The sequence below is a fragment of the Panicum virgatum genome, chromosome 7K, assembly GCF_016808335.1.
Source record: "Panicum virgatum strain AP13 chromosome 7K, P.virgatum_v5, whole genome shotgun sequence".
Taxonomy (NCBI): Eukaryota; Viridiplantae; Streptophyta; class Magnoliopsida; order Poales; family Poaceae; genus Panicum; species Panicum virgatum.
The window spans coordinates 10434878-10560040 of record NC_053142.1 but is presented as its reverse complement, the minus strand read 5'-3'; the positions used below and the strand labels follow the sequence as shown (position 1 = coordinate 10560040).

Sequence of the window (125163 nt, the reverse complement as noted above, 5' to 3'; positions counted from 1 at the left end):
TTTTTTTAAAAGAGCTTTGTTACAATGCTTTAAAAGTTGGTATTAGTGGTATTTGTAGGCACTCACCATCATCCATTGCCAAGGCTTCCGTTTTCATTCCAATTTTCAAAACTGAAAAAGCCTGGCCATGAACTGAAGGAACCACAATCGTTTTTCCCTGCCTCTATCAGCGACCAAATACATGAACAATGAAGGCGCATGTGTCTGACCTAAACGCCGAGATCGACACCCACAGATTGGGATGAAATTGGAGAGTGCATGGGAAGGCCCTGCATATGAACTCGCTTATGACATGGTGGCATGGTGTGGACACTGATGAAGGTGTTGGTCATTGTTTGTTTGATTTTGTTAGAGTTTACTGCCGTCCATGCTTGGATTAGTTTCTGGTGACTTGCGGTGGTGTAGGTGGTTCTCAACAAGATGATGCCGATGCAGATGTACGGGCTGTTGTACGTGGACGATCTGTCGGAGGTTCCTGCTGGTAATGGAACAGCTTCCGCTGTTGATGGAGGAGCTGCCGGGCATGGACAGACGTGCTGCCGGAGATGGAACACATGAAACTGTTGATGGACGAGGTCCTGAAGCTGCTACAGTTCAGGATCTGTTGGGGAGAGCAGGGTAAGTTTCCAGTGTTGCCATGTTGCTGCTGGTAGCCGTCAGATTGTGATCCGACGTTCATAAGCGGGTGGGTAGTAGCATATAACTAGTAAAACACCGAGCATTAGTCTCGGTTGGTAAAGTACAAAGATCTCTAAATCTCTAAAGACCAACCGATACTAATCTGTAGAGACAAAAGGGTACCCTTTTAGTTCCGGTTCAATAATTGGGTCTAAAGACTCCTCTTTAATCCCGGATGGTATTCCCACCGCGACAAATGCTATTTTGCGGAAACAAAAAAAAAGCACCCCGTCGCTGCCCTGGCAGCTCACCACATCAAGCTCGATCCAATTCCATCAGCACATCGAGCTTCAATTCCACCGCAAACAATCAAATTTGAGAACATACAAACCAAGAACAAGACCCCACAACATTGACCTCAGATTCCACCACGAACAATCACGAGCATTGAATAAATCAATTTGCACAAGACCTCACAACACAAGAATTTGATTCACTCACAACACATGAATATGAATTAGATTGACTCACAACTACCGTAGGATTCATAATACATTCACAAGCACAATCACAAGAACATACATTCACTACGCCGCGCCCGTGGCTGATGTCATGCTAGCCTCCGACCCACACCTGCCCGCGCCTAAAGGGGTTGGATCAAAGGTCGTTTATCTACTAGTGTATAGATACACATACAGATACCAATACACACACACACACATACATATATATATCTATATGTATGTATGTATGTATGTAGATATACATATACATACATATACAATGATAAAGATATAGGTACATATGTAGATATAGATATACATGCAAATACAACGATAAAGATAAATAAATAGATATAGATACAGACATACAAAGATAGAGATGGATGTAGGTATATATATATATATATATATATATATATATATATATATATATATATATATATATATAATTTGATAGGAATTGTACATGCCGTTATCCTAGTGAGGTGTTCTTTCTATTAAAAAGCACCAACAAATGCCAAAACAGATTAGTCCCTATTCACAGGTGATATACCATCCTCACCTCTGCTGCCTCCCAAATTAAAAGCTAAAGGAAGCATAGAAGCGCTCTCTTGGTTAATACCGCCATCAGCATGAGAAGGATTGTGCACTACTTGATGGCCACTTCATTCGTGTTTCTTGTGATGATTTCGACCAACTCTCCATCCTGCCAAGCGGCGTGCAGGAACCCCTACGTACCTACCTACTATACTTCTAGCTGCACTGCACTGCCTTGTTCTCAGATATTTTCAGATGACGAGTGATTATTTGACAAACCATTCTTGCTTTAGTGCTAATTAATTAATAACATTAATTGCTTTTTGCTGCCTTATTGCATGTGCAGGCTTGGGCCCCTGGTGCAAGCCTCGGCCACCTTGTTTCCCAGCAACGAACGAGGACTACTGTACGAAGGAGATCTGCCCACATGTGTGCGAGATGAACGAAATTGTGAGCAATGGTGCCTACTGCAAGAAACCTAAAAAAGGTGGTGAACCTATATGGCTATGCTGCTGCCCACCAGCGCGTTGAGTGTTGTTGTAAGCCACCACATGCATGCCTCGTGGAAACTATATAACATCTGCTCATCGATGGATCTGTTAGCAAGTATATATATCTGTTATCAGATTTGTCTGGTGTTATTCTTCCTAGTTACTCTCTCTCTCTCTCTCTCTCTCTCTCTCTCTCTCTCTGTCTTGCGGGTATCCTCAATTCTCTTTTGATAAGATTATTTCACCTTGGCACTATAGCAAAGGGATCGGAAATAACCCTGCATTTGTTTTCCTCGATTAATTCCGTCTTGTTTTTCCACCACGATGGACTCGTTGTGCTTTTTAATGCACAGACGGACCCCATCGAAAATGGATCGACGCTGAACATCCTTTTCTTCCCTAGCCTAATCTCCACAGTAGTTTCTTAATTCCGTTTCCCCTCTGCGTATAATCTAATGCTACCACGCCTAATCTCCGCGCTAAAAAATTCCTCGGCTCTTTTTTTTCGGCTGCGCAAGATGCAAGCACAGTCGGCTCTGTTTTGAATCCAGTTTTCAAAACTGAAGGAGCAGCATCGGTCCACAGTCCTTTCTGCCTCTATCACTGATCAAATGAACCATGGTGGCGCATGTGTTGCCCCTAAATTTCCTGTTTATGGTGGTGTTGATCGACTAATGTTTCAGCTTGAAAATGTCCTGTTTATGGTGTTGATGGGGACCTGACGCTGTTGGTGGAATTGCCGGAGAGCAAAGTATATATGAAATCGGCTTTAAGTTTTTGGATGGCTACAGTGTAAAGGTCATGTCTGATCAGGTTTCGGTTTACATGTTTTCTTGTATGGCTGTGTTTAGATGGAGTGAAAAGGATGCGAAAAGTCGCATCGGACACTGTAATGCACTGTAGTACTTTTCGTTTGTTTGTGGTAAATATTGTCCTACCATGATCTAACTAGGCTTAAAAGATTCGTCTCGCAACGTACATCAAAACTATATAATTAGTTTTTTTATTTACCTACATTTAGTACTCCATGTATGTGTTATTTGCTATATTTAATGTTTCGATGTGATTTTGATGTGATGGAAAGTTTGGATGTTAGGGGGGGTTTTGTGGGATCTAAACACACCCTATATGGTGTTGTCAAGGGTGTTACAGTAACACTAGTGCAGATTTTCATGTGTATGCATTTGTCGGATGTGCTACAATAGAGATTTTCAGGTTTCTGACATTGTTGGATATGATGTGCTATAGTACACCATGAAGGCATGAACACTCTTTAGGTGTTGGTATTTTATTTTGCTGATGTGCTACAGCACACCATGAACACTATTTAGGTCTAAACTCTAAAGCTTTGGTCATGATTCAAATTTAATTTGTTTTTGAAGATTCCAATGGGAAAACAGAGGATGTACTACTCGGATGAATTAAAAATCATCATTTATTTAGAGTTGTTGGCAAAGATAGATCCACATGTTTTGCATCATGGAGTATCTAGGCATGTTGCAAAAAAGTTTAGTGTGCATGTTAAAGTTGTGAAACATGGTGGGCTAGGTATTTAAAACAATATTGTTAGAAATAGACTTGGAAGCCATCAAAATTGCACCTTCGAACCACCACACTGTTGGTGATATGCCCAAGAGCCCATCATCACAATACGGTTTAAAGGCCCAAGTGGATATTGATCCAAGAGGGATTAGGGTTACTAATGGGCCTATGAGATAGAAGCCCATTAGTACGCCCTATATATATGAGGGAGGGGCTAGGGGGGCGATGACCTGAGCCGCGCCACCTCCCTAGCCGCCGCCCTTGCCGTGCGTGCGGTGCTAGCACACCGACGCCCGGCGTTTCATCCCCGTACGTGTGGACTCCGTGGAGGCGCTGCTGCGACTGCTGCGCTGATCGGCTGCTGGGATCAAGTACGAGGAGCTCGGTTCGTGGGACGTGATCGACTACTTCCTCTACATCGACGCGCGACTTCTTCCGCTGCGCTGCGCGTCTAGTGGTAACGATCTATGATCTTCTACTCGCAAGTATCTTGGGTTTATGCGGTAGTGATGCTAGCGTAGCCTACCCGTTTCCCTTCAGTGGTATCAGAGCCATCTTGCGTAGTTTTTGGTCTGGATCTTTTGCATATAGGTGATATGTTGTTGTAGTAGATTGGATCTATTACTTTTGCACGGTTTGATTAGATCAATTGGTCATAAGGGGTTAAAACTGGAGCGAGTTGATTGCGCGGCATATGACAAAAGATTAGTTTGTGTTCTTTCTCTGTTATGCATACGACATGTCCCTACCGGCTGGAATCACCATCGGAACTAACTGTGTGCATAGTCAGCAGATTGAACCAACAGATCAAGGTCATGTGTAGATGCAGTCTTCTCAAGTGCAAAGTTTGCACGGTCAAGGTGATTGACCTAGTGAAAATTGAGGCATTATGAATGGCTCGGATTTGAGGTGATGCGATCACTCTGATGAGATTTTCATAGGGATTCCATAGATGCGATCTGTGTAATTCCGTGAGGTTTTCAGGGCGCTCGCTGTAGCGGCTTCCCAAGCGCTAATTTGGTAGAACACGTCGTACGCCTAACTTGTTTTTGCAGGGTGTGATGTGAATGGTATGGCCTCAATGTCATGTGATGATGTATGTGATGATTTGTGCGGCCTGCGTGTCGCAAGTTAACACAACCGGGTTGAGGTTGCACCATTATTGTATAACGACCTGCGTGTCGACTTGTGATGTTTGAATTCTCATGTAATTATTTCACTAGCTATTAGATGTAGTAGCTTAGTATTTTTTTCATGGAGGCTTCAATCATGATGGCGATGATGATCACCACAAGACAGGACGGATGGCAATGGAGGTCACCTTGGAGCCATGGCGATGGTGCCCATTGTGATGCAAGAGGCCATACTATTCACAATATAATATGATTATATGCTTGTGATGTTTATTTTCCTGTCATACTATTCTTTCATGCTTTTACATATGGTGGATACTTTAATCATGATAGAATAGCTTCCCTCAGAAAAGGTTGAGTTTTTGATGCCTTTTACCAATAGCTGCACCTATAAATTTTGATCGTTGTGTGGTAGGTTTACCAAAGTAGAGTACCCTCAGCTATCACTTTTGTATAGGGTGGATGTCGGACATTCACAAGCATAGTATTGGTTTACTCAGCAAAGCTATCAAAACAGTTTTGGGCTTTAAGGCATAGGGTTGGGGCCGGGGCATTGGATGCCACCCAACAAACAAGAGTCGCATAGAGATGTGATTAGTAATTTGTTACTTACCTGTATCACTAATTTTCTAGCCGTGATGCTAAAGCTCACTAGAATTTTAGTGATTATGGATCTTGAACCACTATATGTCATTAGAGGGAAGATGACTTTGACATAGTAGGTTGTCTTTTGTTAAATCAGTTAATGAAAGTCTTTACATAAACTTAGTGCTGAAATCTTGCTTTACTTTAATGTTGTAGATCATGTCTGCCAGTAACAATTCCGCTTTCAATTTGCGTTCTGTTCTTGAGAAAGAAAAGTTGAATGGAACAAACTTTATTGATTGGTACCGCAACCTGAGAATTGTTCTCAGGCAAGAGAAAAAGGAGTATGTTCTTGAGCAGCCATATCCTGATGATCTCCCTGACAATGCAACTGCTGCTGATCGCAGAGCTTATGAGAAGCACTGCAATGACTCACTTGATGTCAGCTGTCTGATGCTCGCCACCATGTCCCCTGATCTGCAGAAGCAGTATGAGCATGCGGATGCTCATACCATGATCGAGGGGCTGCGTGGGATGTTTCAGAACCAAGCCAGGACTGAGAGGTTCAATATCTCAAAATTCTTGTTTGCGTGCAAGCTGGCAGAAGGTAGCCCAGTCAGTCCTCATGTGATCAAAATGATTGGTTACATTGAGACTTTGGATAGACTTGGTTCTGAACTTCACCAAGACTTGGCTACTGATGTTATTCTCCAGTCGCTCCCGGCGAGCTATGAGCCTTTTATCATGAACTTTCAGATGAATGGCTTGGATAAAACATTGAGTTAGTTGCATGGGATGCTAAAAACAGCAGAGGAGAGCATTAAAAAGAATCCCAATCATGTGATGATGATTCAGAAGGGGAACAAAAAGAGGAAGCGTTGGACGCCTCCTAATCCCAAAGGTAAAGGCAAGGAAAAGAGTTCCGGTGGTGAGTCCTCAGGCTCTAAGCTAAAGCCAGCACCTAAGGCCAAATCTGGCCCTACTTCTGAAGATAAATGCTTCCACTGTCATGAAAAGGGACATTGGTCTAGGAACTGCAAGAAGTACTTGGAGGAAAAGAAGAAGAAGAAGGGAAGTGAGACTTCCACTTCAGGTATAAATGTTATAGAAATAAATATTGCATTATCTTCTAGTGAATCATGGGTATTTGATACTGGATCGATGATTCACACTTGCAAATCGTTGCAGGGTCTAAGTGAGACTAGAAGATTTGCAAGAGGCGAGTTGGACGTTCGGGTCGGCAATGGCGCAAAGGTTGCGGTGTTGGCGGTCGGCACCTACCACTTGTCTCTACCCTCCGGATTAGTTTTGGAATTAAATAATTGTTATTGCATTCCTGCTTTGAGCAAGAACATTATTTCTTCTTCATGTTTGGAAGAAGTTGGTGATTTTAAGATTGTAATTGAGAACAAACGTTGTTCTATCTTTTGCAATGGTATTTTTTATGCTCATTGTCCATTGGTGAATGGATTATATGTTCTTGATCTTGAGGATAAATCTGTCTGTAACATTAATACTAAGAGGCTTAGACCAAATGATTTGAATCCCACTTTTATTTGGCATTGTCGCTTAGGTCATATAAATGAGAAGCGCATTGAACAACTCCATAAAGATGGATTGTTAAGCTCATTTGATTTTGAATCATTTGACACATGTGAGTCTTGTTTGCTTGGAAAGATGACCAAAGCGCCTTTCACTGGTCAGAGTGAGAGGGCGAGTGACTTGTTGGGACTTGTACATACCGATGTATGTGGACCAATGAGCTCAATAGACAGAGGTGGTTTTCAGTACTTCATTACTTTCACTGATGACTTTAGTAGATATGGCTATATCTACTTAATGAGGCACAAGTCTGAATCGTTTGAAAAGTTCAAAGAATTTCAGAATGAAGTACAAAATCAATTAGGCAAGACAATTAAATTTCTGCGATCTGATCGTGGAGGAGAATATTTGAGCCTTGAATTTGGTGATCATTTGAAGCAATGTGGAATTATTCCGCAGCTAACTCCGCCCGGAACGCCTCAATGGAATGGGGTATCCGAATGGAGGAACCGAACCTTGTTGGACATGGTTAGGTCCATGATGAGCCAAGTTGATCTTCCATTGTCATTTTGGGGTTATGCTCTTGAAACTGCTGTGTTCACACTGAATAGGGTTCCAAGTAAGTCTGTTGAGAAGACACCATATGAGATATGGACTGGGAAGCGTCCCGGATTATCTTTTCTCAAAGTTTGGGGATGTGAGGCTTATGTCAAACGTTTGATGTCAGATAAGCTCACTCCAAAGTCAGACAAATGTTTCTTTGTGGGGTATCCTAGGGAAACCAAAGGATATTATTTTTACAATAAGGCGGAAGGCAAAGTGTTTGTCGCTCGCAATGGTGTTTTCTTAGAAAAGGAGTTTCTCTCAAAAGGATTTAGTGGGAGCAAGGTGCAACTTGAAGAAATTCAGGAAACACCCGAAACTGTTTCAGCACCCACTAAAGATCCACGGGATGTGCAAGATGTTGCACAACCCGTAGTTGAGGCACCAGCCCCACGAAGGTCTATAAGGGCACGTCGCACTACTGACAAGCTCAACCTCCTTATTACGGAGGAGCGCCATGTATTGTTGATGGAAAATGATGAGCCCTTGACCTACAAAGAAGCAATGATGGGACCCGACTCCGACAAATGGCTTGAAGCCATGGAATCCGAGTTAAAATCCATGCATGATAATCAAGTTTGGAACTTGGTCGATCAGATTGACAGTGTAAGACCTATCGACTGTAAGTGGATTTTTAAGAAAAAATTAGACATGGATGGAAATGTTCACATCTATAAGGCACGATTGGTGGCGAAAGGTTTCCGACAAATTCAAGGTGTTGACTATGAGGAAACCTTTTCGCCCATCGCAATGCTAAAGTCTGTTCGGATTCTCCTAGCAATTGCCGCATATTATGACTATGAGATATGTCAAATGGATGTCAAAACCGCTTTTCTTAATGGACATCTAAGTGAGGATGTGTATATGACACAGCCTGAAGGTTTTGTCGATCCTAAAAATGCTGGGAAAATATGTAAGCTTCAGAGGTCCATCTATGGATTGAAGCAAGCATCTCGGAGTTGGAATATTCGTTTTGATGAAGTAGTCAAAGGGTTTGGCTTCATCAAGAATGAAGATGAGCCTTGTGTTTACAAAAAGGCTAGTGGGAGCGCACTTGTGTTTCTGGTCCTATATGTGGATGACATATTACTGATCGGAAATGATATTCCAATGCTTGAAGCCGTTAAAACCTCATTGAAAAAGAGTTTTTCGATGAAGGATTTAGGAGAGGCGGCTTATATTCTGGGTATTAGGATCTATAGAGATAGATTAAAAAGGCTAATTGGATTGAGCCAAGACACGTACATTGACAAGATATTGAATCGGTTCAATATGCAAGATTCCAAGAAAGGTTTCTTGCCAATGTCACATGGCATTACTCTAAGCAAGAGTCAGTGTGCTACGACACCTGATGAGCAAAAGAGGATGAGTATGATTCCTTATGCTTCAACCATAGAGTCGATCATGTATGCTATGCTTTGCACGCGCCCAGATGTTTCCTTTGCTCTAAGTGTTACGAGCAGGTATCAGTCAGATTTCGGTGAACCTCACTGGACAATTGTAAAGAGTATCCTTAAGTACTTGAGAAGAACTAGGGATATGTTCCTAATATTTGGAGGCGAAGATGAGCTCCTTGTAAAGGGTTACACCGATGCTAGTTTTCAAACAGACAAAGATGACTCCAAATCGCAATCCGGTTTTGTTTTCTGCCTCAATGGTGGGGTAGTGAGCTGGAAGAGTTCCAAGCAAGATACGGTGGCTGATTCGACGACAGAGGCCGAGTATATTGCAGCTTCCGAAGCTGCAAAAGAAGCGGTTTGGATCAGAAAGTTTGACTTGGGTGTTGTTCCTAGTGCGTCCAGTCCAGTGGACCTCTATTGTGATAATAGTGGTGCCGTTGCACTAGCAAAGGAGCCTAGAACAACTAAGAAGTCCAGACATATAGTGCGAAAGTATCACCTCATCCGTAACTTTGTTGAGAGAGGTGATGTGAAGGTTTGCAAGGTGCACACGGATTCAAACGTTGCTGATCCGTTGACGAAGCCTCTCCCACAACCAAAGCATGAGGCGCACATGAGATCTATGGGTATTAGATACTTGCATCAGTGATTCTAGTGTGCGTGGGAGATTTTGTGTCATGAGTATGTTTATGTAATGATAAATAATTGTTATTTGTTCCATGGATGATTATTTTACATTGATTATCAAGTATGTGACTTGTTCGTGAAACTCTTTGTTGAAAATGATATGATTCTAAATTATCCCTAGTTTATGTCGTTGTGTGGGACAACAACGACGTTGAGACTAGCACATGCATTAATTGATGATCATGTTTCACGGATCATGGATATGGATATATCGGATTAATGATGTGGACACATGTTGGTGAACATGGTGTTGGATTGACCCACTCCAAGACAATGTTGGGATTGTTATTTTGTATGTGCCATCAGTTGTTCTTGAGTGTTATACCTACTGAATCCTTAGACCCGAGATCGCCATTGTTTCTCACTGTGTGTAGTGGTGCATCTTGGGGCTGCTAAACGCTACTCCGTGACTGGGTAGTTACAAAAGCAGCTTACAGGTATGTCATGAAACATGGAATGGGATGTGAGCGGATCAAGATGGAATTTGCCCCTCCTAGATAACGGGAGAGATATCTCTGGGCCCCTCGAGATAGTTGGATTTGAAAGTGCATGGCCATGCCAAAGTGATTAAAGAGTTAATCATGATGACTAAAGGTTAGTTATGAATAGAATCCACTATTAGATCGAGAGAATGGTCGAGCTATCACAAAGGTGGCACGCATCTCGCTTTGAGCTTGACTGGTATCGTGTGGCAAAGGGATCGGTGTATGAGTATATCTATGGTTCGGCCGATATGATCTTTATGTGTATTTGTGAGTCACTATGCCCTGCTAGGTGCCGCTATTGACTTGTGATTCGGAAATGATTTCCGATCATGACCACCTACACATGAACCTAACGGGTCACACACTTAAGGGGTTTGGAATGTTGGAAAGCTTGCATGTATGATTGTCTCTAGTGCAAGTGGGAGATTGTTGGTGATATGCCCAAGAGCCCATCATCACAATACGGTTTAAAGGCCCAAGTGGATATTGATCCAAGAGGGATTAGGGTTACTAATGGGCCTATGAGATAGAAGCCCATTAGTACGCCCTATATATATGAGGGAGGGGCTAGGGGGGCGATGACCTGAGCCGCGCCACCTCCCTAGCCGCCGCCCTTGCCGTGCGTGCGGTGCTAGCACACCGACGCCCGGCGTTTCATCCCCGTACGTGTGGACTCCGTGGAGGCGCTGCTGCGACTGCTGCGCTGATCGGCTGCTGGGATCAAGTATGAGGAGCTCGGTTCGTGGGACGTGATCGACTACTTCCTCTACATCGACGCGCGACTTCTTCCGCTGTGCTGCGCGTCTAGTGGTAACGATCTATGATCTTCTACTCGCAAGTATCTTGGGTTTATGCGGTAGTGATGCTAGCGTAGCCTACCCGTTTCCCTTCACACACATGTTTAAAAAATCATTATGCTTTCGGCGTGAGTATAACAATCGAAGATGAAGGCTGCAAATGGGCTTGGGGATGATTAATCATCGGTAGCCCAAGAAGCACCGGCCTCAATAGGTCTTTAGGTTCGAACCCCTTCGAAAGTGGATTTCGGAAGGATTTTTCAGGATTTTTCATGAACTGTTGTAGCGTCAATACCACCTGATAATTAAAGGAGTATTATGGGTTAGACCCGAGCTGCCGTACCCCCAGCCCGGGTCCTAGATTTGCTCCTAGTGGGGAGTGTGTTTATGTATGAGTTCATATACTAAAGTTTGAAGAATGAAGCTATAAAAAAGTTTGAAGATGAAGGCCTTGTTTTGTGAGAGTGGGAGTGTGACAGAACCGCCAAATTAAAACTCTAATTAAACGTAATGGCCGTCATTTGAACACATCGGGCGCATTAGCTTAACGGCTTAATTTGGCGATCCTTTCTCAACCCACGGGCCGATCGAAACAACACCGGTAGTCCCACGCGAAGGTGGGCGCAGATGGTACAAGCATGAGTTCTACACCTAAACTCTACTCCACCCTAACCTGCCTGCACCCAACCGGTCAGACCGGTTCCTACAACCGGTCAGACCGGTTGCCACTGCCTAATCCACACCACCGGTCAGACCGGTCACACTAACTGGTCAGACCGGTCCTCACAAAACAGAGGGGGTTGCAAACACAGCCCTCAAGTGTACAACCCGACGGACTCCCAGCCTAGGGGCCTCGCTCCACGACCTCCCACCCCTCTGCATCCCGGCGGATGAACTTGACACAACAGGGGCAGAAGTCCACGTCCGTGTGTCATGTAATAATAATTGTGGCAACAAACCCTGAGTATTCTAATACTCAGCAAGGCTTACCCGACCAGTGGGTATAACTTAGCCCACATATCTAGACATGCAAGACTTTCTGGCTGGTGGTTATTTTGCATAAAAAGCTTCTAAAATGACTCCTTATTTTCCACTTTTAGCTCCAAATTCTATATACTATCATTCTCAACTAGTATTGGCACCTTCTAAGAAATCATAACAGACATGGAGTAATAATTCATGGTAGTCATTTCCAATCATCACTTAAGTTCCATAAGACATTACTACGATGCGGTGCTGCGATCAAGGTGCTCATATCCGAGAGCGACTGACGGCGAATCGATCCGGTTTAACCTTGCAAGGTTGACCTAACCAACACGGCACGCAAAAGCTCCGTCGGACCCCACGCACCAACCTTTCCCCTCCTGCCTCGAACTACAGGAACCAGCCCAACGACATATGGTCAGCCGAGCTCAACATGAGACCACCAAAAGTAAACATATGCATCCCCAATTCTCCGCGACTACTCGACTCGCCCCAGGAGTTGGGTGCGGGTTCCTGTACTTTTGAAGCAAAGCAGTACTCGGCTTACCGGTTTCGACTAACTCCTACTCCCGGTATGCGGTTAGTACTGTTCAAACTCAATCACAGGGCCAAACAATGAACGGTCCTTAACCGACACAGACGGGGCTAACCTCTCCCCGCCCGGTCTCCAAATTCTTTTCCTTTCTTACCTAATTCAACATTCAATATATCCAAATTAACTAAATGCCCTATATCTCGCGAGTGACCCGAAATCACTCGACTTCTACCGAGTTCTATTAAGCATAGCATTTCTATCGTCTTCTACATACTAGTACAACTCGAGGAACCCTAGGGATCATGCAACTATGGTTCCAAATAATTCCTAAACCTAATGCACAAGTAATAGCAACATAAATATAGGTGTCACAGTTTGAAATAAAAGGATGTGCACTGGGGCTTGCCTTGCGTCTGCTTCTCAGAACTGGGGTGAACTTGGCCTTGGGCCGGGGCCTCACGCCTCTCCTCCTGCTGGGCCTGCTCTAGCGGCTCCGGTGGCTCCGCAACCACCTCGTACACCACCTCCTCCGCTGCGGCTGCTACACATATGCATATGCATATGACATGAGAGATGCATGCATGATTTCATAAAAATTACAAGTAACCAATAGCCAAATTAAATTCTAACTATTTGCACCAACTAACCCTAATTGAACCCTCTCAGCTCTGCTAGCACCGGTCAGACCGGTCCCTAATACCGGTCAGACCGGTCCTACTTAACACAGCAAGCTACCGGTCAGACCGGTACTTCCGACCGGTCAGACCGGTCCTGCCCAGATCAAAACCTAGAATCCTTGGCTCGGCGAAAACCGCTCACTAATTCCAATATCCTTCTAAGAACTAGTTCCAAGGTGCCATTGGAGGTGTTTGACCAGAGAGATTCACTTATAATCACCTAGAAAAGGAGATCGAATCAACCCTAACTTGTTTACCTTGAAAGGGGCCTCTCCTCCACGAGAACTGGAGATTCCACGTCACCCCGGGGAGGAGGACATGGAGAGGATGATCCTTGACTCCGATTAGAAGCTCCCCAAGCCTTGGAATGGATTTGGGGTGAGGGATTTGGGAGTGAGGGTTTGGGGAACTGGAGCTCGGGAGAGGGAGGGAGCTGGCGTGGTGAGGAGTGAACTGAGTTGGTGAGAGTGAGAGAGAGAGTGTGATTTCAATATTGTGAGTCCAAACGGTTGACCCAGATCCGACCGGTCTGGCCCAACTAACTAGAACAAACTTCGGTTTAGTGATTTGTCGCGTGATTTCTGGAACTAATGACCGTGATTAATTTAATTACAGGTGATTAACACCTGTGGCATTATAGGGAGGTAATTTAAAGTAGGCGGTCAAACTGCTGCATCAAGATCCATGCACCACCTGATAACAATGAAGTTAAACCCGGCCACCCGTCCAAAAAATCTCTGGCGTTTCCAACATCTACCAATTGAGGCATTCATGCATTGGCGCCTCTTAGTTTTCCAACGCAATAATCTTCCAGCATGTAACAGTAGCCAACCTGTCCTCGGGACCTTCCTAAATTTGATTATAAAATTCCTGCCCCATCTTCTGACGAGCATTTTTTCCCTCCTCACGCCTTCTACACCGCCGGTGTGGCTTCGCCTTCCTCATCCGATCTGTCACTCCGTCAGACCGTCACACAGAGGAAGAAGGTAGTGAGATGGCCGGCAGGGATGATGGCCCTGCCATCGGGATCGACCTGGGGACGACCTACTCCTGCGTCGGCGTTTGGCAGCACGGCGGCGTCGTGATCGTCACCAACGACCAAGGTAACCTAACCACTCCATCCTGCGTCGCCTTCACCGACTCCAAGCGCCTCGTCGGGGATCCCTCCAAGAACCAGGTCACCAGGAACACAAGAAATACAGTCTTCGGTGAGTTGCCATGTGTTGACACTCAAAATTGGCACGATGAAGGTTTTCTGGACAATCTGGGCAGGACCGGTCAGACCTCTCCCTTGAACCGGTCAGACCGGTCTAGACAAGTTTGTCAAATTGCAAATTGGACTGCACCATTGCGTAGATCTTATCGAGACGATCGAAATGCATATATAGAACGTCTAATTCGGAGTCCGGATGAGGGAGTTATGCCTCCCAGAAGACCTGCACCCCGGTCAGACCGGTCCAGAGACCGGTCGGACCGGTCCAAAACGCCCAGTCGGAGTTAGGAGTTATATTTTGACACGGGATTTGATAGGGTTCCGACTCCTAATGGGTACAGACCTCCCCACCCTATATATATGAAGGGACACGGCCGATTGAGGGTAATCCCAATCGATTCACACATTTATCCTTTACCTTTTACCTCTAAACCCTAACTTTTCCAACCCCATCTGCTGTTCTTCGCTCGTCTCCACGGCGTTCGATGGCGTTCTGAGTGGCCTGCTGACCTCAGAGCAATCCCTAGCTCCATTAGCTCCGACGGGGTCCCTCCCGAGCTCTTGGTTCTAGGTCTTCGCCGTCTTCCTGGAGTACCGGTCTGACCGGTCCGCTATACCGGTCTAACCGGTCGGCGCAGGGAGGCTGCTGGTGTTGATCATTTTGACGATCTTGCTGCGCGTTCTAGCTCATTCGAGTGTGTTGGCACAAATTAGTGTCAACATACTTTTTGGCGACTCCGCTGGGGAACAGATTAATCTGGTTTTTAAACCAATCTAATCTAGTTCTCAAAGAAGATGGGCGTCATCACCGACCTTGACGAAGGCAACATCTCCACATCTATCGAGGAACTCAGCGAGGAGGAGCGCCAAGAGTACTTGGTGGTCAGGGAGCACTTCAAAGCACAATTCTTGAAGGGATTCAAGAAAAATCAGCAAGGCCAGGTCACGAGGGTTCAAGACTTCGTGATGCCCTCCTTCACGCTCAAGAATAAGCAAGTCGAGGTAATAAGCAATGTAAACACTTCATCTTCCGACTTGTTTAGCCAATTATCATCTATTATGGATAAGAAAATTGCTGATATATATAAGCCCATGAATGATTTAAAAGATCAAATAGATATCATGAAAAAAGGCAAATCCGTAGATGATAATTGTGCTTTCCAAACTACTGATTCATCGGCTATGCTAGCATCTGTTCAAGAACCACTATATGGCATGCCGATGAATTATTTTGCAGGGCAAACATCACCATTGCAATTGGTACAGCCGAATATGGTTGGACCGGTCAGACCGGTCCAACAGACCGGCCAGACCGGTGCGATGGTGGTCATCCTAGTAACATCTACACCGAATATGTCTACTCTTTGCTCGGCAATCCTTAGCCGAACCAATGAGATGACAAATTGTGTGCAGCCTTCTCCTTCACAAGAATCTGGTTCTCCACATGAACCGATTTTTGTTAATGTACATGAAAATTCTGCGGGGCATGCACCGATAAGTTCGGTTCAGATGATGCTACAAGATAATCCTATAGAACATCGTCTTACTTCTGTAGCACAAGCATCCACGAGTGGTAGATGCAAAGCCGATCCCGCTTGGTTAAAAGAGGATCCGGCTAGTGCGATGAAAACTAAATTCGGTGTGGATATAGGTAATTCTACATTATACCAAAAGCCATATCCTTCTGAATTTGATTTAGTTTCTTTTCTTGCTGGTTGGTGTGTTCCTGATTTTGTGAAATTTAGTGGTGATGATAATAAAGCACCTTGGGAGCACATTGACCAATATATCTTACAACTAGGAAAAGCTGGTTTTCATGAGGCTTTGTTCATTTGCTTATTTTCATTATCTTTGACTGGAACCGCTTTTTCTTGGTTTTCTTCATTGGCCCCGAATTCTATTCAATCTTGGAATCAGTTGGAACGTAAGTTTCCTGATCGTTTTTATAATGGGCACAATGAAGCTAAACTGTCGGATTTGGCATCGGTTAGGCAAGGCCAAGATGAGCCTGCTTCGGATTACTTCCGAAGGTTTAAAGATATAAAGAACCGATGTTTCAATTTAACAGTTTCTGAAAAGGAATTGGCTGATTTGGCTTTTGATGGTTTGCGTTCTTATTTGAAAAAAGAACTCGAAGGTTTTGAGTACTACACTATTAATTATTTGCACATGAAAGTTTTGGGTTTAGAATTTAGACTCCAGAGCGCAAAAGGTGCCCATAATACTCATCGGTCCATACATGTCGATCGTAAATCTGATTCGGACGATGAGAAAAAGGAAGCTTATGTTGCTGAATTCATATGGCCATCAGATGCAAAGCCATGTTCTTGTTCATCGCTTAAGCCGATTCCAAAGAATCGGCAAGAACAAGCTCGTTTCACTTTTGATGTTTCTAAGTGTGATCGTATATTTGATGAATTGCTTGGAAGCGGAAACATCAAGTTGTCTCATGTCATACTGCCGCTTGAGGAGCTGAAGCGGCATGCATATTGCAAGTGGCATAATACATTTTCTCATGCAACTAATGATTGCAATATCTTTCGTCGAAAAATCCAATCGGCCGTTAATGAAGGACGATTGGTAATGCATGAGGTAAAAGATGACAAGGCGTCATTCCCTGTCCATACGATTGATTTGGATAATGTCAAGGTACTCATTCGGCCGGAACAAGCCGAAGGAGCAAAAGGAAAAAATGTTATCATTGGTGAGCCAAGGCCGAAAAATATCAATGACAAGATTCAGGCTAGGGAAGTGACGATGGAGAAAACTCCTGATGGAAAGGAGTCATTGAAGATCACTGTCAAAACTTCAAGGCCCAGGGGGAAAGAAAGTTCCTCTCAAAAGACGAGTCGGCCTGCAACTCAGGCACGACCGGTCAGACCGGTCGCCTCAACCGGTCAGACCGGTCAGACAAAAGGCCGGCCCAGAACTTTCAAGCCTAAGCGGCCGGAAGGAGGTACTCAGAAGGTTAATGAGTCAAAGGTGCAGGGGAGTTTTACAAAGCAGAAGCTCACCTTCGCTCAGTTACTGCACAAATACACAAAGGCCGTTCCAAAAGATCGGCCACTAAAAAAAGAACCAAGTTCACCTCCGCGTCAAGGAAAGCATTCTTCTCCTAGGGGAGAATCCAGCAAGCGTAGGGGTGATAGCACTACAGTATTGCCTCCTCAGAAGGTGTATGCTGCTACGTCATGGGCATCACCGGCATCGGGTTTTTCTTGTCCTACATGGGGGCATGAAGGAATTTGGATGTATTGTTATCCGATGCTATACCCACCATCTCACCACAGAGAGGAGGATCACAGAAGGCCTGTGTTCGGCAAGGTTGCACGACCAGTGCATGACCGATTGAGATTCATCCAATCAGGTCAGAGGCGACAGCCTGCACCGGTCAGACCGGTCTCATCAGAGGCCGGGCAAAGCTCATTCTCCGAGACAGGTTTACCGTGTCAAGGAGAAGAAAGAAGAGGTACAATCCACTATTGGTCCAGAGAAAGCTAAAGCCAATGATGTTGTGCAAATCGGCAATATCAAAGTGGTTGTCAATGATGCGGGTACAAGGCCGATGGTTTTTGGTAAATCGGTCAATCCTTCTATCCAAAGGCCGATCATGGCCAATGATCATGAGGCCAGCAGCAGTAACTCGATATCAAAGTACTTTCAACCAAGATGGTGTCCTTTAGGGTTGGCTCGTACTCAAAGAAGGAAGCTGCAATGTCTACGTGCTCAGGTGAAGAAGGAAAAAGAGTTCAAGAGGCTGAGGGACAAACAATCCAACCACTACAAACCAATGGTCCCTCAAGGCAAGGTATGGAGGGTCAAAGCAGTTGACCAGCCAGCACGACCGGTCAAACCGCCTCAGGAGACAGGTCTGACCGGTACAAGCGACTGGTCTAACCGCCCAGAGCAACCGGTCAGACCGGTTGAGGTTGCAGCAGAACAGAAAGCCGAATCGACAATGCCTGTTTCGGTTCCTTGCGATGGAGAAACACCGCTAACATTCTCGGTACAAGGCAATGAGGAGCTAGTGGATCATGAGGCTACACCAAGAGAGCAGCAATATGGAGCTCGACGACATTTAAGTGCTCGGGGGGTAAAATATTGGCAAATGATAATTTACCTCATGAAGTTTCTATGCAACAGATCAGTTTGCAAGGGGCTCTCAAGACTTTGATCTTGTATTTGAGGTCTTGAGCTGGTTGAAAATTGCAACATCAGCGGATAAAAGCCGAATTAGAAGTTTTTCAATTCGAGCTAGAAAATTGGCGAACTATTTGTAAAAAGGCATATTGATGCTCTTACTTCTATTCTTCGGTTAAAGAATGAAATCGAATTTACTTGGGGGGCAGAACATCTAGAGGCTTTTGAAAAGATCAAGATTTATTTGTCTTCAACACCTGTGCTCAAAGCGCCTAGGGGAGGGGTTCCTTTCAGGCTTTATGTGGCTGTTGAAGATAATGTCATTGGAACTGTTTTGACTCAAGAACCGAAGACAAGGAGTATGTCATCACTTATATAAGCCGACGACTTATTGATGCGGAGACAAGGTATACTCTTACTGAGAAGTTATGTTTGTCTCTCTATTATGCTTGTACCAAATTGAAGCATTATCTACTATCTAGTACTTGCATAGTAGTATGTCAAACCAATGTGCTCAAGCGCATGTTACAAAAGCCGATTTTAAGTGATAGAATCGGCGAGTGGGCTTATGCTTTAGTTGAATATGATTTGGCTTGTGAATCCTTGGAATCTATGAGAGGCCAAATCATAGCGGATTTCATTGTTGAGCATCGGATTAATGATAAGCATGTTTTGGAAATCGGCTATGTTGCTTGCACACCACGGAATTATATTTCGATAGATCGGTTTGTGATGATGATCAAAGAATTGGTGCTGTCTTGATTTCTCCAAGTGGTGGTATTCTGAGTTCTCAAACCGATCAAAGGAGGATTGCATAAATAATCAAGTTGAGTATGAAGCCCTCTTATTTGGCTTGGAATTTTTGCAATTTACGGGCGTGAAACGTGTTGAAGCCTTTGGTGATTCACTTCTGATGGTCCAGCAAGTATTTGAGATATATACCAAGGGAAGAGAATGGGAGGCTATTGCTATGGTTAAGAAAGCATCTGGCTAATAAATTATGAAGAAATATTTTCATATTCGAAAGCCGATGTAAGCAAAAGCCAAGTTGCAGGATCTGGACGAACCGGTCCGACCGGTCGATGCAACCAATCTGACCGCCTAAACCGGTCTGACCGGTCTTCAGACCGGTCTGACCATCCAGACTGCTGGAGACACCAATTCTGCTATGAAAGGTGATTCATCACTAAAGCCGGAGATCAGGACTAGAGGGTTCATGTAATCTCCTATCTAAAAATCTTGGTCATGGTGCAGAAAAGGATATTTGGTGGATAACACTTAAAAATGTTTTAGTCAACGATAAGCTCTATCGTTGAATAGCCAAATATTTATTTCTTAAATGTTTGAGCTCAGATCAGACCAAAGTTGCCATGAGGAACGTTCATGAAGATATTTGTGGTATACATCAATCGGCTCCAAAGATGAAGTAGTTGTTTAAAAGAGCCGATTTGTACGAGCTTGCCATGATGTCTGATTCTTTCAAGCAGTATAAGGGGTGTGAAGAATGTCAGCGGTTTGCCTACTGTGTTGATACATCCTATTATCAAATTATGGTCGTTCCGAGGTTGAGGATTGGATTTTATTGTTAAAATTAGTCCTCTATCTTCAAAAAGACATTGCTTCGTAGTAGTTGCTATAGATTATTCTACTAAATGGACCGAAGCAATTCTTTTGAAGAACATGATTCACAGCCGAGATAATTTAGACTCAGGCTTATTCTACTTGCACCAGATGACATGGCTATATACACTATCGTCATTGAAAGCAAGACATGATTGGTGCGTAGGTGCTTCTCGTTGTTCAAGTATATTTTTGGGCTTGGAGATATGTTTCTTGTTACGCAAGCTTTACCAAGAAACAGGGGGGCATATGTTGACACTCAAAATTGGCACGATGAAGGTTTTCTGGACAATCTGGGCAGGACCGGTCAGACCTCTCCCTTGAACCGGTCAGACCGGTCTAGACAAGTTTGTCAAATTGCAAATTGGACTGCACCATTGCGTAGATCTCATCGAGACGATCGAAATGCATATATAGAACGTCTAATTCGGAGTCCGGATGAGGGAGTTATGCCTCCTAGAAGACCTGCACCCCAGTCAGACCGGTCAGACCGGTCCGAAACGCCCAGTCCGAGTTAAGAGTTGTATTTTAACACAGGATTTGATAGGGTTCCGACTCCTAACGGGTACAGACCTCCCCACTCTATATATATGAAGGGCCACGGCCGATTCAGGGTAATCCCAATCGATTCACACATTTATCCTTTACCTTTTACCTCTAAATCCTAACTTTTTCAACCCCATTTGCTGTTCTTCGCTCATCTCCACGGCATTCGATGGCGTTCTGAGTGGCCTGCTGACCTCAGAGCAATCCCTAGCTCCATTAGCTTCGACGGGGTCCCTCCCGAGCTCTTGGTTCTAGGTCTTCGCCGTCTTCCTGGAGTACCGGTCTGACCGGTCCGCTATACCGGTCTAACCAGTCGGCGCAGGGAGGCTACTGGTGTTGATCGTTTTGATGATCTTGCTGCGCGTTCTAGCTCATTCGAGTGTGTTGGCATGTCAACACCATGTCAACTCCCTCCTCTCCCTTGCACTCCTTCTAGTCTCCTGCTTGAATTAAATCCGTGTATTTGGGGCAGATGACCAGGGCGACTGATGTTGCAATGCTGGTTACTTCTAAATGATGCTTTCCTAGTTAGTAGTGTTGATCTAGGAGGTTGACCGAATGTTGATGCTAAGTTCAGTTGTTGATGCAAGAATTATCCTTACAAGGACTGATTTCGTCAGAAGTTTATCCGCTGCTATTGATAGAATGTACTCTGTGTTTGCCTCCTCCGGAATGCATTTCGAGTACAACCTAGCTTTAATAAGTACTTGTACATTATTTGTACTGGCATAACATTTAGCAATTTTGTCTCCCTCGATTCATTGTACGGTAAGAATTACTCTCATCAAATCCTCTCTGCAGATGTCAAGAGGCTCATTGGTAGGAGATTTAGTGATAAATCTGTCCAGGCTGATGTCAAGCTCTGGCCCTTCAAGGTTGTTCCGGGACCTGGAGACAAGCCTATGATTGTTCTTCAGTACAAGGGTAAGGAGAGGCAGTTTTCAGCTGAAGAGGTATCCTCGATGCTTCTCATCAAATTGAGGGAGTTTGCAGAAGACTACCTTGGCACCACCATCAGGAAAGCTGTTGTCACTGTCCCTGCGTGCACCACCGACTCACAGAGGCAGGGCACCTGGGATGCTGGAGCGCTCGCTGGTCTCAATGTTATCCGTATCATCCCTGAGCCAACTGCTGCTGCCATAGCTTATGGTCTTGACAAGAAGGCTACTAGATATGGTGAAAAGAATGTTCTCATCTTCGACCTTGGAGGTGGTACCTTTGATGTCTCTATTCTAATCATCGAGGAGGGAATTTTTGAGGTCAAGGCCGTAGCTGGTGACACTCACCTTGGAGGTGAGGATTTCGACAACCGTATGGTCAACCACTTTGTTCAAGAGTTCAAGACAAAGAATAAGAAAGGCATAAGTGACAACCCCAGGGCTCTCAGGAGGCTTAGGACTGCCTGCGAGAAGGCCAAGAGGACCCTCTCCTCAGCTGCGCAAGCCACCATTGAGATCGACTGCCTATATGAAGGCATCGACTTCTACTCAACCATCACCAGAACCAGGTTTGAGGAACTCAACATGAATCTCTTCCAGAAGAGCATGGAGCCTGTTGAGAAGTGCCTCAGGGATGCTAGAATGGACAAGAGCTCCATTCATGATATTGTGCTTGTTGGTGGCTCCTCTAGAGTTCCAAAGGTTCAGCATCTTCTTCAGGACTTCTTCAATGGGAAGGAGCTTTGTAAGAGCATCAACCCTGATGAGGCTATTGCCTACGGAGCTGCTGTCCAGGCTGCCATCTTGTCTGAAAAGGACTATGACAATAAGAATTCGAAGATCCTCGACCTCCTTTTGTTGGATGTTACCCCTCTTTCTCTTGGTTTGGAGACACCAGGTGGTGTCATGTCTGTGCTGGTTCCAAGAAACACCACCATCCCCATAAAAAAGGAAATGATATTGAACGAAAAACAGATGATCTTATCTACTGACTCCAATAACCAGACTACCATTCATATCCATGTCTACGAGGGTGAGAAGACCAGAACTCGTGACAACAACCTGCTGGGCAGGTTTGAGTTCTGCGTTCCTTCTGCACCCAGCGGTGTTCCACAGCTCACTGTTACCTTCGATCTGGACGTCAACGGCATCCTTGTTGTCTCCGCTGAGGACAAAACCACCGGCAAGAAGAAGAAGATAACTGTCAACAAGAGATTTTATATTACAAAGTGAGATCTGTTACAGATCAGTAATGAGTACGTAATCAGTAATACTGTAGAAAAACATTATTTAATCAGAAACAATGATGGTATCCTGGAGTGATTGGTGTAATGTGGTTAAGATGTGCAGAACTTCGTAACTTTGTTGTTATTGGGATATGAATTTAGATTTACCTCTTGTAGAAATTCAGTTACTATGGAAGAACAAAGGCAGCCTCGCTGGAGCAACAAATTAAAGCACGCCCATGATTTTTGTGCTCTCTTTATCGAGTTGGTCCATTCCCACACCACCTACACCGAATCAAACACTAATTATGTTGGAAATATGCCCTAAAGGCAATCATATTTTCTTGTATTCATGGTTAATAAAGTGTACCTTGAATATTCATAGATGACAACTTGTATTGATTAATGTTTATGTGAAGTATTTGTGAAACTCTATACTTGTATGAATATTCTAAAATGTTCCTAGTCGGAGTTCATGTGAGGACACACATGAATATTAGACTAGCACATGTATTAGTTGATTGACTATGTTTCACAAGTCATGGACATGGGGATGTCAAACTAATAATGTGGGCTCATGTGAGACATGAGACTGAACTGACCCAACACGAGATGATGACTTCTCATTATACAATATGTACGATGTGTCCTAAGACCTGAGATCGTCGTATGTACTCAAGATGTGAACCGATTTACTTAGGAGCCATCAAACGCTGCATCGTAACAGGGTAGTCATAAAGGTGGCTTTCGGGTCTGTCAAGAAGCATGCTGTGAGACATAGTCGGTCAAGATGTGATTTGCCCCTCTCTACAAGAGAGATATATCTCTGGGCCCCTCGAGTGATTCGGATTAGGAAATGCATGTCCATACTGGGGTTAAGAGTTAACCAAGTATTCTGAATCATAGGATCGAGAAAAAGTGGTCGGTTTTAAACTAGACCAAATATCGTGAGGCAAAGGGAACAGTATGTAGATGATATTGTGGCGGCTCGTCTGATATGATCTTTGTGTGCGTATAGGAGTTGACATGTCTTGATAGAGGCCACTGTCTACTATTGGGCCGAGTAAGAGTACTCGGGCCATGTCTATTCGCATATGAGCCCATAGAGTCACACACTTAAGGGAAAGAAGGCTGATAAGGATGAGATCCGAATTAGACTGGGCTTAGGTGCACTAATGAGCCTTTTCAGCCCAAAAAGGGGCGCCCAAGTTGGGGCCCAAGGCAGCCCACCTAAGGGGCTATATAAACAGAGGGAGAGGGGCGCCTAAAAACCCTAGACCTTTTACTATTCACGAGTACTGTTCCCAAAGGGGGCGCCCAAGTTGGGGCCCAAGGCAGCCCACCTATGGGGCTATATAAACAGAGGGAGGGAGGCGCCTAAAAACCCTAGACCTTTTACTATTCACGGGTACTGTTCCCAAAAGGGGGCGCCCAAGTTGGGGCCCAAGGCAGCCCTAAGGGGCTATATAAACAAAGGGAGGGGGCGCCTAAAATCCTGGTTTATGCGGTAGAAAATTTTTGTTTTTGCTACCCCATAATCCTACAAATTAGACTACTCTAAAAGCTTTAACATGTGCATGGGAAGGCCCTGCACATGAACTCGCTTATGACATGGTGTGGACACCTTGTTTGCTTGATTTTGGTAAAGTTTACTGCCGTCCATGCATGCTAGGATTGATTTATGATGGCTTGTGGTGGGTCAGGGCCATCTCGTATAAATGGAGGCCGTGTACAAACTTTAAAATCGGAGGTATAGTAGACCTCCAACATCTGTAATATAAGCATCAATACTATCAATACTATCCATAAGATTTTACTGAACCTCAAAATTATTTTTTGTTGTCTATCTAACCATTTATAGGACAATACTATCAATTATAGAACCATGATCAAGTGTCTGATTATCATATAAAAATTGTGTTTCTTCTATGATAAACCAATTCACAGATCCTGGCTCTTTTTCTGACACAACTAAATACTCAAATCTTTATCTCCATAAGGAGACAGAGATGAACAGGTACCACAACCACAATATGCAACTTCTCCTAGTGATGTGGGGTTCTCCTAGTGTTTTAGCATACAAATGTTAGTATAAACTTCCCCTATTAAATGCCTCCTAGTGAAGATTCACATGTGCTATGACTAGTGTTATTGTTTTATTGCTACTTACAAACACTAGGAGACCTTCACCATTTTGGTAGTTTAGGACCATAAAGAATTACTAAAAACAGTAGGAGAACTCTACCTTCGTATGTTTATGTTGAGTTATGATCCAAATTCAGTTGCACAAAGAGAAAAGTCGACTTCTGATGAAGCGGAGCGGAGGCCCGTCGCCGGAGGCTTGGACCGGAGCGAAGCAGAGGCAGAAGTGGGTTTTCCCTTTGAGAATCATTCTCTCATTTCTTGTAAGCCGCCGCTCGGCGTTGTAACCGAACTTCCGATATAGTGAAGATTTGCTGACTGGCGCCCATGGTTTTTTCTTCCACATTGGGTGGGTGTTCCATATTAAATCTTGTGTCTTCTTTGCGGTTTGATCTGTTTTACTTTCATCGTTTTTCGCCATCGATTATAACAGTTTACACAAGAGCGTCAGCGTCAAGAAAACAAAAATTTAGGCGAGTAACTAATAAGCTAGATGGGTTATCACATCGGAAATCGACGGCTCCTGAAAATGGAGACCTGTATGGTCGCACGGTCTGCACTCCCATAGGGACGGGCCTGGTGGTGGCGTAGGTGGTTCTCAACCAGATGTTCCCGATGCGGATGGAGGAGCTGCTATACGTGGAGGATCTGCCGCAGGTCCTGCTGGTAATGGAACAGCTGCCGTTGTTGATGGAAAAGCTGCTGGGCATGGACGTGCTGCCGGAGATGGAACACGTGAAACTATTGATGGACGAGGTCCTGAAGCTGCTGTTCGAGGAGCTGTACGTTGGGGAGAGCAGGGTGAGTTTCCAGTGTTTAGAATTTGTTTCAGCACTTGTTTGACTTGCCTCTGTAGATAATTTTCTGATTGGAATGCATGTATAATCTCTAGGAGTAGGTGTCGGACCTGCCTCTGTTGATGAAGGAGGTACTGAACATGGATGTGGTCCCGGCGATGGATGATGGTAGAGCTGCTGGCAATGGAAGAGTTGGGAAGAGTAGAAGGCTTGCAGAGGATGGATGGATGGATGGATGGATAAGAGGACGGACTTCATTGGGCCAAGCAAGAGTCCAAAGACTCATCTTGGGCTTTCCATCACACGTAGGCCGGACACATTTATTTATTTATTTTTTTACGAATTTATAAAAATATATATCCCTCTCAATTTTTTGCAAAACTATACCTATACCGCCATTTGAAATGACGGTACTCTAGCTAACACTGTTTCAAATGGCACCACTGTTTCAATCGGCGGTAGGGCCAGTTCATCTAAAATAAATTGTAACTTTTTTGTATAAATTCGGATAGAGATAAACTTTATATGAAAATTGTAGCTTTCGTCGAGATCTACAACTTTGTAGTTTAAACTTTTTCCATTTGAAATAATCTTGAGGCTCAAATAATCGATATACTATTCAGATTTAAAATTTGAATTTTAAATCTAAACATTGTGTCAATCGTTTGAGCACCAAAATGAATTCAAATAGACAAGTTTGAACCACAAAGTTGTAGATCTCGTCGAGATATACAATTTCGGTGTAGAGTTTACCTCCATCCGAGTTTATATTAAAACGTTATGATTTTTTGAAGATCTGAATTTCGTCCAATTTTTTTTCGAGAGAAAAAAATTTCATCAAATTTGAGATCTGAATATAGTATCGATTATTTAAGCATCAAAATGTTTTCAAATGAAAAATGTATACAATACAAAGTTGTAGCTCGACGAAAGCTTCAATTTTCGTATAACTTTTATCTCCATCCGGGTTCATGCGAAAGCAATATGATTTTTTTAAAGATATGCTCTCAAGAGAAGAAAAGTTTGTGTCGGTTATTTGAGCAACCAAATGATTTCAAATGAAAAATTTTGACCTACAACTCGATGAAAGCTATAATTTTCGTATAAAATTTATTTCCATCCAAGTTCATATAAAAAAATTACATTTTTTTAAGATAGTCTGGCCCTACCGCTGTTTGAAATAACGGTATGGACTGCTACAGTACCACCGGCAGGGTATTGTGCCTTACCGCTGTTTCAAATGGCGGTAGACACCTACCACTATTTGAAACAGCAGTTGGAAGGATACGGCAGTTGGGAATGTACCGCCGTTTCAAATGGCGATATAAGTATAGTTTTATAAAATTTCGAAAGAGATGTATATTCTTGTAAATTCGTAAAAAATAAATATAAAAAAAATCGACAGATGGCCTATTGAACTCACCTTAAGCGCATGAAACTTTTTTTTTTCCTCCTTTCATTCCGAGAAGCAGAGGATGTGTCGCCGGCTTGCCGCAGCCACGGCTCTGGCAACCTTGAGCTCTTCCTGGAACGACTACACCTACTCGCCGCCGGCGCGGCGGATCTGTTCGACTACACCTAAGGCAGAGGTGTCGCGAGCCACTCTTCCGGGAACCTTCAGCTCTGGCTCCGCAAGCGGACACGGCGGGCGGAGCCTCACGTTCTGCGAGAAGGCGAGAGGAGCCCCGATGGTGTTCGGAGAAACGCCACACTGGAGTGCGCGGCTGACTGGTGGCCAGATACTCTGTTTTTTGAAATTGAGGCGAGATAGTACCTGTTTCCATGCATCATCTGCAATCATGCGGTCTTCTGCATTCCAGTCACTCTCCTGAAACTTTGGTCCAACGCGGTTTGCATGAAAGTCCACCCCCACCCCGTCCCGATCACTCTCCTGGAGCTCAGCATTCCAGTTCCACACGTTCCTCGGAGATATTTCGAAATTTGACACTAAGTTCGCATGTCTCACTTGATATAACTCTCAGTTCGCAAGCCTTTCGAAATATAACTCTGCGTGCGCGAACTTTTTCGATTCGAGGGATTTCGATCCTTTTTCATGATTTCGGAATTTCCTTTCTCTTTTTCCATCTCCAACCCATGTGAATGGACTCATTTGCCCCTGTCTTTCTCTCTCTCTTCTCCCTCATCTCCCAAGCCGCCGCCGCCAGCCTCCTTCCCCTGCTCTCTGATCTTTTCTTCTCTCTGAATCAGGCGCAGCAACCATGGTTGCTTTGCTATGTTCTTTTGCACGAAGCAAATCAGAGCAGCAAGCCGCACCTCCTGTCCTTGCTACCGCTGGAGGGGCGAGTGGACGAGGAGGCCCCGCGCTCGCCCGCTTTTGCCGGCGCATGTGAGTCCGTCCCTGCAGCTCGCACACTCTTCAATCCTTGCTCGCGCTGTGCTGCGCGCAGAATGGTAGAACAGCCGGACCGTACCGGACGGAGCGGAACGTGACCTACCTGTGCCACTATCGGCCGTGCCAGTGATGGCCGCCACTGCACGGGGACCAGAAACGGCAGTCCGGCGAGCGGCAGCCATGGGGACGAGCGGCGACGCTCGGGCCCCAGCGACGGCTGTCCACGAGGGCGAGCGCTGGCCGGCCATGGGGATGAGTGGAGGTGGCTAGCGCCGGCCGGCCCCCAGCGAAAGCCGGTGGGGAGCAGTAGCATCTGTCGGGAGGTTGAAGAAGACCAAAGATGTGGGACCCACATGTCAGTGGTGGAGGAAGGAAAGGGTATGGATAAGAGCAAGGGCAAATATGTCCCTTCACATGGGTTGGAGATGGAAAAAGAGAAATAAAAATTCAAAATCGTGAGAAAGGGTCGAAAGCCTCCGAATCGAAGAAGTTCGCACGCACATGGTTATATCAGCTTAGGCGTGCGAATTTAGTCTCAAATTTTGAAATATCTCATTTCCTTGGAGTTCTCTCTATCGGCTTTCTTCCTGGGATTTTTGCTCCACGCGGCTATTGTAGCTTGCGATAATTCAAGACGGTGTTGCGGGCTAGTGGAATTTGGGCAATAACTTAAACCACCAGAGCTGCATTTCTAGCAACAGCAAGGAATCGAAGTCTCAAACACTATCAGTATCAACTCTGTCTCTTGGTGCCTGTCTGGATAGGGCAAGGCGAGAGCACTGCGACGACGATACGGTGTTTGGATAAATGCCGCACCAGGTTTGGTGTGTAGCAGGTATGCTGTATCCATCAAACCGAGAAATTTGCAATATTGTACATGTTTCTCACACCTAATCACTCATCATCCAAGTTTTATTTACTTGTTGTAGCCATGGACTTCTCATTCCAACAGAGAGGGGACACGGTTGATGACCGCCTCTGAAAACGACGGCTTATTATCCAGGAAATTGGCTTACTGGCTTCTGGGTACTTGAGGATGAGATGTTCCTTTGCAGCTGTAAATTTTAGCTAAAATGACTTTGTCGGAGCAGAGTTTCCATGGCTTCCTTGGTGGAGACTAGGGAGGACAGGTGATTCTCAAGGAAGGATTGATTCAAAAACAGAATTGTCAGGAAGAAATCAAGGAGACACGGCATCCTAGTTAAGGTCGGCGTTTGCTTACTACTTTCTGGTTTACTTTCTTCGATTATTACATGAAAACTAGCTAAGATCTGAAAATGATGGTTTCCCCTCCACCTTTAATTTGGCATTCAGTTAGAGGCAGTATATATGGCTGATATTGCTCTGGGTAGCGTGGAGAGGATCTTCAAAGCCAGGTTGGCGATCAAGAAGGGGGTGGTGACAGGTCGCCAGAACAGGAAGGAGTGCCGAGACATCGAGAGGTCCGTGGCCAGAGTTGGAGCTCTCCTATCATTGCTCAACGAGATGACGGAGACACTGAAGCACTCAGCAATAAGCGGGCCACTGGAGGATCTGGCGGAGAGCATGGAGGATGCCCTCGAGCTCATCGAAGGCTGCGACGGGAGGCACACCCTTCAATTTAGCCTACCAAATTTAAGGATCGGGACTTATAAAAGTCGAGCCATAATAATATACAATTTTGAATTAAAAAGTAGTTGGATTTAATTGGATTGTGAAGATAGCATTAGGGCCATGGCCCTTTACCACTAGTGCGCCGCTTATTAGGTGCCGGGGGCATGGCCAAAGAGCTAGATCGGGTGCTTGACGATATACTGCTGAAACTGACGCTGGGAAACATCGCTACCACTGTGCACGTCACCATTACTTTGGCACATAGTGTTCGATATGGCGTTCCTCATGCTCCACGCATGCAGCCACAGGTACGATTGCTTCCCCGCATCTGCCACTTCTGTTAGTAGTTACCTTCAGTTCAATTTTCTATTTTAGGATGCAGGAGAGGTGGTGGGTAACTACATATGGCGCAAATCCCTCTTTCTCTCTATTTCAAATTAACTTCACAATTTTCAACACTTAAAAATTTAGTTACTTACGGTATTTTAGTTGTCATTAGCTAAAAGTGTTCTGACAGGATAATCTCTGCAAGCCAACAGAATCATTACGTGGTTGAGGTGAATTTTGTTCTTCCACTGACCTGTTGCACCATGATTATTCCCATAAGCATTTTAATGAAATACAGTAGAAGCAATGATATTTCGCCTGCCAGAATAATTTGAACTGCACATCTTTATCTATTGATGGATCAAAGGATATCAACCCCATGCAGTAACTAGCATGGCTTCTTGCATTGGCATTAATTTCTGTGAATTGCAATGGCAGATCTGGAATTAACAGCGAGATAACATTGCTAATAACAGAAAGCGAGGAGCCCTATTATACTTTGTCAAGCAAGATAGCTCCTTCTGTCCTAGAATCTGAGCAATCAAACTTTATTACTTAATGTTTGAAATTATCTATAATGACTGTCAAAGCCATATTACTAGATCCCTCATTAAAGGCCATTCATATATCAAATTGTATATCTTCACAGTAATATGAGGCGCGCTAATATAAGTGGTGATCAAAGCCATATCTTGTTAGACAGTAAGGGGTATTTTTTCCATTATAATTTCCTCCAGGCAGGCTGGATATATCCATATTATTGTAATTGCTCTTTCAAATAGTATGCATGGTTTATTTTGATAAAAAATTATAATCATACTATTTCAAATATATATTTAATTATGACTATGTCCATGTCCAAAACATCACATCGACTGAGATGAACTCTTTTAAAGTTTTACGATTGCATGCTCAATCTCCTTGTGATGTTTTCACAACTGGATTAACTGAGTTTATTTCGCCTGAATTGGATATCACTATAGGAGATTTTACATTGGAATGCACCATCGGAGGAGGTGACCTTTCTTATGTATTGAAGGTACTCCATATGCTTAGTTGGCTATTGGTTTTTCATGTGTTAATTGTAATTGCTGGTTCACTTCAGTATTCAGGATGTGTCAAGCTAATATATTTTTGTTTGTGTATCATGGGATTCTCCTGCACATAACATTGGTTTTTCTTAGCTTGCTTGTTGCTTATTTTAAGGATTATGGTATTGTTAATTTTCTGACCAACGTTGTTAATTACAATAATATAATTTCATAGTTTTTGTGCATTTATTTCTATTTCTGCCCAACGGTGATATAGATTTAATTGCATAAACAGTTGTATGTTCTATTTTTGACCAACGTTGGAATTATTACATACAATTGTTGTTATTATGTTCTCACTATTTTTTGAAATTTTCAGCGGGGATGAACTTGATGGGATTCATCAGTCACATCCCGACTCTAAAAGGAGACAACTATGGCGAATGGATCAAGAAGGTTGATCTTGCCTTCGTCTGTGGAGAGGTGGATGAGATGATCACCACTCCAAAGCCCACTGAGCCACCGGCTCCAGTGAGAGGGGAATCTGACACTGATGCTGAGTGGCAGGAAAAGCAAAGGGACTATGCTCCCATAAAGATGGCTTATGATCTCTAAAAGATAAAATGGAATAATGCCAACAAGAAATGTGTGGCAGTGATAAAGAACACAACTGATCCTAACATTTTGGGTTCAATTGGAGAGTGTGATTCAGCTACAGAGTACCTTGAAAAGATAAAGAACCAGTTTACTGGTTCTTCAAAGACATATGACACACAGATCATAGAGCAGTTGGTCACAAAGAGGTACTATGGCAATGCCGGTACTATAAGAGATCATATCATGGGGATGTGCGCCTTGAACTCCAAGCTCAAACCAATGAACTTGGATCTCAAGGAAGAGTTTATGGTGCACCTAGTGTTCGCTTCTCTGCCAAAAGAGTTTGCAACATTCGTTGTAAACTATAACTCATAGCCAGAGAAGTGGAACATGGAAAAGGCTATTGCCATGTGTGCACAAGAAGAAGATAGACTCAATAAACAGAATGGTGGGTCTGTCAATTTTGTGCATAATAACAAGAAAAGGCCTTTCCATGCTGCTTCTTCCTCTAAAGCTAAAGACAAAGCCCCTATGCCACAAAAGTATCAGCAACAGCGTCAGCAACAGCGCACTTCAGCACAAGATGAGTGCTTCCACTGTTTTGACAAGGGGCATCGTAAAGCAGATTGTCCCGCTTACTTAAAGATGATAATGGCAAAGAATGGTGAGAATGTAATTTCATTTGTTAATGAATCCCTGTATTTAAAGTTTTCTAAATCTACTTGGTGGATTGATTCTGGTGCAACTGTGCATGTTGCAAATTCTTTACAGGGATTCCGTTCGACAAGGACTACGCAAAGAAGCGAAAGACACATTAAAGTCGCGAACAGAGTACAAGCAGATGTTGAAGCTGTTGGCGATGTCTCCATCGAGCTAGTTAATGGTTTCATGCTTGTATTAAAAGATGTTTTATTTGTTCCTTCGCTTCAAAGAAACTTGATAAGTGTATCACGCTTAGACACAGATGGTTTTGGTTGTCATTTTGCGAATGGAAAATGTGAACTATGGTTTGATAATAATTGTATTGGTGATGCTGTCCTTTACAATGATCTTTATTTATTGTCTATGCGTGATAAAGTGCATTCTGTATGTAATGTGAATGTGAATGAATCCTTGTCAGAGAAAGAAACAAAGAAACGAAAGAGAACTCAAGATACTTCATCGAAATTATGGCACTATCGTTTAGGCCATATTTCGAGGGGGAGAATTGAAAGATTAATGAAGAGTGAAATTCTTCCACAGTTAGAGTTCTCTGATCTTGAACAATGCGTCGAATGCATTAAAGGAAAATTTGTAAAGCAAATTAAAAAGGGTGCCAAACGAAGTGCAGGAACGTTAGAAATAATTCACACTGATATATGTGGACCGTTTCCTGTGAAAAGTGTGGATGGCTATGATTCGTTCATAACATTCACAGACGATTACTCCCGCTATGGTTACATTTATCCAATTAAAGAAAGATCTGAAACATTGGATAAATTTAAAATATTCAAAGCTGAGGATGAAAATCAGCTTGACAAAAGAATTAAAATAGTAAGATCAGACCGTGGAGGGGAGTACTACAGTCGACATACCCCTTATGGACAAGTTCCTGGACCTTTTGCGAGGTTTTTACAGAAAAATGGTATAGTTGCCCAATACTCTACACCGGGGGAGTCTCAGCAAAATGGAGTAGCTGAAAGGCGCAACCGTACACTAATGGATATGGTGCGCAGTATGATGAGTTATTCCTCATTGCCATTGAGTCTGTGGATGGAGGCGTTGAAAACCGCCATCCATATTCTCAACAGAGTGCCAAGCAAATCGGTGCCCAAAACGCCGTATGAGCTATGGACAGGAAGAGAACCCTCACTGACTCACCTACGGGTCTGGGGGAGCCCAGCTGAGGCTAAAGTGTTTAATCCAAATATTAGAAAACTGGATCCCAAAACTGTAAGCTGCCATTTCATAGGCTATCCTGAAAAGTCGAAAGGTTTTCGTTTCTACTGCCCAGACAGACATACAAAGTTTGTAGAAACGAGACATGCTGTCTTTCTATAAAGTGAAATGATCAGGGGGAGCATGGTACCTAGAGAAATTGACCATGAGGAGAAGCGGGTGTATGTGCCTACTCCTATGATTCAAGAGCCATTTTTCTCACTACCTGTTGATGCTGCACCAAAAGTTCCTGAAATAGTGACGTCAGTACCTTCTTCGGTTGTTGCTGCGCCAACTATTCCAGTTATTACGGTGTCAACACCTGTCGCAACTCCACCCATACCAACAGTGAGCGAAGGTTTGGAACCTGTCATCCAGGAACCGCCTGAACCCGCGGTTGGACATGAGGAGGAGGTGCTACAGCCCCCTATGGAAAATATGCCAGAAGTTGAGGCACAAAATGTGCCACAAGCAATGGCCCTTAGAAGGTCACAAAGAGAAAGAAGGTCGGCTATTTCTAGCGACTATGAAGTTTATAATACAGAAGAGGTTCATATGGAGGGTGATCCCACTTCATATGAAGAAGCCATGAGAAGTATTCACTCATCTAAATGGCTGGAAGCTATGAAGGATGAGATGAAATCAATGAGTTCCAATGGTGTTTGGGACTTATAGGAAATTCCTAAAGGAGCCAAAACAGTAGGCTGTAAATGGGTTTATAAGATAAAACATGACTCCAAAGGGAATGTAGAAAGGTTCAAAGCACGACTCGTGGCAAAAGGCTTTACGCAAAGAGAAGGGATAGACTATAACGAAACCTTTTCTCCGGTTTCGTGTAAAGATTCCTTCAGGATTATAATGGCATTGGTGGCACATTATGACTTAGAGTTACATCAGATGGATGTAAAGACGGCATTCCTTAACGGGGATTTGTATGAAAATGTTTACATGGCACAACCAAAAGGTTTTGTCATGAAAGAAAAAGAACATATGGGGTGTCGCTTAAAGAAATCCATTTATGGATTAAAGCAAGCCTCTAGGCAGTGGTATTTAAAGTTTGATGAAACCATAAGAAAATTTAGGTTTAAAGAAAATGAGGAGGACAATTGCATTTATGCAAAGTTCAGAAGTGGAAAATTTATTTTCCTGATCCTATATGTGGATGACATTCTACTTGCTAGTAGTGATGTTGGTCTGCTACTGGAGACAAAGAAATTCTTGTCCTCAAACTTTGATATGAAAGATCTTGGTGAAGCTTCATTTGTTTTGGGAATTGAAATTCACCGAGATAGAACAAAGGGGGTATTGGGACTGTCACAAAAGGCATACTTAGAAAAAGTTCTAAAGAAATACAGTATGCATATGTGCAAGCCTTCACCTGCTCCAATAGTCAAGGGCGATAGATTTGGGAAATTTCAATGTCCTAGGAACCAGTATGAAACCGATCAAATGAAAGCGGTTCCATATGCTTCAGCTGTATGAAGCATACAGTATGCTCAAGTTTGTACACGCCCTGACTTAGCTTTTGTTACCGGGATACTTGGCAGATATCAAAGTAATCCAGGACAGGCACACTGGATTATGGTAAAGAAAGCATTACGTTATGTGCAAGGCACAAAAGGCCTCATGCTAACATACAGAAAATCCGATTCCCTAGAGATAGAAGGGTACTCAGATGCGGATTTTGCAGGGGACATTGATGACCGAAAGTCCACGTCTGGTTATGTGTTCACACTCACAGGGGGAGCTATATCGTGGAAAAGCTCCAAACAAAGCGTCACTGCATCATCGACGATGTACGCTGAATTTGTAGCATGTTATGAGGCTTCGGGGCAGGTTGAATGGTTAAAGAAATTTATACCCAGTTTAAGAGTGGTAGACAGCATTCAAAGACCACTCAGAATGTACTGCGACAATGAACCAGCAGTGTTTTATGCTCACAACAATAAATCAAGTGGTGCTGCCAAACACATTGACATAAAGTTTTATGTTGTGAAGGAGAAAATCCAGAATCACTCTATTACACTCGAGCATATAAGTACAAAGAAAATGCTTGCGGATCCGCTCACTAAAGGCTTACCACCCAATGTGTTCATGGAACACATAGCCGGCATGGGTTTAAGGGAAAGCCTGTGATTTCTGAAAAACAAAAGGGCCCAAAAGATAAAGAATTTGTTTCAAAAACAGTGATGTGTGTGGTAGCTGTTGAGTCTATCGGCCTTGGACCGTGATGATAAAGCATGCTCTATTCACTAATCTGTGATGGAACAACTAAAGGTAAAGTTTCAGGCAAAAGTATAAAGTTAAAGTACAAAGTGAGATCAAGGGGGAAAATGTTGGATTGATTTCTTTCCTAATAGACCCAACGGTCTATTAGGCCCTTGATTTGCGCCCTGATCGGGGGTGCCCAACCCTTAATGGTTGGTGGGCCCCCGCTGCACAGCGCTAACATAAAAAGGGGGTGAAGGGGCCGGGGCACGGGTGTACGAAGTTCATCGCGCCGCCAGCACCTTCTCCCACATCCTAAACCCTAGCCGATCTAGAGGGGCGCTGGAGCAGCGGGAATCCCCACCACTGCCATCGACGCTGGTTCATCTGCGTCGACGTCACCGTTCTTGACTCCGACGCCACGTCCGCGACGCCTCTGCACTGCTCGTCGCCGCCTTTGAGCGGATCTCCATCAACGAACCTGTGATGGCCGGACCAAGCTCTTCTGCAGGCACCGAAGGTCCTCAATCTCGCTCCTCTCTCTTTTTTCTCTGTGTTAGTGTTGTAGATCTAGGACATTGTTGCACTCAGATCAAGGAAAGAAAGAGAAATCCTCACTGATCCGTGCTCTAGTGTGATCCTAATTCTAACAATGTATTGAAGGTACTCCATATGCTTAGTTGGCTATTGGTTTTTCATGTGTTAATTGTAATTGCTGGTTCACTTCAGTATTCAGGATGTGTCAAGCTAATATATTTTTGTTTGTGTATCATGGGATTCTCCTGCACATAACATTGGTTTTTCTTAGCTTGCTTGTTGCTTCGTTGTAGTCCAATTCATATCTATAACCGAAATGAAAACTGTGTTGGGCCAGTCAACTCCTATTGCCAGTAAAAAATATCACCAAAGTTGAAAAATACGGAGTAGGTTTTATTCTGACCTCAGCAGTCAGCACCCTGTTCTGGTTCCAGTACGTGGAAACAATAACTGGACATTGATTTTATCCTTTTGTCTTCACTGCAGCAAAAGATCGTGATCAGGACGGAAAAGATGCTGGACGACACTCGTTTAAAAGCGTTGGAGGGGGCGGCTGCATTGGCTGGGGTCGACACAATGAGGTTAGCAGCCTGGCGCACGAAGGAGGTGGTGATGGAGGGCATGAGCGTGGATGTCGCCAAGCTCATCAGTGTACTGCACAACAGCAGAGTAGGCCAGACTCAGCTGGTGGAGGTCGACCAAGTGTTAGGTCGACAGCTAGTAGCACCACGCCGGGCACCGAAAATGCAAATATTCGGAACAGTGTTCGTATTTCTTCTCTTTTTGAGAATTGTTAGCTCTTATTAGTATTTGCATCTGTATTTATTCTCCTTTTGAGAATCGTTAGCTCTAATTCGCATCAGATCTTTGTAATGTGCAGTTCACATTTTGTGCTTCTTATTGTGAGAATTGATTTCCTCAGCATCAGTTAGCCTAATGAACTTACTGACCACAATGTGCACCAAAAGCAGTCCATAGTGACTAAAATATTTCATTCAACCTAGCTGAGACATTGTTGTGGGAGTAGTCCATGTGAGATGGAAGGAACGTGGTTGCCTACCCGGCATTGCCACGGTGATCATGTCTCCTGAGGGTGAGGTATTGAAGAGCACATACAATGCTTGATGCTTTTATACCGAGTATTGAACTCTGGACCAAGCGCCACTCCTTTCATGACACACGACAACTTCTCTGTAATAGAAAGTGGTGTAGGTGAAGATTTGCACTTTGTCATTCCAACACAAGCTAGAATATCTTATGCATATTTTTCCTTGTGACAGATGAATGCCATCCCTTTCCTTCTTCACTTCAACTGGCGTGGGAGACCGGGAACCAACTGGCGCAGCGGGAGCGGGCAACACAGGTGCAGGTAATGTCGGTGATGTCAGCTCGGTGGAGCTTGCCCCCTCATGTGTCGGCCACTTGGTGGCTGCCAGCGGATCAGAAGCTGTCACCGAATCCTCATGGGATCGTGTACCAGCACTACTAGAGAATCGACTTTTGGTCCTGCGCCTCGATTCCCATTAGTACCGGGTATTTTTGCACCCGTTACTAATGTGTGCAGTAGTACCGGGTGGAGAGGGAGGACACCGACGCGCCTCTCGTGAGGTCCATTAGTACCGGGTGAAGGCTAGACCCGGTACTAATGGTCCCCATTAGGTACCGGGTGGGGGCTAGACCCGGTACTCCGTCCGAACTCCATCTCTTTTTATCTACCACCACACCTCGTCTCTCATCTTCATCTCCACATCTGACCTCTTATCATCCGCATCTCACCTCTTTTCACCATCTCACTGTTTCGCTCTTATCCTCCGCAAGAGCCTGCGGGACCTGGGGGGCGACCACCTAGCGGCGCGCAGAGGACGGCCACCGAGGGCGCGGGCCGCCGACCACCGAGCGTGCGCGCGGAGGTGGGAGGGAGGCATGGCTTCACCGAGGGGGCGCACCGCCGACCACCGAGCGCGGTGGCACGCGAGAGGGCGCAGGAGGCCAGGGCGTGGGGCCGCCGGGCGCACAGGGGGCGGGGGGGCTGCCGCCGGCCATGCGCGGGCTCGGGGTCCGCCATTGTTGACGGTTCAATAACGCGTCAAGTTTCACCGCAAGCGCACGGATCATCGTAGCTTTTCCCTTAGAGTATTCATCCAAGGTTTATCAATCCGTGGATCGGCAGCAAACTACCTAGGGGTTTCCATCTAATCTAGTCGATCTATCTTAACATGAAGCATTGATTGCATATAAAGGTAACCTTAAAGATTTATGAGTGATAACTCAAGGTTGATCACATCCATGAACAAGGGCAAGGTAAAGCGCAACCAAAGAGGTAACTAGGCCTATCACCTTCTAGTTGTAGTTCTAGCTAAATGAGCAAACAAACATGCATCTCATCTAAAGCATCTACCTTCAGCCAACCTCCCGAAAACATCCGCCTTACACGGGACAACATCCTGTCACGATGTGCCCTATCGGCGCGGGGAGTCTAAGGGCACGCTCACAAGTGAACGTGTCTACAAATCTTGAAGATTCGACATAATAGATCTAATCACCACGATGACATAAAGCATGCTATGTAGTCTAAACTAGCATTAGACTAAGGAACAAACATATTCAAGATAGGTAGAAAGCATAGAAGGAGGCATTGAATTGCTAATAGATCGGATGACAAGATTACCATTGCTCACATGAAAGTATGCATTACACCATAACCACCGAGGCCATACCTAAGATGATGAACGCATACCTCCTGAACTCCGCCATAGCACAACCACACGGGGAGGCCATGGCGGCTAGGGTAGGCCTAGGCCATCTCCTAGACAACTTCGAAGACTTGCGGCGGCCGTCGTCTCCCTCCGATGCTTGCTTCTAGGTTTCGCCGAGTTCTCGTGGACGGATGCGGCGGTCATCGGTGTTGTGAGCTATTTATTGACCGAAGAAACCCTAGTCCAAAGGGGAGGCTGAACTGCCACGAAAATGGGTTGGGCCGGTTGGCACATGGGCTTCGGCCGACCGACCCAGGCCCATTTTGGCCCGGCCCAGCTCCATCTTTCTCCACGAGACTCCTCTCGGCCTCTGGACCTCTACCCCTCTGCATGTGGGCTTTAGACATCATTATCCCCACAATCAAGATAGGAGGTCTTGTCGCATCAACTCCGGTCTTTTATCCGGTCCTCGGGAATATCTTGTCATTGCATCTTGGTCCTTGCCACCTTTGGAAGCTGGTTCATCTTGTGTTTGCACATGAATGGAGTCCCTTGATCTTCTTGCATAGCGTCCTCCGAACTTGGTGCAAACTTATCCATGAAGCACACGATTTCCTACACAAACATTATACTTCCAAAAGCACATGCAAATGCAAACTTGTTACATCATAAGGGTGCCTAGTGGCAGGTTAGTTCCAAATTAAAGCTGAAACCTTTATGTGAGAAGTGTTCTAGGGGTGTCATAAATGAGCGTCAACATTCCCCCCATGCTTAAACCTTGCTCGTCCTCGAGCAAGTCTAGGATACTTGCTTTTAAGAAATCAGCATTGCCCTTCGATGTAATCTCTGCATTCAATTATACACAACAAGACACATTGCTCTCTTAAGTATTTAACTTTTAGGTTCAAGTTTTAACTGGCTACTTTTATCATGGAAGATAGACTAACAATAAAGATCATGCCACAATAAAATAAATATAACGCTCTTGAACTTAAGCAAACTTCAAACCTTTACCTTGTTCCATCGTGAAGAGTTTTTCAAAAAAAAAGATGCATATCCAACATAAGTGAGGTTCTCTTGCAATAGCTCATGGAAACGTTCATCTCATCAAGTCACTCAAACCTATACTAGATTATTTTCAACCTATTCTCTCATATATGAAAGTGGAAGGCTTTATGTGGAGCTTGGTAGTTAAAAACAATCCTAGCAAAACATTATATCTGAAATATTGTCAAACTAAGAGAGAGATCTATTGGATTTACTAAGACTTGTCAAAAAGGTCATGGAAAATAATGTTGGAGAGGGAAAGGGATGGAACACACACATTTATATAAGTGGACATGTGCAAGTGGCAAATGGATGATCCCAAGGAAAAAATGAAGTCCTTGTTATCGGATTGCACATGGTTGGAAAATTGAGTATGGAGCAAGTCTTGAAGCATCTCTGAAAATTCAAATGAAGCTAGAGAACCGGGGAGCTTTATTAATTTGTTTCATCACACTATTTTCTTTTTCTCTCCCTTTTTTCTTTCTTTCTTTTCTTTTTTTCTTCTCCATTTTCTTGGTGCTCCCCTGAACTCTAGACAACATAGTACCTTCTTAGCAGCTCCTCCCCCATGCTTAGACGATTGCTCTTCCTCGTGCAAAGAGCGGGTTATATATTTTTTTCTAAGATAGGTACTGAATATTCCATATTTTTCTAGAGAAAAATGCTTGAAATCCTCCCTTGATAGCGCCTTGAACCTTCTGATTTTTTCTCGAAATAAAGATCCATACTCAAATTGGGTTGTGGACAAGGAGGGTATCACAAAAAAGATATTTAGGTTTAAGGGTGGATATCCGGCGAAGTTTGCAAAATTCCCGATGTAGGAACTCACAATGCACGGATAGAAAGGCTAGCAAAAGGAAGTTATGCAAAACGGAATGATCAGCTTCTAAGTCTCATACCACAGAAAATCAATCTTAATCCAACTCATCAAAATATAAGTTTGCAATCTAAAGGTTTCATCATGAAAGATCATAAGTATATTGGCTTTGGTAGGTAGAACTTTGCAAGAGATTCACAAATGTAGATAGCATAGGAATTAAGTTTTTTTAAATAAAACAAAACAAGTAATCAGGTCATTGGTAAGTTTAAATCAAAGAGCAACATAAAGTATGTGGGTCTAGAATCTAATCATTTAACCTCTACAAATAAAAGAGCCGGTATTTAATCGATTTAAGATCATTTAATAGAGAGCAATTATTCAAGTCATATACAATATCATGTAGGTAAAACAAAGCAGCAACCTTCATCATTTTTCCACAAGCAAGATCATGCCAAAATATTGTCATCGTGGTGAGCACAAGGTGATGGTGATCATGATCTAAAGAAAACAAAAACTAGGTTGTACTCCTAGAAGCCATGTTATTAACTAGAGAGATATACAAAGGTTGCATCTAAAGTGGTTGTGGGCATATACATATGTACATGCATTTAGAAAGTCAAGGACAAAGAGAGGGTTGAGGATGAATTTACCGTCCTTGATGCTTGTAGTGTAGCACAGCCTCCCCCATGCTTAAGCATTGTGCTTAGCATGGAAGAAGAAAAATCAGCATCTTGTGGCAACCATGATCCTTGTACTCCATGCGGCTTTTTGCTCTTTGTCCACCAAGTCCTCCCCCATGCTTAGCATGTTGCTAGGCATGGAAGAAGATGAACCATCTTGTAATTCTTGAAGTCCCATGTGAGGAGTTTGTCATCACGATTCTTCACTTTCGTCGCCTTAATTGTCCTCCAATATCTTCTCTTTATCACAAGCCTTGGGCCCAATTGTTTCTCATCTCGTCTTCATCTCTTTCCATGTTGTCCTTTATTGCTGATTCATCTACCATGAATTTTTCTTCTAATTCCAGAACAGAACATGTACTGAACCATTGCTCCATTTCAAAGTGCTCAAAATTATCTTTCCAACGAGTGGTCATTCACCCCAATCGGACTCTGAACAAGAGAGTTACGCCATTTTTACTCCGTCAGTCCAAGCTGTCCCGAGCTGATTTCAGAACGTGTGACGCTCAAAGATTTTGTTGTAACTCCTTGCATGGGTCTCCTAAAATGTTGAATCTTGATGCGTTGGAAAGAAGACTTAATGGATCTCCTGAATATCCAATTTTTCTCTAATGTACATCTCTGAACATGCGCTAAATCTTGATGAAGACAACAATGCTTCTTTCGGGTTTTTGGAGGTGTTGACAATCTTGGTTGCAACTTTTATCATGAACTCATGGGAGTGATTCGTTATGCCTGCAAAACAACTCAAATGCACAAAGTACCCTCGAGGTGACAGTCGGGAATACTCACCCTATGCCGACAAACCAAAGACATCCCTAAGATTTTAACTTGTGGCATAGTTAATCTAGTGAAAGAAAAATTAAAAACCTAATGGGTGTACGTGTGTGCAAGTATGCATGCGAATGAGGGGATGGTATATAAACAAAGAAAACGTTTACACTGAATTCTAAGCTCCATGCTTACAATTTGGTTGTCAAACTTTTCCATACCTATAAAGATTTATTAACCAAGGTCAAAACACCATGCTCATCCCAAGATCAATAATTCTTTAAAGTACAAGGAAAGTAGAGTGCATTTCAAAGTTTATAAACCAACCAATGCATCATGATAGCAAGGTTTATAAAACTGAATGATGGTGGTCTCCAATCATGTCGAAACACCATGTTCACACAAGATTGCAAAGGTAAAATGTCGTACGAAGCATTTAACATAAACATGAAAGCATTTATCATAAAGTTTCACGAAAAGACCAAGCTAACATAAAGTGGATGATGACAATGAGGTGGATGCAAAATGCAAATGCAAAGAGTTAGCATAACCAAACGTTAGCAAGGTATGAAAAGACTTTCGATGTGGTATGCAATAAGCAATGGACAAAGCTTAGCCATTTCACTTCATAAGAAGTAAGCATTGTCAACAAGAAAATCACCCATCGGAAAGAACCAATCAACTAAACTAACAAAGTTTAAGGGTAGGTTATGGGTATCCTATATTTTTGGCTTAAATAAGAATTTTGAAGAGAGAAAAGTCAAGTGTAGAAATTCTGTCTAAGACAGTACAAAGAGTCTTACGATGAAAAACAAACCTATGGTTTAGGGTGGCTAAGAGTGTGAAAGATTTTCTCATAGGGAGGCTAGTCAAAGTTTTAGTTAGAATAGAGGATAGGGACGGACTTGGCCGAATCGGATGGTGACTGCAAACGATCAACGCAAGTCAATCCTATCTCTATTGGCTCTGGTCTTTGATGGGGGTTATAGGAAGGCTTAGGTTGGTTTGACAAAAGGTTAGACCAAAACAAAACATGAGACATGGATGAACAAAATGATATGGTGGTTGTCTAAAACAAAAGCAAAAGTTAGCCTAAATTAACTAGCCACAAGCTTAGAATTAGAGGGTGGTGCCAAACTTCATATTTCTCCCTAGGAAGACACAAAGAAAAGGACTCTAAACACTAATAGGCACACAAAAAGGGGTCTCCAAGTTTTCCAAGATCAAATAACAAAGTGCTCCCTGTAACACCCTAAAATTCCATCACTCAAAATAATGTAAGCCACATGGTGCTCTAGATTTAATTTTCTAAGGAATAAATAAATTATTAAATAAATTTGGCCTTTAAATATTTAAATAACACTTGAGTAAATTTAGAAGCAACAAGTGTTTGTGCATCACATTTTGGTTGCATGGTTTTTGTTTGTATGTGTGTGGTTTTTGAAAATCATAAAAAGAGAAGTCCAGAAACCCACCCTAACCTCTCTCTTTCCAGCCCAGCTCAGTTTTCTTTTGTAGCCCAGCCGACCTTCTCTTGGCCTGCTCGCGCTCGCGGATCAGGCCGCAGGCGGCCCAGCTCGCGGCCCAACAGCCAGCGCGGCCCAGCTCTCCTTTTTCTTCTCTCTGCCGCTGACCGATGGGGCCCGCCCGTCAGTCCAGCTCCCTTCCTCCTGCCGCTCCTCTGCGCCGCGGCCGCCGCGCGCGCCGACCGTTTCTCCGGGTCTCACGCCCTCACCCGCCTTCAATCTCTCCTCCATCAAGTGAGCAGTGAAGCTCGGCCTTCACTCCCCTCTTTCAATCCCCTCGATTTCTCCTAATCAAGTCTCCCTTTTGAGTGCGCGGTCAATCCGGCGGCCCTCATGGCCATTGATGGCCCTTCACCCCGGTGGCCATTGCTCTCTCTCCCTCCGCGCTCTATAAAAGCCGAGCTCGAGCCCCTGTGCCGCCACCTTTCCATCCTCGACCGAGCTCCGCACTCCCTTTCCATCTTCACGCACGCGCCGTCGCCTTTGAGGTCTTCGCGCCGCCAGGCCATTGCCGGCTGCCCCGGCGCTGCTCAGCGTCGGTGAAACACCTCTACTCTCTCTCGTTTTCTCTTCATCGCGTGCGACACTCACCCGTGAACCCCCTATACCAGGATTGCTTCTCCCATCGCCGGACCGAGCCACATTCCGGAGCTCCGCCGCCGTCTCCAATCTTCAGCCGCCGCCCTCGATCTCCCTCACCATCGTGTTGACAGCCAAAATTGGCACTAACCAGTCTAACCGGTATGACCGAGCGGTCTGACCAGTCAAGGCACTGTGGCCTGTCCGGCAGGGGCCGACCGGTCTGACTGGTCCAGGTAGAGTCCGAGTACAACTAGAGATTTTTATAGATTTAGATCTGTAAACATGATTTCTTGCGGGATAAGTCCACCCCACCCTATAAATATAATGGGTCACGGCCGATTAGAGCATCCAATCGAACAAAATCAATACAAACTTTACTTTTTATCCTCTTCTCCAAACCCTAGCTTTTCCAACCCCCTTTGCTATTCTCCCTTCGTCTCCGCGACGTTTGAAGGCATTTTAGGTGGCCTGCCGATCCTAGAACAACCCTACGTGCGCCTACCCTGACGGGGTCCCTCCCGGGTTCGCGTTCGTCGGCCGTCGCCGATTCTCACCGGTGACCGGTCTGACCGGTCCCTTAGACCGGTCTGACCGCTCCACGCAGGAAGAGCTGCATCGAGCTCTTTCTTGCGCCGCACGATCTAGTGCGTTCGTGTGTTGACCGAGATTTGCGTCAACATACTTTTTGGCGACTCCGCTGGGGAAGAAAGATCTTGGTTAATAGAACCGATCTAATTTACTCCAAAGTAGATGGGCTCCAACACAGAAATCGACAAAGGAGAACATCATCCCTTCATATGAGCATCTTCTGGAGGACGTTCGTTTGCTGCTGGAGGAGCGCAAGAAGAAGCGTGATGAAGAAGATCTACAAGCGGCGCTTGCGAGCATCAAGGTCGGTCGATGCGGCAAGGTCACCAAGATCAAAGAGATCGACTTCACTTCTACTTCCTCGGATGCATCTACTGAGGTAACACCTGCTGCAACTGCTCCACCTTCTGGTGTTACTATGGAACAAATTCAGAAATTGTTAGCTGAGCGTGATGTTTATTGGGTTAATTGGCTTAGCTCTAAGGAAAGGGAATCGGCTGGTAAGAAACCAGAATAAGCCGATGAACCTCCATCTGTTTCTACTTCTGAATTTTATATTCCTCAACCATCGGCAGCATCTCCTGCGAGTCAACCTCAATATGGGTTGCCAATAAATTATTTCAGTGGCCAAACTGTTACACCCACATACACTGATCCTATTATGAGTATTCCTGGTTCGGCCAACATTTTCCGAATGAATGAGATTGTTCAGTACACACCACCAGAAATCTCCAGGAATTCAGTGCCACACCCCGGTCCTATCTCCGACGAGATGTTCGACCGATATGTGCAGCGTTGGCAAAACCGGCAGAGACCGGTCAGACCAGTTCCCCCCAACCGGTCCGACCGGTCGTACCGACCGGTCCGACCGGTCCATCCGGTCAGTTTGTTTCAAACCAGCGAGAGGTATCTATATCCACACAGCCAAATTCTTCAAGTAATTTTGATAAAATGCTTACTGATTATAAGAATGATTTGGCTAATCTGCTTAGAGAAAGTTTTGGAGTGGATGTTAGAAGCAAAACCCGCACATACCAAAAGTTGTATCCTACTTCGTTTGATTCGGTTGCATACCCTGCTGGTTTTAGGTTGCCTGAGTTTGTTAAATTCAGTGGGGAAGATACTAGGAGTACTTTTGAGCATATTAGTCAGTATCTTGCCCAATTAGGAGAAGCTGGTTCAATAAACGAGTTGAAAGTGCATTTATTTTCTTTATCCTTAACTGGAACCGCTTTCTCATGGTTTTCATCTTTGGCACCTAATTCTATTGGCTCATGGGAATAGTTAGAGCAGAAGTTCCATGAGCACTTTTTCTGTGGGCATGATGAGCTTAAGTTGTCTCACTTAACATCGGTTAGACAATCGCGTGATGAATCTGTCAATGATTATGTAAGACGATTCCGCGATACAAAAAACCGATGCTTTAGTGTGAATATTGCAGAAAAAGATTTAGCTGATTTGGCTTTTAATGGCTTGCGCTCTCATATTAAAGAAAAATTAGAGGGCTATGATTTCTTTACCGTTACTCAGGTGCATCAAAGAGCTTTGGCTATAGAAAGCCGAAGCAAAGAGCCTCAAGAGTCTCAAAGACATCATCGTTCTAGTGTGCATACTTTAGAATGCAATTCAAATTGTTCGGACGATGAATCTAATGATGTGTATGCTGCTGAGTTTGCTTGGCCATCTCAAGCTAAACCATTTACTTGTTCTGCTCTTAAGCCGATTCAGAAAAATCGGCAAGATGAAAAATTTACTTTTGATATATCCAAGTGCGAAAGGATATTTGATGAGTTATATAGGATTGGATATGTCAAAATGTCACATACTCTACCACCGCCTGAAGAGTTGAAGCAGCGAGCATATTGCAAGTTTCATAATACTTTTTCACATGCTACTAATGATTGCAATGTGTTACGTAGTTAAATTCAATCGGCCATTAATGAAGGACGATTGGTTACTCGTAATATGCATGTTGATCAGAATCCTTTCCCAGTGCATGTGTTGGAATTGAAAAATCCTAAAGTGCTAGTTCGGCCGAGTCAAGCCGAATCAACCAAGGGGAAGAATGTAGCCATTGGTGATGAAAGACCTGAAAATAAGCTGACACAGGAGATCCCTCAAGGTGCAAAAACACTCGGGGGGCAAGACAAGAAGAAGGCGACAACAAGTCGACCGGTCTGACCGGCCACAGCGGCGGTTTGACCGGTTCGACCGGTCTGACCGGTAATGGGACCGGTCTGACCGGTGCGCCCAGTAAATCTGGGAACTCCTCCAAAATTAAGACAAGGCCGAGTTTTAAAGAACTCTTGGCTAAATATGAGAAGGAAGGGAGTGCTCAGAGACAGAAGGGGCCACCAAGCAAAGTCAAGGATACGAGATCATCATTAAGACATCAAGAACAATCGAGTCAAAGTAATTATACTTCATCTAGTGGACCGATTGCTCCATGGTATTGTTGGTATCCTTACTTTTATACACCTATGGATTATAGTAGGATGCATATGCAATCATATTATATTCAATATCCTCCTATGTATCCAAATCATGCATTATTACAAAGACCGATTGTTGTTAGCAATAATCCGGTCAAGCAAGATGTTGATTGCAGCAAAGAGAATGGGAAGAGCAAGGAGCAAGATTCGAAGTATTTACAGCCGAGGTGGTGTCCCTTAGGTTTGTCTCATACTCAGAAGCGAAGGCTGCAATGTATGAGCAAGAAGGAGGCAATGGGACAACAAGTGGAGACCGTGCCAAAGACGTCAGCGACAATGAAGAAGGTGTGGCGGCCCAAACAAGTTGTTTCAACATTGACTTGAACAAAACATGGCCGATGTAGTGTTAATCATCGCCTTTAGACAATTTTGGCTCAGAAGAATGTTTTTTGGTAAGCAAGCTTTACCAAAAAACAGGGGGGCATATGTTGACAACCAAAATTGGCACTAACCGGTCTGAACGGTATGACCGATCGGTCTGACCGGTCAAGGCACTGTGGCCTGTCCGGCAGGGGCTGACCGGTCTGACCGGTAGGTCCGACCGGTCTGACCGGTCCAGGTAGAGTTCGAGTACAACTAGAGATTTTATATAGATTTAGATCTGTAAACAGGATTTCTTGCGGGATAAGTCCACCCCACCCTATAAATATAAAGGGTCACGGCCGATTAGAGCATCCAATCGAACAAAATCAATACAAACTTTACTTTTTATCCTCTTCTCCAAACCCTAGCTTTTCCAACCCCCTTTGCTGTTCTTCCTTCGTCTCCGCGACGTTTGAAGGCGTTTTAGGTGGCCTGCCGATCCTAGAACAACCCTACGTGCGCCTACCCTGACGGGGTCCCTCCCGGGTTCGCGTTCGTCGGCCGTCGCCGATTCTCACCGGTGACCGATCTGACCGGTCCCTTAGACCGGTCTGACCGCTCCACGCAGGAAGAGCTGCATCGAGATCTTTCTCGCGTCGCACGATCTAGTGCGTTCGTGTGTTGACCGAGATTTGCGTCAACACATCGCTTCCCCATCGAAGTTCTCCTCGCTCCGAGCTTCGTTGCGTGGTGAGCTTCATGTCCCTCCTTGTTTTTCCCTTGCACCGTAGAGCCGTAGCGTAGATGCCACTCACCGGAGTTGGCCGCGCCGCCCCCTTGCGGTGTGAGCCGTAGTAGCCACCCAAACTGCCTCCTAAAGCCCTTGGATAGGTTCGCCGTGTTCCCATCTGCATGTAGAGCCTTTTCGCATCCAAAACTGAGCCTTCTATCTCGTTTTCGAGCATCGCCCCGAGGTCGCCGCCGCGCGCCACCGGGCGCTGCTGTCTCCGGCACTCCCGCCGCAAGCTGCCGTGTTAGCCATTGGATCCGGCGCAGATGGCTCTGATCTGGCCGACCTCTCGGGTCAACCGATTCAAGTAACGATCAACCGAAGCCGCCGACATCTTTTTGCTAAAGAGCTCTTGTAGTTTCTGCTTTTCGCAGATAGGTCCTTCCGCATAGAAAGATCCCTTCAGTTATGTCCTGTTTTCTTTGTTTAGGCCCTAGTTTCTTAGTTTTAGCGCCCGACGTCCTTAGCTGTAGTTTTCACGTCAGACTTCCTAATCTTTCGCGTAATTAGGTTTTAGTCTCTGGTTTCTTTCAGTTTAGTCCCTGGAAGCTTAATTTCTTCGCAGTTAAGCCCCTGAGCCTTGTTTTTACCGTATCTTTGTAGTTTTAGATCCGTTTTAAGCGTTTTAGATGTCTATGTGATCATCTCAGCGAGCCCGTTTGTTTTAGCAGTATGTTTATAGCTTTCAGAACTATTTGGTGTACTGTTTTATTTATTTATTGTATGCTTTCTTGTGTGATCATAGATATCGTGCCTGTTTCGGCTGAGCAGCCAATCGAAGTTGATCAAGAACAACTTTTTGAGGAAGAAGAATATCAGTTTTTAGATGAAGAAGGCAAGTGGTCTTCTCCCTCTGCATGTTCTATTTTGTCCTATATAACAACATGATAATTAAGTTTACCTTTATGTTGTATTGCATAAATTTGATGGGAAATACCTTTTTAAGGACATACCTAGACTTTAACCTTATACCTTGGAACAACCTTGTTTAAATAAATCATTTGGGTAGATTATGCTTAGTTGCTTGACTTGGGTTGGTTAATATGGATCTTTATGGTAACACAACTTTGGTTACGAGATGATGCTTTTGGTTAATACAAGAACATTTTATTTAATCGGAACATGGAGAACCACCCAAGAAAAAAGTACAACCACAGTGTCATATGGCTCTGACCTTAGCCAATTAATTAGGTGTGTAGATTATCTGATAGCCTTACTGAAAGGGCAGAGGGGGTCGGAGTTGCAGGGGTATAGCTCGGTCCTCTTGGGGTAGCAGCCTTTGCTAAGGTGCTGACCATTAGGGAGGGTTATGGTCCGCTCCGCTACTGTAACTCTTGCGGGCTGTTGGTCTTTGCATACCTTTGTAAAGACTTCGAAGTGGACCCCTAGCCACTCACCTCGGAAGTGTTTAAGGGTCTTACAAACCCGGGCAACATGGAGGACACGAGCTGTGGGTAAAGTGTATAACCTCTGCAGAGTGAAAACTGATCGATCAGCCGTGCTCATGGTCATGAGCGGCTTGAACCCTCACATGATTAATAAACTTAAAGATGGAATTAAATCGTGGTTCTTTTGGTTTTGGGATGAGATGTTTTCTAAATGTTTAAGTGGGTTGGAATCAACTTACATCTAGTAACTAGGAGCTTGCTAATAAAATTTGACCAACTTTAAAATGCTAACCGCTGCAAACCCTTAGCCTATCCTTGATAGCCTTGCATCTTCCCCCATTTGCTGAGTACCAACCATAAGTGTACTCACCCTTTCTTACCTGCTGTTCAGAGGAGAACAATGGGGAAGAGTACTTCAGTGACTATGATGAGTTCTGAGGCATGCGAGCCCCCAGTCAAGTGCCTGTGGAAGATGAAGATGGTGTCGTTTCGTTTTAGATATCGTTTGTTTGTGTTAAAGACCTTCGAGTCTTCCTGCATGAGTGTAATAAAGTTGTTGAACCTCTTGTATGCTTTGACACTGTCTTTATGGTATTTCACTTTAAAGTCTATCATATGTGTGTAACTTGATCCTGACGAACATATGAGATGCATTCGGTTTTCTTCGGAAAAACGGGTGTGACACTCCCTCAATAGCAATTAGAACATACAGCATGGTGTCGTGGCATTTATTAGAGCAATGGTACAATGTTACTTGATGGTTCGGTTAAAGAGCACAATGTAGACTGTCATATTATATATATAAATAAAAGACCGGGTTGTCTCCCGCAAAGCACTTCATTTAGAGTCATAGACCTCGACTTTCTCACATACCTTCTTGTGGTCGCGAAGCCATGGTCCTTCATACAAGATTAAGCTTTGATTCACTCTCCATGAAGCCATGGTCCTTCATACAATATTAAGCTTTGATTCACTCTCCATGCTTGACATGATCATTCACGCTCAATGGAAGACTTGCCCAATCGTCTTGCATCATCATCAGCTCCTTCTCCATTGCATTTCATCGCTGCCTACTCTTTCATGAATTTTCCTCTCTGTCCAGATCAGATCATGTGCTTTAATGCATGGTGCACGAAATTGTCTTTCCATCAACTCTTTATTCGCCCCCAACGGACTCCGATTGAGTCAGTTATGCCCGTTTTACTCCAACTCTGCAATCTGTCCAAAGCTGATTTCAGATCGTGCAACGCCCAATGTTTTTGCCATATCTCCTTGTATGGGTCTTCAAATTCATCGATCTTGGATGTGTTGGAATAGGCACTTGATGGAGCTTCTGATTATCTACTTTTCTTTCCATGTACACATCTGAACGTGTGCTCAAAACTGATGAAATCAGCGACGTCCGTTTTTTGAGATTCGGAGAAGGCGATGCTCAAGTTTGCAATTCCTTTGGGGCACAACTTCTCTCCACATTATTCAAGTCTTATGACCTGCATGGTTAGTGAAACTCGGGATTTCTCCCAACGTATGCTCTTTTAAGGTCACTAGCTTGACCAGGCATAAAGCAAGTCCAAGATTTGCAAAATGTATCGCAAACAAATGCATTCATAACCACAATTTCAATTGGATTAACAAAGCAAGTTGTGATTAAACGTAGCAAATGTTTCTTGCTCAGCGCTAAGATCTCATTAGGCAAAGGTTCATTGGGCATCTAATTAGTAATGTTCAAGCACAAACATAGCCTCTTTATCATTCTCAAGAAATTCTAGCCTATCAACATGATCATCAATGGAACAATGCATAGAATCGAATCAATCTTACTATTGGATGAACATGAATATTTCAATGGAATGTTATCATCATCAAAAGTGCCTTGAGAGTTTATTGTATACCTTAGCCTTCGATCTTTTTCATCATGAGTGGTCTCTCGGAGTTGAAAGCAAACAACTTCTATGATCGCAAGTGGCTCCATGTCGTCTTTTCGCAATTCCTTCCTTCGTGCCACACATCATGAAGGTTGCTTCGTGTGGACTCACTCTTCTTCTTCATTTGGGGGGCTTCACACATGTCTTAATGTCTTCATGTAGCTCCATGATTCTTCGCGTGACATCCCAAAGTACCCACGCCATTGGATGTCATTCTTCGTACTCCATCGTAGTTTGCTTCTAACATCTCCTTGCGTCGGGTGTTGCCAACTTGTGCCTTCATTTGCTAATGCTCCAGGAGTCTTTGTTTTGTTCTAAACTTCTGAATATCATGTGTGGTTTGATGAAAGCATTGCCCAAGCTCCTCTTCATTGTTGTCATCCTTATCTCTTTATCTTGTTCTCATCATGTTGCTGCTGCCTCTTCTTCATGGATTTTCCCATGTGTACATAACAGAACATATACCAAAATATAGTTCTATTGAAAAATTTATAAAGTTACATTTCCAATGAATGCTCATTCATCTTAATCGGAGTCCAAATGAGGGAGTTATGGCCGTTTTATTTCTGCTCTTGCATGCTGTCCAGAAAATTTTCAGGACGTGCAACCCTCGGTGATTCGGCTATACCTGCTTGTAGGAACCTCCGATTGACCTTATTCTTGATTCATTGGAAGCATAACTTCGTTGGGCTTCTAAATATCCAAGGATGTTCTGTTGATTTCTTCTGAGTTTGCGCAGAATCTTGATGAGAACAGTAGCTTCTTGCAGATTGATCCGAAGATGTTGACTATCTTGATCTTGTGATCCTCGGGGCATTATGTCATGCATCCTTCGGCTTTACGTCATCGCCATTGCTACACCAGTGAGTAGCATGGCAACAATGGTGCGTCTTCTTCGTGATTTCTCCTTAGCCAAAGTGATGGGTGCTCTTTGCGTGACGTGGTTGCTTCCAACACATATTACTTGAACGAACAAATCTCCACGAAACATTAGCCTTAAAATTAATTGACACAATGGCATACCTTGTTCATCATGACTTGTCTAGGTTATGGGCTCGATAGCGGATCTTGGGCCACCAACAAAAGTTAGCACCTACGACTAAAGAGCGGATCTTGACATTGCAATCGTCTTGTTTGAAGAGGATTGTGGTCTTAGTGTCTAGCTTTTCACCTGCTTTCAAGAACACAAACAAGAAAACAAGGGTATATGTAATAATGAAAAATAGGTTAGTCCGAAAAGATAGATAGATTGCCCTAGGGTTCGAGTTGCTGATCCCCGGCAACGGCGCCAAAAAAGCTTGTTGACGGTTCAATAATGCGTCAACTTTCACTGCAAGCGCACGGATCATCATAGCTTTTCCCTTAGAGTATTTATCCAAGGTTTATCAATCCATGGATCGGCGGCAAACTACCTAGGGGTTTTCATCTAATCTAGTCGATCTATCTTAACATGAAGCATTGATTGCATATAAAGGTAACCTTAAAGATTTATGAGTGATAGCTCAAGGTTGATCACATCCATGAAAAGGGCAAGGTAAAGCGCAACCAAAGAGGTAACTAGGCCTATCGCCTTCTAGTTGTAGTTCTAGCTAAACAAGCAAACAAACATGCATCTCATCTAAAGCATCTACCTCTGGTCAAAAACCCGAAAACATCCGCCTTACACGGGACAACATCCTGTCACGATGTGCCCTATCGGAGCGGGGAGTCTAAGGGCACGCTCACAAGTGAACGTGTCTACAAATCTTGAAGGGTCGACATACTAGATCTAATCACCACGATGACATCAAGCATGCTATGTAGTCTAAACTAGCATTAGACTAAGGAACAAACATATTCAAGATAGGTAGAAAGCATAGAAGGAGGCATTGAATTGCTAATAGATCGGATGACAAGATTATCATTGCTCACATGAAAGTATGCATTACACCATAACCACCGAGGCCATACCTAAGATGATGAATGTGTAGCTCCTGAACTCCGCCATAGCACAACCACGCAGGGAGGCCATGGCGGCTAGGGTAGGCCTAGGCCATCTCCTAGACAACTTTGAAGACTTGCGGCGGTTGTCGTCTCCCTCCGGTGCTTGCTTCTAGGTTTCGCCAAGTTCTCGTGGACGGATGCGGCGGTCGTCGGGGTTGTGAGCTATTTGTTGAATGACATGTTGGCCCTCGGGACATTTCTTTCTGGCATTCGTCCGAAGAAACCCTAGTCCAAAGGGGAGGCCGAACTGCCACAAAAATGGGTTGGGCCGGTTGGCACATGGGCTTTAGCCGACCGGCCCAGGCCCATTTTGGCCCGGCCCAGCTCCATCTTTCTCCATGTGACTCCTCTCGGCCTCTGGACCTTCTACCCCTCTGCATGTGGGCTTTAGACGTCATTATCCCCATGATCAAGATAGGAGGTCTTGTCGCATCAACTCCGGTCTTTTATCCGGTCCTCGTGAATATCTTGTCATTGCATCTTGGTCCTTGCCACCTTTGGAAGCAGGTTCATCTTGTGTTTGCACATGAATGGAGTCCCTTGATCTTCTTGCATAGCGTCCTCCGAACATGGTGCAAACTTATCCACGAAGCACACGATTTCCTGCATAAACATTATACTTCCAAAAGCACATGCAATGCAAACTTGTTACATCATAAGGGTGCCTAGTGGCGGGTTAGTTCCAAATCAAGGCTGAAACCTTTATGTGACAAGTGTTCTAGGGGTGTCATAAACAAGCGTCAACAGCCGCCGCCGGCCACGTGCGGGCGCGCGGAAGCTCGGCCTTCCTGGCAGCGCGGGTGCCTCCACCCTGGTAATCTGGTGATTGCTGTGAGATGAGCTGAGAATCTCGTGAATTTTGTGATCGTGTTGTGAATCTTGTGATTGTGTTGTGAATCTTGTAGTATGAATCTTGTGATTTGGGACTTGTTGTATGAATCTTGTTGTATGAATCTTGTGATTTGCTATGAATCTGGATGAGATGAGAGTGAGAATGGGTGTGATGTGAATATGTGTGAATAGATGATTGAGAGTTGGAAAAAGAAAAGGAAAAGAAAATGAAAAAAAAGAAAAGAAACGGACGAGACGGACGGGTTGACGGCAGGCGGTGGCTACCTTTTAGTACCGGGTGGGGAGACCACCCGGTATTAATGTCCTCATTAGTACCGAGTAAACCACCCGGTACTAATGCCTCTCCCACATTAGTACCGACGTGGCAATACCTATTCAACACCCGGTACTAATAGGGGGTTTGGGCCCGATACTGAAGCCCCTTTCCCCAGTAGTGCAGGCTAGGACACAGGGTCCCGGCAGGCGTATCTGTCTAGGATCATCCGCTCGGAATAAATACTCCCTCGTTTTGAATCTATTTAAATACATAGATTTTGCTATGCATCTAAATATAGGGTTGTATCTAGATACTCAGAAATGGAGGAAGAAGTAAGTCTGAACATTCTGATAAAGAAATTAAAACAACTATGACGAGAGGAGTTTCTTATTTCCCCATTCTACCCCTTCTGTACTGGATCAAACATTCCAGTTTGTTGGTGCTCACGTCTTTGGGTTGTCTGACATCTATCAGCAGAGCCTCACGCGCTGCAAGCACGCGCCAAGTGTGAACGCCATGAAGGTGCTTGAGGAAATTCACTACCCTATCACCGCCGGCTTCAAAGGCCCCTTTACCAACAGTTTTAAAAAGCGTGGCCTCACAAATGGTGGTGATGTGGTACTTCGTTACCACCAGTTTGGAATTGATGGAGAAGACTAATAAAAAACAAAAAAAAACCGGCCCCACCTACCGTGCCGCTACCCTACCAGCGCCACCACCACCCCCAACCCCGCTACCCTGCCAGCGCTGCTACCCCGCCGGTGCCACCATGCTACCCCACTGGTGCTACCAACCCACTGCTCCCCCGGCCACCACCCCGCCGCCGCGTACCCCGCTGCCGTACCACCGCCACCACCACCCCCAGCCTCGCCGCCGCACCACCGGAGCCCAAAGCACCAAGATGTGCTAGATCTAGTTGCCGCAGAGAGAGAGAGAGAGAGAGAGAGAGAGAGAGAGAGAGAGAGAGAGAGACCACTTGGTCCCCGCTGGTATCTGCTCGCCATGCCAATGTCGCCTGATCTGGCCGCCTCGCTGCACCCGTGCTGCCCTAGCACTGCCTCCCCGCCTCACCCCACCGCCACTCCTCCCTGCCAGGAGGGGTGAGTAGAGGGGGGAGGGGAGGGGCAGTAGAACAAGCCGAAGAGACGCGCGGGGAGGGAATAGGAGGGGCCACGGCCGGGGAGAAGCAGGCGGCGGCAGCGGCCGGGAAGAAGTAGGTGGCGAGGGCCGGGGGAAGAAGGAGGAGAGGCGGAGGACGGGGGAGGAGGCGAGCCAGCTAGAGAATGCGCGTGCAGAGGCAGGCATGTCCAGGTGGATAAGGCCGGGGTGGGGGGCGCGGGCCGCGGACCTGTGTGTGGAGTGAATCGATTTTAAGTGAAATTTCGAGTCCCGACTTCCATCACCTACTTTTCACTGGTTTTGACCTCCCGAACTTTCATTTGCTGTTGCATTGGCTATCACCGCCGGTTTATCTAAAACCATTTGTGATAAACTGTTTTGGATAGTTGATTCTGCAGCAGTGATTCTCTAGTGCCGCCGGAGTGGGTTACATAGCATGAGTGCTGAATCCATCAAACTGCCAGTGTTTCATACGATTGCACGCTTCATCCGTCATCAAGGAGTCTTATTTATTCCAATCAAAGGAATTCGTCAACTGTCAACGATGACTGAGGTTTCTACTGGATTCATCCGGCTTTTAAAAAATCTGCAGTTGGAGGTTTCCATCTGTTATCTTCTTAGAAGTTTCGGTCAACGCATTTTACAGTGGCTTGCGAGACGGTGCAGCGGATTGGAAGAATACTATATGAGCAATTGCCCAAGCTCCAACAAAATCCGTCGCGTTCCAAGCAATTTCGCTTTCACTCTACTGGTATCAAGTATGCTGCCTTGAAAGGGAATGCGTGAGTAATATCTAGGAATGGTAGCATAAGAAGAATGGTCGCCTGAGTCCTTCCCTGCACTTTGAGAAAGGTTTGTGCTTTGTTACTCTTAGGAGCTTGAGCTTTATAATGTTCTTCTGTCAGTCGTTCATCTTGCATAAGCTTGTATAGTGTCTATGCAGGTGAATCGAGGGGAAGGCCGTCTCGATCGCTGCGTGCAATATGGCGCTATGGAACGGTCTGGGGCAGGCTGCCACGGTTGCGCAGCTGGCGGGAGTGGATGCTGGTGGGCTCATCTCGATGATCATCCAGGCCGTTCAAACCGTTCACCGCAACAGGGAGGAGTGCCGGCAGCTTGTCCACCATGTCATGATGATCAGCGATCTCCTGCAGATGCTTCAGCAATCAGAGATGATGCAGCGCTCGGAGATCAGGAGACCACTAGAAGGATTGGAGGACACGCTACGACAGGCATACATGCTAGTCACTTCGTGTCAGCAGAGCAACGCCATGTACCGCTTCATGGCCGGAAATCAGTGTTATGGCTGTTGTTGGGATTGAGGAGCGGCGGTGGCGCGCTCCAGTACCCGTGGTGCTACAGTACCGCGGGAACTGTTCATAGGAGGAGGGCTGCGAGGGCGAGAGAGCGGCGGCTAGGGTTGGGGGCGCCGGGAATGCCGGCCGCGGGGTTTCGCCCACGGCCGGTAAGAGAGAAGGGATTTCCTTCTAATCTCTTACTTGATTAGATTGATACATCTCCTCTCCTTATATAGAGAGGTTTACTTAACCCCTAAGCAAGCGACTAATTAACCCTAATGGGCTAAGGCCCAATAGGCCCTTGACTCCTCTAACACTACACCACACTTGGACATGCAGCTCGTCCTCGAGCTGCAACCTAACGATGATGCTAACAATGACTCCACTAGACGCAAACCGAAAACCTAAGAACAAGCATTTTACATCTCGGCTTATTTTAAATAAACTGCAATTCTTTATTTTTTGACTCTTGAAGATACGGCGGACACCCTTCTTGTGCTGGACCTGCACGTAAGTAGCCGCCTGGATCCCATGGAGACCATCGGAACGAGAGGGGAGGACATGTATCGCCACCGGAAATTAGTCGCAACAGCGACCAGCGGAGACGTCCTCGTGGCGGCCGGTGACGGATCGTGATGGCGCTAGGCGACGTGCCTCCGCCGATGACAAGGAGGAAAGTGCCTCCCTTATCGCTACTGTAGAATTGGAGTTCGCTACCTAGCGCGTGCTTGAAGACAACGGCGAGTTGGCGCGAGCGCCGGTGGCCTTCCGACGGGACAAGGTCGCGCTCCCAATTGCCGAGGTCGATCGCTGTCAAAGCCGCCTCTTGCACCTCCAAGCGCATCTTCTGCAGCCGACGCCGCGCTAGGAGGCCGCGTGCTGTAGCCTACAGCCGCACCGCTGCAAACACATGGCAGGCATCCTCCCACGCAAATGCCTTCTTATTCCTGAGCTGTGGCGAGGCTACTGCTGTAGGGACGACTGGATGCCAGCAGCGCGCTACAACCGGCAGCGGCGGCGCCGCTGCCTGGGTGCCATCTACGCCCCCGTAGAAGATGCCCTGGCCGTGCTGCTGTGGAGGGACGGGGCTAGGGGCGGTGAACGATGGGAAGGCGGCCGCGAACCTTGACTCCAACAAGGTCAGGCGGACCTCCATGCGCGCCTCCATGTCGCCCATGCTGCTCAGCAGCTTGGTCATCAGGGCTGCGAGGGCGAGAGAGCGGCGGCTAGAGTTGGGGCGCTGGGAACGCCGGCCGCGGGTTTCGCCCACGGCCGGCAAGAGGGAAGGGATTTCCTTCTAATCTCTTGCTTGATTAGATTGATACATCTCCTCTCCTTATATAGAGAGGTTTACTTAACCCATAAGCAAACGACTAAGTAACCCTAAGAGTATCTCCAAGAGTTTGCCATATTTTACTTGGCATATCTTGTATTTTGCCAACTTCTAAAAAGATATGCCAAGTAAAAAAAGAGCTTATCTCCAACAATTTGGCATAATTCACTTGCCAAATCCAGATCTAACTTACATCAGGAACCCTGAGAGAGAAACAAAATTATATTTATGTCCTTCCACCTCTTGAAAACTTAAATCAGGAACCCTTCTCTGTTATTTATTTCTTTTTTCACCCTCCCACCTGACTAGAAACCACGATGACAACCGCGTGCCGCGCGCGTATATTTATGCGCTGGAGGCTGGTTTTCCCCAAGTTGCCAAAAATTGCCAAGTCTTTTGCCAAACTGTTGGAGGAGTATTTTTAACGTTTTTGCCAAAAATCAAAGATGACAACTCGATTTGCCAAACTGCTGGAGATGCTCTAATGGGGTAAGGCCCAATAGGCCCTTGACTCCTCTAACACTTGACTCCTCGAACAATCAGGGCTCAAAAGTTCCGTGACATCCGAGATAGAATTGATTCATATCTCCGGATCTACCCTTTGATCAGCCACATCGACACCAGATATTTTTTAACTGGACTTTACAGTCGTGCCGCCCATCCTCCAGGCACCCAGCAGCCGGGTATAAACGTTGAGGTACTTCATCATGTACCTTAATAATGCCTGCATCATTAAACAAGTCTACTGCCTGTACATACATACAAGTTCACTCCATATAAACGTTTTTTTTTCTTGAAGCTAGAACACAAAATGTTACTATATATCATCATTTTATTTTCACATAATGACAGCCAACTCTTGATTTTAAATCTTAAGATGCTTTACGATTTCAGGCTTCGGAAGTGGGTGTTGGAGCAATTTGCTATTCATGCAAACCCTAATTCTCGGTACAGTTTCCAATATGCACTCCCTTGATATGTCTTTGTCCATCTTTGTAAGGCTTTTTTCGTAGTGTATGGGGTACGTGCGACCCATTTATTTGTCTAGTGAAAATTGTGGATCAAATATTATATTATATTTCCATTGTCTCACCTTGGAGAACATCGTTTTGGAAGACTTTATTTACGTTTTAGAGAATTAGGTTCTTGTTTAACTTTAACTTATTCTGTTACATCAACTCTCGATCAGTCAGTTATCTTATTAGGTGATAAATAAGATGTTTGTTGTAGAAATGTGAGTCAGATCGCATGGATTTTAGTTCTCTTTGTACAACTGCTTTGCGGACACCATAAAAATCACGGTTCTTTTTCATCGCTTGATAACTGTAATAGATGTGATTTAGACAAGCATGCTTGCCAAATTACTTTTTCTTGTTAAATTTTCTATGTTTTTAGCGATTTATAGGATGATAACATATAAATGGTCAGGACCCAAGGCAGCGCCCCTGATGACAAAGCCATTGAATCAGAAGTTCAAGCAGTAACGGAGACCTTTGCAGTTGGAGAACAGCAGCAATCTGGTATTTCCTTTGATGACGCTAGAAAACATGGTAGATATATAAACTAATAGAAAAAAAATAGTATAACAATTATTGCTCTTATGTGTTATTTCTTGGCCAATGAAAATCAAATTATTTCGATTATATGTTAGTTATCTTACTTTGGCTTGCTCAATATATCATTGTTAAATAATTATTTGTAGGCTGCAGGAATGCTGAAGTTTTGCGAAATAAGAAGCATCCGTTTAGATGGCTTGTTCAGTGGGCTCAAAGGCAGCCTGTTCAGTTGGTTCAAAGGGAGCCATCAGCACAAGAATCTACCTTCGAGCTCATCGATCATGAACCAAAAGGTAGCATGCTACGCATATCATTAAATTATGTCCATCATAATTGTAGTAAATGCTTTGAAGGAAAAAAAGCCAGGCTTGTCATGAAAGAAATGTACTGAACAATGGTTTCCTAGTTTGTTTTTCCATGAGCCTTTACACAGTTTTCAACTTCAGTGAGCTGGTGGCGTCTACAGATAATTTCTTATATATGCTTGGACGAGGTGGTTATGGTTCGGTCTACAAGGTAGTTTACAAGTTTGAATTTTCTTCATAGAAATGTAAAATGACTTTTTTCTATATATGTTCGAGTTGAAGAATGTTCACCTCCCTTTTTAATTAAATGAATGTTCTCAGTACATGCTTTGTTCAAATTAGTTTTCTTGGTAGAGTATGTCATTATGCTTCAAAGTTGTATTGCATTATTTATTCATAGCCACCTACATTGACACCTAATTAAAAAAGATACTATTTCTTTAATAAGGTTTGTAAAAAATATGACTTGATTACATGGAATATTATTACCTACGTTCAGAAACAACTGATATTGTTTGCATATATACATTGTCTCTATAGATTGGAACACCTCGAAGAGTATGAAGAGGGCTTGCATGGATTGATCATGTTCAGACTTGCTTTCTCTCCTTTTTCAGGGTGTATTGCCAAATGGTGCTGATGTCGTGATAAAGTTCGGCAATAGATATAGTGGAGATAAGTTACATGAATTTCTAAATGAGGTTCAAATTGTCCCAAAGCTTCAGCATGCAAATATTATCAAATTTCTGGGATTTTGCAGTGAAGGAGACAATAAGATTTTAGTGTACGAATATATGCCGAGAGGAAGTTTGCAAGACATAATTGATGGTATATTTCACCTAAACTATTTGCGGTTCATGCTTAGTTCTCATTTTTCAAGTGTTGTCACTGTTGCAGAGCTAAAAGCAGGTGTCAACCTCGCCTGGCCTTTATGCTTTCGGATAATTGAAGGTATTACCCAAGGTCTTGTTTATCTGCACCAGCACTCCCGCCTCCACGTAGTTCATGCGGATATAAAACCAAGCAATATTCTCTTGGATTGTGATATGACTCCTAGGATTGCCGATTTTGGCACAGCCGAAGTCTTAAGTTCAGAAGAAGATGAGAAAGAGACGTCTACTGTCAAAGGGAGTATGTAAGATTATATATAATGATCTATTGCACTAGTAATAATGACAGTAATCCCTTGTTCTTAAATGGTCTGAATCTTTTTGGTCTTGCAGTGGCTACATTGATCCTGAATTTTATAGGAGAATCACTATTTCAACCAAGAGTGATGTGTATGGCTTCGGTGTCACTTACTTAATTTAATCACAGGACAACCTGCTTTTATGCCCCTACCTGAGAGGCAATCCTTGGTTGGTCATGTAAGTAGATATTTGAAAACCTTGTTATCTTTTTTACATTAAGGAAAAACCTGCAACCTTAATTTTTAGCATTTGCTTCTAGAGTATATCTTGGTTGCTATGCAAGCATTTGCCCTTCATTGTTCTGCTTCAAACTGTAGCAAAGCTTGCACGGTGACTTCTTCAGACCATTCAAATCTTGGTTTCCCTATATGCATCAGCAAGCCAATACTATAGCACTCTACGGCAACACAATTCCTGTGTAAAAAAGATGCCTCAATTTCTGTAAAAAATCTGATATAGCCTCACTAAGGTTAGATTCAGATAGTGGAAAGGAACTAGCTAGTTGCACTGCCTTTTAAGGCTCTGGCGACATTTAGAGTTTTTTTTCTCTGCTTCCTGATTATAGAATACTACAGTTCATCCTTTAATAGCCACGGTATAAATATCATGAGACCTAACGAAAACTAGACTGAATGGCACGCTACGCGCGCCCATCCATGAACTATTTGCTGATCATTGTTGAGTTATTAATTATTGGATAGGATTCAATAGTTAAGGAAGTTGTTTCTATATTTTTGTTTACATCAATACATTATATAACTGTATACGAAAAAGAGGTAATCGAACAATGATAACATAAAAAATACGAGTTTATTTTGGTGAAGAAAGAGCAACGTTTAGTATTTCAAGCAATAACTACCGGTGTGAAGGAACAAACTCCAAATACAGTTGCGACAATATTTGAAGAATATTAATGAGTATATCTAAATAAGTAGTGAAAAATATTCTACATTTCACAGCAACTTTGTTCCATATTAATCTTCAATTATAGCTCATATCATAAAAATAGATGAAAATTTGAAATGTTTGTTAGGGATAGTTCAAATTTCTACTCAAAACCTTATTATAAAATAATGATAATAATATTTAAAACCTTTTTGAAAATTATATAAATTGGCATAGAATTAGTTTATGGGTTTATAAGCTTAACATTAAAATTTCAAAAGATTTCATGAAGATTGAAGTATATATTGTTCATAGAATGGATAGACTCCTCACATTGTTTCATACAACTCAACTCAAACTTTGAGATTTATACATCCTACAGTATTTTCTTGCTCACATACACATCAACTTTGGACACAATCTTACCTTCACTCTCCTATTAGCATTTGTCGATTTACATTAGCACTTGTTGTGCAAAAAAAATGTTTACTCTATTTTCTATTTTGTGGAGAAAACAAGCCTTAGGAAAAAGATCCGATAGAATATAGTAAATAACTAAAAAAATGCCACTAAATGAGATATAATAATTTTAGAAAAAAAAACAGAAAAAAATCCTATCAAATTTGGAGTTATTCTGAGGGAGAAAAACCATCTGTAACTTTGAAATCCAAATTAAAAAGAGAAAGATGAACTATTCATGTGTTTTTCATCTCAATCCAGCAAGCATTAGAGAAAGTATAAAAATTACCCTTTACTAAACAGAACTTAACAGCCGCATGGTGTAGTGGAAAGGCCCGAGCTTGGAGAACCCAGCCAGCCAGGTTCGAACCCCCAACTGCAAACACTACCCGTTTTTTTCTTAGCAGATCTATTTTATTAGTGATTAGATAAAATGGAATAATACCTCACTTGGTCACAAACAGAGGCGCAGCATACTGGTAACACTTTCCTTTTGGAACCTCAAGACGCTAGTTCGAATCCTGGTGGCGCGGCTGGTGCCGTTACTTTCCAAATTTATTCACCGACTGCACCAGCCATATGTATAATTACAACACTACTCTACAACACAAATGTAGAAGTGGTGTCGTGGTATTGGCTCTATTCTCCAAAGCCAGAGATGCAAGGTTCGATTCCCTGTTTGACAATTTTTTTCCCAATCACATATGCATATTGCAGGAAGATAGGTTTAACGCCAAATTCAAATTTTTTCCAATCACTTTTTTTATTCAATCACATATGCATGTACCATGGGAGGATAGGGAGCAGAATAGGACTTAGTAGAATATTGAAATTTGGTTTAAGGCTTTTAGTTTCCTTTTCGTGTGTGCTGACTAGGCTGCCACATAAGCATCAAATAAGAGAAGCAAAAACTTGAATTGAAAATGAAAAATATCAAAACATATAGTTGAAATAGCTACGACGATTTTTATGACATTAATGTTAAAACGTCATGTTTTGTGGGCTCAGTTATGACGAATTCAATAAAACATCATATTTTATGGGCTTAATTATGACGAATTCAATAAAACGTCATAAAGTTCTAGGCCTAGGGTCCATATCTTCAAATTCGTCATAGATTATGTGCAATTGTGACGCTCCATTAAAATATCATAAAATTTTCGTCATAGATCACCACATTTCTTGTAGTGCCATCCCTCCCGAACAGTGGCCACGGCAGCTGAGGCATCACGGCTGATCGGAGGCGCGCGGGGTTGGCGAGCCCACGCGGGTCGGGACCGCGGTGGCCAGCAAGCCCGCACGGGTCAGGGAGGTGGCGGCAGGGCAGGTCCGGGAAGAGCGGCGGCGTCGGGGCAGGTCCAGCCGGGGATGCGCCGAGGATGGCCGGCGGTGGGCAGGGCAACTATGGCGGTGCTCCTGCTTGTGACATGCTTTATTATTATTGGTATTTTAAGCATGACATATTTTTTTAATGTTTGCAATAAATTTTTGAATAAGATGAATGGTTAAAAATGATAAAAAAAGTCAACAATATAAATATTTTGTTACAGAGAGAGTAGGTATTTAAGTAACGATGTAAAAATTCCTCGCACAACACAACTACTACCAAGGCATGTAATACGTCTCGCTATCTGGCCTCAAAATGACCTTAAACATCCTGATCGACGCGTCCTATATGGTGCATACAGGGGCGGATCCAACGTGGGGGCAGGGGGGCTGGAGCCCCCCCCCCCCCCCCCCGACCCCCATAGATCTTTTGGAGCCTCCCCGAAGCCCCCCAACAATTTCTAAACCTAGATGAAGAGAAGGAAGGAGAAGAGAGGAGGAAGAAAAAGAGAAAGAAGGGGAGATTGAGGCCCCCCCTGATCTCCTGGATCCGCCCCTGGGTGCATATACATCTCGCTGCCTACTCATTATTCCTGGCTAATATCTATGATGCGAGTGTCACCAGCTAGAGCAGCCGCAGCGGCAGCCGGAGGTGTCTCTGCATCTATGGAATCCCCTGTCCATTTTGTGTTCAGTGTTCAGTTCAGTGCAAGCGTTCAGTTCAGTGTTCAGATTTCCTGTCATGTAACCAAACATCTATTTGACGGAACGAATGTGTCCTCTAATCACCTGACAAGTGTCGGAGTTGGAGGAGGCAGCTGGTTCCCCTGCACGGCGAGGAGAACGGCATTGACGGAGAGGATAAGGCCACAGTAGCAGTCGATGCTACTGCGCAGATCACGGAACTGTGTGGCCATGCTCCTGCCCCTCCGGACACGCGCCAGCAGCGTGCGTCCATTGTAGCACTCGACGAGGTCGTGCGCGTCCTTGATCGCATTGGTCACCAGACGCCCTAGCTCCAGGTCGTCCTGCTGCTGAATCATGATCCGGCGGCTGGCCGGCGAGCGCAGGAGGGCGCCGAGCATCCGCGCGCGCTCCTCCAGCTTCCTGCACTCCATCTTGACGATCTCGTGAAGCAGCAGGAAGGTCGAGGCCATGGTGATGAGCTTGATGGCGTCCAGCCCGAGTAGCTGAACAATGTTGGCTGCCCTTCCGACCGACGATGTCCCAAAATGCCACCATTCCGTATGTATGCGAAATGTATATGAATTTTACATTCGGTCGATCGAGTGCACGATGTATGAAGGATTTGGAATCGATGCCGCTAGCTGCACGCAGTCGGCCTCTGCTTATATGAGCTGCGAAGAAGAGATGGGCTTGGTCATATGCCTGATAACTTGCACGCACGCATGTCTTATGAAGGTGGTGGTGGATTTCAGGTTACCCTGTGTAGCTCCATGTGAGTGCTGAGCAAGTCTGGTTCATGCTCTCCTGGAACCCTTTTGTGTTCACTGCTGCTCGGACACGGCCCCACCCAAGACGGCTCAGATGCCCTACGACATTGCAGTGTTTGATTGAACTTGTAAAGGAGTCACAGGGGACAGAAGGCGCAACTCAGAGGAGCCTCTGTTTCGTTCTCTTTGGAGTCTTGGGGAGCTCTGTGTGTTCCTGCTGACTAGTCGTCCAAACCCCGGGACTTCAGATGGAGGTCCCAGGGACTCCACCGGACTTCCCCAGGGGGCCCCGCCTTTCCCTTCCAACACATACTAGTCAATATTCTCTCTGACTATTCTGACTTATACAAACCAGTATAAAGGCGTAGTAGATATTTTTTTCCCGGTTTGTCACATGCATATGAAGTACTGCAAATTGGGCGAAGGAACGGAGGCCGGGGGGCGCCATGGCGAAGAGACCCAAGCTATTCACAGAGGACGATTCAAGCTCCAGCAACTCGACGAGGTATGCCCGGATCCGTGCTTGTCTGATTGATGAACTTCTTCAGTGATTTGCTTCAATCTCTAACACCTGACTTGTTGCTGGGGACCAAATGTACAGGTCGAGCTATGACAACATGTCTACGGAGGAGGAAACTACTAAACGTAGAAGACGACAATCTGAAGCGCGGAGGAAACCTAGGAAAAAAGAGGTACTCCAGAAATTCGATCCGCTTGTTGCTCCAGAAACTGCATGCTTTTTCACTGCTGGCCTTCGATTTTTTGGAGATTTTTTTCCTAGAAAAAGCAAGAAACCTATGGCACATCTGTTACAAAACAGATATATTTTTACCATTTTTGTTGACGTGACTCACGTGCATGGAAAATGACCTCGCCTGCCCCTGCCCTTCTTCTTCCTCGCGGCTGAGAGGGCAGCGTCACTTCGGCTCGAGCGATGCGGCGGCGGCTGCTGCGTGCTACTTGTGCTGGCGCCGGTGCCGCGGCGACGAGGACGCGAGCGTCCGGCCGAGCTGAGGGCCAGCCTAAGGGGCTCTGCGCGCGTCGCTCACGCCTCCCGCTTGCAGCGTCGCTCCGGCTCGAGCGACTCGACGGCGGTGGCTGCCTGCTACTAGTGCAGTGCAGGCGCCGCGCCGCCGTGGTCATCCTCGGCACCACGGAGCCCCGCTCCTGCCCATCCAGCCACCGTATGATGCAGTCGGACTCAGTCGCATCGCCGGGCGCGGGACCAATTTTAATTTCACTAATCAACAATCCTCTGGTTCGTTCAAGCATCACGATGAATGGTTGATGCGGGATGGAGATGGAGTAGAGAACTAGTCGCGGTGACGGGATTTGACAACAGGGGATCGCTCGTGTGTTGTGGCTGTGGCCGTCCACCGTTGCCAGTCCCGCGCAGGAAACGTTGGGTCGGGCTGCGCGGCGCCGACCTCACCGGATGGGTGCCGTTGTGGAGCAAGGACGCGGCGCCGGCTTCTTCCACCTGCGACGGCGGCAACGGCCAGGAGATGGGGGGGTGACGCAGGGGGCATGGCGTGGTCAGTCGTGGCGAGCGGGAAGCTCTCGCGGTCCCGGCGCGCAGGGGCTCCGTCTGCCTCGGGGCGACGGCCGCGCCCGGCGGCGGCCGGCGACGGAGGGGAGGGTCGCGGCCGTCGAGGGAGGAAGGGATTTTTGCCATACGCGCGGACGCAAAAGGGTGGCGGCGGCGGCGCTTCATGGCTGGAGGTAGAAGATAACCTTGCACGTGGGTCCCACGTGTAAGTGACAGTGAAGAGAGAGGAGGAGGAACAGGGCAGGGGCAGGGGCAGGCGATGTCTGCCGCCTTCGATCCAGCGTGGACTGGGTGTTGGCGTGCCACGCCAACCAAATGGTAAAAATGTACTGTTTTCACAACATCGAGGATAAATATATATTTACCACCGTTAAAGTGAGAATCGGAGAGTGACCATCCATTATAATGGTAAAAAGTTAAATATCCCAGCTTTTGGGCATCGCAAGATGACGAATTAGAAGAAGGTCCGGTGTTGACCCTCGATAGGTAATGCATTCGGGAATTCGATAGCAGTGCAGCAAAATTCAAGTCCCATCAAAATGGGCCAATTCTAGATATTTTGAACTACAGTGATTAGCTTCTATTGACTAGTCAAACAATCATATTTTGATGAAATTTATCTAAAGTTTTGATCAAATAATTCTGTTTAGGCTTTGGTCTGTATCAAAAAGAATCATGTTTGGGTTTATGGTGATTCGCTTCCATTTACTAGTCAAACAATCATATTTTGGTGAAATTTAGCCAAAGTTTTGAGCATGATTGAAGTCTTGATCTCGAACGGAACTCCGATGTTGTCGAGATTTTGAATCGGCAAGTCCCGAATGTTCGAAGTGCATAGCTCTCCGATCGTACGCTCCTGCTCCGGTAGCGCCATCCCTCGGTGAAGTGGCGCCTCCTTTGGACTTGTTGGTGGAGTCGCTTGAGGTGAAGACGATGAACCGGCGACTTCTTCTTTTGGATCTACTAGTTCCAGCTTCAATGATCGTACTTCTTGTCTCCTTTGCCTTTAAATTTTTTCTGGATCATCCACAAAATTTTTGGGTTTGTTGGAGAGGCTCCCGTCCATCTCCTGTTAGGGGTTAGTGAAAAGAAATATATATACGAGATCTAAAAGATGAATATACAAGATCTAAAACATAAAAGAAAAATAAAGCAAAATAAAGCAAACTCTAGATTAGATTGATTTTCGTGGAATAGATCCGTTTTTTAGTTAGCACAAAAAAAAATCTAAAAAAATCAAAAAGAAAAATCAATAAAAAGAAATATTTATGAATACAAGTAAGATTGGATCTTAAATCGATTGCTCCCCCGTCAACGGCGCCATAAAAGGTTATTGACGCTCCTTAGCGCCCCAATTTATATACCGCAAGCGCACGGGATCGTGTAGCTTTTCCCTTAGTTTATTCCCCCAAGGTTTATCAATCCACGGAACCAAAGATACAAGAAACAATCTACTAACATAGAGAATCCTTTGTGTTGAGGTGGTGTAAAACGAATCTAATCTACTAAAAACAGCAAACACTGAAGGTAGCAAAAGAAAGTTAGAGATAACCAATCTAGATCACCTAGATCATGCATATGTTGTAGTTCAAGCCAGATGTAGTGAAGCAAGACAAATGTGAATCTCAATGAAAAGCATCTTTAAACTCAAAATCTCCAATCCGATCCTTCGATACCCCATCTACTTAAAGCAACGCCCTGTCACGACGCCCCCCTTTGGACGAAAGAATCCTGAAGCAAGTCGAACCCCCTTTTGTAGATCCGCCATGAACCTCTAGCCACCATGACTACAAGATCATGCTAAGCGATCTATCTCGATAATAGATCTAGGATGAAGCAAACCCAAAGAAAAGAACGAAATCGAAAGAGAGAACATGGTCGCTAAAAATTCGGAATCACAAGTAACTTCACCATGAATGATTGTACATCACAAGATCACAACCGGGGCCCTACCTTGATCTTGATGATCCTAGCTCCAGAACTCCGACGTGGTCTTCCTTGCAAGGTTCCCACGTCGGCTAGGGAAGCCCCTAGACAACTAGCACGACCCTCGGCTCTCCGAAAGGTGTCCCTCTATCTTCTCTGCTCCATGGCGTCGTCTTCCCGTATTGATCTTCTGCGTGAGCCTGGGGAGGGGTCTTTAAATAGCCTCAGGAAACCCTAGGTCGAAGGGGAGGCCGAGACTCCCTGAAAAGGGCCTGGGCCGGCCGGCTCAATGGGCCCAGGCCGGCCGGCCTGGCCCATTTTCTCGCCGCCTCGCGTCCTCCTTTCTCCCCAAGTCTTCTGGAGTCTTCTAGAGTTTATATCTTTCACGATTGCACCCCGTTGGGCGTCGTTATCTTCGTGATTTCTTCGAGGGAAAGGATAGGACGGAGAATCCTTCCTTAAATCTCTATTTGCTTTGCTTAGCCCCGAAGTATCTCGATCTCATCTTGTGGGCTTTGTCCTTTGGGCTTCATTGGAGGGTGGATGTGCATGAACGGGCTTCTAGTCGTCATGGCCTTTGGTCCTTTATTTGGGCTTTGGCCTTCGTCTTTCTTCGTGTTATTGTGTGATCATGGGCCTCATCATTTCATGCTCCAAAATTTGTCAAAAACCTGCAAAAACGAAGTACCTCCAAAATATATGTGCAAATGCGAAAACGACCAATAATCGGGCCGGGGTTAGGATGGTTAGTGATTTTGATATTAAATTCGTGCCATTATCAAAGTTAAACATGGGATAAAATGGATACTTAAGGAGCACCAACAGAGTCCAAGATGGAGAGTGCCTCGAACATAACAAAGAATCCGCTTCAAGGCTGCAAGGTGAGGCTCGCGAGGATTATGCATGTGGAGGCAGACCTGCTGAACTGCATACGCAATATCCGGCCGGGTGAACGTCAGGTACTTTAGGGCTCCAGCAAGGCTGCGAAAGTCTGTAGGATCAGACACAGGGCCCCCCTCAGCTGCAGCAACCTTCGGATTGGTGTCAACTGGAGTGGAGCATGGCTTGCATTCGGACATCCTAGCGCGACTCAAAATATCCAGCATGTACTGTCACTGAGAGAGGAGGAGATCGTCACCACGGCGCTGAACCTGCATGCCGAGGAAGTGATGCAGTGCACCGAGATCCTTCATGACGAATTCTTGCTGAAGCGCTGAGATGATCCGCCGAAGGAGATCCGGCGAGGAGGCTGTGAGTACAATGTCATCCACATAGAGCAACAAGTAGACAGTATCTGATCCACGCCGATATACGAAGAGGGAGGTGTCTGACTTGGCCTCAACGAACCCAATAGACAGCAGGAAGGAGGCCATCCGATTGTACCATGCACGAGGTGCCTGCTTCAGCCCATACAGAGACTTCTTCAGGAGGCAGACATGATCCGGATGAGCTGGATCCTCAAACCCGGAAGGCTGCTGACAGTAGTGTTCTGCTAGGCGGCGCCTAGGCACGCTTAAGCGCTAGGCGACGGGGTAGCGCCTGGCCTTGGGGGTAGGTGGTAGTCTGGGCGTAAGGCGGCGATAGGCGGCGCAAGACGGAGATTAGGCGGCACGCGAGGCGGCGCCGAGGCAGGCGCGCTGCCGATTCCCGCGGAAAATTGGCCCCGCGGTGCTTGCGCGGTCAATTTCCCATGCGGATGGTGCGGCCCGCACACGCAAGCAGTCGCGAAATTGAGCTCCTCCTGCGAAATCGAGCGGAAAGGATAAGGGGAGAGAAGCCGCGAGTGTTGCCTGCCATTTTCTGGTCGGACGTCCTCACCGCCATCACCAAGAACCTCGCCGCCGGACGAGGTCCTGCCGGTCGAGCTCCTCCTGCCGGGCAACCTCCTCCCCGCTGGACTTCCGTCGGTGCTGCTCATCCCCGACTCGCCGCCTGGAAGGTCTTCTTCCCCGACGCGCCAGCTGCTCCTCACCCTTCCACCGCCGGCTGCTTCCTCTACTCGTCCTCAAGGTGAGTTGCATCCCCCTTCCCCCTGCTCCCATACCTGCTCGGCTGCTCCTCTCCCCTCCCCTGCTGGCTTGCGGCTGCTCCCCTCCCAGCTCCCCTCTCATCCCCCACCAATTGTTACCCTCCCCTGTTAAGTCTGAATGAAAGGATGCCTGTTTGTATGAATCTGAATCAATGAATGATTAGTGATAGTGAATATAAATCTGGTTGTATGAATCTGAATGAAAGGATGCCTACAGCTGCATCTGAAAATGAAACTGAGGCAATGAATCTCCTGAAGAGAAATCCAGATGATGTTGGATGGGAATTTGGGGTTCTTGTTGATCCTGGCAACAAGGACAAGGTGAAGTGCAAATTCTATGGCCACGTGAGTCAAGGAGGGGTTTATCGATTGAAGCAGCATCTGGCCCAGGAAGGAAATAATGTGGCGAAGTGCAAGGCTACAACACCACAGGCTTTGGAGGCTAGAGCAAAGTGCAAGAAAGCACTAGAAGAAGCAAAAAGGAAGAGGGAGGAGAAGACAGTCCGTGACCTAGAAATTAGAGAGGAAGTGAATGTGTCTAGGGTTGGAGGGTCAGAGAAAGTCACTTGTATTGGTAGTTCAGAGCCTCACAAATTAGGACATATTGACAAATGGACACGTGCTATTGATCCTAAAGCTACCAAGGCAGATTCTTTGAAGCAACAGCAGCTCAACAAGGAACTTTGGAAAGAAAGAACTCATGAGGTTCATAAGTATATAGCAAGATGGGTCTATAATCATGGTAAATTTCTTGTATATTATGCTGTATCTACATTTTAAAATTCATTGCATGCTGTTATTCATGAACTAAACCCTAATTTGGCTTCTTTTTTTAAAACATTTGCAGCAATATCTTTCAATGCATGTGACAATGATGATTTCATGCAAATGTGTGAAGCAATTGGATAGTTTGGTGTAAGGAACATGGCACCATTTATGCCATTTCAAGTGATTTTGGTGATCAAATGACAACACAACACTTGGACTAATATGATTGTTAAGATGACCATTCTCAGGCTTTCAGGTTCAAGTGATGACAAAGAGGAAGAGAAGATAGGCGTAGCAAGGCCCAAAGGGCCGCCCCTACGGGGGTTCCGCTACCCGGTTAGCGGACGGGGGTCGAGGGGGAGCCGCCCCTCACGGGTCTCAGGGCAGCGCCCTGAAAGCTCTTCGCATCAAGAGCACCGGAAGAACCGATGCCTAAGCATCGGTGCATCCGACGCTTGTCGGAAGAACCAACGCTATGAAGTTTGGTGCAGAAGGGAATCGAAGCCAAGCCAGCCTATAGGCACCGGTTGAACCGACGGGTCAAAAAGGGAGCATCGGTGCATTGGGCGTCCTTTGTTCTAGAGACGATGTCAAGTGCCCAGGAGAAGTTTCTTCTGCACCGGTTTAACCAACGGTGCATCGGAGTATGGCATCGGTGCAATGACGTCAGCGCCCAGGAGAAGATTCTTAATCACCGGATGAACCGGTGATGCATCGGTACAAAGCGTCGGTTCAACCGGTGATCACTACGTCAGCTGTCAGAAGCTCAACGGCTACTTCGGTTTATGAGTGACCGGATGAACCGACGCTACCCCTGCCAGAGGCATCGGTTCAACCGGTGATACGCAGAATTTCAGCTGACCGTTGGAGCAACGGCTACAAGACTTGGTGGCCTATATATACGCCTCACCCCGGCCATTTGAAGCATGCTGGAGTTGCTGGACATCCCACACACACCCAAGAACATCTCCAACCACCATAGAGCTTCATTGTACATCATATAGGCTTAAGCACACTTGTGAGAGTGCTTAGTGCTTGTAATAGGGATTAGTTCTTGCGAGAGCTCCCTTGAGAGAAGTCTTGCTGCAGCAAGCAACTTGTGATCCATCGTGTGACCCTCCGTCTTGGTGTGGAGTGGCAACGACACTTTGTGCGGGGGAAGAGGAGGCCCCCTCCTTGGTGGAGAAGCTCCGTAGTGGATTACGGCCGGGTGACCGAGAGAGACGGTGGTGGTGCACGAGACTCGGTGTCTTAGGGGCACTTGCCTTTGCTTGCCGGCATCGCCTTGGTGGCAAAGTGCAAGACGGTGATCGGAAGAGCCTCGGTGTCCCATGGACGTAGGCGTTTGTGCCGAACCACGTTACATGACCGTGTCTACTCGGGAGTTTGCATCCCTCTTGCACTTACCTCTTTACTTACCGCTTTACGTTTCCGCATTTACTCTATCTTGCGTACCTTTACTTTCCTAGTTAGTTTGATTAGGATTGGCTAGGTTGCAAGTCTTTTAGGGGTAAGTAGAGAGTAGCATAGATAAACCTTAGTCATAACTAGCATGTATAGGACGTGTTAGGTTTATCTTATGCAAGTAGTTTGAGCCCTAGGTTAAAAAGCGATTAGCGACCCTATTCACCCCCTCCCCCTCTAGGGTCGGACACCCCGGTGATCCTTACATTTGGTCCAGGACTTGTACCTCCAACAGCTGATTCACTGCGAGAGGGATTGCTGGAAGAAGAATATGCAAGAACCCAGAGTTTGCTGAAGGAACGTGAAGCTGAGAAGTTGAAAAATGGCTGCTCTATAATGACCGATGCTTGGTCAGATAGGAAGAAGAGAAGCATAATGAATTTGTGCACTAATTGTGCTGATGGAACCACCTTCATCGGCTCAAAAGAGATGTCAGCTGTGTCACACACAAGTGATGTCATTTTTGAGCTAGTGGACAAAGCAATTGAAGAAATTGGTCCAGAAAATGTGGTGCAAGTAGTGACTGACAATGCATCTAACAACATGGGAACAAAGAAGCTATTAGAGGAGAAGAGACCACAGATATTTTGGACCTCTTGTGCAGCTCACACTATCAACTTGATGCTCCAAGGAATTGGTAGCTTGACTCGGTTCAAGAGAGTGGTTGACCAAGCAAATGCATTTACCATATTTGTCTATGGCCACACAAGGACATTGGAGTGCATGAGAGAATCCACAGAGGGGAAAGCGGTAGTGAGGCCAGGAGTGAGTAGGTTTGCTTCAAACTTTCTCACTTTGCATAGTATGCTAGAGAAGGACCAGCTAAAAAAGATGGTGGTTCATAGTAAGTGGGACTCATTGAAGGATGTGAAATCAAAGAAAGGGAAACATGCCACAACAACCATATTAACTGGTTCATAGTAAGTGGGACTCATTGAAGGATGTAATGGCTATTATTGAGAAGAAAATGAATGGAAGTCTTGATTCTCCATTGCATTTGACAGCTTATTTGTTGAATCCATACTATAGCTATAGTAACCCATCAATCTTTGATGAGCAAAAATAAATGAAGCATTTATAGCTTGTGTTGAGAAATTTTATTATCATGATGAGGACAAGCAAGATCAGGCTGCCAACATTGAACTGAAAAAGTTTCAGAGTAGAGAAGGGCATTTTAACAAGAAGCTTGCAAGGAATTGGCAAAACTTTGAATACAGCCCAGGTAGAGGTACTTGTTGTTATATGGCTGTTTGCAGTTTCCTAACATGGTTGTTTGCTATTTTTAAAACTAATAGAGGTGTTTTTCTTTTATTTCAGCATCATGGTGGCGGCTGTATGGAAATGAAACACCAGCTTTACAGAAGATGGTTACAAGGGTCTTATCTTTGACATCAAGCTCTTCTAGTTGTGAAAGAAACTAGAGTGGGTTTGAAGGGGTTAGTACCACCTATCTATTATTCTATTATGAACATTTCAGCAGCATTATGAATTGATTAAATTACAGAATTGAAAATGCTCTTGTTTTGATTTATAGATACACACTAAGAAGAGAAATAGGCTTACTACAACCCGCCTCAACAAGTTGGTCTATATTCAATTCAACAACAGGATGTTGAATAAGAGAGAAAAGATCAAGTCAAAGAAAATCACTGATGTTCTCTTGTCTAGTGATACAACTGAAGCTCAAGATTTTCTCCAAAAGGGTGGAGATGATTTAGCATTAGTTGTCTTTAGAGATGAGGAAGATGAGGATGAGATGGAAGGTAGAGGGACACCTTGGTCTGTTATTGGAGAGGAAGTGGGAGCAGAAGAAGAGCTTGAGCGGCGTACAAGTGCAAGACTGAGGGAGCTCTATGAAGGAGAAGAATATGAGTCTGAAGAAGAAGAGCATGACGATGAGAACTACAGCGAAGAAGAAATATGATCTGGACCATCTCCAACTAGTAGTGAAGCCTTTTGTGATGCCGTGGTCTAATGAACTGCAGCTGTGTCACTTTATGTCTGTGTATTTTCTTTTGTGATTTGTGAGACCTGAACTAAGAACTATGTGCTTGTGCTGTCCTTTATTTATAAATTGTGTTGTGCACTTATATTACTGTCCTATCCACTTGTATTGTAATTACTAGTTGTTGATATGGACCATATGGTGTGTTGATGGATGGGAGGCTGCTGAAATCATCCAGATAAGTCACAACTTAGTGTTTTTTTTATGAACAGCTAGCTGTCTATTGACTAATTTACTAACTACTAGCTGTCAAAATGTGTTGCAGGAGATAGGAACATGCAAGAGTAAGCCAGCTAGGAATCAGATTGTCTCCTTCCCTCTTTGTATACTTATTGTGACTCATATATAGTAGTTATATACATATATATAGTTATATACATAATATATATATATAACTATATATATGTATTCTTCCTCCATTGCGGCACGCCAATTGCGATTCTGGAGGAGCGCACTGTGTTCTTCCTCCATTGCGGCGCGCCAATTGCGGTCGGCAAGCGCGCTACGGAAGGTCTTCGGTACCGGAGAGAGAGAGAGGCGACGTAGTAGGCAGCGGGCATCCGGTAGCCGCTCTTGGCCCGCGTGGCCATGGTGTGCTGATTTGTCACTGGAGGGATAGCAACGGCACCCTTTGGCAGTGGGGCAGCAGGAGCAGGACGCCGGGAGTAGTGCTGCATGAAGAGGCGATCTGGGCGGGGCGAGAACCCAGGAGGGGGTCCCTCGCCTGCACACAAAGCAGGCGGAACGTAGACTGGCGTGCTGGGCGACATCATGGTCGCGCCCGCATGCAGAGCAGGAGGAACGTAGATCGGGGAGGCTACTCCGGGCGTGGTGGGCGACACCGTGGCCGCGCGTGGCGCGGGAGTGGTCATCCTGGGGGCCGTGCATGGCGTAGAAGGTGTCCCCGGTGCCCACAGCGCAGGTGGGACGTAGAGCGCGGGCATCGATGAATCTGTAGCGTCGTCGGCCGGCGGTGGGGGCACCCCAGGCATAGTCACAGAGGGACCGGCAGGGGCACTGGTGACGCCGGAGGATGTGCATGCAGACAAAAATCTGTGCAACGGCCCAATGGGGGGAAGCACATTGTCACTAGAATCGTCCTCGAGGAATTGGAAATCTGCTCGAGCAAAGGGAAAAAGGTTGTTTCATCGAAGATGACATGTCGACAGATAATGACTCTATTGGACGAGAGGTCAAGGCAGTGGTACCCTTTGTGATGAGCATAGTATCCTAGGAAGACGCAGAGGATAGACCGAGGGGCGAGTTTGTGGGGTGTAGTAGCCGACATGTTGGGATAACATTTGCAACCGAAGACTCGTAGATGACTATATGTGGGTGGCTATACGAGGAGGGCGTGGTGAGGTGTGGAGAATTCTAGAGTCTTGGTGGGCAGGATGTTAAGAAGAACAGTGGTTGTGGAGAGTGCCTCAGCCCAATAGGACAGAGGCATGGACGCCTGAAAGAGCAGGGAGCGAACTACATTATTTATGGAGCGAATAATGCGTTCAGCTTTACCGTTTTGGGACGAGGTGTAGGGGCAGGAGATGCGAAGATGGATGCCCTGCGCGAGGAAGAATTGCCGGGAGCTGGAGTTGTCGAACTCGCGCCCGTTGTCGCACTGGACACCCTTGACGCGGGCGCTGAACTGGGTGGAAGCGTAAGCGATGAAGGCGGTGAGCGTGCTGAATGTGTCAGATTTAAGACGTAAAGGAAAGGTCCTTAGGTAATGAGTGCAATCATCAAGAATGACCAAATAATATTTATAACCAGAAATGCTGACAACCAGAGAGGTCCAAAATGTATAAGATGAAACTTATTAGTTGCACGAGAAGTGGACTCATGAAAGGGCAAACGTACATGACGCCCTAACTGACACGCATGACACAACTCTGGGCAATCCTAAATAGGACAGGAGACGCTAGACGCGAGCTTGGACAAAGCTTCATGACCAGGGTGGCCAAGACGCCGATGCCACAGCGAGGATGATGCCTGGGCAACCAAGGAGTGCGCTGGTCGTAGGAGGAGTGGGTAAAGTGGCCCGGAGCTATTGCACCTGACGATCTCTCTCCGAGATGGAAGAACCTTCACAGAACAACCAGCGGGATCAAACTCAACAGAACAATTATTATCGGTAGTAAATTGGCGAACAGAGATAAGATTCTTAATAATTTGTGGTGACACGAGGACATTATTAAGACGAAAATCAGGAGATAACTCTGTAGAGCCAATGGCCGTGACAAGAAGAGTGGAGCCGTTACCGACAATAATGGAGGAAGGAGTAGGGTACCACGGGAAGGAAGTATGTGAAAGAGAGGAGGACTGAGATGTCATATGTGAGGTAGCACCTGAGTCGAAGTACCACTCGTTCGACGATGGGGGGTTCAGTGTCATCGTGCTGAAGGCGGAGGCGAGGGCGCTGGGGTCCCAGGATGGGAGGCCGGCCACAGAATTGTAGAACCCCGGGGCAGCCCACTGGCCGAAGGCGTCAGGAGCAGTGCCGGTCGGCGGCTAGGCGAATTGGTGCTGCTGTGCTTGTTGTTGTGCCTGCTGCTGCACCAGTAGGCGAGGAGGCACCGTGGATGGAGCCCATCCACGGGTTGTAGAAGCTTGGCCAGGAATGGCCACTGGTGGCGGGCTGTTGGGCGCCGGTCGGCTGCTGCTGGTGGTGGTTGGCATCGCAGTAGTTCATTTTGCCTGGCTGGCTTCTTGTGCCGAGGTTAGCGGCTCTTGTTTGTCGCCTGCAGTAGTGCCATGCGGAGAGAGCTTTTGCACACGGGACTCTGTTCGCCGTCACGCCGAGATGATCGACGCCGCCATCGGTTAGTACGTGCTTCGTCGCTAGCAGCAGGCGGCTCTGTTCGCGAGGCGGCTCTGTTCGTGAGGCGTCTTTGCTGACACCTGTTTGTATGCTGCTCCATCTGATTGATGAACCAACACAATTGTTTGTTGCAGATGCGTGGGTTGTAATTGTAAATCAGCAATCAACACAACCGTGATTTTCCGTTCTCAATCGCCGGCGGTTCAGAACGCCATGCTTGGAAGCAGGACGCCGTGCCACGGTGGAACTGGCTCGCCGTCTGATCAGGAGAAGCAGAGCACAGCAGCCGATCGACCTGGCCTTGGAAAGGATGCAGCGTTGTTATCGCCATAAATTAACAGGATTAATTTATGGGCTGAAACCAAGTTGGGCTTAAAGCAGAAGACTAAGAAGGCTTGTAAATCGGCTCCTGCGTGAGCGTTTGGGCTACATGGGCTATGTATCTTTAGATTAGAGATAGAGTCCGATCGGGACAAGATTAGTTTAGATTGCTTTCCAAGTCTCCGGACTATAAATATGTACCCTATGTTATTCAAAAAGAAGAAGAACGTCATCACGTCTCACAAACAACAACTCTCGTCGCATCGCCATCCCTAATCTTAGGGTTTCATCCAAGTAAGCGCCATGCTGCCCTAATCGTTTCTCGCGATCAGGGCAGCGTTGTTCTTACCTTTACCTTGGTATTACTCGTACTGAAGCGTTTTTGATGGCGAGTAGTGCTAGTTATCTCGATGTTCGTAGCATGGCTTTTAGTAGATCTATTGTGCTTTGTTGCTTATCATCTACGAACATCATGTTGTCTTTATGCGATCATGTCATCATCTTATGCTAGCTCTTGTCGCGTAGAGTTAGCTGCGTAAAGGCAACACCCTGCTTCTTTTATGTCCGGTAGATCTAATCTGTTATGGTTTGCTCTTATTCTTAAGAGTTGGCGTAATATCTGCTAGGTTAGGCCTTGCAAACGGGTTGGATGATCCGGTGGCGTGTTAGATGCTCTGCTCTAGTCTTAACAGGGAATTGATCCGGGAATCGGCTCTTGCTAGTTCTTAGGCCTCTATTTTGGTTATGGTTTAGTTATCTGTTACGTTTATTAGGCCCAATCACATGTAGGATGTTCCGATCTAGCAGTGAAGCTTTTACCATCATGGATTAGATTGATTAGATTTAATTGAAGCAGCTTTACACTCATTTGCTTTATTTATCGATATCCGGATAGATGCAGATCCAATTTGACACCGGGGCTCGATCGGCTCTTTAAAGCCGATGCAAGAGTCGTCCCGGGGAGCCGACCACGGCTCGGACTTATGTTTCCACGTGTTTGTGTATGCAGGCAAACCATTGCAAGCACGTTCGCACCTTCCTGATCGGGTATAGGTCAGGTGGCACGCCCTGCATCTTCACGAGCCACGGCGTGTGCTGGAATTGCGGGCCGTCGACGAGGGAGCAGTGCCTGCCAGCGCCTCGGCAACCTCCCGGCTCTTCGTGTTGCCTGTCGCTGCTCGCCATTGGGTTTCGACCGACAACACATTCTGGCACACCCGGTGGGACCTTCATCAACAACAACGCCCACCGCAGAGATGGCAGGAGCTCAAGATCAAGAACCCGCTCCCAAGCCCATCACGTATGAAGAGCTGACTCCAGAACACAAGCTAAAGTATGATGAGATCAAAGCTCAGTTCGAAGCCGATCTCATCGGCTCTTTTGAGAGGACCCGCAACCATGGCATCAGGTGGAAGGAGTTCTCGCCAGAAGGCGCTCTTGACAACGTTGATCTGTCTGTGCCGTCAGAGGAGCGTACCAGGGCCCTACGCCGAGAGATGAACTACATGGTGGCTCACACGCTCCATCGGCACTCAGAAAACCTGGTGAACGAGCTTGAGCACGTGGCACATCGCGTTGTCCAGGAGGTAATCAAGAACCAGTACTCCCCATCGGGACCAACTCTGGGGAGTCACAGGGGGGAAGCTGCATTGCAAACCAAGCCACCAGTGTCCTACTCGCTCGCGGCAGCAATACAGCAGAATTCGGCGATCTACATTGTCCACAAGATCGGCGGTGATCCTGGAGAATGCCAGTTCCTCACCGAGCCACCCAAGGAGGTCCCGCACGGCTACACGTGCGCATACATCCCAGACAGCGTCAATCCAACACGCTCGGTGCAGTTGGCAAACCCAGGGGCTTCTGGAGCAGACGCGGAGAAACAAGCATGGCTGGCAAAGTACGCTACCGGGCCGAGTGCTGAGCCATCGGCCCCAGGAGTTCTTAGTGTGGAGCAGGTCAGTGCAATACTGAGAGACCAGTTCGGCATCCTGCCCAAAAGAAAAGCGATCGGCTATTCCAAGCCATATCCGAGTGACTATGACTTGATCCCATTGCCACCCAAGTATCGGCTCCCTGAATTCACCAAGTTCAACGGGTCAGAAGGAGCTAGCTCCATCGAGCATGTAAGCCGATACTTAACGCAGCTTGGGATGATCTCAGTATCGGATCCGCTGAGGGTCCGGTTCTTCGGCCAATCTCTTACAGGCCCAGCTTTTGGATGGTACGCGTCATTGGCTCCAGATTCAATTCGAACTTGGAGGCAGCTGGAAGATCAGTTCCATACCCAGTATCACTCAGAGGCCGCTGAAGCTGGGATTGCCGACCTCGCCCAAGTCAGGCAGAAGCGAGGAGAGACTATGTCAGAATACATACAGTGCTTCAGAGAGGTCAAGAACCGATGCTATTCATCACGCATCACAGAAAAAGGAGGCAGTCGATCTGGCTGTTTTGGGACTCGCTAAGCCGATCAAGGATCTGGCTTTTCAGTTGGAGTTCACATCTCTGGCACACATGGTGCAGAAGCTGACGGCGTACGAGCTTTACCATCCCGAGCTGTACCAGGACAAGTTCAAGCGCCATGTGAACATGGCCCAAGCGGATGAATCTGATGACTCTGATGAGGAGCAAGAAGTGGCCGTGGCAGAGTGGACTCGGGGGGCAAACCCCGTCCCGTGCAAATGGATCAAGCAGCAGGGGCTTGTGAAGGGCTTCGACTTCGACATAACCAAAGCAGAGCAGATATTTGATCTGCTGCTCAAAGAAAAATAGCTGAAGCTCCCAGAGAATCACAAGCTGCCGACCGCACAAGAGCTGCAGGGGAGGCTATACTGTAAATGGCATCATTCGTTCACTCATGCCACGGGTGAATGCAAGGAGCTGCGTCGTCAGATTCAATCAGCTATCGAGCAAGGCCGATTAATCCTGGCCCAGCACACGATGAAGGTTGACATGAAGCCCTTCTCGCAAGCCAACGTGGTGGAACTGTCAGACTTCACTCCTACGGGCCAGAATTTTTCGTTTCAGATCAACATGGCGGGGCTTGTACGTCGTCGTGACGAGCAAAGGAGAGAGGCCGTTCCTGGCAAACGGCCCCAAGATCAAAATGACCCAAGGCGACAGCATATTACTGAAGAGCAAGTGCGTCACATCCGTAATCAGCTTCCTGCTTCCGATCGGCTTCTGGAAAAGTATGAATATCAGCACAAGCTGCGTCGCCGACATCAATCGGAAGAAGAGGAGTACGAGTACCGCACAGGGAGGACGCTGGGAAGGCGCCAGGCTGTACGCGACCACTGGCATTGCCCGTTCTTCAGGTACTGCTGGAATTCCGGCATGAGCCGATTGCCCACTATAGATGATTGTTTGGAGTGCAGGCCTCGGACACGCCAGTCAGGCGATTCTTTGGTGTTCCGGCGCTTGGGTCCCAAAGTGCGTCACGACGATCACGTTGAGTGGCCGACCAAGGGTGATTCCGAGCCAGAAGAAGACAGGTACCATCGTCCACGGTGGTGCCCTGACGGGCTTAATCGCTCACAGAAGCGCAGAGTGCAGCGCTTGCGCAATCTAGAAGAAGCAGAAGCGAAGTACCTTGACGTGCTGAGTAAGGCGCGTCCGGATCTCGCGGAACAAGTCAAATGTCCGCGAAGGGTGGAAAGGCGCCCTCCAAGAAAAGAGTGGCGCCCCAAGCAGACAAAAGCCGATGAGAAGCCATCGGCTAATGTGAACATGGTGTTCGTGCTCCCATCAGAGTTCCGGGCACCCCAGCTGGAGGATTTGCCTATTGCACAGTTGGATCTTGGCCCCCAGCCGATCATCTTTGAGAAACCAAAGGAAAAAAGCTACAAACATTTGAAGGGGCTATATCTCAAGGGCTTCATCAACGGTAAACCCGTTAACAAGATGCTGGTTGATACCGGTGCTGCAGTCAACCTGATGCCATATTCAGTGCTGCGCCGGTTGGGACGTTCTTCTGCCGACCTAATCAAGACCAATGTGATGCTCAATGACTTCAATGGACAACCATCAGAGGCAATGGGGGTTCTTAATGTGGAGCTGACAGTGGGTCGCAAGACGATCCCGACTTCGTTCTTCATCGTCAACAGCAAGAGCACATACACGGTACTGCTTGGGAGGGATTGGATCCACGCCAACTGTTGTATCCCTTCCACAATGCATCAGTATCTGGTCCAATGGGATGGCGATGAAGTAGAAGTGGTCCCTGCAGACGATTCCAGTGAATTCTCGCTTGCAGATATGAATGCCTGGGACGCAGAAGGACAAGAGCCGATCTCAGGGATCGCCCTGGAGGATTGTGATCGGATCGAAGCGACAAAAAACGGATTGAGGCTGGTCTTATCCACTGGCCTCACAGAGTAAACGCATCCTGGCATGCTACGGGGTGTAATAGAAATAGAGAGGCCGGTCCCAGCGACCGGCCCCGAAAAATAGAAAAGTCCTATTTGGGGTCGGAATTGTTACATCATGTATATACGATGGCCTGCTCTGGCAGTTGGCCACTCATCGACTATTTGGTTTCGAATGATAATGGAAGAATAGAAATGGGCAGCCCATGCGGTTGGCCAAATAATTTTTCTTGTCATCTCTCTGTGTCTACCGTTGATTTTGAGGACAACGAGGACTCACCTGCGTTCGCAGCTGGTTTTTCAGACGACGGCAAGCTAGGATACGGGTTCACGTCAGCTGATGATCTGGAAGAGGTTGACATCGGTCCTGGGGATAAGCCACGGCCGACATTTATCAGCAAAAAGTTGGATCCGGTCTTGCGTGAGGAGATGATTGCACTGCTGAAAGAGTACCGGGATTGTTTCGCGTGGGATTACACTGAGATGCCCGGTCTAGACAGAAGCATCGTCGAGCATCAACTCCCGCTCAAGAAAGGGTTTCGGCCGTTCCAGGAACGAGCACGTCAGATGAAGGCCGAAGTCCTGGAAGAAGTCAAGAAAGAGGTGGAGAAGATGTTGGATGCTGGGTTCATCAGGCTGTGCCAGTATGCAGAATGGATCTCCAGCGTGGTGCCAGTACAAAAGAAGGATGGCCGATGGCGTGTCTGCGTTGATTTTAGAGATCTCAACAGAGCAACGCCAAAAGATGAGTATCCGATGCCTGTTGCAGAGACATTGATCAACGCAGCTGCCGGCCACAAAATGATGAGTTTTATGGATGGTAATGCCGGCTACAACCAGATCTTCATGGCCCCAGAAGACGTGAACAAGACCGCGTTCAGAGTACCAGGCACTGGCGGATCTTGTTGCAGACAGGATCAGCACTGATATTGCTGCACTATTTATTCGTGCTTGGGCTATGTTTTTTGACGGATCGGCTTGTGATGATGGGTGTGGTGTGGGAATTCTGTTGGTGTCTCCTCGAGGGGCGACTTACTCTTTTTCCATCAGAATGACTGCCCCATGCACCAATAATTTGGTGGAATATGAAGCCGTTCGCAAAGGGATGGAACTACTCCTCGAAGCTGGTGCGGAAGCGGCGGAAATATTTGGAGATTCGAAGCTGGTGATTTCTCAGCTCATGGAAGAATTTAGATGTGAGAGCGAAGCTCTTTTTCCAATATGGATGCAGTGCCGTGAGTTGATGTCACAATTCAGGTACATCAATTTCCATTAGATACGCAGAACTCTGAACAATGAAGCTAATGATTTGGCACAGATGGCTTCTGGGTACAAGGAAACAGCCGATGGAGTCGATGTAGAGGTTCAGTTTCTAGAACCCGGAGATTGGAGAGCCGATATCTTCAATTACATGAAGGATTCGGCTCAGGGGGCAACCAGAAGGATAAGACTCAAGGCCATGAAGTACGTTCTGATAGGGGATGACATGTTCTACAGGACCTTGGAAGGACTACTGCTTAAATGTCTGGGACCTTCAGAGTCAAATCGGCTCTTGCATGAGGTTCACGAAGGAGCCTGCGGTACTCATCAATCGGCTCATAAGATGAAGTGGCTGATTAGGCGATCGGGTTATTACTGGCCCACTATGCTTGAGGATTGTTTTAAATATTACAAAGGATGTCAGGTATGTCAGAGGTTTAGCAAAATTCAGATAGTGCCAGCATCAGTAATGAATCCTATCATCAAACCGTGGCCATTCAGAGGTTGGGCCATGAACATGATTGGTCAGATCAACCCGTCGTCTAGCAAGGGTCACCAATGGGTCTTAGCTGCTACAGATTATTTCACAAAGTGGGTAGAGGCAGTGCCCATGAGGTCAGTAGCATCAAAAGATGTGATCAGCTTTGTCAAAGAGCACATCATTCTCGGATTTGGGATTCCTCAAACCATTACGACCGATGGAGGATTGGTCTTTATATCAGAGGAATTCAGGAGGTTCGCCGATGACATGGGAATTAAGCTGATCAGATCATCTCCATATTATGCCCAAGCAAATGGACAGGCTGAAGCATCCAACCAGAGCCTCATCAAGCTCATAAAGAGAAAGATCGATGAATATCCGAGGCGCTGGCATGAGGTGTTGTCAGAAGCTTTGTGGGCATATCGTATTTCATGTCACGGGTCCACCAAGACATCGCCGTATCATTTAGTCTACGGCCAAGACGCTGTGTTACCATGATAAGTCACGGTCGGATCAAGGCGTGTTGAGTTTTCAGAATGATCTATCTGCTGAACAGTATGCAGCCTTGATGAACGATAATGTGGAGGATCTGACAGAGCTAAGGCTTTGGTCGCTGGAGAAGATCAAGGAAAATAAGGCTAAAGTTGCTCGTGCGTACAACAAGAGCCTGTTCGTCATGTACATCCGTCAGAGCATTTGAAGTGTCAGTTTCAAGGATGTCTTCAGTTGCGTCCTGAAAATAGAACTACAGTCAACCAGAGTATGTGCATATGCAATAAAGAAGAAGTTTTAGAAAGATGAATTACCTGGTTGGTGTTGGACTCTGATGGACTCGGGGAAGCTGGTGTTGGTTTCTTGATAACGCGCCTTGTGATCATCTTCCTTTTCTTGGTTAAGACTCGGGGGGCAACAATTGTAGAAGCTTGTCTTTGTTTGGAAGCCGACTGAAGTAAGTCTGGCTGAATGGTCATTATCACTTTCTTCATTGATGGCAATCCTTTGCAGAAGAGTACATCAGGGGCAGTTGGAAGAAAGTGGAATGGCTCCCCGTTGCTAGTCATAGGTTCTGGACCATCTTGTTGCTGCAAATAGGGTGAGCAAGAATTAGACAAGTGGAAGGATGGAGTACTCAGAAAGGGTAAAGTGCATAGATTCGGTACCTCTTCCTTTGGGATCACATATTCAGGATCAATTTGCTGCAGTCGAGGACCTAGAGCTTTCTTGAATATATGTGTTTTCCACATTCCCCACCATGTGCTAAAATCGATCGATAAAGGATCAAGGGATAGATCGGCTGGTATTGGAATGTGGAGGTCATCGAACATGCTGTAGCATCTTGAGCTGGTGAGACCATCAGGTAGATCGGCTCTACTCTCCACCAAGTGGTGAATATGGAAGTGGGGAGGGACCTGTCCTAGGCCAAATTGCCGAGCTGCTATGACTGGTTGGTAAGATTCATAACCTGGCTTGATAATTCTATTAGAGGTGCTAATGCCAACAGGAAGGAAACCAGGTCGGATCATTAAAGAGTATAGATGCCGAGTGCTGTCGTCATCGACAAAATTATCTAGTCTAAAGGCAGTTGGGTTCTCAAAGGATTCAGATTCAGTGAATGGGAGATAGAGTGGATTATCCAGTCCCTTGTAGAAGATTCTGGACCTGTTTGCTGCATCTGTTGAATTCAGTTTACTGCCAGGAAGACTAAATAAAGCTTGGCCATAACTAGTACATCTAATTGGTTTGCCACTCTCATCAGGGAAAGAGTTCTTGGTTAGGCCTTGGAAATTCGGAATCTGGTGCTGAAAGTACAGTTGTGTCCACAATTGAATAAACCACCAAGGGCCTCCAGTTCTCAGTTTCTTTTGGTTAAGCAAGTTAGATGTCATCAAATGGACATATCTGTAGGTTTCTCCAAGAAAAAGTTTGCCTAGGCCGATGTGGTTGCCATGGGCTAGTGTAACACCCTAGGTGTTTAATTAGTTAAACCAGGGTCATTAGCATCAAATCCTGCACCCTTAATCAAGAAACGTCGAAATAAATGCATGTGTATGTATGCGTGTGTATGTGTATATGTGCATAGCTCGGAAACCTTAAATAATTCTTAATCCAATGCAAGTGTGCATATGATTTTGAGTTGGCATGTCACTAACATCACGATAAATCAAAGTCTAGTTGAAATCAAAGTGAGAAAGTGAAGTTTAGCACATGAAATGACAAATCATTTGAATCAAGGTTTTAAAGGTTTAAATTGTATTCTTTTCAAGTTTTAAACAAATATTCTTAGAGAATAATTCCAAAAACATAGCTCAAACAAAATTTTGCCCAAAACCAAAGTCGTAGCATTTTTGTTGCGAAACAACTTTCGTGTGCAAATAATTTCAAGTTTCGATACAAAAGTTGAAGAAATTTTGAATTTCAAATTCGAACCGACGAATAGCGTACATTCGTCGGGATGTCAAATTAACTTTTGAACGAACTCCCAAACGAACTTGTGCTTGAATCAAAAAGTGGAGAATTCGAAATTCTCTACAACTTTCGGATTCAGAGTTTTTCATGTTTCAAAATGAATCTTTGAGAAAAATTCGAATGTTTGAATCAATTTCATCTCTCTCTCTGCTCTCCCTCCCCTCCCCTGTTTCTGCCGACCGACCAGGGCCACCGGCCTCACGCCGCGCGCCGCTCGCCCGGCCAGGCCACCTCCCCGGCACCGGGTTCGCCCCGAACTGAACCCACCCAACCCGCTCGGCCTCGCTACGCGGCGCCACCCCGTGCGCGCACGCCGAGGACCGCCGCCGAAGCGCCACGGCGACGCCGTGACGGTCCGGCCGACCGTGCCTCGTCTCGCCTCGTGTCCTTGACCGCCTAGACCTCTCCAGCAAGCCTAGAGCCGTCCTTGACCTTCTCATCGCTGCGCCCGAGCTTGAGAGCCAAGCCCCGCACGCCCCTTGCGCCTGGAACGGCCGCCGCCGCCACCATGGCCGCCGCCGCCCCCTAGCTCGCCGCGGAGCTCACTCCTCCGCCCTCCCTCGTGCCCAACAACCCCCGCAGCTAGCTCCCTTGGCCTCCACCGGTGCTCCCCGACCCGCTCGCCGCCGCCCCGGACCACTGGACCGCCGCCGCCGCCGCCAAACGCCGCCGCCGGAGCTCCTGCTCCGCGGAGCTGCCGCCTCCAGCCGTCCCGTGTCCATCCGAGCCCACCCTTGGGTTCCTCTCGACGCCGTGACGCTTTTCCCCCACTTTCCCCACGCCCCCGGTGAGCCCCCACGCCGGAATCCCGCCGCCCGCCGCTCCCCTGCTTCCAACTCCGGCCAGGGGCCTATCCGCGAGAAGAAAACTTCTTCCAGGGGATTTTGTGCAAAAAGAAATGCTTTTTCCTTTTTGTTTTCCAAACCAGCAAATTTTGAAAATTCCTAGAAATTCGTAGAAAAATTGGAAAAATGCAAATCTAATTGTTTTGGAATCCTTGCAACAAGATCTACAACTTTCTTTACATGCACATGTTTATTTTCTGTCCGTATTTTAATCTAGGAAAAAGATTAGATTTCAAAGACTATAATTGTTCTAGGAGTTCTACTTAGAGTCTATAGTTTATTTTTGGCTGGTAGGTATTACATGCCATGCTTAGTGTTGTGTAAAAATTTGAGCACCAGTTGACCTTTGTAACTAGATGAAACCCTAGTCTTGGCTAGATCAAGTAAAATATTTTGCTTTTTATTTCTGGATGTTCTGACTTAGATATATGTATGGAACTTTTTCTGTGTATTTTCAATACCAAATGAGCACCACTTTCCAAGTTTCAATATTTTTAGATTTGTGTGGCAATTTCTTTGATTTAATGTTTGTTTAGTAGATTGTAATTATGATAAATAGTTTATGTTGATAATAAATCATGAAAATATTTCTGAGTGTTCATTTTGAATAGTTTAGCTTGTCCATGGAGTTTGAGCCCCAGTTCATGACTAGAACAGGATCTAAAAATTAATCTTGTTAAACTGATGTATGTTTTGTTTATTTTCCCTATTTTTTTGTGTGGTTAATAAATCCTGAAAAATTCACAGTAGCTAATTCATCCCTGTTTAGACCTACTGTTAAAGTTTGAGATTGTTTTATACTCTGGTGTAACCTGTATAATTCAATCTTGTTCTAGGAATTGTCTGACTACATGAATTGTTCTGGATAATTGGCTACAAGATTTAGGATGAGTTTTGCAGGATAGCTAGTCCTGTTTACTTTCTGTTTGTAGTAATTTTTGTTGAATTTAATACTGTATGTGTGCTGAGTTGTTAAGTTATTAACCAACCATGATTTTATTGCTTTATGAAGCTACTCCCACTTGTTTAGGAGTTTAGTCTAGCTCTCTTGTGCTGTTGATCATGATGTCTTGTGTAGTTAGATAGGTTATATTACTACTCTATAAACGATTGCCCAGTAAAATATGAATGAAAATGTTTCACTCTTTAACTTCGGGTTTTGTTTGCGTTACACCGTTATTGTGAAATAATTCATAAATTCTTACCATCACAATGACCTACCCATGTGCATTGCATCTCATATAGATACTACAACTCTCGCTGACGGAACATACGAGCTGGTGCCCGAGTCCGAGAGTGAGCAGCGTGAAGCTCAAGTTAACCAAACTGAAGCTGCGCAAGACCCGAACCCGAGTTCGGAAGAGCCCAGATCCAGCTACGCCCAGGAAGGCAAGCCCCGGAGCATGTCCAACTATTTTAAATTTATGCAACTTATTATTGTTCCTATCTATTTGTGCATTTAAGTTTACAGGAGTTGACTGGAACCTTAGTTGCATGATCCTAGGTACCTATGCTTGAACACTAGTATGTGTAGGTCGCTAGTTGGCTATGCTAAGTGTTCGGTAGAAGTCGAGTGATTTCCTGTCACTCGCGAGAATTATAGGAGTTGGTTGTTTAATACCCGCTGCAATTATAAGGCTTACGGGCGGGGCTGTGGTACTTGTGATGCCCCGTCTGTTTAGTGAAATTTGATAAGGCCGTAGTGTGTGGTAGTGGTGGTTAAGCGTTTGAACGTACTAGACACATGCCGAGAATATGGTAATCGGTAAGCTTAAGTACCTGATTGGACCGGCAAGTGGACTTTACTTTCACCTTCTTTGAACGTCGTTTCTCATGCGCGCACATGCGGGTGCAGAGTCGTCGTACTCTGTAGTCGAGGACGGTGACCCTGATCCACAACCCGGAAAGAAAGGGGAAATGTTGCACGTGTGACTCTGGGAGTAACCACGTGACGTGTGTTTAGGTCTGCCTTGCAAGGTTAACAAATTCGATTCGAATCGTCCGCCTCTCACGGATAATGGGACTGCTTAACTCTTCTGCTACATAGAGTAAGAAGTGGAACTTGATGATGATGATGAATATGTTTGATTGATGAAAGATAAGTTTTGTTCACCATGTATGTTGTTGGATAGATGCTCACTTAGAATGGTTAATTGAACTAGAACCTGAAAACTAAAACCTGCAATTAAGGATCTACTCTTTACTGCTTTTCGGCAAACCAAACCCCGCAAGCCAAAAGCCTTGCATGTCTAGATAAAGGGCTAAGTATACCCTTAGTCGGGTAAGCCTTGCTGAGTATTAGAATACTCAGCCTTGCTTGTGGCTATATTTTGTTTTAGGTGAAACCTTTGAGGATATGATTGCCAGTTTGACCTGGCCTTGCACTCTTCCGCCTGGTTGGTCCGTGGAGTGGGATGCGTCCCCGGCCAATGATGACAAGAACGAGTGATGTCTTGTATCGGGCTTTCTCGAGACATCCGTATCGTCGTTAGTTCTCGTGTTTACTTTCCGCTAAAATAAAGGACTCTGATGAACTTTTGTTACGTTGGTTTGAAAAGTACTTTGTTAAATTTGGAACTTGGTTTGTAATTCTATTTTTATGTTAAACTCTGTGGTGTAATATATTGTGAGGTGTTGTAATCTCTGGACTCACCTTCGTGTGAGTTATGCTGCTTTGTTCGATCCAGGTGTAAGTGGTTTTATCGGGATTTTACCCGACAGCACTGTCGGATTGCTCCGTTTTAAGTGCGTGTTAACCCTGATTGTCGTTTTGATGATGGTTAGCGCACTTAAGCCGGTTTATGTCGGGCGGAGCTGCCACAGCTAGGTGATAGGCCAAGGGAAGATAGTTCTTAGTTGGAGCTAAAGAAGGGCCACAGAAGATGAAGTGCTCTAGCCAAAGATTCAAGAATGCTGTGTGTTCCATCTCACTCACTGTACCTTTTGTTTTCATGTGCTGATTCATGTAAGTGCCGCAGTTTGTGCAGTTTGTCTTGGAAGAAAATTTGAAGGGGACTTCTGCCATTTTGTGGGCAGCAAGATTAGGAGATCCAATATCTAGGCCAGTGATCATGGTGACATCTAGCAGAGTGGGAGTCATGGGTCCATGACCAAAGAGGAAACAGTTCAGAGCATCAGACCAGAAATAGCCGATGGTTTTCAGAAGCTTCTCATCTTTGTCAAGAGGAGATAATGATAATCTAAGTGCATCAGCTATGTTCAAATCCTACCACAAGAGCATATAAGTTTTTGCTACTCTGTTGTACCATGTAATCCAGCTCTCAGGAGGGTTGGGCCAGGCTCTTAAGCAGTCGGCCCAGAGGTTCAAGTCGATGTTTTGACTCACGAAAGGGATCCTATTTGCTTCACGAGAGATCAAATCTGTGGGATTTTCATGAGTTCGTGGGCCAAGACATAAAGATTTTGGATTGGAGGGATGCGGCAGAAGGATGTCTGACACCTGAAGTTCAGAAATTCAGAAGTTCATATATGGTGTCATGTTTCAGAGTTTAGTGTTTCAGAGGCTTAATAAGATGAGGGAAACTAAAGGATTAGGCCGAATATTACCTTCAGGCCGCAGATTGCTACATCACCGGTTGCATTATCGACAGTAGGATTTGTTGTCTAAGCTGCAGAGTCTGCCATGTCTCAGATCTGTTGACTTGGGGTTTGGTTGCTGTGGGCTCTGATTCAAATTCCGGATGCTTGGAGAGTTCTTGCTCGAATTTGTAGAGTTGGATTTTCGAATTACGCTCAGATTTGAGAGCTTGTTTCGAGTTCGGTTTAAGGTGGAAGTGATACTCTATTCTTATGCGGGTTGCTTCTAGTTTGAATTTCGTCGGCTCTTGGATATTTATAGAAGCCTGATGTGTTGCCATCGGCTTTTTGGAAAGTAAACGAGCACACAAGTAATTAAAGGAAATTGATTTCATTAATACAAAGTCATTACAAGGAAAGCCGATTGTCACAAAGGAATTAATCCTTCGGCTTTGTGATCCTACTCCTATGATGCTACCTACATCTACCAATCATAGGTGTCTGAGTGCCAACGGCTCTTGGGGCTTTGCGCCGGTGCGTCTCCGCCGTCGTCATCATCATCGTTGCTGTCGTTGTTGCCGTCGTCGTCGGCACTGCTGCTGCTTCGTCCGTCGCCGCTGCTGCTTCCTTCTTTGCTCCCTTCCGTGGGGGCTTTGAGGAATTGGTGGGGGTTTCCTCCTACCGCCGTGTCATCGCTGGAGGAGGAGTCGATCTCTTCGGAGGAGTCGGCTCCTTCCCAAGAGAAGACGTCGTCTTCGCTGTTCTCCAGTTCCTCTTGAAACAGGAACTGGAGGTCTTCTTCTCCCTCAGTCTTGGGTTCGTCTTCCTCGGAGACGACCCCGAAGTCGAACTCCTCTACATCCCAATGCAGAGGAGCCAGAGCTTCGTATGCTGCCGTCGGGTCCCATTCGGGGGTCGGCGCCCGACTCTCCGGGATGGAGTTGATGGAGGAGGCGGAAAGAAAAGAAGATGAGGGAGAAGAGGAGGAAGAGGAATCTCCGAAGGAGTTGGAGCCAGAGGAGAAAGAGATCGCCATGGCTGACAGAGGAGTGGGGTTTTCTGTGCTATTTGGCTCTGGGAGGAAGAAGGAGTTCGCTGTGAAGAAGAGCCGATTCGGGGTGATTAAATAGTGAAAAGATGGAAGACGGATCGGCAGTTTCACGTTCTACGAGGAGCCAGTTGCAGAGACGTTGCGTCTTCCTTGGTGGTTGCAGTATGTTTAATGAGCATTAACGGGAAGATGAAGCGACGGAGTGGTTTTGGAACTATCATTGCCAAAACCAGGGGGGCATGTGTTATCGCCATAAATTAACAGGATTAATTTATGGGCCGAAACCAAGTTGGGCTTAAAGCAGAAGATTAAGAAGGCTTGTAAATCGGCTCCTGCGTGAGCGTTTGGGCTACATGGGCTATGTATCTTTAGATTAGAGATAGAGTCCGATCGGGACAAGATTAGTTTAGATTGTTTCCCATATCTCCGAACTATAAATATGTACCCTATGTTATTCAAAAAGAAGAAGAACGTCATCACGTCTCACAAACAACAACTCTCGGCACATCGCCATCCCTAATCTTAGGGTTTCATCCAAGTAAGTGCCATGCTGTCCTGATCGTTTCTAGCGATCAGGGCAGCGTTGTTCTTACCTTTACCTTGGTATTACTCGTACTGAAGCGTTTTTGATGGCGAGTAGTGCTAGTTATCTCGATGTTCGTAGCATAGCTCTTAGTAGATCTATTGTGCTTTGTTGCTTATCATCTACGAACATCATGTTGTCTTTATGCGATCATGTCATCATCTTATGCTAGCTCTTGTCGCGTAGAGTTAGCTGCGTAAAGGCAACACCCTACTTCTTTTATGTCTGGTAGATCTAATCTGTTATGGTTTGCTCTTATTCTTAAGAGTTGGCGTAATATCTGCTAGGTTAGGCCTTGCAAACGGGTTGGATGATCCGGTGGTGTGTTAGATGCTCTGCTCTAGTCTTAACAGGGAATTGATTCGGGAGTCGGCTCTTGCTAGTTCTTAGGCCTCTGTTTTGGTTATGGTTTAGTTATCTGTTACGTTTATTAGGCCCAATCACATGTAGGATGTTCCGATCTAGCAGTGAAGCTTTTACCGTCATGGATTAGATTGATTAGATTTAATTGAAGCAGCTTTACACTCATTTGCTTTATTTATCGATATCCGGATAGATGCAGATCCAATCTGACACCGGGGCTCGATCGGCTCTTTAAAGCCGATGCAAGAGTCGTCCCGGGGAGCCGACCACGGCTCGGACTTATGTTTACACTTGTTTGTGTATGTAGGCAAACCATTGCAAGCACGTTCGCACCTTCCTGATCGGGTATAGCTCAGGTGGCACGCCCTGCATCTTCATGAGCCGCGGCGTGTGCTGGAATTGCGGGCCGTCGACGAGGGAGCAGTTCCTGCCAGCGCCCCGGCAACCTCCCGGCTCTTCGTGTTGCCTGTCGCTGCTCGCCGGTGGGTTTCGACCGACAACAGGCGCGATTGACCATTGTCTGGCAGTATGGAAAGATGGTGAAGCGCCCCGACCCGAAGATTAAGGCTAAACCATGTATTATTTACCGAATTAAGTCTCCGGCACAATACATGTTACATCAAGTGGAGTCCAGAGTCATACCGAGCTTTATTTAACACGTACATGAGGAGTAAAATGACAACACAAAGCTACACAGAACAACCATAGGATAACAACTAGCATAATGACATGGAGGACTAGCTCTTCATCCATCACGGCTCCACTCGATCAGCTTGGGTGCGGACACGATCTACTCGTAGTCTTCTGGCACAAAGTCAGGATCCTCTGGAGAAAAATCAACAGGGGTGAGTACAAAAGTACTCAGCAAGCTCCACCTCGCCTTACGGGAGGGGAATGACATGCATGATACACATTAAGCACAATGCCTTAGCAATGCAACTCATGGTATGCAACTCTTCCCGACACAACCCACAGTAGGTAGCTCACTAGTTGTCAGGACCACACCGTAGCCTGCCCATACCGTGGGCACGGACCATTCGAATGGATTATACACTTTGCAGAGGTCGTCCACTGTACCCACACGCTCGGCTGCCCGGATGGACAACCGACATAGCCGACACCCATCCGTGGTCACGCCCCAGCCCAGCCGCACAAACCAGGGCTACAACTAGACATCGTCACATGGATGCAACCGCTCACATAGGGGTCGATGAAACTTGCCTTCGCTTGCGTACGCGTCGGCGGCGGCGGCTTCCTGCTCGTGGTACGGGTCTTTTGGCTCCTTGGCAGGCTCCTCCTCTGTCACTCCGTGATCTACGGGCGAAAACGGCACAACCGGCTAACAAACACAAGCAAGCAATAAAATAAGCTCAAATGGAGATGAAAATAGGAGGAATAGATAGTATATGATTGAGGAGAGTTAAGGAAAAAGAGTTACGTGAAAAGGAGTTGATATGAAGGAGATATTGAGTTTACAGTTTTGATTGGTAGAATGATTTGGATTAAGTGCTCACGGCCTGGTGGGTGTTTTGGGCCTTTGTTGTGGAGTTAATGGTCGGGGGAGCTGCCTGCCATCTCACCTTGGCGCGGAACAGCTCGAGGAAGAAGGCCAATTGTTGGAGCTTCGTCTCGTGAGTGAGTTGGGCTCGAGAGGAGTGGTTCAGTTGGCGGAGCGAAGCGGCTCGGTGTGCTTTGGCTGGTGACGGGGCTCGTCACGGCCTTGCTCCTTTTATAGGCGAGGAGAGCAGCAGTGGCGTCACGCAGGGACGGGCGACGGCGTGGGCTGCGGCAGCTCGTCGTCAACGTGAACAGTGGCAGCACTGAAGCCGCGAGCGCCGAGGCGGCAAAGCCGGCGAGGGCGCTACAGCGGCGTGGGCGAGGTGGGGACGTGGGGGTGGGAGGCACGGCGTGGTGCCGGCGGCAGTGCGCGGTCCCGTCGTGGGACCGGCATGTCGCGCGTGCGCGAGCGAGAGCGAGCGGGTGAGGCGGTTCGGCGGAAAAAATCTCGGCTGGCACTATTCGTGGCGACCCCGATTTATGGCGAGGTGGGTGCTGGCATGACGGGTCATTTCAAAGTCAATGGTGTGTGTACTCTGTGGCTTCCAGAGAAAGATGAAGTTATGGCGAAGGAGGTAGGCGCTGTCATGATTGTCTGGGAATTATGGCATGGTACTGTGACTCGAGAGGCTTTTATGGAGACGAGATGATTTTTGTCGTAGGTGCAAGCATGCATATGCTGGTTACTGGAGGGAACGAATGTACTAACGTAAGGCAAGAGTATAGAATAGTTTGCCTAGTAATTATGTAATACCTCATATGACTTTAGTATTATTTTACGTTACTAGTTTAATTGCAATATAAGTTTTATTTTAGTGATTGTTAGAAATTGAGGTGGCCCTACTAAGTTGAGGATCTACACCAACTCACTTCAGAGTCGGTCAGCTTCTAATTACTTGGTGTACCGTGTCCTTTTGACGGCAGAGCCGCCTTTTGCTTCCGGGAGGCAGAGCCTACACACAGATGAAGCTGGCTTCCGGGTGGTAGAGCCAACCTTCGATGAAGCCTAGACCCTTTTGTGATCTCGGGTGACAGAGCCAACCTTCGACGGATCACAACTTATACACTAAGTACTAAACTTAACCGGGAGACTAACACTTATAAAGACGCTTACCTTATTGGAGCAACAAAGGAACACACACCTAGCACACTCTATCTATGCTCACTTCTACCATGCCCTTGGATGTGTGTGGGATGGAGTAGTATGGCATGGCAAGGGGTGGCACCCTCCTTATATAGGCACTCATACCCTCTTGGATGAGTGACACATGTCACACTCTAGGAAGTTCCCTACAAATATCTAAGTTCCCTACAAATATCTATTTCTAGAAAATTCTAAATTTTACCATGACAAGAAAATATCCAAGCTTCATGTCTTCTTATGATTCTTGTGGAACATTCAAGAATTTTGTCATGGTGAACAAAATTATGCCATGGTTTATCCTTATTTTTATAGAACCTTCTAGGAGTTTGCATTATATATTTCAACACTCCCCCTTAATCGTGATGAAAACTGGGATGTTACAAACCTACCCCACTTAGGTTGAATCTCGTCCCCGAGATTCAGCTTCACCACTAAAGAGACTGGGAAACTCGGCTCGGAGCGCGTCTTCTCTCTTCCAAGTTGCTTCTGCTTCCGAATGCCTGCTCCACTGAACTCGGCAAATCCTGACTTCTGAGTTGCGGGTTCTTCGTGTCACAGTGTCCAGAATTTTTACTGGTACCTCTTGATATCTGAGATCATCCTGCAGGTCGATTGTCTCTGGGGCCACTTGTTCGTCTGGTACTCGCAGGCACTTTCTGAGTTGAGACACATGGAATACATCGTGTACATCTGACATCTCTGCTAGCAACTGAAGCTTATAGGCTACCGCTCCCACTTTCTTGATAATTGGGAAAGGTCCAATGTAACGTGGAGCCAACTTTCCTCGTACCTGGAATCTGCGTGTGCCGCGAATTGGGGAAACTTTAAGGTACACATAGTCTCCAACTTCGAAGCTGAGAGTACGTCTTCTTTTATCGGCATAACTTTTCTGGCGGGATTGAGCTGCCTTTAGATTCTCTCTGATTTCTGCTATCTTGTCTTCTGCTTCTTTAATAAAATATGGGCCCTCAATAATGCAGTCACCGACTTCGGTCCACATGAGAGGTGTGCGACACTTCCTCCCGTAGAGGGCTTCAAACGGCGACATCTTTAAGCTTGACTGGTAGCTGTTGTTGTAAGAGAACTATACATATGGCAAACTGTTTTACCAATTTTTACCATAAGTAAGAACACAGGCTCTTAGCATGTCTTCAAGGATCTGATTAACTCTTTCGGTCTGGCCATCAGTCTGAGGATGATAGGCTGAACTGAAGTCCAACTTTGTACCAAGTGCTTCATGTAACCTGCTCCAGAATCTCGAAGTGAACTGGGTGCCTCTATCTGACACAATCCTCTTAGGTACTCCATGCAACTTCACAATACGCTCAATATATAATTTGGCTAATTTATCACCTCCATAAGTGGTACGCACGAGGATGAAGTGTGCCACTTTAGTGAGTCGGTCAACAATTACCCAAACTGAGTCATGACCACTCTGGGTCCTTGGTAGACCGGTGATAAAATCCATACTAACTTCATTCCACATCCATACTGGGATCGGCAACGGCTGGAGTAATCCACTGGGCTCCAATGAGCGACGAATCGAGCGATATTCCCCTTCATACCATTCCACCAATACTTCTCCTTAAGGTCCAGGTACATTTTCGTAGTGCCAGGATGAATGGAATAGGCTGAGTTATGGGCTTCATCCAAGGTGGTCCTGCGGAAATGACCTTGCTTAGGCACACATAATCTCTTCTTGAACCACAAGACTCCATCTTTATCTACTCTAAAATCTGGGGCTTTGCCTTCACTGTTGCGACCTTTAATCCATAGCAATCTTTTATCCTCCATCTGTTCTTCCTTTATCTGGTCATCCAGGACGGGATGGACACTAAGATTATAGTTGCAAGAGCGGCGTACAACCCTTAGGTTCAACTTCCTCATTTCTTCACTTAGCTCTGGGGCTTGTGTGACTAAGTGATGGCAATATGCTTTACGACTGAGCGCATCAGCCACCACATTAGCCTTTCCAGGGTGGTAATGAATTTCCAAATCATAGTCTTTGATCAACTCCAACCATCTTCTCTGTCTAAGGTTGAGGTCTGACTGGGTGAAAATGTACTTCAGGCTCTTGTGATCCGTGTAGATTTCACACTTATTCCCAATCAGATAATGTCTCCAAATCTTGAGGGCATGCACCACTGCAGCTAACTCCAAGTCATGGGTGGGGTAGTTCTGCTCATGTGCTCTCAACTGTCTTGAGGCATAAGCTACAACTCTTCCTTCTTGCAGAAGCACACAACCCAATCCTTGTCGGGATGCGTCGCAATAATCGACAAAGCTCTTCTGATTATCTAACAATACTAGCACTGGGGCAGAAGTTAGTCGCCTCTTCAACTCTTGAAAGCTTCTCTCGCAAGCTTCAGACCAGACAAACTTCGTGTCCTTCCGGAGCAACTCCGTCATAGGCCGAGCTATCATAGAGAAACCTTCGATAAATCTCCGGTAATATCCGGCTAATCCCAAGAAACTCCTGATCTCCGAGGCTAAGGTTGGTTGCTTCCATTCTGATACTGCCTTGACCTTTTCTGGGTCCACTTCAACACCTTCAGCTGTTAAGACATGACCCAGAAAACTGACTCTCTGCAACCAGAATTCACACTTGCTAAACTTGGCATACAACTGGTGTTTTCTGAGCTTTTCCAACACAACTCTGAGATGTTGTCCAGGCTCCTCAGCACTCTTAGAGTAGACCAGTATGTCATCTATGAATACCATGACAAACCGATCTATGTCATCTATGAATACCATGACAAACCGATCTAACTCTTCCATAAACACCTTATTCATGAGGGTCATGAAAAAGGCAAGAGCATTAGTCAGACCAAAAGGCATCACTGTGAACTCATACTGGCCATAACGGGTCCTGAAGGCTGTCTTAGAGATGTCCTCTTGTCGCACTCTAAGCTGATGATAACCTGACCTCAAATCTATCTTGGAGAAGAACTTAGCTCCTTCAGCTGATCAAACAGGTCATCAATCCGAGGCAGATGGTACTTGTTCTTGATGGTGACTGCATTCAGATCACGGTAGTCCACACAAAGTCTCATGCTTCCATCTTTCTTCTTCACAAAGAGCACTGGGGCTCCCCACGGAGAAGCAGCAGGTCTAATAAATCCCTTTTGTTGAAGCTCTTCAAGCTGCTTCTTCAACTCGGCAAGCTCTGGGGCTGCTAACCGATAGGCATTCCTTGCTATAGGCTTGGTTCCAACGACTAAGTCAATAGTGAACTCTACATCCCTTTCTGGAGGCATACTGGGTAATTCATCTGGAAACACATCTGCGAATTCCCAAACTACTGGCACATCTTCGGGGATTCTGTTTGAATGTGGTTCACCATGGAGTCTGATAGGTTAGGCTGGATTAGGCATGTGATTGTAATCCCTTGGTGGTTGGTGACTGTCACTGCTCTCTCAGCACAGGCTATGTTTCCGCGGTGTTTGGTGAGCCAGTCCATACCGAGTATGACATCTATCCCTTTGGAAGTAAGGACTACTAGGTTGGCAAGGAATACTACCCCACTTAGGTTTATAGGGATATCTAAGACACCTAAGTGGCAGGGTATGTGACCTCCAGAGGAACGGGTCATTAGTGGCCTCTTAAGGGCTATAGTAGGTATATCATGCTTTTCCACAAAGTGGGAGGATATAAAGGAATGCGATGCTCCAGAATCAAAGAGCACTGAGTCTAGAGCTGATTGGACCAGAAACTCACCGAAAATCACTCCTGGTGCATCCTCTGCTTCTTCAGCATACACATGGTTCACCTTTGCCTTGCCGAAGGACTGCTGCTGGCTCTTAGCTGGTGTTGCACGGTTGGCTCCAGTCGGCTGCCTTGGTCCTTGAACAGAGTTGGAGAAAATAGAAGGGGCGGGCTGCTTGAGATACAGACAGTTGGCCTTGTAGTGTCCGGCTTCGTGGCAGTGGAAACAGGTCTTCACATTGGTCACTTGACTTCCACCCGACGGTTGGGTGCGTAAGGTATTCTGGGTCTTCATAACAGGAGCTGATTGGGCTGGCTTCTGGAAAGAACCGGGGTGCGCTTTGAATGAAAAGGCACTTTGGCTCCTCGGGCCTGAGTGAGCTGGATACTGAGTCCTCTGAAACTTCTCCAACTGCTGGGGTTTCTTGCTTTCAAACTGACGTTTGCGCTCACTAAGTTCTGCCTTCCTATTTCTCTCAGTGGTGATAGCACTGTTGACCATAGCATTAAAATCACTGTGGGTGGTGACTTCAACCAAGGTCCTGATTTTAGGGTTAAGCCCACCAAGAAAAGCTTCTTGCTTCTTCTCGTCATCATTGATATCTTCTGGTGCATAACAAGACAGCTTTGTGAACTTATGAAGATACTCTGTCACAGTCATACCACCTTGACGAAGCTTTCTGAACTCATCCCTCTTGAGCTTCATAACACTGCTGGGAATGTGATGTTCTCTGATGATCTTGACAAAGTCAGCCCATACCATCTCATTAGCGTTTTCATTTATTTCCCGGTAACTCTGCCACCAAGCAAGGGCTGATCCCTTTAATTGCTGTACTGCGAGCAAAACTTTGTCTCTGTCATCTGCATAAACCACTTCAAGCTTCATTTCAATCTCTCGCAGCCAATCATCTGCCTCAATAGGGTTATCAGATCCTCCAAACTTAGGTGGCTGCAAGCGGTTGAAATTTGCAATTTCTGCAGCCATTGCCATTATGATGCATTGCAGGTCTATTGTTGCCAAGATTGCCTTGAGCTTGAGCTGTGAGAGTGGTTACAAGAACTTGAATGAGTTGGATCTACTGCTGCAGTATGGCTGCCAAGTCAATGGGTGCTGGGGCACGGGGAGGTGGCGGCGGTAGGTGTCCATTTTCTGGTGCTTCTGGGGCTACATTCAGAGGGCTTGGTTTCTCGGGTTGACCTCGTCACCGTCTTCCTGAGCATGGAGTCCCTGGACTCGGCTCGAACGACGGGACATCTACGGTCAAGGAGGGCAAGATTAGGTGACTCCCCTAGTATATTGCTGGGGTAGATTTGTATATATATAATAGCACACAACACAAACGAATCATTCAAGCACCACACAAGCATTCATTCAAACAAGCAGGGATACATGACACGATGGATTACCATAACATGGCTCGACTTTTAAGGGTCGGCCGGGACGACTCGACTACTGAACCTTACAACACGGTCTTCGGGGTCACTGTTTCCGGGATCTCGGGGAGATGCGGGAGGCATGGGTGGCACTAATTCACAAATCCTCTTGCGTGGTTGGGACGAGGAACATAGAGGAATTCCCTCAATGATTGGCTGCTCTGCGGCAGTCATGGGATGGCGTTCCTTGCGCTTGGCACGGTCCACTAGGTAGACACCCCTAAGGAGCTGATTGTGGCGATCTGCCTGCTCCCTAAGGTTCTCTTCGGCCACGGCAAGGCGGCTTTCAGCTTCGGCTGCTCGGGCTTCTGCCTGGGCTACAGCCAGTTTAGCCCTACGCCAACGGGACTCCGCTCCCTCAGCACGCTGGATTAAATCTCTCACATGCTGATATAGTTGGTCGTACCCTGCGAAGATTGTGCCGGTCGTCCCTCAGTGTCCCAGCCGTAGTAATGGCGTGGGACGGTCCCGGACCCCCTGGTCGGGGTGCGAGGGTGCGTACTAGAAGGTCCGGGGGCGCATGAAAGTCCCGGACCCCACAAGAGAGAGGTCCGGGGCCCTGCCCACGCATGCAGAGTGCCCCTCTCGGGAGGACACGTGCCATCGCCAGACCCCTTCCCCTGCGGGAGGTGAGTTCGGATGGTTGATGTCGGCGGAACAGTAACGGGGGCGGCGCCAACTTGTCTTGTACCGCGTTGAATGCTCCATAGGGCTGCTACAGCGGCTGGGGTGGCAGAGCGGTGACCGGGGTCAGTGGACGGGACGCCGGTCACATCCACTGCGGGAGTGGCAGTCTGACGCCACCCGTCCTTTGAGCCGTGGCGGAGTAGCTGGCCTTTAATGCCTTTGTACGGCGGTCGGTTGGGCGGCGGGGCCATTTGTCCCTTGTGCTGAGAGATGGCCTCGAGCGAAGCGGAGATTGACCACCCGCTCGAGGGCAGGTCTGCTGTCCTCGAGCGAGGCGGAGATTGGCCACCCGCTCGAGGGTAGGTCCACTGTCCTCGAGCGAGGCGGAGATTGGCCACCCGCTCGAGGGCAGGTCCGCTGTCCTCGAGCGAGGCGGAAATGCGATTGCGCGGTCGAGGGTCCCGAGGGGAGCCCTCGAGCGAGGCGGAGATGAGTGACCCGCCCGAGGGTAGATCCGCTACCCTCGAGCGGGGCGGAGTTTGTTCGGTGGGCCTGAGAGGGGCCCTCGAGCGAGGCGGAGATTGGCCACCTGCCCGAGGGGGATGTGGCTGGGCCACATGCTGGACTTCTTTGAGTCCTTTCCTTTCCTCTGAGGGAGAAATAGGTCGTGGGCCTTCGTGGGCCCAGTTGCCTTAACATATGTTTGTGTTTTTGAAAGTGGTTTTAGTACCACAATTAGGGTGTCCCTAATTGTGGCACCCGACAGTAGCCCCCGAGGCTTTGGTCGAGTCAAGGGATTTGGCCAAAGGGTATTTCGGCGATTTCTCCTTCGATGTGATCGGAGACTGCCGTGCCCCCGCCAGGCGCGCCTGGGCGCCGGCCCGGCGGATATGACAACTCGTCAGACGGGGTAGTGCGCCTACGGGCAGGGTGCTCGAGGCGCGTGCCCTTTTGTTTGTTTGTTTGAAGGACGAAACGTGTCCGTGTGATGAGGGGGGCCAGGGCGACGGCGGCACCCGCTGCTTGGCAGCTGGTGCTTTCACTGAGCTGTCCCGCGCGCAGGGCCTTGGCCCTGGCATTCCTGGTTGCTTTGTGGCGCGCCATTCGAGGGCGGTCGGCCTGAGCCGTCGCTGCGCCGCTCAGCGTCCAGGAGCCCAGCTCCGCTTTATTTCGTTTGGTCGTGTCTCGGCGCGGGGGCCGAGGATATCTTTTGCTCGTGGTGCGCTGTGTCGTCACGGGCGATACAAGCCACCGCTCTTCGACAGGCTTGAAGCTTTACGCCCGGCGCAGCTATAAATAGGGATCGTGGGGTTCCCTTTCCTCTCCAGCCTCCCAGCTCTTTCTTCCAGCATTGCCCAATTCTTGTAATGTTTCCTTTGCCTTTTTGTGACCGCCCCCTGGATGGGGTGGCCTGGCTTTTTTAGGCTTTTGGCGCTAGAAGAATGCTTGCGAGCGGTTGGGGAAGACCGGAGTGGGCGTGCGCACCATCCCTCAGCTTCAGTGGGATCAGCAGAAGAGCATTGGGCCCGTGGGGTCCTGCTCCTGCGATGTCCCCTGGCCTGAAGGGGGATGGAGACGCCTGACCGGGGCGCTGGCGCCAGGTTCGGTGGCTGTTTTTCACATCGTCCCCCCCGGTGACAAGGTTGCTCTCGGGGAGACGGTGCGGAGGGCGCTGTCCGCCAGCTTGACCCCCCGTGTGGTCTTCGGTGGAGGAGACGCTAGAAGAAGGCTTGCGAGGAGAGCGTCCCGCTGGACCCGTGAGGTCTGGGGGCCGCTTCTCGCATCCCTAGTAGCCTCGCCGCTGCGTCAACTAGGGGCTTGGTGCCTTTCTTCGTCGCTCGCTCCTCCCCAAGACAGGGAAAATTGCCACATAGGTGGCAAGGTGTTTGTATCTTTCGATGGCTTCGCGCCGGTGACCCTTTGTAATCTTTACTTGCATTGAGCAATAAAATCCCCTTTCTCCTCTCCGGGGAGGATTACCGAGGGTATAGGGGTGTACATAGAGTTACGACCCTCGAATATGTGTGAAGTCTTCTTCGCGGGGGCGCGTCAGCGCACCCGCGGGTGTAGCCCCCGAGGCCTTGGAGGAGCGTTTGTGCTCGTCCAAGGGCTACAAACGTCGTCCCACTGGGTAGCTCTACTGGGATGGCCGTCCAGCGTCTTTTTCAGCCGGCATCGGCACTTTTTCAGCCGGCCTCGGCACTCTTAGTGCTGGTACGGCGATCTGGCGTTCAGCTTTAGCCGTTAGGGGGACGTACGCTAATAGCGGTGGGTTCGGTTTACGCGTGGAGCTTCATAAGTGATGGTTGTCGATTTATTCGAGGGTGTGGTTTCAAACCGTGGTGTGCGAGGAGCCCCCGAGCCTAGGCCCGTGTGAAGGCATCCAGGGGAAACCCTCGACTTTAATTACGACCCTCGTCGCCCTTCCGCAGGGAGGAGGGGTGAAGCGCACCATGCTACCCATGCCCGGGCCGCGAGCTATGGCTGCTTCAGTGAGCTATTAGCGGGTTGTTCAAGTGGACGTCCGTGCCCCGTTCGATAGGGGTCGGCTCGTGGTCCATAGACACGTCTCATAAAGCGCTTGCGAGGGTTCACTAGGCGGGGCTCGGACCCATTCGATAGGGTCCGAGGGCTCGACGCTCTCCCTCGATGGGATCCCCCTTCTAGGCACCCTCGACTGGCCTTGAACACTGCGTAGGATGTCTCGAACTCCGCATTCGAGGGTAGCTTGTATGGCACATCCCTGCAGTCCCTGACTCCGGTGATCTGGGGCGCCTGTCGAACCCCCTGAAGGGCCAGGCTTCGATCCCTTGATCAGTAAGGCCTCGAAATGCGATTCCTTCGAGGGTAAAGAGACCCCTGAAGGAATATTCCATCTTGGTTTGAAACGACGCAGAGTCGCAAGTCGTGCGCGCGGGTCTTCCGCTGGTGGTGGGCGAACGTGGCCCGATTCGTGCGGTGCGGCGTGGGCGCGCCTTTTCAGGCGTCGGCCTCGGGCAGACGGAGCGGCGTGGGCGGCGGCTGACGGATGGGATAACACAACAGTTGCATCGCGCCCGCCGGTTACCGTGCCGCATTTATCGCCGCGTGCGCGCGTGGGGAACTCCGCGGTCGTGGGGCCCACCCGTCAGTGATAGCAAAATCTACCGCATTGAATGCGGTAGATTTGGGCCGTGGCTGTGGGTGCGCCCCCCGTGGTACATAAATATGGAGAAGAAGGGGATGTTTTGGGTTCACCTGGCCATTTGCCTTCATCCTGTTTCGCCTTCTCCGCCTCCGTCGCCTCCTGAACCCATAGCCTAGAGCGAGAAGGAGAAAAGGAGAAAGAGAAAGAGAGAGGAAGAGACTTAGCCATTTCGGAGCCTTCCTTTTTCCATCCCCCCTCGACTCTCGGAGATGTCGGATATCCAGGAGCCCTTGCCATGGGGAAGTCCTCCGCCACCGTCGCGGTGCTGGAGCAGCTGTTCGCCGATCGGTTGCTGCCGCGGAACCCCGACGCGGGGGCGCTGGCGTGGATTTCCCCGCGCCCGGACGAGTCTGAGCCGAAGCCCCCACAGGGCTATGTTGTGAGCTTCGTGCACCTCCACGAACGGGGCTTCGGCGTCCCCGCCAGCAAGTTTATGAGGGCGCTGTGCGAGTACTACGGAGTGGAGCTGCACAATTTCAGCCCCAACTCCATCTCGCAGGCGGCGGTCTTCGTCGCCGTCTGCGAGGGGTACCTCGGCATCGACGTCCACTGGGATCTCTGGATCCACCTGTTCCGCGGTGAGCTCTTCGTCGAGAACACGCGGAACCAGCCAAGGCGGTTCGCGCGCGCCGGTGGCTTGACGTTCCACGTCCGCCCGAACCTGCGGAATCTTTACATCACAAGCAAGATGACGACAAACAACTCCGGGTGGAGCCGAGGGTGGTTCTACCTTCGAAACTTCAGCGGCGCACTCCCGGCGTTTACTAACAAGGTTCTTCGGGAGCGTCCGGCGAAGTGGGACTGGGGGGTGTCACCCCCAGCCCAACAAGCCAGGCTCAAGGGCCTTACCGATGCGCTGGCGCGTTTGGCGAGGAACGGATTGACAGCGGCGGACGTCATCGCGAACTTTCACCGGCTGAGGGTGATCCCTCTTGTGGAGAGGGCCCTGCCGATTTACCGGCTCATCCCCGGGAGCAAGGTCGAGGGCTCGAGGACGTCGAGCAAGCTTCTCTCCCACACCATCGCCGCCCGAAGGGCGAAGTATGCGGTGGCGGAGTTTCCCCAAGATCCCGCGGATCTTTGGAGGATCAAGATGCGTCCCGAGCCGGGGTATATTTCCTTGGTGAGTTTTGGCTTCGAACTCGTCGTGCATCGTGTAGTTCCCCTTTCCTGACCCCATCTGTGTGTATTGTACAGGGTTTGAGATGCGGCACCTCGAGGCCTCCGGTCTCAGAACAGCGCCTGATCAATCGCCTCCACGCGGAGAAGATGAAGAGGCGGAAGGACGCGGTGGAGGCCAAGGCCGAGAGGAAGAGGAAAAGGAAGGCGGCGCACGACAAGGCGCGCCAGCTCGCTCGGGCGGAGGGGAAGCCGCGACCCGCCACACCTGAGTCCTCGGAGGAGGACGAGGAGGAGGACGAGGATGCCGAGGACCGCGCGCCGAGGGGGGACGGGGAGGGCGCGAGCCCCCTACCGTTCTACCTGTGGGACGAGGAAGAGGGAGCAACCGTGGCGCCAGAGGAGCCGGGGGCCGTAGCGGGGTCATCGGCGAATCCCACCCTCGAGGGTGCGGTACAGGGGTCATCCTCGCCGGCGACCGGCGAGGGGTCGCCCGCGCCCCAGGTGCTGATCCGCGGCCACGAGGCCGCGGCGGGAGAGGAGTCGTCCATGCTGGCAGCCTCGAGCCATCGGGCTGACACGAGGGGGGCGCCCTCGGGGCAGTCTTCGAGGGACAGCCCGATGCCCCAGGCTCGAAAGAGCGCCACGAGGAAGAGGAGCATGAGTGCTCGATCTGGGTAAGCATTTTGGATTTCGTTTTTTGTTATGTACTTGGTAAATTTCTCGATCCCGCTCAACTCGTGCCTCTTGACTTCCAGCCCCGGGGCCGTTCCCAAGGATACAGTGCGGCTTGCCCTGGCCAAGGCTCTCAAGACCGGGGCTCGCAGCACTCCGCACACGGTGCCGCAGCCTCCGCCCGCCTTGGATCTCGAGGCGGCGGCCGCTAGGCTACGGGAGGCAGTGGCCCGAGGGGCCCAGGCGGCGCAGCAAGCCCGGGAGAAGGAGGGTGACGCTGGTCAGAGTGACGCCGGCCACCATGGCGCCGAGGCGGCTGCTCAAGCGGCCGACGCCGAGGAGACCGGCCAGGGCGGTGCCGGTGGCGCCGCCCAAGCGGTCATTGATGTTGAGGCCGGTCAGGGCGACGCAGATATCGCCGCCCGGCCGGACATAGGAGGAGAAACTGGCGGGGGCGCGCAGGAGCACCCTGCCGGCCAAACTGTGGAGGAGACCCCCGTCTTCGAGCCTTCGAGGGCCGAGGGCGAGGGTCTCGCAGAAGAAATAGCGCAAGAGGCGCCAGCGGTAGAAGGAGCCCCCATCTCGGAGCCCACCGAGGCCCGAGACGAGGGTACCGCCGCGATAGTGCCCGTGCCCACGGCGCAGGGGGGCGCAACGGCGGTGGTGGAGCTGCCAGATAGCAGCGAGGAGTACGGGGATTCGATGGATATCGACCCTGCTGCTGCGGCGAGCGCCGCCGCACATATTGCCGAGTTCGCGTCGGCCAGCGCGGGCGTGCTCGAAGCGGGGGCGTCGGAGGGGAGCCACCTCGGGGTTATCGTCCCGTCCGGTGTCCCCTCAGAGTTCCTTCGCAAGGAGCAGGAGGAGGAGGAGGCCTGGAACAAGCAGATGGGCGTTGGGCGCGAGATCTTGCAGGCCCTCGACCGCGCTTATCAGCTTCATCAGAACGCGGATTACCAGGTCAGCCAGGTAAATATTTCCCCCCGAAAATTGCTCGGATTCGGTTTTAGCTTTTACGCGTCCTCACCCATACCCTCCCCCTTTGCAGCAGCTGAGGGAAATCTCGCGCCAAAAGAGCGTCGAGATGAACCGGCTGTACTCCCAGATGAGCCAGCTCGGGCAACACAACGCCGAGCTGGTGCTCAAAAACATCGACGCCAACACCAAAATGGCTGATCTGGGAGCGCGTCAGCGGGCGCTGGAGGAGGAGCTGGTGTGGGTTGCTGGTGAGCGGGACGTCCAGAGGGCGGCAGCGGAGGAGAAAGCCCAGGAGGCCGAGGCACAAGCTGCCGAGCTGCAGCGCCTTCGGACGGCGCTCGAGGAGAAAGCTCGGGAGGCGGAGGCGCAGAGCGCCGAGCTGCAACGCCACGGCGCCACCCTTGAGCAGCAGAAAGCCGAGCTCCTCCACAAAGAGGTGGCCGTGGTTGCGCTCGCCGGGACCCTCCAGGAACAGGGTGTGGCCCTCGAAGAGAGGGAGGTGGCCCTCCAGAACATGGGGGCTAGCCTTAAGGAAAAGGAAGCCTCCATTTCCTCGCTCGAGGAGGCCGCCCGTACCCAGAGGGAGGAGGCGCAAAAGAACATGGCGGGTGACTACCTTCGATTTTCCGTCGTTTTGCTTTCTTTCGTGGCTAATGTTGATTTCCTTTGCTCAGAGCTGAGGCAAAAGGTGGCGGATGAGACCGCGGCGAAGGAAGCGGTCCACACCGCGCTCACGGCGGCACATATGGAGTTTGCTGAGCTGGAGCAGACCGCCGTGAGCGTGTGTCAAGAGCTCGAGGGGGAGGGCGCCGTCTCGGGCAGTTCGGTGATCAGCCGCCTGCGCGCGCTAGGCGGCCGGATTGCCGAACACGCCAAGAGTACCTTCCGCCTCGGTGTCCTGCGGGCTCTCGCCGTGGCCTCGACGCATTACCTCATGGATCTCCAGAGGGTGTCGTCGGGGTACGTCGTTCCCGATGATGCGGATGCGGACGCCGCGTCGGTCATCATGGATGAAGCTGACGCAGCCGCAGAGGAATTCGCCACCGTCCTCACCGAGAAGCTCGAGGCAGACATCCCTCCCATCGCTGAATTCGACGCCCCTGAAGACCCGCAGGGGGGATGGATGCCTGTAGGAAAGTTGGGCCTCGAAGCCCATAGTAAATAGATTAGTGTTTATCATAGTCGCGCCTTGTAATCGCACTTTATGAATATAAGAAATTTGTTTTTGTAATTTGAATGTGTGGCCCATCGAGGCCTTGTGTGTTCGAGCCTGTGTTTCTTTACTTTACTTCCGTGTTCTTCGTATGCGACTTAGATAAACATCTGCGAGGAAGTTCGCGTTCATAAGCAACGTAGGCGTGGGGTGGTGAGGGGGGTGCCGTATCCCGGAGGCGTAGGCGGCCCCACGACTCGGCCAGCCCCGTACCGTAGTTGCTTACGCCACGCGTCCGTTTTTTCCAAGGATACGAGAAGCTTAGGGTCGAGACGGAAATATTTCAAAAAAAACATTGGCGACTTTTTGGGGACGTTCGGGGGTTCCCCCCGTAGTAGCCCCCGAGGTAGGCTCGGCTTTGCCAAGGGTAAAGCCGAGCGTACCTCGATGTTCGTGCGCGCCCGAGCCCTCGAGGGTCGGGAATGTTCCCAAAAAGCAATAAGTAAAGCGTACTTCCTTATTATTTCGGGAAATTGAAAATGCGAGTACGAACAATATACAAATAGCTTGAAATGCTAAGGATAAAAGCGACGTAGCTGTTGTATATTCCAAGCGTTGGTGAGGACTTCGCCTTTTTCGTTGGCCAGCTTGTACGTGCCGAGCTTGAGCACCTTGGCGATTATGTACGGTCCTTCCCATGGAGGTGAGAGCTTGTGGCGGCCTCTATTGTCTTGTCGAAGCCTTAGCACCAAGTCCCCTTCGTTGAGGTCTCGGCGCCGGACCCTCTGCGCTTGATACCTTCGCAAGGACTGCTGGTAGCGCGCAGAGTGGAGGAGCGCCATGTCTCGAGCCTCGTCCACTTGGTCCAGCGAGTCTTCGCGAGCTCGCTGGTTTCGTTGCTCTTGATATGCCTTGAGCCTCGGCGATCCGTACTCCAAGTCAGTGGGGAGGATAGCCTCGGCACCATAGACCAGGAAGAACGGAGAAAAGCCCGTGGCTCTGCTCGGGGTCGTCCTCAGGCTCCAGATGACCGAGGGTAGCTCCGTGAGCCACCTCCGGCCGAACTTGTTCAGCTTGTTGAAGATTCTTGGCTTTAGTCCTTGGAGGATCATGCCGTTGGCACGCTCCACTTGCCCGTTCGTCTGTGGGTGTGCCACAGCCGACCAGTCCACACGTATGTGGAAACTATCACAGAACGCCAAGAACTTCTTGCCTGTGAACTGGGTGCCGTTGTCGGTGATGATCGAGTTCGGGACCCCGAACCTGAAGACGATGTCGGTGAAGAATTGGACTGCTTGCTCGGATTTGATCTTGCCGATGGGTCGAGCCTCGATCCATTTGGAGAACTTGTCGACCGCCACCAGCAAGTGGGTGAAGCCCCCGGGCGCCTTCTTCAGCGGACCGACGAGGTCCAGCCCCCACACGGCGAACGGCCACGTGATAGGGATGGTCTGCAGAGCATGGGCCGGAAGATGTGTTTTTCGAGCATAGAACTGGCAACCCTCGCAGGTCCGCACGACGTCGGTGGCGTCGGCGACCGCGGTGGGCCAGTAAAATCCTTGCCGAAACGCGTTGCCCACGAGGGTACGTGGCGCGGCGTGATGGCCGCAGATGCCAGCGTGGATGTCGCGGATCAGCTCCTTGCCCTCGGGGAGGGGGATGCATCGCTGCAAGATGCCCGAGGGACTGCGCTTGTGTAGCTCATTGTCGATTAGAGCGAAGGACTTGGCCCTCCTGGCGAGGCGCCGCGCCTGAGCACGGTTCGAGGGTAAGATCCCTCGAATCATCCAATCAAGGTACTGGACGCGCCAGTCTCGCGAGGTGGGGGCCTCGTCGACTTCCATTGCTTCGGCCTCGTCCGCGGAGGTGGTCCCAAAGTCCATGTCCATGGGCTCGACCCCGTCCGCCAGGGGGTTCCCGCCGGGGGACCCGGTGGACGAGGGGCCCGGCTCCGGCGGGTCCTTGAATTCGGCGGAGGGCTTGGCGATGTCGCGGGCGAAGATATTCGGGGGGACAGTGGTCCGCCCCGAGGCTATCTTGGCCAGTTCGTCGACATCCTCGTTGTACTTGCGCGGGACATGATTGAGCTCGAGACCGTCGAATTTGTCTTCGAGGCGGCGCACCGCGTTGCAGTATGCCTCCATCTTCGGGTCGTGACAGCTGGACTCTTTCATTACTTGGTCGACGACAAGCTGAGAGTCACCGCGCGCGTCGAGGCGTTTGACGCCGAGCTCGATGGCGATGCGGAGGCCACCGAGGAGGGCCTCATACTCCGCCATATTGTTCGAAGTAGGGAAATGCAAGCAGATCACATACCGTATGTGTTCTCCGAGGGGTGAGATGAGTAGGAGGCCGGCACCGGCGCCAGTTTTCATCACCGACCCGTCGAAGTACATAATCCAGCATTCGCCCTGGATTTGTGCTGGGGGTAGCTGAGTGTCCGTCCACTCAGCCACGAAGTCAGCCAAGATTTGGGACTTGATTGCCTTGCGAGGGGCGTAAGTGAGTGTTTCTCCCATCAGCTCCACAGACCATTTGGCAATTCTACCCTCGGCTTCCCGGTTGCGAGCTATCTCTCCCAAGGGGAAAGATGAGACCACGGTGACGGGGTGAGCCTCGAAGTAGTGGCGCAGCTTGCGCCGAGCCAAAACCACTGCGTAGAGCAGTTTTTGAATCTGTGGATAGCGTGTCTTGGTTTCGGACAACACCTCGCTGGTATAGTACACCGGCCGTTGGACGGGCTGAGCATGGCCCTCCTCTTGCATGAGTGAGCGATGCCTTCAGCCTTTCGAGGGCTTCTTGAGCTTCGGGGGTCCACGTGAAGTGCTCGGTTTTCCTCAAGAGTCGATACAGGGGTAAGCCTTTCTCGCCGAGACGCGAGATGAAACGGCTAAGGGACGCTAGGCATCCCATGACCCTCTGTACCCCCTTCAAGTCTCGGATCGGTCCCATCCGAGTGATGGCCGAGACTTTGTCAGGGTTGGGTTCGATGCCCCGCTGGGAGACAATGAAACCCAAGAGCATGCCTCGAGGCACCCCGAATACACACTTCTCGGGGTTAAGTTTTACCCTTTTGGCCCGTAGGCAATCGAACGCGATCCTGAGATCGGCAACCAGGTCGTCCGCCTTCCTGGATTTTACAACGATGTCATCGACATATGCCTCTACGCTCCGCCCGAGATGGTCTCCGAAAACGTGGAGCATACACCGTTGATAGGTAGCTCCGGCGTTTCTGAGGCCAAAGGGCATCGCGACATAGCAGTACATGCCAAAAGGTGTGATAAAAGAAGTCACGAGCTGGTCGGACTCTTTCATCTTGATTTGGTGGTAACCGGAGTAAGCATCAAGAAAGGATAAGAGCTCACATCCCGCAGTAGTATCTACAATCTGATCAATTCGTGGCAAGGGAAAGGGAACCTTCGGACATGTCTTATTTAGACTAGTGTAGTCCACACACATCCTCCAGTTTCCACTCTTTTTCTTCACTAATACTGGATTAGCTAGCCACTCGGGATGCAATACCTCTTTGATGAATCCGGCCGCCAGAAGTTTCTGCAACTCCTCGCCGATCGCCCGGCGCTTGAGCTCGTCGAAGCGTCTTAGGCGCTGCTTCACCGGCTTGGAGTTGGGTCGGACATCAAGAGAGTGCTCGGCGACCTCCCTCGGTATGCCAGGCATGTCCGAGGGGCTCCACGCAAAGATATCTGCGTTGGCGCGGAGGAAATCGACGAGCACCACTTCCTATTTGTCGTCGAGGGTGGCGCTGATCTGCAACACCTTGTCGTCGGAGTGGCTTGGGTCGAGGGGTACTTTCTTGATACCCTCGGCGGGCTCGAAGCTCCCGGCGTGTCGGTGCGTGGAGTCTAAGGCCTCGCTCGCCATTTTGTCGAGGGTGGCTGCGAGGGCCTCGTCCTCCGCTTGAGCTTCCGCACGCTCAACGCACTCGACGTCGCACTCGTAGGCGTGCTCGAACGAAGAGCCGATGGTGATGACGCCCTTCGGACCCGGCATTTTGAGCTTGAGGTAGGTGTAGTTGGGGACAGCCATAAACTTGGCGTAGCAAGGACAACCAAGGATGGCATGATAGGACCCTCGAAATCCCACCACCTCGAAAGTAAGAACCTCCTTGCGGAAGTTGGCGGCTATACCGAAGCATACAGGCAGATCGATCTGGCCGAGGGGTTGGACTCGCTTCCCCGGCGCAACGCCATGGAATGGCGACTTGCTGGGGTGAAGCTTGTCCAGTCCGATCCCCATGAGCTCCAAGGTAGGGGCGTACATGATGTTGAGGCTGCTGCCTCCGTCCATGAGCACCTTGGAGAAGCGAGTGTTGCCGATGATGGGATCGACGACGAGCGGATACCGTCCCGGATGCGGGACGTAGTCGGGGTGGTCCTCGCGGCCAAAGGCGATGGTATCCTTCGACCAGTCGAGGTAGGATGGCGTGGCTTTGGTAACGGAAAAGACTTCGCGGCGCTCACGCTTGCGCTGCCGAGAAGTCATATTCGTCGTTGTTCCTCCAAAGATGAAGAAGGCGTTCTCCACTGGGGGGAACTCGTCATCTCCACCTTTGTCACCAGCATCCTTCTTCTTGTCCTCGTCGCGATGTGCGATGCGGTTGTAGTATTTCTTGAGCATCTCGCACTGCTCGAGGGTATGGTTGACCGGGCCCTTGTGGTAAGGACACGGCTTCTTAAGCATGTCGTCGAACTGGCCACCACCGCCTCGAGGGAGGCCTCGAGGTCCCTTGCGGTCTGGGGCAGCTGCAAAGGCCTCCTCGGAGTCCCCTGCCTGTCTTGACCCGCGCTGGCTTGGTGGGACTGGCTTCTTTCCCTTCTTCCCCCGCTTCAGTTTCTTGGCGGGGGCATTGGGTTTGACGCTGCCGCCCTCCGCGGGCGCATCGTCTTTGCGCTTGCTCGATTTGTCGTCGAAGATGGCACCAACCGCTTCCTCGCCGGCGGCGTAGTTGGTGGTAGCGTCGAACAACTCATTGGTGTTAACGGGTCAGCTTCTCGCAAGCTCATGCACCAAGTTCCTGCACGTCGTACCCTCGAGGAAAGCGTTAATGACCTCGACGTGGGTGACGTTGGGGAGCTCGGTGCACTGCTTGGAGAAGCGTCGCACGTAGTCACGCAGGGACTCGCGGGGCTTTTGGCGACACCCTTTGAGGTCCCAAGAGTTCCCAGGGCGAACATACGTGCCCTGGAAATTGCCCACGAAGATGTGAACCAAATCGACCCAGTTGTGGATCTGATCCGCAGGCAGGTGCTCGAGCCACGTTCGTGTGGCGTCAGCAAGATGGAGAGGAAGGTTGCGGATGATGGCCGCGTCCTCCGTCGCGCCGCCTAGCTGGCATGCTAGGCGGTAGTCGTTAAGCCAGACTGCAGGATCAGTCTCGCCCGAGTATTTGGCGAGGGTGTTGGGTTGTCGGAAGCGCGGGGGAAAAGGCGCGGTTCGAATCTCCCGGCTGAACACCCGGGTGCCCGGAGGCTCTGGTGACTCGCCCCTGTCGTGCTCAGGGTCGAAGCGTCCACCCCGTCGAGGGGTGTACCTCCTGCCGTTGATGACGTTGCGGGCGTCGCTGTCGCCAGCGTGCCCGCGAGTGTCACGGATTCGCTCCCTTACGGGAACTCTCCCGATGCGTTCGTGCACCGAGGGTGTCCTCGCGCCGGGCGCTACGGCTGCTTTGCCCTTCGCCGCTGGGTGTGTGTGCACGGAGACCTCACGGTCCTGGTGCGCAGTCCCATCACACTGCTCCGGGGCCTTCGAGCGCATGCGAGACGCAGAACTCTCGGCCTGCTGCACGGCAGCTTGCTCGATGAGCTCCTGTGCCTCGCGGCGCAGGTTGCGGCCCGAAGGTGTCGATGGCTCGGGCATAGCTTGGAGTAGGTAAGCCGCAGCGACGAGCTTCTCGCCCGCCGTCTTCAGTTCCGGAGATTTGTCGACATTGTCGTCGGCCAGGATGCGCTCCCGGGCAACACGTCCCGCCGCCTGGGCGTGTGCACCAGGCACGGCACGCTGCTGCTCGAGTGCGGAGCGTAGCTCCTGGGTTTGTTGACGCTGGTCGTCGAGCTTGGCTTGAAGCTCTTTGAGCTGCGCCAGCTGGGCCTGTCGCGCCGCCGAGCTTGACGAGGAAGGCGCTGCAGGCGGGTTCGCTGGTTGCTTCGCCCGCGCGTCCGCCCCGGCTTCCCCGTCGTTGCCTGGGGCGTTGTCATTTTGCTCGTCCGCAAGGTCCACCATGAAGTACTCCCGGGAAGGATCGAAATCCCCCTCGTTGGAGTCTTCGGAGCAGGTGAGGCAGTAGGCCGTCGCCAGCTGGAACGCGCGGAGAGCGTCGGGGTCGCGGGCCCCGGAGTAGTCTTCGGCCTCCTCGGCTACGAAGTTGGTCATGAAGAAGTCGATGTCGTCGGCGATCGAGCTCGCCGTCTCGAGGTAGGATTCGTCAGGAGATGACGCGATGGGGCTGTGAATCGACCGAAGATGATAACCCGGCAGATCCCCACGCTCGATGAAGTCAGCGACGGTTGACGAGGCGTGGGCGGCAGCGTTGCGCATCCCAAAGGGGAAGGGCGACGCCGAAGTCGAGTCCCCCCTGGGAGGCACTAGTGTTGCCGCAGGCGATGGTGCCGGCGCAGATGACGCCGAGGCACGCGATGGCGAAACGGTTGCCCCATTGGTCGTGATGCTGAGTTGCGACACGCCAGCCTCGACCCACGTGGGGGAGCTGTGGCGTGCCGCACGACGCCGCTCCGCGCGTGCTTGTCGCGAACGCTGACCCGAGCGCCTGTTGCGCCGGGCTGGCGAAGTCAGAGTGATGAGGTTGCGTTCGGAGGAGAGGAGCTGCATGAGGTAACCGTTGCCGGTTGTCCTGAACTCGAGTCTCCCGAACGAGATCGCGCGTCCCGCTGGAAACGGATCCGAAACACCCATAGGGTATGGGTTCGATCTGCTCGCCATTCCTGGAGATCAAGTGGGAAAAAGAGAGAAAAAGCCACGCAGCGCCCCTACCTGGCGCACCAACTGTCGGCGTTCCGACCCGTGGGGCCTGAATCCCAACTAGTAAATGCTGCGTGTTTCCTCGTCCCAGATGATGATGCAAGAGGCAATCACAGTAACGCACGGTTTTATCCTGGTTCCGGCCGCGGGGCCGTACGTCCAGCAAAGGGGGTGTGCGAGGGCACTGTATTATCTTGCACCCGAAGTGCTCGTAGTAGGGGATACAAGCGAGGCGAGAGAGGGAGAGAAGCTCCCAAGTCTCTGCTAGAGGTGGAGTTGGTTGAGATGAGTGCTTAGTCGTGCTCAGAGTCCTCTGAGGGGGAGTTCAGAGAACTTACTTCCAACCTTTGATTGGAGAGAGTTGATCAGCCCCTCCAAAAGGAAGCCCACCCTCTCCTTTTATAGTTGTAAGGAGGGGCGGCGTACATGAGTGTAAGGGCGCGAAAGTCGTCGTTTTCCCCTGAATCGCGGGTACAGTGGTCGAGCACTGTAGAAAGTATACTGTGGGAAGGCGGCGCACGTCGCTGTCGTCCTGGGCTCCGTCCCTGGCCCTGCGAAGATTGTGCCGGTCGTCCCTCAGTGTCCCAGCGGTAGTAATGGCGTGGGACGGTCCCGGACCCCCTGGTCGGGATGCGAGCGTGCGTACTAGAAGGTCCGGGGGCGCATGAAAGTCCCGGACCCCACAAGAGAGAGGTCCGGGGCCCTGCCCACGCATGCAGAGTGCCCCTCTCGGGAGGACACGTGCCATCGCCAGACCCCTTCCCCTGCGGGAGGTGAGTTCGGATGGTTGATGTCGGCGGAACAGTAACGGGGGCGGCGCCAACTTGTCTTGTACCGCGTTGAATGCTCCACAGGGCTGCTACAGCGGCTGGGTGGCAGAGCGGTGACCGGGGTCAGTGGACGGGACGCCGGTCACATCCACTGCGGGAGTGGCAGTCTGACGCCGCCCGTCCTTTGAGCCGTGGCGGAGTAGCTGGCCTTTAATGCCTTTGTACGGCGGTCGGTTGGGCGGCGGGGCCATTTGTCCCTTGTGCCGAGAGATGGCCTCAAGCGAAGCGGAGATTGGCCACCCGCTCGAGGGCAGGTCCGCTGTCCTCGAGCGAGGCGGAGATTGGCCACCCGCTCAAGGGTAGGTCCGCTGTCCTCGAGCGAGGCGGAGATTGGCCACCCACTCGAGGGCAGGTCCGCTGTCCTCGAGCGAGGCGGAAATGCGATTGCGCGGTCGAGGGTCCCGAGGGGAGCCCTCGAGCGAGGCGGAGATGAGTGACCCGCCCGAGGGTAGATCCGCTACCCTCGAGCGGGGCGGAGTTTGTTCGGTGGGCCTGAGAGGGGCCCTCGAGCGAGGCGGAGATTGGCCACCTGCCCGAGGGGGATGTGGCTGGGCCACATGCTGGACTTCTTTGAGTCCTTTCCTTTCCTCTGAGGGAGAAATAGGTCGTGGGCCTTCGTGGGCCCAGTTGCCTTAACATATGTTTGTGTTTTTGAAAGTGGTTTTAGTACCACAATTAGGGTGTCCCTAATTGTGGCACCCGACAAGTGCCATTCAAACATCTGGCACAGGTACCGCAGTGCCTTGAGAGCTGCAAGTTGAATGGTGTCAGGCGTACGGGCTCCAGTGGCGGTAACGCTCCAGGGTTGCATCTCCAAGTACTTATCACTGGCGCCAATATGGATGGTGACCTCACAGCTTTCGGTGCCATGCTCCATGAACTCGCGACCCACGTACTCTGGTCGTTCCGGAATACCAAGCCGCACCGTGGTAGCATAAAGCACCCTGGGGAATCCATCTTCGTTGATGCAGTAGGTGGTGGTCCAGTCATCCGCCGTCTGACTTATAAAGGTAGGGTTAGCATAATAAGGATAAAGTTTTAAGTAGTAATAGGGTTTCAAGGATTGACCATCCTAGGGCTCCTACGGTCATCGTTTACTACCGGTTCGCGTCCTACAGCCAAGCATGGCTCTGATACCACCTGAAGCACCCCGACCCGAAGATCAAAGCTAAACCATGTATTATTTACCAAATTAAGTCTCCGGCACAATACATGTTACATCAAGTGGAGTCCAGAGTCATATAGAGCTTTATTTAACACGTACATGAGGAGTAAAGTGACAACACAAAGCTACACAGAACAACCATAGGATAACAACTAGCATAATGACATGGAGGACTAGCTCTTCATCCATCACGGCTCCACTCGATCAGCTTGGGTGCGGACACGATCTACTCGTAGTCTTCTGGCACAAAGTCAGGATCCTCTGGAGAAAAATCAACATGGGTGAGTACAAAAGTACTCAACAAGCTCCACCTCGCCCTATAGGAGGGGAATGACATGCATGATACACATTAAGCACAATGCCTTAGCAATGCAACTCATGGTATGCAACTCTTCCCGACACAACCCACAGTAGGTAGCTCCCTAGTTGTCAGGACCACACCGTAGCCTGTCCATACCGTGGGCACGGACCATTCGAATGGATTATACACTCTGCAGAGGTCGTACACTGTACCCACACGCTCGGCTGCCAGGACGGACAACCGACATAGCCGACACCCAGCCGTGGTCACGCCTCAGCCCAGCCGCACAAACCCTCGGGCCCTGACCCCAATGGTCTATACCCGTAAACCATCCCTGCGACCGTCAGGCTAACCAGTGGGATTAGGCTAAGTCCGTCCCATACCGGAACCTGTGGTCGTACTAAAGTAAGCTAGGTGAGATGTCAAAACAACTCGGTCCTTATGGTTCACCAGGGTAGCAACCATCCCTCAACATGTCAACTCGAGCCTACCACCACGGTAGCACTCACCTGCCAGTCTACTGCCACGGTAGCGCCGGCTCCAGCATACCCAGCTACCCTGGTCTCAGCCAAATCCCTTCGTATCCTATTCTCAGCTCTGAATATGCATGACTACTCAGATGCATGCATGAGCACACTCAATCACTCAAGTACCGGTATATGTATTCGATCCTAAACCAGGGCTACAACTAGACGTCCTCACATGGATGCAACCGCTCACGTAGGGGTCGATGAAACTTGCCTTCGCTTGCGTACGCGTCGTCGGCGGCGGCTTCCTACTCGTGGTACTAGTCTTCTGGCTCCTTGGCAGGCTCCTCCTCGGTCACTCCGTGATCTACGGGCGAAAACGGCACAACCGGCAAACAAACACAAGCAAGCAATAAAATAAGCTCAAATGGAGATGAAAATAGGAGGAATAGATAGTATATGATAGAGGAGAGTTAAGGAAAAAGAGTTACGTGAAAAGGAGTTGATATGAAGGAGATATTGAGTTTATAGTATTGATTGGTAGAATGATTTGGTTTAAGTGCTCACGGCCTGATGGGTGTTTTGGGCCTTTGTTGTGGAGTTAATGGTCGGGGGAGCTGCCTGCCATCTCACCTTGGTGCGGAACAGCTCGAGGAAGAGGGCCAATTGTTGGAGCTTCGTCTCGTGAGTGAGCTGGGCTCGGGAGGAGTTGTTCAGCTGGCGGAGCTAAGCAGCTCGGTGTGCTTGGGCTGGTGACGGGGCTCGTCACGGCCTTGCTCCTTTTATAGGCGAGGAGAGCAGCAGCGGCGTCGCGCAGGGACGGGCGACGGCGTGGGCTGCGGCAGCTCGTCGTCAACGCGAACTGTGGCAGCACTGAAGGCGCGAGCGCCGAGGCGGCAAAGCCGGCGAGGGCGCTGCAGCGGCGTGGGCGAGGTGGGGACGTGGGGGTGGATGGCACGACGTGGTGCCGGCGGCAGTGCGCGGCCCCGTCGTGGGGCCGGCGTGTCGCGCGTGCGCGAGCGAGAGCGAGCGGGTGAGGCGGTTCGGCTGAAAAAAATCTCGGCCGACACTGTTCGTGGCGACCCCGATTTATGGCGAGGTGGGTGCTGGCATGACGGGTCATTTCATGGTCAATGGTGTGGGTACTCTGTGGCTTCCAGGGAAAGATGAAGTTATGGCGAAGGAGGTAGGCGCTGTCATGATATTCTGGGAATTATGGCGTGGTACTGTGACTCAAGAGGGTTTTATGGAGACGAGATGATTTTTGTCGTAGGTGCAAGCATGCGTATGCTGGTTACTGGAGGGAACGAATGTACTAACGCAAGACAAGAGTATAGAATAGTTCGTCTAGTAATTATGTAATATCTCATATGACGTTAGTATTATTTTACGTTACTAGTTTAATTGCAACATAAATTTTATTTTAGTGATTGTTGGAAATTGAGGTGGCCCTACTAAGTTGAGGATCTACCCCAACTCACTTCAGAGTCGGTCAGCTTCTAGTTACTTAGTGTACTGTGTCCTTTTGACGGCAGTGCCGCCTTTTGCTTCCGGGAGGCAGAGCCTACCAACAGATGAAACTGACTTCCGGGTGACAGAGCCAACCTTCGATGAAGCCTAGACACTTTTGTGATCCCGGGTGACAGAGTCAACCTTCGATGAATTACAACTTATACACTAAGTACTAAACTTAACCGGCAGACTAACACTTATAAAGACGCTTATCTTATTGGAGCAACAAAGAAACACATACCTAGCACACTCTATCTATGCTCACTTCTACCATGCCCTTGGATGTGTGTGGAATGGAGTAGTATGGCATGGCAAGGGGTGGCACCCTCCTTATATAGGCACCCATACCCTCTTGGATGAGTGACACATGTCACACTCTAGGAAATTCCCTACAAATATCTAAGTTCCCTACAAATATCTATTTCTAGAAAATTCTAAATTTTACCATGACAATAAAATATCCAAGCTTCATGTCTTCTTATGATTCTTGTGGAACATTCTAGAATCTTGTCATGGTGAACAAAATTATGTCATGATTTATCCTTATTTTTATAGAACCTTCTAGGAGTTTGCATTATATATTTCAACACTCCCCTTTAATCGTGATGAAAACTGGGATGTTACAGATGGCGAGCGGAGGTCGCCGGGGCGGCGCGGCATCACTGGCAGCCGCGACATGAGCAGGCCGGAATATTCGCAAATAGCTCCCCAGATTAGATGCTAATAGTCGCGATCCGATTATTTGCATGTAGCCCCACTATATTTACATATAACCCCCTAAATTTGATCGTGATTAATAGTCACGATCCGAATATTTATATTTACAACCCTGGGTGTTTTCATATAGCACCCTAGTCTGGGTCACCTCGTCTTGCCCGTCCGCCGCTGCGGGCGCCCTTCCCCACCTGTCCGCCGGGAGCGCAGAGCCCGATCCCATCTAATCCCATCCACCATTCCACTGCTCGGGACCTAGCGTCACCAAGTTCCATGAATTGCTGCGGAACAGCTCGTGGTTTGGCTGCCGTTGCGTGGCGTTCCGGAGCTGCGACCTTGGGATTCCGCAAATCGAGGGCATGGAATCCTTCCGTTCTCTTCTTGTCTGTGTTAAAGAGTCGCGCTTCAAAAAATGTGTTGGAGTCTTGCCACTTTTTTCTGTGCAGGGGAAACAAACGCTGGCAGATTTGTGATGGAAGAGAAAAATGCGGCCGAGGGATCCGCCTTGTTTGCTATCAGTGAAGCCATGCCAGCTATTGTGCCCAACTGCCCATGAAATGGTGTGAAGCCTGATGTCCTCGCCAATCACTCTCAGACAAGCGCAAGGACGCAAGGTGTTCGTGGAAATGCTTCTCAAGGATCCGTTGTGTTTGCCGTCGTCTAGCTGCTCTAGTCTCAAGTGCAGAGTCAAAGGAGAGCATGGATGTCATCATCAAAGGAGACAGTAAATGTAATTCACGCGCCAGATTGCTCTGGGCCTCCTGGGATTTTTCTGGTGCTGCACCAGGTTCCATTGCTATGTTTGAGGTAAACTCCTATGCATTATCTCTGCTTTTGGTTGTCTCAAGTCTTTTCTTAAAAATTATTTATAGCTCCATCTGATTGAGGAGCCTCTGAAGGTGCAAATTTCTGCACCATTTCGTTGTGGATGCAGCTAGCTTTTGCCATAGGTCCCGGTTCAGTAGGTATCATTGTGTTGTTTTATTCTTACGGTTGAATCTCCAAAACTGCTTTGTTTATTGTGTTGTTAGTTTAAGATAAGACACCACTTGAGAAGTCTCCTCTTCTTGGATCTCGCATATAACAGGTTCCATCTTTGATAAACTCAGTATTTACTATCAGAATAACTCATCGGACAGGAGTTGTGCTCATCCAGCGAACCGAAGCCAAAGACCAGCCAGCCACTGATCGTCGGAGGTGAGGGGAAATTAATAGGGAAAAGAACCGGCATGTGTTTTATTTGGTTAATTGCATATTTCTACTTTGATTCTTTAACTGTTATCATGCTTGCATGCTTATTCCTGTATGTGTTTTGACTAATTCATTCCATTCGTTTTGTTCTGATCAGGTAATTTGTACTTGTGCTCCAGAACTGATGGTCAATCCGGTTGACAGCGTGCAGAAGATCTTCAAAGTATCACTACGAGCTTAGCATCATCTGAGCAGTCTTGGTTCTTAAGACTCCCATCTCTTGCTTTGTGCAGGACTGCAGGCAAGGAATTAGAGGTGAGACTGAAAGGAAAAGAGTTTTTTTTTGTGGGGAAAAAAAGAATATGAAAGACTTTAGTTTCTCATTTCTCATCGTCAGAACTGTGTGTGAAAGCTAATTTAACACGTTTTCATTTGTATGGTCCTGAAGATTATAGTCAACTGCTGCGTGAGAGCAAGATGGCCGATATTGCCTTCGGCAGCGTAGAGAAGATTGTGAAGGTTGGGTTTGCAATCAAGGAGGCTGTGGACAAGGTTCGCCAGAACAAGGAGGAGTGCCAAGAGATTCAAAAGGTTGTGGCCAGAGTGAGCTCCATCCTGTCGCAGCTCCAGCAGACGAACATGCTGAAAGGCCCAGCGGTGGACGGCGCGCTGATGGGCCTCGAGGAGACCCTTAACCGTGCCGTCAAGTTCGTCATGGAGTGTCAAGAAGGGCACATCGTTCGCCATTTCTTCACCGCCTTGGACATGTCCAAGGAGCTGCGCCGGATGCAGGATGATATTTCCCCGAAGATGATGCTGGGGCTATTTGCCATTAACGTCCACACCACCATTATTTTGACAAACATTCAATCTGCTGTTGCTTATCCTCTGTCCACTCAGCCACAGGTACCATACAATTGGTAATTACAAGCATATGGCAGCACCGCATTAGTATAATACCTGCTTTACAAGCGTGACTGTGTTCGGTGTGCATCCTGTCAAATATCAACTTTGGTCGGCATCAGTGCCTAGGACCCTGAATTTTTTTTACCCTGAACAGGTTACATGTCTCTCTAATGGCTGTCATACTTTATCATAGCAAATATTCATTCAGACAAGCTTCAATTTAACGTCATAATATAAGTTTGTTTTGTAATTTCAGGATGTGCGTGTAGCGGAGACATCCCAATGCAGTCATTCATTAATTGATGATGATGTCAACAGGTCAAACAACTATTGTTCAATCTCTTCACTATTGTCTTTATCTTACACTAATTTCCTATGGGCCTGTTCATTCGGATGAACATTACATTAAAACAAGTTCAAGATGCTATCATCTATATTGTCTATATACATGCCTTCTTGTTTTTTTTCGTTTTGTTGTACATTCACAATATATTGAAAACCATCCGCTTTCTTCAACCTGCAATGGCAGATCTCAAGTGAACACGAAGAAAAGCAATGCACTAGCAGGAAGTGAGGTGTCCTCTCCTCTACTACCAGCTGCTGGTACAATCTCATATCATCCTGTTTTTTCTGTCAGATCAATTACTATTAACATGCTATAAAGTGATAGTAATGTTACACAGTTTCACGTTTGCCTGATCTAAACAACATCATATGTATCGGTTTTATGATATGTAGGTTCAAAAATTTTCACTTTGTCAGATTTGAAGAACGCTACTTGCAACTTTTCAGAAAAAACATTATTGGAAAAGGTGGCTCTTGTACTGTCTACAAGGTACTCGTATGCTTGATTCACCATTTCATCATTTCCAAATGATCATAGTCTTATCTTATAACATACTATGTAAAGAAATATGTGGTATTCAAGGCACCACAATACCTTAAATACACCTATTTCATTGGACTCCATTATGATCAATTATTGGTGATCAAGTCCGAATGTTTCTTTGTTTGTGATTTAAAGATCATTTTTACAGTACATGTAGTTCAAATGCGTCACTGTTCCATTAAATAGGAGAAAATACATTTAGATTTCTAAAAAATAAATTATTATTAAAATTTATGGTGATTTTTTTAATAAAACATAATGCAACATTTTTTCATGAACAAAAGTACTAAATCAATATTAAAGTTTCATACAAAAAGTTAGCTATTGATCATCTTGAATCTTTCTAGAAATTAAGGAGATTGTTCACTATAATTCTATTTATAGGTCGTTTGCTAACTGACGGTTCGATTTAGCAAATGCAATTACTGACTGTTAATCGTTAGATATAGGTACCTTTACTAACTAATGGTTTCTATGCAAAACAATGATCATCAAATGAATGTGCATCGGGGATGATTAACGACGAATAAAAGGGATAGGAGGATGATGAGAGTGTGACCTTGGTGTCAGAAAGGAAGAGGGGAAGAGGTGGTGACATGTTTTCAGCCAGAACACCAATGAGGTAGCCATGTGGCAATTGGGCTCGACCCAATTGGGGATAGGCGGGAGTGAGCTTGGCCCTTCTCAGAAGGTTTTTGGGAATGACTTGAAATGAGAAAGAAAAGAAGAAAAGTCAGTTTTGGACCATGAGTTTCAGCCCATAAAAGTTTAGGAATATTCTCCAATGTTTCAATATTTTAAGATTTAAGGAATAAACCTAACCCAAAGTTGAATGAAACAACTTCATGTTTTCAA

General features: G+C 47.7%; 3 protein-coding genes and 3 long non-coding RNA genes across 8 annotated transcripts in view; all 6 read left to right on the top strand.

Annotated features, from left to right (window-relative positions):
* Nucleotides 1-21444: 21444 nt before the first annotated feature.
* On the top strand, nt 21445-22977 carry LOC120639773 (heat shock cognate 70 kDa protein 2-like). The gene has a single exon (XM_039915657.1). The coding sequence runs from the start codon at nt 21541-21543 to the stop codon at nt 22807-22809; it is 1269 nt and encodes a 422-aa protein (XP_039771591.1). The 5' UTR covers nt 21445-21540; the 3' UTR covers nt 22810-22977.
* Nucleotides 22978-27764: 4787 nt separating this feature from the next.
* On the top strand, nt 27765-31121 carry LOC120639774. Its single transcript, XR_005661662.1, has 3 exons — nt 27765-28929; nt 29024-29300; nt 29409-31121. It is a non-coding gene; the product is annotated as an uncharacterized LOC120639774 (long non-coding RNA).
* A 25961-nt stretch (nt 31122-57082) lies between these two features.
* LOC120639911 (putative cysteine-rich receptor-like protein kinase 31) lies at nt 57083-61753 on the top strand. The gene is made up of 5 exons (XM_039915832.1): nt 57083-57419; nt 59297-59436; nt 60456-60602; nt 60743-60825; nt 61232-61753. The coding sequence occupies exons 1-5, from the start codon at nt 57106-57108 to the stop codon at nt 61751-61753; spliced, it is 1206 nt and encodes a 401-aa protein (XP_039771766.1). The 5' UTR covers nt 57083-57105.
* A 4560-nt stretch (nt 61754-66313) lies between these two features.
* On the top strand, nt 66314-66610 carry LOC120642878. The gene is made up of 2 exons (XR_005662767.1): nt 66314-66433; nt 66530-66610. It is a non-coding gene; the product is annotated as an uncharacterized LOC120642878 (long non-coding RNA).
* A 7267-nt stretch (nt 66611-73877) lies between these two features.
* On the top strand, nt 73878-75806 carry LOC120642877. Its single transcript, XR_005662766.1, has 3 exons — nt 73878-74886; nt 74982-75100; nt 75199-75806. It is a non-coding gene; the product is annotated as an uncharacterized LOC120642877 (long non-coding RNA).
* Nucleotides 75807-121399: 45593 nt separating this feature from the next.
* LOC120639771 overlaps nt 121400-125163 on the top strand; it is a 6942-nt gene continuing 3178 nt past the window's right edge. For 2 of the 3 annotated variants that reach the window (XM_039915655.1, XM_039915653.1), the window contains exons 1-7: nt 121404-122129; nt 122410-122519; nt 122671-122828; nt 122962-123419; nt 123676-123737; nt 123949-124022; nt 124158-124254. In XM_039915655.1, coding sequence (XP_039771589.1) covers nt 122991-123419; nt 123676-123737; nt 123949-124022; nt 124158-124254 — 662 coding nt within the window. In that variant the 5' untranslated portion in view covers nt 121404-122129; nt 122410-122519; nt 122671-122828; nt 122962-122990. Of the gene's footprint in view, nt 122130-122409; nt 122520-122670; nt 122829-122961; nt 123420-123675; nt 123738-123948; nt 124023-124157; nt 124413-125163 lie in introns of those variants that run through there. The other variant, XM_039915656.1, reaches the window with a different exon arrangement.

What these genes read in the sequence shown, in the direction of transcription:
- LOC120639773 (XM_039915657.1), top strand. Translation starts at nt 21,541, where the DNA reads ATGATTGTTCTTCAGTACAAGGGTAAGGAGAGGCAGTTTTCAGCTGAA.
- LOC120639911 (XM_039915832.1), top strand. Translation starts at nt 57,106, where the DNA reads ATGGCGCTATGGAACGGTCTGGGGCAGGCTGCCACGGTTGCGCAGCTG. An exon ending in CATCGATCATGAACCAAAAG is followed by an intron (nt 60,603 to 60,742) that starts GTAGCATGCTAC and finishes GCCTTTACACAG; the next exon opens with TTTTCAACTTCAGTGAGCTG. An exon ending in GTTATGGTTCGGTCTACAAG is followed by an intron (nt 60,826 to 61,231) that starts GTAGTTTACAAG and finishes CTCCTTTTTCAG; the next exon opens with GGTGTATTGCCAAATGGTGC.